Source organism: Myotis daubentonii, chromosome 1, assembly GCF_963259705.1.
Source record: "Myotis daubentonii chromosome 1, mMyoDau2.1, whole genome shotgun sequence".
Taxonomy (NCBI): domain Eukaryota; kingdom Metazoa; phylum Chordata; class Mammalia; order Chiroptera; family Vespertilionidae; genus Myotis; species Myotis daubentonii.
The window spans coordinates 96,877,686-97,021,864 of NC_081840.1; the positions used below are offsets into that span (position 1 = coordinate 96,877,686).

Sequence of the window (144,179 nt, forward strand, 5' to 3'; positions counted from 1 at the left end):
ACAAAACAAAACAAAAAAAACTCTCAGCAAAGTGGGAATAGAGGGAGCATGCCTCAACATAATAAAGGCCATATATGACAAACCTACAGTGAATATCATAGTCAATGGGCAAAAACTAAAACCATTTCCCCTAAGAACAGGACAAGACAGGGATGCCCACTTTCACCACTCTTATTCAACATAGTACTGGAAGTCTTAGCCACAGTGATCAGACAAGAAGAAGAAATAAAAGGCATCCAAATTGAAAGGAGGAAGTAAACTATTATTATTCACAAGTGACGTGATATTATACATAGAAATCCCTAAAGACTCCATCAAGAGACTACTATATTTAATAAATTAGTTCGGCAATGTAGCAGGATACAAAATCAATATCCAGAAATTGATGGCATTTTTATACACCAATAATGAATTCTCAGAAAGAGAAACTAAATAAAAATCCTATTTACCCTTGCAACAAAAAAAATAAGATACTTAAGAATAAGCTTAACCAAGGAAGTAAAAGATTTGTATTCAGAAAACTACAGGAAACTTTAAAAAGAGATAGAGGAAGATATAAACAAGTGGAAGAATATACTGTGTTCATGAATTGGTATAATTCAACATCATTGAAATGTCCATAATACCCAAGGCAATCTATAGATTCAATGCAATCCCTATTAAAATACCCACATCATATTTCATAGATCTAGAACAAATACTCCAAAAATTTATATTGAACCAAAAAATACTCTAAATAGCCGCAGCAATCTTGAGAAAGAAGAACAGAGTTGGAGGGGTCACAATACCAGATATCAAGCCACTGTAATCAAAACAGCCTGGTACTGGCTCAAGAACAGGCATATACATCAATGGAACAGAACAGAGAATCCATAAATTGACCCAAGCCATTATGCTCAATTAATATTTGACAAAGGAGGCAAGAACACACAATGGAGTCAAGACAGTCCCTTCAATAAATGGTGTAGGTAAAATTGGACAGATTCATGCAAAATAATGAAACTAAACCACCAACTTACACCATACACAAAAATAAATGCAAAATTAATAAAAGACTTAAATGTAAGTCATAAAACCATAAAAATCCTAGAAGAAACCATTGACAGCAAAATCTCAGACATCTTTCATAGCAATATATTTACGGATACATCTCCTAGGGCAGTGATGGCGAACCTATGACACGTGTGTCAGAGGTGACAGGCGAACTCATTTTTTTGGTTGATTTTTCTTTGTTAAATGGCATTTAAATATATAAAATAAATATCAAAAATACAAATCTTTGTTTTACTATGGTTGCATAGATCAAAAAATTTCTATATGTGACACGGCACCAGAGTTAAGTTAGAGTTTTCAAAATGTTGACATGCCGAGCTCAAAAGGTTCGCCATCACTGTCCTAGGGCAAAGGAAACTAAGGAGAAAATAAACAAATGGGACTACATCAGAACAAAAAGCTTCTGCACAGCAAAAGAAACCATTAACAAAATGAAAAGGAAGCCCATTTTATGGGGAAACATATTTGCCAATGATACATCTGAAAAAGGTTTAATATTCAAAATATATAAGGAACTCATACAACTTAACAAAAGGAAGACAACCATTTCAATTAAAAATAGGCAAAGGACCTCAATAGATGCTTCTCCAAAATGGTCATACACATGGTCAAAAGACATGAAAAAATGCTCGAAGTTACTGATTATCAGAGAGATGCAAATTAAAAAGACAATGAGGTATCACTTCGCACTTGTCGTTATGGCTACCATCAACAAATAAACAAATGACAAGTGCTGGCGAGGATGTGGAGGAAAGAGAACCCCAGTACACCGCTGGTGGGAATGCAGACTCATGCAGCCATTATGGAAAACAATATTAAGTTTCCTCAAAAAATTAAATATGGAACTGCCATTTGACCCAGTGATCCCACTTCTAGGAATATATCCTAAGAACCATGAAACACCAATCAGAAAGAATATATGTACCTATATGTTCATAGCAGCCCAAGTACCCATCAGTAGGTGAATGGATAAAAAAGCTGTGGTACATTTACACCATGGAGTATTATGCAGCAGCAAAAAAGAAGGATCTCTTTGAGACAGCATTGAGGGACCTGGAGAGTATAATGATAAGCGAAATAAGCCAGTCAGAGAAAGATAAGTATCACATGATCTCACTCATATGTAGGATCTAATGAACAAAATAAACTGATGAACAAAATAGATCCAGAGACATAGAAGTATAGAACAGAAAGCAAAATCTCAGGGGGAAGGCAGAGGAGGGTGGGTGGGTGGGAAGAGATCAACCAAAGAACTTGTATGCATATATGCTCAACCCCTGGACACAGACAATAGGCTGGTGAAGGCCTAGGGTGTGGGGCAGGCTAAAAGAGGTCATTGGTGGCAAAAGGGGACATAATAATTTTGCCTATAAAGATTTAATTTTTTAAAAAATAGTATAATATTTTCTGATGAAACTATAGAACGTTTCATTGAAGATATAATCAAGACCAGGATGCTTGATTACTACTTCCATTCAACATTCAATTGGAAGTCCTAGTAAATGAAATGAGAGAAAAAGATGTTTAAGAACTGGAAAGGAAACATGTTTGAAATGTCCTTCTTTTGGTTAATGATCTATATATATAAAGAGCCAGGGGCTGTCACGTCCAAAACAACCAAACGGACGACTGAACAGGCTGAGTGGGGCAACCAGGCCAGCAGGCAGAGGCAGTTAGGGGTGATCAGGCAGGCAGGCAGGTGAGCAGTTAGAAGCCAGCGGTCCTGGATTCTGAGAGGGCTGTCTGACTGCTGGTTTAGGCCTGATCCTGGGGATTGGGCCTAAACCGGCAGTTGGACATTCCCCAAAGGGTCCCAGATTGGAGAGGTTCAGGCCGGGCTGAGGGACACCCTCCCATGCACAAATTTTATGTACTGGGCCTCTAATCAACACTAATAAAAGAGAAAAATGGTAATTGGTGTACGAGCTACCCTTTTCATTGGCTAATCAGGGCTATATGCAAATTAACTGCCAACTAAGATTGGCAGTTAACTGCCAACAAGATGGCGGTTAATTTGCATACGTAGGCACAATGCAGGGAGGTGAAAGGGAAAGCAGGAAGAAGCCCCCTGCCACTGACAGTGATCAGAAACCCAGGGGTGAGCTAAGAGCTGGGGGGCAGGGCAAAGGCGGCCCTGGGGCCGCCTTTGCCCTGCCCCCAAGCCATGATCAGAGAATCAGGTGCCTTTTCCGCCCTGGCCAGTGATAGCAGGAAGTAGGGGTGGAGCCAGCGATGGGAGCTGGGCACGGTCGAAGCTGGCAGTCCCAGGAGCTAGGGGTCCCTTGCCTGGGCCTAAAGCGAAGCCCACGATCGCGGGGTCGCTGCAGCTGCGGGTCCCTGCTGCCCGGGCCGGACGCCTAGGCCAGAGGCGTCCGGCCTGGGCAAGGGGCCGATCCTGCGATTGGAGGGTGATGGGGGTCAACGCCTGAGGGCTCCCAGTATGTGAGAGGGGGCAGGCTGGGCTGAGGGACACTCCTCCCACACACACACCCAGTGCACGAATTTCGTGCACTGGGCCCCTAGTATGATTATAAAATTCAAAGGAATTTTGTAAATATTTTTATCTATTTTTCATATAAACTGGTAAAGTTTTGTGGAATATAATTAGATAGCATCTATTAAAATTTTAAATGTGCAAAATCTAATCAACTATACCACATCCAGGAGTTTTTCCTACAGAAAATTTCAAAATGAGTAAAAAAAAATATATATATATATATCCTATCTAATAATAGACAAACATGGTAATTAACCATACCTCCGACATGCTTCCCATTGGCTAGTCAGGGCGATATGCAAATTAACTGCCAACCAAGATGGCAGTTAACTGCCAACAAAGATGGTGGTTAATTTGCATACAGAGGCACAATCATGGGAAGCGATTGGGATCGGAAACCCACATGGCAGGCAAGAGCTGGGGGGCAGGCTAAGGCGGCCCTGCCGGCTGCCTTTGCCTGCCCCCCAGCAGATGATTGCCATTGGAAATCCTGGCAGCAGGCGAGGCACAACCCCAGGCCGGGGGTGCAGGCTGCCTGCAGCCGGTGATCGCATTGTGGATCAGAGGGAGAGAGAGCCCGGGCGCAGGCCAGCTGGCACCCCCAGACCCCTGGGCCGGGGGTGCCAACTGGCCTGCTTCCCCATGATTGCCATGGCAATCGGAGGGAGACAGAGCCCTGGCGCAGGCCAGCCGGCAATCTCGGACACCCATGGGGCCGGGGGTGCAGGCTGGCCTGCTTCCCCATGATCGCCATGGCATCCCCGGCACCTCCGCACCTGAGATGCAAACGTTGGGGATGAAATGACTTTTCCCAACCACATCTGCAAATATCCTGGGGAAGGCATCACTGAAGAGTTCACAACAACTCTCTCTCCATGTTTCTAACTCTCTATCCCTCTCCCTTCCTCTCTGTAAAAAAAATAAAATATATTTTTTTAAAAAAAGAGAAAGAAACATCAATGATGAGAGAGAATCATTGATCGGCTGCCTCCTACACACCCCGTACTGGGGATCAAGCCCACAACCGGGGCATGTGGCCTGACCTGGAATCAAACTGTGACTTCCTGGTTCATAGGTCGATGCTAAACCACCGAGTCACACTGGCTGGGCTCAATTCTAATTTATAAATTCATTCCAAAGACATATACAGCTTGAAAAGCTTTGGAAGTAGTTTCAAAAAAACTAGCTTTTAAGTAACAAGAAAACAGTTATAGAAGAAAGTTTAAATTAAAAGAAAAAATTGTTTTAATTTATTCAAGAGTGGGAACATCCTCCATGAAAATGTGTACCTTGACTGTGGATGGCTGGGAGGCCTTATCTCACCTTAGGAATTCAAATGCTTTTTACAATGACAAGAAAGGGAGTTTCATCTCATTTCTCTCCCAGGGTAGATATCTGTCAATAGAAGGTGGACATCAATAAAAGGAGGGGCTTGCACAATCAATCCAGAAAGTCAGCAATCTATGAATAATCCAGAACCAAGTATTTATCTCCTCTGCCACACACCCTCCCTCCCAGCCAGTGAGCAAGATAATTACTCTCAAGTCAAGCTAAGTGCCCCCCAGTCACAGTGGCCCAATGCTGACATACAAAGCATACAAATAATTCTCACTCTGGCATAAAAGTGGCAACTTTCTTGGAAGAAAAGCAGATACTGTAAATTTCTCAAAGTCTCCCTGAAACATTTTTTAAAGTAATTTTTACTTCTTTAGAAAAAGTACCATGGGAAACCATCTGTAATAAAATGCCCATTCTATAAAATAATTCATCTATATTAATAAAAGGGTAATATGCTAATTAGACTGGGAGACCTTCTAGATGTTCTTCTGGACAAAGTCATGGTGGCGGGGCCGAGGTAGAGGCAGTTAGAGGCCAAGAGGGGAGGGCAGTTGTGGGTGATCAGGCTGGTGGGGGGCAGGGCTGTTGGGGGTAAGCAGACCAGCAGGGGGGCCAGTTGGGGACAAGCAGGCCATCAGTGGGGGTCAGTTGGAGGTGATCAGAACAGCGGGGGTGGGCAGTTTGGAGTGAACAGGCCAGCAGGGGGACAGTTGGGGATGAGCAGGCCAGTGGGGAGGGAAGATAGGGGTGAGCAGGCCAGCAGGGGGGGCAGTTTGAGGTGATCAGGCTGGCAGGGGGGCATTTGGGGGCAAGCAGGCTGGCAGCGGGGGGGGGGTAGCAGTTGGGAGCAAGCAGACTGGCAGGCAGAGTGGTTAGAGGCAATCAGGCAGGCAGGCAGGCAGGCAGGTGAGTGGTTAAGAGCCAGCAGTCCTGGATTGCGAGAGGGATGTCCGACTGCTGGTTTAGGCCCGATCCCTGTAAACTGGCAGTAGGACATCCTTCGAGGGTTCCCAAATTGAAGAGGGTGCAGGCCAGGCTGAGGAACATACCCTTCCCCATGCATGAATTTCATGCACCGGTCCACTAGTGTATATATATATATAAAAGCCTAAGCAACCGAATAACGGAATGACTGGTCACTATGATGTGCATTGATCATCAGGGGGCAGATGCTCAATGCAAGAGCTGCCCCCTGGTGGTCAGTGCACCCCCACAGCCAACCTCCCGGGGCCCCTCCCCCCAGCCAGCCATCCCCAATCACCATAATGGGGCCAGCTGGCCAACCTCCATGGCCCCTATTGGACCTGATCACCTGCCAGGCCAAGGGACCTCACTCGTACACGAATTTGTGCACCAGGCCTCTAGTGTAATATAAAATTACTTGCAACATACATTTAATTGGAAATAATCTAAATGTCTAATGATATAGAAATGGTTAAATAAATTCTAGCACATATAATATTATATAATTATTTAGAAAATGAAGTATATTTCATATACTGACAGAAAAAATATCAATGAAAAGTAGGGGGGGAAAACTTGTTAAAAATTCATTTATATGTGTGTATGTATAATGTCTTAAAGAATATACATAGTGGGGAAAAGTGGGTTTACATTTGTATCAAGACAGAGTTTATTCTTGTATTATTATTTATTCACTAGAGGCCCTGTGCACAAAATTCATGCATGGGTGTGCTCCATAGGCCTGGCCAGCAATCGAAGCGCGAGTGTATGGCACTGAAGGGCAGGTCCCTGCTGACCTCTGGGCCCTGGGCAGCACCTGGACCACCCAGTGGCACTGCACAGAAGCCAGGTGGGCAGCCCACTCCGTCCTGGCCAGCCTCACAGACTGGCTCCTGCATAAACCCCCAGGGAGCCCAACCGACCCCTGCGGTCCTGGTAGCTGTGGCCCAGCTCACCTGAAAGAGGCCATGCAAATGCGAGGTGGGCTCCTCATGAGCACCCGGCACCTGAGTGTGGGGGCTCCCCTGGCATGAGCCCTGGCGTCCCAGGGGAGGGTAGCAGGGGGAGTGAGAGTGAGCTCAGCGGACACCCTGCATTCTCACCACACCTCCGACCCTGTCACCCCCACCCTCAGGAAGTCGGTGAAGGGTCGCAGCCCTCCACCACGGTGCTGCAGGAGCTTGGTCATTGCCACCCACCCCTAGTTCCCTGTCCCAACCTGGGGCCTGGCCCCAATCAGGCAATCAGGGACTGCCAGTCTCTGGTCACTGTCTGCAAGGCAATCGGTTGGGACAGGGCCCCCTGCCTGGCTCCCTCAGCACCTGGGAGTCGGGTGGTGGCCCAGCCCCCTGCTGCCACCATGGGTCACTGTCTGCAGGGTGATCGGCAGGGCAATTGGGCCCCCGCTCACACCTGCCTTGGCCTGGTGCCACCCGCTCACCTGTCCACCATCCTCCCACGGTCCCACTCTCGTCCGGGCCCATTGGGGCTAGCAGCACCTCCACTGCCAGTACCAAGTCACTGACACCCACCATGTTCCGTGCAGCCCCCTGGTGGTCAGCACATGTCATAGCGAGCAGTCAAACTCCTGGTCAAGGGGATAATTTGCATATTAGGCTTTTATTATATAGGATAATTGTATTACTTTCCATATAAACAACTGTAAACCTATTTTCTCTCCACCCTGTATACCAAAGTGTTAAACTGTTATAAGGAAGATTTGAATATTTTGTATGTACCTCTGAATAATTTGAAATTTTCAATAAGAAAGTTTTAGTTTCCTATAAAAATAAATTTGTTAAAATACTTGATAAAGAATAATTTTCCCAATTTTAAAAGAAATTTTAAATAAATAGAATCGAATATACCTGCCCAAAATGAATTAATAAAGATATGGATATGTGTAGTGCCCTACATAAGTCATAACTATATCAAATTTCAATGTTAATTTCAGACTTATGTATCAGTAATATGTCTCATTTTGTCAGGTATCTGTTGTTGTAATCACTTCACATCTAATTTTACGAAGGAAAAAGCCTAATTCAATTTAAAAAGCACACATGCTATTTGAAGCTTATGAGTGTATTTTGATATTTCATTTAATTAATAAATATTGTTAATTGACAAAATAGTGTTGACATCCATTTTGTTCATATCAGTTGTTTCAACTATCTTAGAAGCTAAACGTGGTTTTTAAAGAAAGTTGACTGCTGCCAATATACTGGGAATAAGACCGATGTCCTCACTCCTTCCAAAACTTGCTGTTTCCTTTTCCATGTCTCTACCCCCCTGGTACAAAGAATTGGATGGATTGGCACTCCAAAGAAAGGAGCTGGGGAATGTCGGAGAGGAAAATTAAGTGGTCTCCCAATGCTCACAGAAAGAGCAATCACGTGCATCAATAACACAAATAACTGTGGGAGTCTCAATTTTGTCCCCCAAATCTATGACTTTTCTCAATGCCAACTTGATTTGTCCGAAGTGTTATTTCCTCACAGTGTTCCAGAGAAGAGTTTGCCCTTTGGAGCCAGCTGCTCTCTCTGCACCGGAGGCTGTCGATATGACCAAGAAGCCTGGGTTTGCTGAGAGCACCTCAAACTACAGGGTGGCCTTCCTGGGCACTGAGTCTACAAGGGCCACTTTTATAAGCACTTCGCCTGCCAAGCCTAGATCACTTTGCTTTTTTTCCTGAAAGAAACTCCCTAGGCCTTGGAGTAACTGCTTTTCCCACTCACAACTGCTGCCGGAATAATTGTGTCCCAGTGTGTCCTATGCAAGAGGTGAGTACTTTTACCCAAGAGATGGTCAGTGAATTAAGAAGTGGTCATCTTTTGAGATATTTTGGAAATAAGGAGTTTTCTAAAGTGAAGAGATTCCTCCTTAGTTTTCCCTTTCTTCTTTTTACCACTTTAGTACCCCCATGACATTCTCTGAGGAAATAACGCTCATAAATAACATTTTCATGTTATCAACTTGTCTCTGTGAAAGCAACCATAGCTCCTCCTGCCTAGACAGACAGGGAGGAGCTGGAGCTGCTGGGTGTCTGTGGGTTTAGGGTGCCCCCTACCCCCCAGGAGGCAATGATTGAAGAAAGCGAAGGCCCTCGCCGCACCTGGCTGAAGACAGGCTTCAGAATGGTGTGTCTTGTGGACAGTTTGTGAAAACTATCCTAAGCAGCTTACGAGTTTCTTCCACTTTTAAAAGGGCCTGTTAACCCTGAGCCACATGAAAAAATTATACGCTAAAGGGATTTTTTTTCCCTTCCATTATGTGATTAACATCTGAAACAACACAAATTATGCTCCAATGAGGAGAACTTTAAAAAGGCTCTCTTGAACATTAAAAAAAAAATTCTTGTTTTATAATCTTCCCTTTTATTTCCAAAAAGTCCTTCACCCCAGGTCTAATTCTGCAGGATCCTCCAGCGCAGCTTTTCTAGGCTGCATACTTTGATGTTAGCATCCACCTCGTTGGTGGATGGTCGAGAGTTTTGAAGTATTTTGAAAGCAGTTCTTGCCCGCTAATCACAGAGGTACATGAGCTTCGTGTGTCGATCCTTTGATGGTGAGGATCTCTGACAGGATTTGGACACTCAGAGGTTTGCTTATAGTTATTCTGCCAGATTACATCATCTGAATTGTTTTTCTTTCCTATCTTTCTTTTTAGAAAACATTTTTCCTTTTCTTTGATCTCTGTATGCTCTTACATCAATTTTAATTTAATAGTCACCTAAACAAAAAGGAAGCTGCTTAAAACTAATAAAAAGAGGCAGCAAAACACAGAGTAGAAAAATCTTCATGTTGAAATCAGGCAGCTCCTATAATCAGACCTTATCAATCCCTCTGAGTTTCCATAAAATGGGATTAATCACAACTTTCTGAGGCAGAATTTCCTAGACTTAATTACAAAAACAAAACAAACAAAAACACAGAATCCTAGTGTTAACACAAAGTCTCAAATGTTTTCTAATTTAATGCTACTGAGCCATGTACAAACATAAAACTACGTGTGAATTCTTTATGCTTATGCTTTTTATACCAATTGAATAGTCAGCTACTACTAAAATCATGCTGCATAGCCCCAAATCTCAGTAACTTACAAATGAAATATTTGTTTTTCTTATTCATGGTCGGGTTTGGCTGATCTCGGATGGGTTAAGTGAGGATTAGCACTGGTTACAAGTAGATTCAGTCTGTTCCCCAGGTCTTTTTATTCCTGGACTAGAGGCCCGATGTAGGAAATTCATGCACTGGGGGAAGGGGGGTTCTCAGCCCAGCCTGTACCCTTTCTCAGTCTGGGATCCCTCGCTCCTTACTGCCTGCCTACTTGCTGCTCCTTAGCGCTGCCATGGAGGCAGAAGAGGCCAGCTTCTGGCTGAGCAGCACTCCCCCTGTGGGAGCACATTGACCACCAGGGGCAGCTCCTGTGTTGTGTGTCTGCCCCCTTGTGGTCAGTGCACATCATAGCTACCGGTCATTCTGTCGTTTGGGCGATTTGCACATTAGGGTTTTATTATATACGATTGGAAGCTCCATGAGAAATGAGGTTTTAGTTTGGTTGTGTGTTTTTTTTGTTGTTGTTGTTTGGGGTGGTTATTTTTAATGATGTATCTCAGGACTTCAAAGGCCAAACCAAATCACATACACACACACACTTATTTAAAGCCTCTCCTTGTGTAGTATTCTTAAAATTCCAGCTAAGTGCACCTCCATGGGCAGTGAAATATACTCTGCTTCCTCTAGTGGAGGCTCTGCAAAGTCCCACAGCAATGAGCATGGAGCTATGAATCTATAACAAGGAAGAAGTGAAGACCTGAGAACAATAGTTCAACACAGTCTCTGTCACAGAAATTATAAAGATTCTGTCACCTACAGGCCAACAGAAACAGAGAGAAGAAATAGCAGTAAATTATATGGTGGTCATTGGTCTACAGGAACTCTGAAATCCTGTTATGCACATATTGACCAATTTCCCCCAGGGTTTGCAGAATTCTTTTACTAGGCCCTGGCTCTGCGCCCTGGGAGTAATGCCCCTCCATTGTTCTCGTGGTCCCACGCTGCCTCAGGTATGACCTTCCTTTCCCCTCATCCTTCCTGGCCACATTTTAAGAGAGTACTGGAGAATATGAGCAGCTCTCTCACCCACGTGGGCTCCGAATTGGGAGCCCAGACCTCTTGATCTGTCTCGGTCTCTTTTAATCTAGCATGTTGGAACTTTTGCAAATACCCCTCTCGAAAACCTGTTGGTTTTTGATGCAGTTAATTGCTGGCAATTCCATATGCCAAATGCCACACTTGTAAGGTTAGTGAGGTGTGTCTTTGTAAACTTAACTACAAGTACTTTGGGTACATCAGGCATCAGTGGGACCACTTGTGCAGCCACTTTTCTAAAAGTCATTTTGTCCACGTAAAAGTACCTACTGTTGGACATTGCCTTGAGGTTTGTCTTACTTGGATGTAGCACTCGGATTTTGTCATTCCCCTGAGGCTTTTTCAGTAGGTCTTTCAAATGCAAGGTATGTTTCAACTTTATCTTTTACTGATTAGAAATGAGAAACAATTTTATTTATCAACCACAGCTTCTGGAATTTCTTGGCTCTACATTCTCTCTCCATTGTGATTACAAACTGGCCGATTTTTTTCTGGGCGCATCACTTTCTTGTTGTACCTTTTCAAATGCATTAATTGAAACCTGTGAACATTATTGACATTCTGATTCAGAACCTCCTTGTCCAATGCCACAAGTTATTTAGGTTTAATGGCAGTTTTGCAAATGTCTCACTGCCACATAACACATTGCCTTTCTTCCAGCCTTCTGTAGCATTCAGCCTTCTCTAGGGAGAGGCACTGCAAAGTTACAGGATGCAAGTCAGTAATAAAGAGGAAGTGAAAGATTGGGAAGGATAATTCAATTTGTCCACCGATCTGAATCCACACAAATTTGTCAATTTGTTAAAATTCTGGTCAAAACTCAACAGAGCAGCATTAACAATGTGATATTGCCTTGCGTATACCAAATCATAGTTTAAAATATTAATACGACACTGCAATGAAGCATCCTTTAGAATATGACTTGACTACCATGGGTCAGGTGATGACTCAAATCTCTGAACTGGCACTTCCGCAAAGCCATCATTCATTTCATTTGATATGGCCTCTACTTGGCATGTATGTGTCATTTACATATGTGTCTGCCTTTGTGCCTTTCTCATTAGTCATCTCAATTAAAGTAGCACAATGAGATATGTGTGACTCTTGGGTTATAAGTAGTATATGATTATAAGGTAATCCTCCTGATAATACAGAGTATGCTCAAGTGTTTCCTGTCTTCTCAGCCCAGGATAGTGATGGTACGGGCTAAGAGAGCCTGAGGGCACTCACCTGGGCTGTATTACTTATATGAGCCCCCATGAACATTTCCCCAAACCAGAGCCAATGTGGCTGGACCAGCTCTTGTGGTTGTTACTACGTTTGCAAGACACAATGCACCTCAGCAAAACCATCAGGGAACTTTAAAAAAAGGTTCATTATTCACAAGTCCTAGGGGGTACACAGCACACCAGAGGGCCACACACTGAGGTAGTGGGGAGAGAGAGAGAGAGGGAGCCTGGACTTGGGACTCTAACTTTATTGGGTCCAAGGTGGGATACCTAGGGTTTTGTGGGTTCACTTTCTATTGGTAAATTTAAAACATAAGAGCAGGAATTAGGGCTTGGGAAGGGAAAAGCAGGGTCACTCAAGTGGTCAGTTATGCCGATTACCAAGAGTTTTTAAAATGGGAACTTAGAGCCCATGTAGCACACAGGTTCATTTGAGATGGGTGTCTTCGAAATGGATGCTTCTGCCCTCAGAAGCTTATTGTCAGGCACGACATAGTGGTGAAATTTTAATATTATTTTTGATGTGAAAGCACAGCATTTTTAAATCTCATCACCTGTGTACTAGTGAGAATATAGTCTCTAGATCCCCACGCTGAGAACACTGATCTGAAGGATTATTGGGGGTTTTAAATGACATGACATTGTTTAAAGAGCTTAACACAATACTTGAGTAAGTGCTCAATAATTTTCAGTTTTCTTCCCTTCCCTTTTCACTTTATAGATTAGAGTTTCTTAGTCCACTGTGAGCATTAATTTGTGCAGCTCTGCCTTCAGGTGGAACATCTGTATAAATCCAGTTTTGTGAATATTTTTAAACTGAGAGCTTTTCCATCTGTTCTGGCATTATAGCCATCCACATTATCCTCACTTGAGCTCTTAATGATATATGTGTGATGGAATCAAGACGTTTTAATGTGTGAGTATTCATAGCCTCCCCATTCCTGTCTGTTCAGATTCTACCATTTCCCACCATCTGAGGCATTCTTTCTTTGCCAGTCTAGTTCTTGGTATTTTTGTGATACAAAATTAGGAGACAGGGAGAGTTACCAGGCCAGAGATGCATGAAGAAAGGGGAAAGGATTTTGGATTTCTGGGTCAGCCCTGGGCTCGTTCTTGTATAGAATCCAGGTAATGAGCAAAGCAGAAATAAAACTGTAAAAAACACACAAAGCTCTCAATTCTAAACTGGTCTAAAGAAAAAAGCATGAAGTAGAGGCAGGAGGAAGAAGACAGGCGAATCTTAAAAGGTGGATGTCAGGAGAATAGGGGAGTTCAGGAAGACTCTGGAACAAACGTAGAATATGAAAGATGTGTGGAAGAGAGGTGTTATTTTTAAGGTATTGTTGTGGGTTATAACATAAGTCTCCACAAAATTTCTTGAGAAATGCACATAGAATATTTAAATTCCTTGTAAATTACTTTGGACTGCTGGAGTATATATTTCTTCAAATGGAATGCTATGTTAAAACTAATTCATCTGAACCCCATGCGCACACGTACATTTGGGTCACATGCAGTCCTTCCTAATGAAACAGGATTCCATAATCTCTTTAAAGCTCAGCAAAATTCTGTGTATTTCATGCAAGATTTTCATTTGAACATTCTCTCAAGAGAAAGTTACTAATATTGATATTTCTTGTAAACACAGGTGCTTCTGTGAGACTTCAAAATCCATTTTAAAACTTACAAGTAGGGTGATTTTATGCACACACATAGAGTCACAGAGTGTGAAGATAGCTAAGTGATCCTCAGTCCATCCTCCCTCATCAAACACACAGTCGAGACCGGATTCCCCAGCTTCCCTGGCAGCTAATTAGCCATTGGACTATGAGCAGTGGAAAGTGCAGAGGTGATTAGGCAAGTTCCATATCAGACACTTACAAGGAAATAGCTTGCTGTCTAGATTCCCTTCTGCAGGCTAAATTGTGGACAAGGAGCTGAATCAGTTTAACCACTTGGGTAGAACAAGACCATAGTAACAACAACACAGAAAGAACCCAGCCTCTCCATGATCTTTTGCCCACCCAGCCAGGGCAACCAGTCCTTCCTAGACTGTTAGCATGAGAAAGAGGTACACTTCTATATGTTTAAACCAGTGACTGATGATAGTATCTGTTAGTATAGCTTAGCCTATACTATAACCAATACATTTAGAATATGTTGCTTTCAGTTAGGGAATTATTGACTAACACGTAATATAACATATATACTAATGTCTGTATTATGCAAATAATCTGTTGTAGTAAAAACTACAATCATTGGGGTCATCATCAGGTTTGAAGATGATGCACTGGTATGAAGATTCATCTCTTCTTGTACAATTATGTTGTGATTGATTAAGACAGAGTTCAGATGTGCAAAACTAGAGCAAACAATTGTAGTGAACCAGCTGATAGCTGCACAGTCTTATAGCATCCATTCACTCAATAATAAAAATATCAAAGGATTTCTAGTTTCCAGTCCAGCATGTCATCTCTCCCATCCACACAAAAGAAAAAAGCTGGACTAACTGAAAGTCAACAACTCCTCTTAGTTCCATCAGAGAGAACAGAGGACACAGGGCAAACCTCTGCCCCCAAATTGTAGAGCTAGACAGGGGATCCCACCAGGAGAAAGCTCCTCAGGAACCAGTGTCAGAGGAGAAAAACCCAAACTGTGATTGACAAGTTGTTGGAGGCTCCATGTGAATAAGTTTGAAAATTAAAAACTCCAGGGAAATTTGGCCTTAGAGGTATGGGGGGCACTTTTATAAGTTTTAGTTCCTGGAGCCCTACCAGGGTCTCATAGTAAGATAAGAGAAAAGTACTCCCCCCCCATTTCTGGCAGGGGGAGGGGAAAATAGGCATTCTAAATACTCGCAGAGCACTCTGTTGTCCTTACAAGGCCTGCCTTCAGGAGACACTGCTTCTCGAGAGCCTAATCTACTGAAGTTATACCAGAGCCTAACTGGCCTGGAGGAAGGGACATACCCAACTCGATCTCATTCTAGCCATCCTGTCCCACCTAAGGTTGGGGAGGGGGTAATAAACAGAGAGAGGACACTGAGAAGGACATGTGAAGGTCACAGCCCTGGGGCACTGGTTTACTAAAAGACTGAGCCCTAATCATAGGACTATAGAATGTTTTCCTCTCCTACACCTCACCACATCAATAGAGCTCCTGTGTAATAACAGAGGAATACAGCTGAAAGAGCTGTGTCTCAGATGACATCTATGTATATAAAAGCCTAATATGCAAAGTGTCCCCTTGGGAGTTCGACTGGGAGACCAGTTCAATTGTTCACTATGACATGCACTGACCACCACGGGGTGACTCGGAATGAAGGAAGGCCCCAGCTGGCAGCTGGAAAGCCCTGATTGCCAGCCAGGCCTAGGGACCCTATCTATGCACCAGGCCTCTAGTTTAAGAATAAGTCTTTACTGGGGGGTGGGGGAGGTGAGAGTATGTGCTGCGGGGGGGGGGTGGCCGGGGAGAGGCCAATGGGTAGAAAAGGAGACATATGTAGTAATTTAAATTTTTTAAATTTAAATTAAAAAAAAAAAAGAATAAGTCTCTAGCCCTAGCCAGTTTTGCTCAGTGGATAGAGCATCAGGGGTCCTGGATTTGATTTTGGTCAAGGACACATATACTGCAGGCTCCTCCCTGGCCTGGACCCTGGTCAGGGCGCATGCAGGAGGCAACCAATTAATGTGTTTCTCTCACATTGATGTTTCTCTCTGGCTTTCCCTCTCTCTTCCACTCTTTCTAAAATCAATGGAAAAATATCCTCAGTTAAGGATTAAAAAGAAAGAAGAAAAAGAAAAGAATAAGTCTTTAGGCACACCTAAAAAATATTGTCTACCATGTACTAGGCAATATATTTGTTGAAGATATAGTGATGTTAAATAAAAGCTCGCCCTTCATGGAGCTTATATGCTAGTATAGAAATAGGACAATAAACCACATAATTTCAATTAGTGATAAGTGACATGAAGAAAATAAGGAAAGTCGTGGCTGGGTGGCTTGGTTGTTTGGAGCGTCATCCCATACTCCAAAAGTTTTGGGGTTCTATTCCCAGTCAAGGCACATACCTAAGTTGTGGATTCCAACCCCAGTTGGAGTGTGTATGGCAGGTAAACAAACAAAACAAAACAAAACAAAAAAAAGAAGAAGAAGAAGAAGAAGAAGAAGAAGAAGAAGAAGAAGAAGAAGAAGAAGAAGAAGAAGAAGAAGAAGAAGAAATAAAAAAGAAAAAGCAAGGGCTGGAAGTGATGGGGAGGGAGGACACAACTATTTTAGACACTGTAATCAGGGAAGATCTCCCTGAGTTGAGGCCTAAATGAATGAGAAGTTCATTTTATAAAAGCAGAGAGATCCACATTCCGTCCATTCAGATTTTGGTTCCTGACCCTCTAGGCCAGTGATGGCGAACCTTTTGAGTTCGGCATGTCAGCATTTTGAAAAACCCTAACTTAACTCTGGTGCCGTGTCACATATAGAAATTTTTTGATATTTACAACCATAGTAAAACAAAGACTTCCATTTTTGATATTTATTTTATATATTTAAATGCCATTTAACAAAGAAAAATCAACCAAAAAAATGAGTTCACATGTCACCTCTGACATGCATGCCATAGGTTTGCCATCACTGCTCTAGACATACATGAACACTGTAGATCCCAGAGAAGTTGATGGAAACAAAGACCAACCTCCAATGTATCAGGAAGATCAACTGCTTGATCCCTGAGGCCTGAGCTTCCTATGGGGCAGTGTTTGATGAGAAAAAGAAAGTCATAAAATCTCTGAGTGAGTCATGTGATAAGTTTGTGACCAAAATTCCCCCCAAAACCTGTCAAACTTTCAGAGAAGCACTTCTGAATTTCATGACCTATTTATTGAAATTGCTTTTGATAGGTTGATTGGTTAGTCACAGTGTACTATGATAATGTTCCTTATTAAATAAATGTTCTGTGATTGGTTAATACACCTTCCCATTTATTAGAATAACTTTATTTCTATATGCTAATCAAATATACTATTTCTGGCTGGTTAAATATAGTATTTGTAGTTACTTTTATTTCAGAAATTAGGTGTTTAGTTTCACCTTTGGTCCCTATTTTAACATTATTTCTATAAAAAGTCTGTAGATCTAGACCAGTGGTCGGCAAACTGCGGCTCGCGAGCCACATGCGGCTTTGGCCCCTTGAGTATGGCTCTTCCACAAAATACCACGTGCGGGCGCGCACATACAGTGCGATTGAAACTTCGTGGCCCATGGGCAGAAGTCGGTTTTCGGCCTGGGCGAGTCTATTTTGAAGAAGTGGCGTTAGAAGAAGTGGGGGTACATTTGCTGAGGTCAACCCCTCAGATTTAGGACATTTTTAGCAAAGGCCAGCTTAGGAGTCCCTAATTAAGTTAATAACAATGTACCTACCTATCTAGTTTAAGTTTAAAAAATTTGGCTCTCTAAAGAACTTTCAGTCATTGTACTGTTGATATTTGGCTCTGTTAACTAATGAGTTTGCCAACCACTGGTCTAGACAAACCATTATTGAAGTCTGATACCAATACTTTATATAGATAACCAGCTGTGCATTGAACACTAGCATTGCAAATAATTGTCTTTGTATAAAACATTTTTAATTAATTTTCAAAAAATTAAAAAGATTTAAGGTTTTTTAAAAATCTTATATTCATTCATTATAATTTTTCTTTTCTATTATAACTATGTATAATTTTAGTATTTTTGAAGAAAATAGTATTTTATAAACAATATATATTAAAATAAGCTTAACTTTAAAATTTTGTTTTAATGATGAAAATATATTCAAATTGTGGACACTTTTAGTAGAATTACATTTTTTATTTTATTTTATTTTTTTTCATAGATTTTATTGATTTTTTACAGAGAGGAAGGGAGAGGGATAGAGAGTTAGAAACATCGATGAGAGAGAAACATCGATCAGCTGCCTCCTACACACCCCCTACTGGGGATGTGCCCACAACCAAGGTACATGCCCTTGACCAGAATCGAACCTGAGACCCTTGAGTCCGCAGGCTGATGCTCTATCCACTGAGCCAAACCGGCTAGGGCAGAATTATATTTTATTTGTATATTTCAGAACACAGACTATGACAGAATATTGATTATAATAACACAATTAGTGATTTTGCTGAAATGAAGACAAACTTAATAGAATAAAATGCATGACAATTTATGAATTATTTCTCTTTCATTTTATTACTCATCTAAACATTGCCAGTCCAACAACAAAACATCAAGACATGTGCAATAACAATTAAACTTACTTATCTTTGATATTTTCCCAACAAAAAAATCATAACTTTACACAGTTTTTAATTTCTCATTGTGATGGTATATTTGTCAAGATAGAAGAATGGGACATATTTTATTTGTTTTGATTTATAAACAATGATAGACAATTACAAACGATTAACAAATTGATTTGTAACTTTTAAATATTTAGACATATTGTATGTGGGCATTCATTTGTACTCGTGCCTAGAGGCAGGCCTAACAATTATAATAAATGGAAACAGACAAAACCAAACAAAACAGAGACAAAACAGCAAGAAGGAGATTGTGAACTTGTAGAGGCCACTACCATCTGCTTAGGCTTCTTAATCAAAGCTACTGACTTTCTCCCCACCAGCAAGATATGCCACATATAATCATGCTGTGCCTACTCTTACAATAAAGCAACATTTCAGGATTACCGAGGCTACTCCAAAGCATGTAGTGTTTCATTGCCCGGTGGGGAGGAAGGCCTCTAGATTTAGAGCACTCACAGAAGACTCAGCAGTTACTGGCTTTTTAGTGTGAGTTCACATGAACATTAACATAACATACAGCTAAAGCTGCGTGAAGACATCACATTCCAGGTGACACTGAGATTGCATTTGCTCCCTACCTACGAAAAAGATCATATACAGAAGTGAAAATGAACATGTTGGCACTGACTTTCCTGCTGTTGAGTGAGGAGCCAAAAGGTATGCAACTGCATAGTTACCTGTGCCTACAGTTATACAGTCAAGTGTTCAAAGCTCTTCCTCTCTGTCCTTCCTGTGCACCTTCAAAGAGGCAGTGTAATCTGATTCATCACAAAAGCTCTGGTGCCCGCCTGACTCCATTCAAATACAGGCTCCATCAGTTTATCAACTTGTGTTGACAGCAATTCTATGCCTAGGTATCCTCTTCTACCATATGGGTACTAATGAGTATTTACCCCGAAGGGTGGCTGTAAGAATTATATGGGTTAAGTGCCAAGAATAGTGCATGGGCACTCAGTAAGTGCTATGTGTATATTATTCAAATTTTTTATATGTCCTTAATTATGTTCCCACCTATAAGAGTCTGGAAGAGCAGTATCAGGACATGTGTTTTGCACTGACTGCTACTGCAGGTCCAAGTGGCACTTGGATATTGCGAGGCTCCCTTTGACCTAGTCCTTGGGCCATTTACATTGCACAGTTAATTGACATGCATCTTTTCCCTTCTCCCTTCCTCTTAGCCCAAACTCTCTTCTACATTAGAATTTGTGGTAGCTACAACAAGACAGCCCCTTTAAGAAAAATCAATGAAAGGGATGACTGATTACTGATGGTCACTACATAGTCTCAGGTGCAGACCGGACCTCTCCCTCCCCACCAGCTGCCTGCTGGCTGGTCAGTGGCCCAGACACTTGAGCAAGAATTAGTCTCCTTGTGCTGGGGAGCAGGGGAGGTGTCTCCCTAGAGGCCTCAAGAATCAATACAGCACCCCACGTGACAAGTTTATTCTTGACTCCTCTCCTCCAACCCCCCTTTCCCTTTTGCACTTTTCAACAGCAGGAGCATGAAAGTAGGCGACCCAAGGAAGGCCTGGACAAGGAAAGGAAGAAGGGGAGATCTCAAGCAAACCTCGGCGTGTTGACTCTTACTGTATGTTTTTTTCAGCGGAAGTTCTAAAAATCTCTCTTGAAACCCACAGGCTTTTGGCATAGAACATGAAAAAGCCTGATGTAAGAGGTGAAAATGCTGTTTTCCAATCAGGCTCAGGTTTCTGAAATAAGGATCTCTTTTTGCATGTTTTCAGGAAAGATGTCGGTAATGTGGTTACAAAATTTTTAGCAGACACATAAAATGGCCCTTCTATCATCTTTAAGCTCCCTCATGCGTTTCTACAGATGATTTACACATTTACTGGGTTCAACAATCTTTATATCAGACCTCCTAAAGCATGAGATGAGGTATATTTGTTTCCATGGGCTTTCTTAACAGGCTTATAAGTTACGCAAAAATTGTGTTTTTTAAATAAAATTTGATGCCATTCTTGGCACAGGGTTTTGCATGCAGGTGCTCCATAAATATTTATTCTTGATTATTAAAAAAAAAAAAACACTGAAGAGTAGTTCCAATTGCGTGAGGGTTTTTTGGAAGGGAGGGAGTAAGCCAGAAAATAGTAATTCTTAAAAATTATTCACCATTTTCTGTGATTACAAAAAGCATAAGCCTCAAAACCCAAACACCAATCACATATCTAAAGGTATATTAGTACCTTTTAAAAAGTGGCTAAAATAAAAGAACATAGTATCAAAAATATTGTAAAAATAATTAGGCTGAATCTCTAAACACATGCAACACGTTTTTAGGAGGAGAAGAAAGAAAAAATACTTTTTATTCCATCTTTTTTCCAATTCTCCCTGGTTATGGCAGTCCCTAGTCATCGAAAAAGCACTTTTCTTTAGCCAACCTGTGGTAACCAAGATCATCTTTGTGCAAATGTGCATTATGTAGGGTGTAGGCTGAGTTCCTTTAGCCAGGATACACCAAAAATACAGTGACACAAACAAGGGGAAGCTTATTTGCTCCCCATAACAGTCCAGAACTGAGAAATCTAGGTCTAGGGCCAGCAAACATAGCCTCTGGTCAAATCTAGCCTGTTCTTGTTTCTGTTTCTGAGGTAAGAATAGTTTTCACATTTTTAAATGGCTAAAAAGAATCAAAGAAAAGATAATGTTCTGTGGCACATGAAAATTATTATCAAATACAATCTTCAGTCCACTGAATAAAGTTTTATTGGAACATAGCAACACTCATTCATGGATTCGTTCAAAGTCAAGTCATTAGGGCTACTTTTACACTACAATGGTAGAGTTGAAGAATTGCAACAGAGACAGTATGCCCCACAAAGTCTAAAACACTGACTGCTATTTAGCCCTCTACAGAAAAAGTTTGCTCAGCCCAAGCTAGGGAGCTCTCACTCCTGTGGTCCATTCAAGACCCCAGGTTCCTTCCATCTTGCAGTTCTTCTGTTCTTAACACATCCATGTTTCAGCTATTGGTTACAGGGAAGAATTAAGAAGGAGGGCAAGCAATTTTTTTGAGCATGTGAAGAAGAAATTGCACCATCACTTTTGCTCACATGGATTCCTTTGGTGAATTTATTAAAATATCATACACATAATGAAAGCAAGGAGGGTGGATTTGGGGCAGGGGTTGTCAGCCAAAAGTTTGATACTGCATGAAGTACAGAGAATAATGAAATCTTTAAAAATCTTTTGAGTACCTGAAGTCCATTAAATTCAAAATATAGTCATACTAGCGGCTAGCCTATGGTCAGAAGTCTTCACTCTATTTATTAAAAGGGCCACTTTTGTTGTAAGGTAAGCTGATGTTCAAGCTAGAATAATCTACTAGAAGGAAATCTAGTATTTCAATGCATGTTTTGAAGATGAAATATTCCTCAGGGTTCCCTCAGGACCCCAGTATATAGAGCATTTTCATGTGTGTAACGCAATGGAGACTCAGCAATTGTTGCAGGTTACTGAAGATACTTTGCTATCAAGGGAAAAGTTGGGGTGTTGGAGCTCCAGGTTTACTTCAGGTCCTGTCTCAAGATCTGTGAAGTAGCACCAGACATTAGCCCACCTGTATCTCAGCTCTACTAACTGGTTATTGTTTGTATCTTCTGCACTTATATCTAGCTCATGTTTTTTTAGAAATGGAGGTGATAAAGTATTTGTGTCTTTGTCCCGAGTGAATTTGACGAATGTACAACCATACTGAAGGTTCTCATCTTGACTGGCTACTTTGTGAGAAAAATTAATTCCCATTCCATAACAAAATGGAATAAAAAGATAGATGCAGTTTACTTCTTCAAATCAGGGGTGCAGGGGCTCATCACTTTGTGAATTAATCTTATATTACTTGGGGTCGGTTATCGCCTCATCATGTGATATATTTGAAAATCCCTGTGCAGCCATACTCTACTCTGAAGACCATGGCTGCCTGAAACTGCTCTCCTGCTCCTGAACAGGTTAATGACGGAATAAACGGCAGTTTCATCCTGGAACAGTATTGAATTAGCCTTCTAAATTAGAGCCATTACCAGGCAGTGCACATAACTATTTCAATACTTAACATGTTCTGAAATTAGGACAGAATAATATTGAAAGTCTTTAGAGTGCAAGATGTTTTTTAAATTGTGAGATTTATTGTAAATTTGCTACAGCCTATTGGTGTTTTGCAACATCTCTCAAAGCCTTTTTATTTTTATTGATTTCAGAGAGGAAGGGAGAATCATTGATCAGATGCCTCCTGCATGCCCCCTACTGGGAATCAAGCCCGCAACCAGGGCATGTGCCCTGACCGGGAATAGAACCATGAGCTCCTGGTTCATGGGTTAATGCTCAACAACTAGCCACACCAGCCGGGCTCAAGCCTTTTTGGACCAACCTACACATGGAAAGGAATTCACCACGTTTATGAGAAAAGTTGTTTCTAATCAATGGGGAAAAAAGTCTTTAATAAGTGCCATAGGAATCATTGCCCACACAATTGGAGAGAAAAAAATCAAATTAGATTTCTACCTCACAACACATACAAATTAATTTTAGGAGGATTAAGCAGCCAAGTGAAAACAATTATTTTAAACTATTAGAAGAAAATATAGGAAAAAATCTTTGTAGGAAAGTCACAAAACCCAGAATTCATAAACGAAAAGATAGAATTATTGACCTATATTCACATTTAAACATTTAGTAAAGCAAAAGAGAAAGTAGGTAAAAGGCAGATGTTAGACCAGGTAACATATTTGCAATATATAAAGCATATACATATGGAAAAATTATTTACAAAAAACCTTTATAAATTATAATAAGAATGCAACTAATAAGAATGTAAGCAATAGTCCTAGCCTATGTTGCTCAGTAGTTGGAGCATCTGCCCACACAGTGAAGGGTCTCAGGTTCGATTCCTGGACAAGGGCACATACCTGGGTTGCAGGTTGACCGGTGGCCCCAGCTGAGGCACAAGCCGGAGGCAACCAATCATATAGGTATCTCTCTGTCATCTATTAATATGTTTCTCTTTACTCTCCTTCCCATCCTCCTTCCACTCTCTTTTAAAAGTCAATGGAAAAATATCCTCTGGTGAAGATTAACAACAACAAAAAGAATGTAAGCAATGGCCATAAGCAAATGTCTTCAATTAAAAAAATAAAATGATATAAATAAGTGAAAAGGCTCTCAAACAATGACATTATTTTACTCATCATGTAGGCAAACATTATAAAGACTGAACATATACAATGGTGTATAAGGTTGTGAGGCAATGGGGACACTCATGTGTTAGTGGGGGTGTAGGTTGAAGAGAAATTTGGAAATATCTATCAAAATTTTTAAAATCATGTTTCCTTCAACCCAGTAATTCTAGTCTGTGTAGCTATCCCTATAGAAATATTTACACATGTGCAGAAAGGATCATATACAAAAATGTTTGATGTTCACAATTGTGAAAAGTGGAAAGACAAAGACTTTCATAGGGGAATGGCTAAATGGATTATATAACAGTTAAAAGGCGTTATATTTATATATACTATTATGAACATTCTCTATGAAATTATTGAGTGAAAAAGCAAGTTTTAGTTTAATACATCTCTTTGTGTGTATACACTTATGTAAAGTATGGTATCATTTATTTTTAAAATGAATAAAACAAAACTGTAATGTTTTGTCTGTATTCCTGTATGTGACTGCATAGAGAAAGGTAGAATTGATGCACATCAGACCAGCAATGGCCACCTCTTGGTGGCTGCCTCTGAGAATGTGATTGGGTGGAGCTAGCTGAAGAGGAACTTCCACTTGTACTCTAATCTTTGGTTGCTAGAGGGTGAATTTATGGAAAAGACCCTCTGTGAGAAAACTTATTCTGTATTATTTATTTGATTAAAGTATAAATAAAGCAAAAATACCTGTGAGGTACTTGCGGACCACCCATTCTACTAGTTTGCTCACAATGTTTCTGCAGCTGTGTCTTGCTATGTTGTTCCAATATGTATCTCTACAGGTCTGACTATCCAAGTGTGAGGTGGACCTATTTGTCCATAAATTTATTATTTTATGCCATTGGGACAGGAATAGACAGTCATTCCATGCTTTGTAATTTATTTAATTGCCTATAAGTAATAATTGGAAAAGAGAGTTTAAAAGCAATCATTATTTTCAAAAATTATGACCAATATTTGTTCTGAAATGTCAAGTTCCTTGGTAAAATATCAACATGCCAAAAATGAAGGCTTCTTTTCCCCCTTCATTAGAAAGCAAAATTATATTTATAACCACTCAAAGTCCAATAGAATGAATTTAGATTTCTACTAAATGTTTTTACTTAACATTTTTCTAGCTTTTGCAATAAGTACCTTTCACATTTAAAAAATATCTTGATGAGAGCATAAGACAAGTTTATGGAAAACTCAATCATCTTCATTTTACACTTCGGTAAATTCAGGTTAAACCAGCATCAAATTAACTAGAATTAAGATTAGGGATCAAGTTTTCTAACTCTGGCCTAAGTTTCTCCCCCTGCTACATATAGCAATCTCCCACAAACTACATACACTTTCTTAAGTCTTTCTAAAACTGAAAGCTTAACTTCTGAAAGTTATAATACAGCATTTCATAAACTGAGATTGGAATATAGGATAAGAAGTGGAGTAATTTTAGGAAAATGTGACATTTAAAATAATGATAAATGTATCTAAACAGTGGATTAAAATACATAAAGGATAAAATGCAAAAATAAAATTTTGGTCTGTCACAAAATACATGCTCATTGTATATTAGAGAGGGATTCTCCACGCAATTTCACTTTAAAATAGATCCTCCAATATTCTTTCATTTTTAAATGAATTCTAATGACTAAACTATACTCTAAAGTAATTATCATATATTAATTTTCAGTGACTTAACCTGAGACTGAGGTGTATATTACTCCTCTACTACATTAAAAAATAATTGCTGAAAGATATTTTGCTATATAGTTTATATCAGAGTTTAAGAAAACAAATTTTACATGTAAGTCTATACATGTAAATATGTCTTCAACCAAAATTCCCTAAATGCATTTAAAATTGTGTAAATAAGGTAAGACTAAAACAACAAAATTAATTTTCTCTGTACTAGCCTATATTGCAGCATACAGCTCTATAAGTCAGTAGAGTAGGTACTGAGAAATGCAAGCAACTGCACACAGGCCTGTTGCTTTACCTAGCACAGCTGACCAATATATGTCAGAGGGCAGTGTTACAGCTGATTTCATTGTCATGTCTGGTGGCCACAGCACGGTCACGGAGACCACAGAAGGAGGAACAGGTTTCTTTCCCTCCTATAAATTACCAATTAGGACTACTTTTGTTGTGCCAGTTATTCACAGCAAGTCTGGGGCTGAAACTTTATGATGTGTCCTTGTCTTCAACTCCCTCCAGCGAGGTCAAAGCCCTTCTCTGCCCTGAACCCACACCACAGCTAGTCAAGTGCAGCTCCAATGACAAGACGCCTGCGCTACAACAGCAAGTTATATCATAAAAGAGAACTAGGACACAGTGATCAAATGGTGATATTTATACACCTGATGTTCAAAAATGTGAACCTACATCCTCTTCTGCTTTAGACTGCTCCACTGCCCGGTTTGCTGCCAGGTAGTTTGGGGAGGGGGTAACATATGGAAAATTCGGGGGTCTGATTAGTCTTGGGGGAAATAGCTCTAGTATATAAAAGGAAGATGCTTAGGTGAGACGCTGTCCAACCACCTCTAGAGAAGAAAAGGACAAATGATGCCATGACTTCCAGGTGCGGGTAAATCTACTTTCGATCTTAAAAACGGACAAAAGGTGTCCCTACAGCGACGGGGCGGCTGCAAGAACGCGGGCGTCCAGGTGCTGAGAGCCCTGGGGACCTTCCAGGCTGACAGAAGCTCTGAGCCTCCAGTTGCACCCAACCCAGGGTTTCGCTGCTCTTTCACTTGCGGCGTCGGCGGGAAGTCAAATATGACCAGTACGAGACTCTGATAACCGTTCTCTCGTTCCTAGCACTGGTCCCCGCTCAGATTCGTCTCAATTCCATTCGCTTGGCTTCGCACAGACCCCTGGCCTTGGGCTCGCCCTCTCTTCCACCCCTAGGAAACGGGCTCTCCTAGCCCCAGCCCGGCCCCTTTCCCCAGGCCCCGAGGCGAGCTCAGTCACTCCAGCGCGAGCCCCGGAAGGTGAATGTGTGCCGGGTTTTGAGACAGCCAGGACCCCCAAAACCGAGTGACATCGGAACAGAGGCTCCCAGGGTCCAAGCGGCTCTGGAAGTACGCTCGCGCCCCACAGGCGCAAACCGAGGTCTAAGTTCACTTAGGCTAATCGCGAGGAACATGAAGGGCGCGCGGTATGCAGTGGTCTCTCCCGCCCAGCCGTTCGTAGTGAAGTTTCCGACACTCGAGCCAGCTAAGACACGGGATTTGCACCGCAGCCGCTCAGCTTCCAGAGCTACTGGCGGCCCCTCCGAGAATTTCTCCCCGAAGGGCGAAGGAAGCGGCCCCTTGCCCCGCGCCTGTGAGGCGGGCGGGGCTGGGAGGGCTCGGCCGCTGGGGGCTCCCGGTGGCGCCCGCCGTGCATCTCCTCTGCGAGGGTTAACTGCCGTCCCCGCAGACGGGCGGGCGCTGGGGCTTTCTCCCGCCGGCCCTGGAACGTGGATGCCGCGCCGGCAGGATGTTCGCCGCCTGGGCCAGGCAGCCGGGAAACATGAGAAGGCCTCGGTATCCCTGTTCCCGGGCCGCGCGCGCCTGTCTGCGTAAATAAAGCCGAGACCACGGCGGTGGCGGCGGTGAGCGCCTGGGATCCCGCGCGGAAAACATGCGGCGGGCATGGGAGTGCGCCTAGCCTCGACGCGAGAGAGCCAGCAGCCCTGCCGCCGGCCCCACGATCCCAGGTACAGCTTTGGGGTCGCCGAGTCCTTACCCGAGGCCTTGGGATGGGGGGTGCTCTCCGGCCCCGGCCCCCTGGCGCTCCACGCCCTTCCCCTACCTCTCTCCTCCGTCCGGAGGGGACGCGCCCGGGTGGCCCCCAAGGCTGGCCGGAGGGTCTGCTGGAGACGGGAGCCTACCTGGACGCCCCTCCTCTTCTTTAACTTTGCTGGCGGGCGTTGGGCGGGGCGGTTCCCCGGAGAGGGAGCTCCACGCGTGGCAGTTTGGAGTGAATCAGGGTAAGTGTGCGCACGGGAGCCGAGAGGGGGTGTGGGGGGACCGCGCGTGGCTCCCCGGGAGGATGGGAGCTGCGGTTCCCACGCCCCTAGGACCCCTTGCCTGAGCACCCAGCTCTCGGGCTTCTCCCGCCCGCTCCCACCACGCCTGCTGCCCGTGGCCCCAGCCCCTGGGCGGCTGGAGGCAGCTGGAGAAGGTCCCGCGGTGCCAAACCTCGGGCGGATGCACCGGGCAAAACACGCCTACAAATAGGAGGACAGGGCTGGGGAGGGGGAAGACCTGCGGCTGGGAAAGGCTGTATTTTACAAATGGAGCAGCGTAAACGCAAAGCATGGAGCGCACGGATTTAAGTCCTGACCTCGGAACCCGGGCTGCGAGCACGGAAATTTGCTTGCACACTTCTCGCCTGGTGTCCAAACCCCAGACACCTACCTGTCTGTGCGGGAGGACTCAGTCTTAAGGGACGCGGGAGTGCCAGCAGAGGTCCAACTTCACCTCCCCATGACGCGAGCCTTCGTTTAATCGCCGTGGTCACGATCCCACAGGTCGCGTGTTGCCGCTTCTGTGGAGAGTGTGGACATTCGGCGAGGCACAGGATCGGTGCATGGCTGTGGGTGGGGGGGAGGGTGCCGGCAGCCCACGCCGTGGCAGGGCGGGGAGAGGGGCGCCGGCAGCAAAAGGAAGGAGAGCTGTTCGGTGGCGGGAGGCAGGGAGGTGGGGCGGGCTGGGGCGGCTGGGCTCCTGGGGACGGGCGCTCGGCTGAGCCACGGCAGCGCGGACTTGCCCCTGAGACTGCTGGCGGCTGGCAGAGGCTTCCGGCCGCCGGGACCCGGGAGGTGAGCTGGAGGTTTTGTCCGACGGTGCAAGGGCCGCGATTCCTCCTTCCTCTCCAAACACCTTGCAGCCTCTGAAGCGGTTCCTTGAAACCCCGGAAAGGGGCGGCCGTGGAAGGCTCGGAGCTCCAGGGCCGCACCGCACTGTGGGAGAGGACCACACTGACAGTGGGCCTGGGGGGCTGGGACTCCCCGGGCCACGGGCTCCGGCGCTCTGAACTGTCCCCACCCTGCACATCCTGGAGCAGGAGGAAGGTCTGGGGGGAGGGGGAGTATGTGGTGCATTTGTCCCTGACACCACTTAACTTTCTAGCTCTGAGTCTGCTAACTTCCCCAGCCCTCACCCCCACCCCAGGGACGGACGCAGGAGGTTCAGCCAAACCATCCCAGATCTAGAGAACATGAAAATTCCCGAAATCCCGGTACGGCCTGAGACTCATTAACTGGGGCTTGCGCACGCAGTCGTTCATGTTCCACCCAATTTCCCTCCCTCCCAACCCCTCTTTACGACCCGAGTGGAACCTCCGAGCGGCGTTAGTCTTCCGCTGTGACGGAAGGCTACGCGAGGCCCCGAGCAGATCCCCTCCGCTCTCAGGAGTGTGCTTCTTCCAGATTAAAACCGAGGCAGAAAGGCTCGTTCAGGAGTTAACTTTCCTTTGCCGCCGCGGGTACACACTCCTGGTTGAAGCGGGTTGAGAGCTCCATCGCCCGGTCAAGGACGAGGGCAGGGACTTGTCCCCGGAGTGTGCGGGGGCGAAGGGGACGGGTTAGCCAGGTACCGAGAGGTGCGGATTCCCTAGTTCGGATGCGGCGGTATAGCCCCTGCCACGAACTCCGCAGCCTCTCGCCTTCGCTCCATTTGGGGCTCGGGTCGCTCTGGGTGTGAGCGCTCTCAGCTAGTAACCTGCTGCACCTTCATCTCCTAGAACCCGAGCCCTGAGGAGCTCCCGGTGGCCCGGCTCCTAGGCGCTGTGGCCGCGCGGGGCGCCCCTGCCCGCCCGCACCATGAACACCATCGTCTTCGATAAGCTCAACGGCGCCGTGCTTTTTGAGGACCGCAGCGCTCCGGAGCGGGAGCGGGGCGGGCGCCCCTATGGCGGCGTCCTGGACAGTCCCCACGCCCGCCCCGAGGTGGGCATTCCGGACTGCCCGCCCCTCAAAGACAACCTCGGCCTGAGACACCGGAGGACCGGGTAGGCGCATCCTCCCTGGGCCCCGGGCCACCCGCAGCCCAGAGGGGTGGGGGCCGTGAGCGGAGGAGGCGTGTGAGTGGCAACCAGAGCGAGAGGGTTAGCGGCTTGGAGTATCCTAGGAGGGCAGGTCTCTGCCTCCTGGTTTTGCGCATTCTCATTTCAAGGTAGTAGTTTCTGAAAATATCGGGGAATCGATTGGTGAGGACAGCTCAAAAGAGGCTTATTGGAAACTGAGGACACCTGGAACTGGCCCCGCAATCCTCCCATACTTGGACCTCAGGATAGTGGGTGACCCCAGTCCCTCTCCGAACCTCGGGTGCAGACGCGCGACTGAGAGCCAAATATAAAGGATTGAGCAGGAAGAGTAGGAACAGGGAGGGCCAAGCTGTTGGGGCTTTTCAGGTCAGGCCGGCCCCGTGGGCTTCCTCCGTTCTGTCAAACAAGGCTTCGCCACAGCCTCGCGGCTCGCCTAGCCTCTGCCGGGGAGTTGGGAAGGTCGGCTTTGCCCTGGGCGCCCTAATCGCACGCGGCCGGGCCCGCTGCCAGCCGGGAGGGGAAGGCCGGGAGCTTGCGTTGCCGGGTTTCGGTTTAGCAGGGTGAGGAGGTGACCCCAGCAGCTCAGGCTGCAGACCTGTGGACAGCCGTCCCTAGCCCGGCCTCCTCCGAGAGGCTACGGGAGCGCGGGGTGAGGCAGAGGGAGAGGGGGCGGCCGCCCCGGCCGTCTCCACCTGGAAGATTGCATCAGCTGCTTGTTCTGCGGCGCTGCTGGTTAGTTAAATAGAGATTAGGTTTCCTCAAAACGTTACTACCAGTCCTTTCGGGTGGAATTGCATTTCAAAGTGTTTGAAGAGGCAAAAGCCCCAGAGGCTGCGGCACTAGCTCGGGAGCCTCCTGGAGTCGCCGGGCGCGCGGGCGTTGGCGCGGCGACACCTCCCGGAGCCTCCTGGGAACGCAACGCCCAAGGCCGGCTCCAGGCTGCTAGTCTTTCTCCTAGGAATATGCTTTTCAAGAGTTTTTTTTTTCTTTTCCTTCGTGGAACAGAGCTTTCAAAACTTGGTAATTCTCCTCATACAGGGAAAGACCCCTATAGTGTTTTCCTCGTACCCTTCCTTGGGAAAGTTTCTCCTTTTCCCCAAAGGATCAAAAGAAACTGGAGAGAGCTCGAAGGGAACGAGGACAGCAGGACGGCGGTCATCCCTTGCTTTCTTCCCGCCGTCCAGTGGGCGACCTTTCCTTTGACTACAGGCGACTGGAAGCCCTGAGCGGCAGGCATGCGTTAACTTTGAAGAGCCTGCAGCACCCTCCACGCAGCCCACCAGGCCAGAACCGCTAGAGGAGGGCGCAGTGCAGGCGGGCAAGGGAAGGGTGACACAGCCCTGCCGCACAGATCTGTAACTTGAATAACATTTTTCTTCAGGTCACTTAGCCATCGTCACCTAAACCTCTAACTTGGGTTACTGGCTTCAAGATGTCCCCCTTTTTAAGACAAACCTAGGGTCCTTCACTGCCACATGACCCCTGTGCGACAAACAGGCCACTTCAAAGAGACATGCCAAGGAAAGGATATTAGCACCCAGAAATTGTGTGGCTCCCTCGCCTCAACCTCGGGACGCGCGGGGCGGGTTACCAAGGCTGGGCTGGGTGCCTGGGGGTGCCCTGCGGGGCGGGGGGGGGGAATTAGGGGGGAGAGGACGGGGGAGGGAAGAGGGGGGATCGGGCAGGGGGCCTCGGCAACCGTTGAAATCCTTCCCCGCCTGAGGGATCCCGGCGGGCAACACCCAGAGAGCGCCGCTCACTAGGGCCTTCTCCTCTCCCGGTGTCCCAGGGCCCGGCAGAACAGCGGGAAGGTGAGGCACAAGCGGCAGGCTCTGCAAGACATGGCACGGCCCCTCAAGCAGTGGCTTTACAAGCACCGTGACAATCCGTACCCCACCAAGACCGAGAAGATTCTCTTGGCGCTGGGCTCGCAGATGACCCTAGTGCAGGTAACCCGGGCCCACCTGACCCTTCTCCTGGCGAGGGGGAGGAGCGGGCTCGCGTCCTGTTTGTGCGGCTCTCCACCTGGCGCTTCGCCCCGCGGAAGGACAGAGCAGAGAAAGGCCAGCGAGTTACTTTGCTGCTGAGGATGATGATGGGGTTGGCCCGGGGCAGAGCTGTGTTCTGGGAAAAGTTTCTGGGTCTCCTCTCAATCCTATCAGTTCAGTGTTAATGCTCGTTCGAGGAGGGATCGCATGGTGTTCTGTTAGGGAGGACAGTGACAAGTCAACTGAAAAGTTATAAGAAGTTGTCTGGGAATCTGGACTCACGGACCTTATATAGCTGGATTCAGATGGACTGCTTGCAGTCGTTTTCAGACTGGAGCCTGCATCAGAATCGCCTGGAGGACTTGAGAAATCTCAAACCAGAGCTTCTGATTCAGTAGTAGGTCTGCGGTGGGCCCGTGATTTGCATTTCTAACTAGCTCTTGGGGTGATGCTAAAGGTGCTGGCGCTGGGCCACACTTTGAGAACCAAGTGCAGGATAACTTTCAAAATTAGCATTACTGACAGATCTAGGAGGTGGGCTGAAAGGGCAAGAAATGGGTTTAGATTGCTTTTTTGTTTAAGTAGAAGCATCCTGGGTATTGGCTAGAATCCACAAATTTCCCTGATGGCACCTTTCCACTGGGGTTAAGAGGAGGCAAGTTTCAAATAGTTGGGATACTCGTCAAGTGTAGAAATGGTACAAGTTTATTTCCTCTAGTGAACAACACTACTATACATTTGATTTGCTTATTTTCCTACAAATCTTACTTGATATTCACAAAAACATGGTGAAATATGGAAGTCATTGTCAGTATTTTACAGATGATGTAACCAAGGCATATAGAGGTTATGTGTTAGTAAGGATAGATTTAGGCCTGGAAATGATGCAATTCCACATTAAATGCTCTTTCCATCATACCACAGTTTTCTCTAATAAATAGGGTGATAGGAACTTTTAGAAATGCAAACAGGCCGGGGCCGGTTTGGCTCAGTGGATAGAGCGTCGGCCTGCGAACTGGAAGGTCCCAGGTTCGATTCCGGTCAAGGGCATGTACCTGGGCTGCGGGCACGTCCCCAGTGGGAGATGTGCAGGAGGCAGCTGATCGATGTTTCTCTCTCATCGATGTTTCTGACTCTCTATCTCTCTCCCTTCCTCTCTGTAAAAAATCAATAAAATATAAAAAAAAAAGAAATGCAAACAGAACACAAGTATCTAAAAGAGTAGGAGATGCTAAATGAGCTGAGAAGTTTCATACATTGTAATAGCACTACATCACTGCTGTGAAATTTGGTCATCCCATTAGCTATATGTTAAGGGAAAATCCCCAAATAAAAAAACAAAGAAACAATATTTAACTATTAGATAAAAATGGAAATTGCTTTCCAGAGTAATTAAGATCATCATTTAGGAATTACTGGAAAATTTGACAAAGCACGAAAGTTGATTTGTATTCAAGCATATTAAAACTATAATATGCATTTGTCTGGTTATTTTCAGAATACTATTATAGAGGGAAACATCTGTTTTGCTTCATATTGACAAGCAATAGTAGTAATAGTGATTTGCTGCAGCACTGGAGGGAAAAATTAATTTAGTGTTCTTGGCTTAATATCTGTTTAACATAAAGCTATGTAACTTTCAGTGTTTTACAAAAGTAGTTTCTAAATAAATTATTCCACTCAGAAAAACTTGACTTTTGAAAATAAATGCATATAGTCAAATTTCAGTTTAAGCAGGTATGTTATTTATTTTGAAAATACATTAATTTATAGTTATTTGAATATTTCACAATGGTGTTAGCAATAAAATACTAGATTATTTTGATTGATTATATAGTTCCACATTTAATGCTTACCATTCTTTCATATAAAAGCAAAAACCCCTTATGACATATTTAGAACATTTTTTAATTATAAAAAGTGACCTTTGCCATTAGCAGACATTTACATTTTCATGTGCAGTAGTTTAATAAGATGCAATATAAGTAGTTTTCACTTTAATACAGAATCAAATCATTTCCTATCTGTAATGATAGTGCAAATACAAATAATAATTCTTTTTGCCATAAGGTCTTGGTAAGGCTATTGCATTTTTCTAATTTACATGGAGTTTTCATTCATGTAATGAAAACTTTTCTTACTACAGTTTCTTTCTCTTACACTAGTCCTCAGAAAATAAAAATGCACAAAATTATGTGATTTTAAATAGGGCAAATATATTTATAGCAATAAGTGATATTTGTTTAATAAATTTTAATTTTATAGTATGTGAAGTTGGTTTCTGGAACTTTAAAATAAATAAACAAACAAACAAACAAACAAACTATAATCAAGGGACCTTGTATATAATCCAATTTTATTTCAGTTACTTTCAATTAGGCATAAGGGATATCTATGTAAGAAAAAAATATGTGAATATACACATATCTACTACTTACCTATATGTTTATATATATGAGAGGTTTGTAAAAGTCAAGCATATATTAAGAGCCAAATCAAATTCTAACACTACAGGAAACCAAATAAATTATGTAAATACGTTACACTTCTGGGTGAAAAAATACAAAGCCATGATCTGAATAAAGCTTTTGATCCCTGCAAATTAGACCCTGATTTAATGAGTCAGGTTCTCCCACTGAGTAAGTTTCTCCTGTGGAGTCAGGCTTCTTGAGAAGAGTGATCATGTCTTATTCATTTTCATACCCCCGTACCACCCCAGCACAGTACTTTCCACATAGTAAACCAGCTCTACATTTTTAAAGAGTGAATAGATTCTAATGGGGGAATACCACTATAATCACCATCTAGGTTTCCAAAACATGTTTTTGAAAGCTAAAGAATGTCTTGAAATCTAATTAAAATAGTTTTAAAATTCATTCAATTGTAGAGAATACACAGAGGGCAGCTCTCTGTTTTTAATGCTATATGATGGTTCAACAGAACAAGTAAGCGTATAGCCAATTTTGTTATTTTCGATATATCTGGAAATGTGTCCTATTTTTATGTCTACAGATACATATGGAACATTCTTCTTATTTCTGGTTTCAAACTCCTATTTCTTGTTTATTGCAACACCTATCTCTGTTTTTCATGATTTATATTAATAAGCTGTTGGCATAACTTTTATTCCTTAACAACAAGACTACCTTATATTTTGATAATTTCTTCTACACTTAACATTTTCCTTTTTGTTGTGTGTCAAACTTTTCATAAGAAGCATTTTTGACTTATTTTGTTACTCTTAAATTAATAAAAAGGGGTGTAAAACCTGGTCAGCAATCTCCATTAAGCCCAGAAACAAAAAGTTGAAACTGTAGTGGAGAGAATATCTTTAGGGCCACAAAAAAGGTGCTTTTTCTGATAAATAGAATCTCTTAGGATATGAATAGACACCTATTTTATTTACCCCTGAAAATGAAGCAGAAATAATTATTTACAAAACTTTCACTACTAGACTTGGCAACTTGTGTTAATGTGCTATAACTATGTTTGACTCTCATTTACACTATTAATCTGGCATCTTACTTCCTAATGAGATATAAGCATTTTTATAAAATTAACAGAGAGGTTGTGTGTGTTTTGACTCTAATCAACTAAATTTTCCATTGTACATGGTTCCTATGGCTGACCATTATTGAAATATGAAAATATACTCTGCACTCTCGAAATATAAACAGCTATATTGTGGAATAATGTAAACTGGTATACAATTAAGGTTTTGTATTATTGTAAGAAATGGATCTTACCAAAGAATAATTGCTTTTAGAGAGTTTCTAAAAAGGCAGATGGAGGCTGTATCTGGTTTTAACATTTTCCATAGTTTATGTGTGTATATTTTAAAATACATTTTTTTCTGGATTATAGGAGTGGAATGTCTCCTTGGGATGGCTTCTTTCATGATCATAATACAGGGGGCAGGGCAAGAGGAGTTTGAGATTACAGTTTAACAACTGGATGTTAATGCTTCCTCCTCTTATAGTAGAACTTTCAAATTTCTAGGATATGCCCATACAATATGTGGTTAAAACTATGTTGCAAAATTTTGCCAACTATATTGACATAGCTCTACTTTTGCTTGGTATGATGCCTCTGCTGAGACATGTAGTTATGAACTGCAAGGATTATAGCAACTGCTAATTATTCAACAAAGTCTCAGAAAGGTCCTTCTACATTATTCCAAGTATCATACAATGTGGTGTGGAAGTGAGGTGCTCAATATTTCAGTTGAATAACCCAGAATAAGTTTATTAATTCTTTATGTTCACAAGTGGGCAGATGCCAGCATATCCCTTTGGGCTTACTGTAATGCTTGCTCAGTCAATATGATGAACATAAACACCTCAGTTAGAGTAGGATGAAAATTACTTCGTTTTCTCTTCCAGCATCTAGATATGTGGTTCTCTGTGCATTTACTGTAAAATAGTGTTTTTAAAGCTCTGAATTTGACATTAAAATACCATTCCTCCAGAACCTACAGGTAAGGAGGCTGTTTCATGTAAAAGAGAATTTGAATAATAATCTGAATGAACCTACTGTAAGTGAAAGGGAGAAAACTTGAACTGCTATTTTTACCTTCAGTGAAACAGATAGGGCTTGCCTTAATTCATCAGAAAAAAATTGCAAAATAATATTTATGCAGATTTGTTAACCATTTATTTGTCTGCTGTTGCACAACTTAATGTAAGTAGATATTAAAGTCTCACTGTATCCAGTCCTTTGGCTCTATTATAAATTTCTGGTAATAAAATACTGTCAGAGTAAATATATTAGCAGATTGAGTGTTCATCAAACTTATAAAATTAATTTAGAAACAGCCTTTATTAGATATCAGCAAATCTTTCTAGAAAATCTAATATATAATTAATATGCTATGGGTATATAAAACATAAAAAAGGACATGACCCCTATGTATGAAAAGCTGGCTAATTCCACCATGGCATTGAAAGGTCCCCATTTTTCTATTTTAAAATTATAATATATTAATTTTTTTGAAATTAGGCCATTGCATTTTAATAAAAATATGAGTAGTTTTATAAGAACTGGATTTTACACTGTACTGGGTGGTGGTTGTGTTACAATTAAGGTTAGTTAAGAATTAAGGTTTGTCTTAATTATATGATATTTAGTAAAGAAAACAACAAAAAGTTTTGGACTTGGATTCTACTAGATATGTGACTTAGGCCTAGGGGAAGCTGCATTCTGTCCTCAGTGTATGAGAGGGGCAGAGAAGGACATAAACACACATATCTGATTGCTAGGGAGAGAAGTGGTTGAGAGCAGAGGGTAGGTTAGTTGCAACTATGAAGGGAATTTACACTGTTGTATGACAGGGTGAGCTGTATTCCAAGATCTTAGTTCTGAGAGTTGACAAAGATGTTAGGAATCATCTAATTCATTTTATAGATGAAGGGTTTGAAGTTCAGAAAAGTGGGTGACTTATTTCAACTCACACAGCATGTTTTTGGCAAATACAGGACAAGATACCAGGTCTTTTTTCATTATACCACAGTGACAGGATAATGGGACATTCATGAGCATTTAACGAAGTTAAGTAATTAAATCATAATGGTGCATCAACACAAATTTGAAGGTGGTTGTTAAGATCTATTCAGTTGGACAGAATGGAAGTTCAAGAAAAGAATGTTCTAAAATTCCTAGTCAGTAGTAAGAAAGACTGGGACAAACACATTGGCTACGATTTGGACAATAGAAAGAGATTTGAGAAATGTAGTGAAGAAATGGACCAGGCATTTTGTGCTTCCGTAGCAATAACCTGTGTATCACAATTAATCATAGGAAGTTTTTCACTGCTGGTCCTTCTGTGTGTGCATGGGACACAATTTATCCATTCCTAGCACTTAATACCATGGCTAAAGCACAAGAGCATCTTGATACATGTTTATTGAATGAGAAGTCCCAGAAGTTGTCTGTCTATAGAGGTTGGGAAAGACTGAGAATTTGAAGTCAGATTGAATTGCAGTAATAATAGCATAGCTTGGGAGGAAGAAGGGCTGATGAAGACTAAGACATCTGAAATGCCATGGTGAGATGTTACCTTATTACATGTAAGTTTAAGAGAACAATTGCTTAAGACAAAAGGCAGTAATATGAATTTATATAAAACATATGATGTATTTTATGCAGACACGTATATAAGTAAATGGGGGAAACTACCATGTTCTACCCATGGAAACAAAGAGAGAAAAAAATTGCAGCTTTGTTGTTTTGTTGATTTTTTTTTTTAAGTAGGAATCACCACAGGTGTACTCTCAACAATTAGGGCTTGAGCAATATGCAAAAATGGTGGTATTTATATTATAAATCTAAAATAAGGAGAAAAAAAGCTTTCAGTGCAATCATTGCCACACAAACCATGTTGGTAATGTGGGGCCGTGGCCTGGAACAAATTGACAGAAAGATGTATTTCTCTTTCCACATTTCATTCTTTAAGGGTAAATATCAGTCCCTCAGGTTTTTCATAAATATATTCTGATGATAACCTGATGTTTTAAAAGAAACCTCAAGTACCATTGTAGCCTCTAGAAGTTCAGTAGCATCCTAAAAAAAAAGCAATGGAAGTAACTGTACTTTGTTTTGTGGTGTGTTTTTTCCTTTGAGAGCACTTGACTTTTAGCTTAAAGCTGGGTGTTATTTGGTCTTTTCTTCCTCCACTTGTCTTTATCTCTGGCTGTTTTGCCAGTTCCTCTTTTATATTCCTACTAGAGGCCCGATGCACAAAATTCATTCAAGAGTAGGCCTTCCTTCCCCCAGCTGCGGGCACCGGCTTCCCTCTGGCACCCGGGACCCCCACTTCCCTCGCAGCCCTGGCTTCGTCCAGAAGGATATCTGGCCTAATTAGCATATTATGCTTTTATTATTATAAACATCCTTAATCACTGGGGGTTTCCATTGGTCCTTGGCCATCTTTTCATTCTCTTTACTCTCACAATTTCAGCTATCACCTCTGCATATTTGATCCAAACCTGCTCTTCCTCTCCCTTAAGTGTCAGGTACCATTATATTTTCTTGCTGCGCATCTCACCTATATACTCTTCTGTTGCCTTCAACTAAACATGCCCCGAAACAAACATATCCTTCTGTCTTTAAACAGTTCTACTTTCTTTCTCAAAATGGTACTATCCTCCTCTTGGTTACACAGATTTGATTATTCAAAGTCATCTTTAACTCTCTCTCTTCTTACCACACTCTTTCTGCAATTTGACTTATCTTTGTTCCAATGTCCTCTTTATTGGGAACACACTTACCTACCCATTATACCTGACATTTTCCTTCAAAGCCTACCTTAAATTTCTCATGAAGTCTTGAGTCACATGTATCCCCTCTTTCCTTTGGAATCCTGTGTTGTTTTATTTTCTTTTTAATTTTAATTTTCTTGTTAATCCTCACCTGAGGATATTTTTTTCTGGTTTTAGAGAGAGTTGAGGGAGGGAAGGAGGAGGGGGGTAGGAGGAGAGAGATTAATGTAAAAGAGACACATCGATTGGTTGCCTCCTGCACTTGCACCTACCAGGGCCAGGGATGGGACCTACAATCCAGTTATGTGCCCTTGATGGGAATCAAACTGGAGACACTTTGGTGTAGCTGGCAACACTATAGTCATCTAGCAACACCAATCAGAGCCTGTATCATTTTATTTTAATGCATCTTAAGCTATTCTTCCCATTCTTTCCTATAATTAGACTTATTTGTATATTCTTCTACCTCTTTGATTAGACTGAAAATTTGATGGCAAGGCATCTGCATTTTTCAAATTCCCAGAATACAATTAGTGCTCAATCTCTGTAGTTAGCACTCAGCATATTTGTTGAATGCATGAATGAGTGAGTGGAAGGAGTATCTAATACTACAACACCCTGAGGATATGTAGTGATCAGAGATACTGAAAGAGGCTTAGGTGCTTTATGGGAAAGTAATTGTATGATGGGTAATTTTTTGTTTTGTTAATTGAGAAATAATACTTTCTTAGGTGTCAAATTGGTTTGCTAATGCAAGACGTCGACTTAAGAATACTGTTCGACAGCCAGATTTAAGCTGGGCTTTAAGAATAAAGTTGTACAACAAGTATGTTCAAGGAAATGCTGAGCGGCTTAGTGTAAGCAGCGATGATTCATGTTCTGAAGGTTTGTTCATATTTTTATTTTGCTTCATTGGCTTTGCCTTTGTAATAAGTTTACCTCAATTGCTATTTTTAAGGTCAATCCTACAAAATATGATGGTGCCATAATGGTTCCTTTTCACTTTTATAATACTAGAAATGACAATGGCTGTTTCCTCTTGTTTATAATTCATTGTGTGTCAGAATAACATTTTCTGTGAAAATTATTAAAATTAAAATACCATAGGGACAGATCACATAGACTCCTCCTTTTTTGCCTAAAAATTAATCTTGAATATAAAGGATAATTTTATACACTTTAAATATTCTTCCTTTATATACATTTTTAATGATTAAGCATAACAGTTGGGTGGCTGGGGAAAAGTGCATACAAGTCCTACGTAGTGATATTTTTCCCTTTTAGATGGAGAAAACCCTCCAAGAAGCCACATGAACGAAGGGGGCTATAATAATCCCATTCACCATCCTGTGATTAAAAGTGAGAGCTCAGTCATAAAGGCAGGAGTGAGGCCAGAGTCACGGACCAATGAGGACTACGTGTCACCCCCAAAATACAAGAGCAGCTTATTGAACCGTTACCTTAACGACTCTTTGAGACATGTCATGGCCACAAACGCTGCCATAATGGGAAAAACAAGGCAAAGAAACCATTCGGGATCTTTTAGTTCCAATGAATTTGAGGAAGAATTAGTGTCTCCTTCGTCATCGGAAACCGAAGGCAACTTTGTCTATCGCACGGGTAAGTCTCTGCTTTTTGTACCTTGTTTAAAACCATTGAAACGGCAGCAGAGGCATTATTTCAGCAGGTATAAAGCCATGGTTTTTATTGCTTTTGCAATAGGTTATTCATAGATTGTCCATAATAAGGATTTAATGTTTTGGTTTTGTTTTTAATTACCAGAGATTCTCGTAATAGATGATGGGAAATTTTCATTCTTAATAACAATGATAAGAATTTTTATTCTTAATAATAATTTTTAATCTTAATGATAAACATTCCTAGATGAAATATATTTTGGCCTTTGTCAATAAATTTTAATGGAGGAATGTTCTGGATTCCATAGTCAGACATGCTAATACTCTGTATTCCATGTTTTCTCTTAAATTCTTTGTTTGCTAATAATAGTGGAAAATAAACACAAATTATCATAGGTACCAAGACTTCAGACTTCTGTGATGGAGTAGTATCTGGCTTAAATTGCTTTGGAAATTTTACTTGTATTTCAGAAACAATGAATCAATTCCTACTTGTTCAAAACATTCAGATGGAGTAGTGAGTTTGGTAAAATTTTCTATCTTGACTTCAGTTCCCTGAGAACTTTGATCACACAGTGTTTCAGAATAAAGGACATGTGCAGCCTATAGCTGGTGGAAATAGAGTTTGGGTCCTGAAGATAACTTCAGAAAGCATCTAGTCCAGCCAAATTATGTCCTAAATAAGAAAATCCAGCCCTAGAACACACTACTAGTTTATTCTTCTCCAGATCTATAGTACAGCTAAGCCAGCACAACAGGTAGGAGGGATGTAATTACTACTTAGACTGCCATTACTGTTACTATTACACATACTAACGTAACCACCACTCAACTTTACTGTTATGATTACACACACAGCCACCGTCATTTTATTGAGTAGTTATGATATGCTAGGCTCTATGCTAAATGCTATACAAATGTTACTACATTTAGTTCTTAGCATATCAAGGAGGCTGATATGTGACCCATATGACTTTATAAAGGAATTTAAATTTGGCTTGTTAAATATACCCTTCAGCTTATCTAGCCAGAAATCTGATCTTTCAAGTGCCTATAAATGTGTACAAGATACATTATCTCTGAGGATTCAGAGGAAAATCTCAATATACTTTTAAAGACTTAATATCATTTTTGTTTGCATCTCCAATTCCAACAATGAAAATAACTCCAAACATTTTGAAATACAAAAATAGTCTTGTAAATAATGATTGGGTGTAGGAAGAAGTAAAAAGTGCAATAAAAGACTATTTAGCTAATAACAAAAAATTTAAAACTACATATTCACATCTAACTAATATGATTAGAGCAGAACTTGGAAGTAATTTAGAGCTTTATGAGTGTTAATTTACAGAGAAAGGAAAATAACTTATTCAAGTACAGATAATTGAAAAGAATTTTTTTTTAAAAAAAGGTAAAATGGAAAGCTGAAAAATAGATAAATGAATCAAGAGGTAACTCTTTGAAAGCAATAGTAAAAGAGATAAGCAAAAATTTGCACTAGTTAAAGTTGGAAATGAAAAAGGAGATATAGCAAAGCAATCATATAGGTATTAAGCAATATTATTAAAATTATGATGAAATACTATGAGTAATTATTGACAAAATGCTGTATATGAATATGTAGGTGAAATGAGTTGCTATTATCCACATAGATTAAATTATAAACTTATAATAAGAAAAGTTTTAAATCACCACTAATTCAGGAAAAATTAAGGTTTTAGTAAATCTGCTTCCCTAAACACATGATTTGATAGACTCATTGGATTTCTTTCAAACTTAGAAGAAATAATTAATTTCCATGCTTATACATTTTCTCTGAAACATGTACAATTATGGGAAGTATCTCAGTTTTTTAAAAAATGTGAATGTCATCCAAATCCCAAACTAGATTAAAATAGCATAAAAGTCAAAATTGTTATTTATGATACTGATATTGACTGTGAAACAACATGAGAAATATTGATAATGTGATGTTAAGTGAAAAACAATTTAAAATTGTGGGAACACTTAATACAATTATAACAATACAAGTGTGTATAGACAAAAAAAAGATTTTTGGAAATAATAAAAATTAATTTTGATTAGGTAATTGAAAGTCTACTATTTTTTTAAAATTCCTTATAAATTTCTTTTTGTTGCCCAGTAAAAACAAGGTCATATTTCTATGAAATTTACCCAGTGTACTGAGCCTTCTGAAAATGCATGCTTTTTCAGAGGAAACAAAATAAAAAATTAAAGCAGGAATAGCATGCCTGTATATTTGATGCTTTTCAAAGTTAAATATCTTCACCATTTATTTCTACTAAAACATTCCATGGCCAAGTTCTATTTTTACATAAAAACGTATTTTTTAGTTGCTCAAGCAATGAGAAAGCAGCCTAGACATGTAAACTTCTGGGTTTTTATGCATGTTTATAAACTTTAAAAGAACAGAACTCAATTTTTTGGTTCTGTGGATGGAGAATGAAGAAAGACTGGTGGTATAACACTGGTCGGCTAAATTTCTGACCAAAACAATAAATGGCTGTCATCTTCTATGGGAACTGAGTGACAGCAGAGCTGCAGCTGGGTTAGCACTCTTGCATAAGGACTAGAACAGGGGATTTTAATAAATACTTTCTGAACAACTGCTATGGTTTTCTCTGGCATACAGACTTACTTTGAATTCCTTTAATTCCTTCTGGTTATATCTTTTTTTTCCTCACCTAAAGAGAAATCTTCTAACTCTGCTATTAACACTACCCCCTTCCCGGTTCTATAGTAGTACAAATATTTCAAATTTTAAATTCTTTTCAAGAATTGATCACTTTAAATACAATTTATTAGTTTATCCGTGCTAAAAAATGTATCTATTTTTTCATCCATTTTTTTTTGTACAAGAGTTGCTATCATATGGTGCATTTTAAAAGAGTTGGTGTATGGAAGGATAATGTATTACTGTATTTAATTTCACTGGTTTTTGTTAAGTTTTATCAGGGAGAAGCCAGGAAGGTTATGAAGTAGTAATCCTAATTGAAGATATTACTAGATACCATCAAAGTAGATACATTTTCATTGATTTTATGTACGCATTAAATATTTCTCTGTAATCTGCAGTCTTCCACAACATGCAGAAAAAAAAATGTTCTTTTTTTTGAGGGGGATAATAAATATTGGTTATTTATATAACTCAATAAATATTGGTTAAACATTTCTGACAGCAGCAATTATAACATGAGAAATTATCAGAATTATTAAGGTCATTGATTTTAAATACAGTTAAGTAATACTCAAGAAAATTTAGTCACTCAGTGCTATGAGCTGAATTAAGTCATCCAAATTAAAATTACAACTCGTTTTCATCATGTTGGGGTAACAGATGACAGTTTTCAGGTATTTGATAGAGTGAATTCCAATTACAAGCTGACTTCCAGGCCTCAGTATCAGGGAAAAATCAGGCAAGTCTTGAAATAAAATGTGTGACTTCCCCCTCTTCTTTTGCTTGGCTTGAGGACAATTCCCTATTCTGTTCTTTCTTTTTGCAGCTCACAAATGATCAACTTTTAAGTGGCTAGTACATTCTGAGCCCTACTGCTCTGCTGGTGTATAATTCATAAATTTAACCTCTCCCACGAGACTTCATCTTGTTAAACTGTCTAAAATCCCTCTTAATAATACACACCTGGTGTCTACTTGACTGAAGTGAATATCCCTGAAAAAAATAGAGATTTTTATTGAGAGGTGGGGGGTGGGAGGGAAGGTCATTTATTTGGTACATGGAACACTTTGGGAGGTAGATAGAATCCATTTGGATGGCTTGCCACAGTTGGAGCAAAATAAGAAAATGAGGGTTTTTGGTGACTGAGGAAAGAGGAACTAGGAAGTAGAAAGAAATTTGGGAGAATGACAAAAGCTAAATACCATTTCCAAACATTTTTTCTTGGCTAATGATGACTCACAAAGGAAGAGATGTTTCTTTTTCCCTCTCTTCCTGTATGTCATATACTTTAGAATTTAAGCTGGTATCAATGGTAGCAAAACTTAGGTATGCTCATGACTTCATGAACCATTGAATTAGTCTGAAATTTAACCTTAATTTATAGCATAGTTTGGAGAATTACATTCTCAGTTCTAAACAACTGAGTTAACAGATAGTTTTCAGAAACACAATGCATTCATATACGAGGTGCTCTTTTGTGTATTCATTCAACTCAAAAAAAGTTTATTGAGACTCAGTCCCTACAGGCCCTGTTGTAGGCTCACTGAAGCCCTAGGTTTTGTGTTAGCCTACTCATCACAGAAATTGTAGTTGAATGAAGCAGAAGAAAGATTTAAAGAGATGCTTTGGCAGATGTTTTTGAACAGTGAATAATCACTCCTAGTTTATGTTTCATCAATTTTAGGTTTTCTGTAGCCTAAAGAAGGTCACATGGCATTTGAGAGAAGACTTTCTCAAAAGCCAGATGTTAACGACGGTATGTTTCCGTGTGCCCATGACCTTGAGCAACATGGGTTTGAACTGCACAGGTCCATCCTTTCAACTCAGCAATTTTAGGATTTTTTTTCAATAAGCACTGTAAATATATTTTCTCTTTTGTATGGTTTTCTTTTTAAAATATATATATATATTTTATTGATTTTTTACAGAGAGGAAGGGAGAGAGATAGAGAGTTAGAAACATTGATGAGAGAGAAACATCGATCAGCTGCCTCCTGCACACCCCCTACTGGGTATGTGCCCGCAACCCAGGTACATGCCCTTGACCGGAATCGAACCTGGGACCCTTGAGTCCGCAGGCCGACGCTCTATCCACTGAGCCAAACCGGTCATGGCAAGTATGGTTTTCTTAATAACATTTTATTTCCTCTACCTCATTTTATTGTAAGAATACAGTATATAATACACATGACATAAAAATTATGTATTAATCAACTGTTTATGTTATCAGTAAGGGTTCTAGTCAACAGTAGACTGCTAATAGTGAAGTTTTGGGGGAGTTACAAGTTATATGTGGATTTTTGACTGCATGGGGCTTTGGCGACCCTAATCTCCATGTTGTTCAAGGGTCAACTGTATATCCTAGGTTTTTCTTTGGGGTTTTGTTGATCAGGAAGTCTACTTTCTACACTTTTAATTTTTTTTAATTTTTATTTCCCTTTTTGTGCTTGTCACTTCCTTATTTTTAGTGAAAGAATTGTGCTTTGGATTATTCCAGATATTCTTTCCCTAGCGTGCAAATACATGACTGTCGAGCTACTCCAGCAGAGAACCCTAAAACCCTCTATCAGCGGCCCAGCTAGGGTACTTGAAAGGTTATCCAATTTCTTGTATCTTTACTACAAAAACACAGTTACCTCCTTTCAAACATCATCTATGAATGAGGCATTCCACATAAATGAAAGTTCTAGATAGAAATGTAAGTACTGATTTTTTAAATGTAGGATTTCTGCTCTCCTAAACTTACAGTATCAAACATGGCATGTGGAGTGTGCATCAATGTCTCTCTTCTCTAATCTCCTTCCTATTGCTTTTTATATGTTGTTCCATCCTTTCAACTCAGTAATTTTAGGATGACCATAACCCTAAACTTGCCTCTAATTCCTTTGTATATAAAAATGGTGACTTTCTGATTGCCTTTTAAAAAGGGATCTTTTCTAATTACTTATTTTAAAGCAACAATCTTTTAAATGAGATTTCAAGAAATTCTGACCGTTGGATAGGCATGGGGTTACTATGGAATTATAAAAACTTAAGCATTGTTCTAAATACCAGAGAGTCTTCAATATTTATCAGTGATGGTGATGGGAAAACACATTCACATAGATTATTTCTGAAATTAAAATTAACTTGATTTTTGAAAAGTAAGTATTTTTATGGATTTACTTGTACAATTTAAATGAAACGTTTATGTTTTCCACCTACTATTAAAAACTGAGAGATTAGTGGCAGACAAAAATAGAAAATATTAGCATGAGCAGTTTGCTGGCTCCTCCTGGGGTTTTTGTTGTTTGGTATCATGTGAGAGCCTGACAAAACGTAATTGTAGACGCTGAAACTCACAGCCCCTTTTAACAACGTGACTTACAAACAAACTGAAAGTATATGGCAGCTCAGTTGAAAAAATGTCCATGTTTTTTAAGTCTGTGTTTGACCCTGACAGTGTCGGTCCTTTTATGTTGTATTTCCTCCCGGGGGCACCTCGCATGATGTAACACTAATTTCACATTTGTGTGAATTAGACAAATTGCTTTCTGAAATGCATCTTCTTTCTCCTGTTGTGCTGATTCCACTGCCATGTACATATTAAAGCTTGTTGAGGTGCTGGAACGGCGTTTTATTCATTTTATAGTCCCACTAGCCCTTAGTGCAGTATCTTTCACGTATTCGCTCCATAACTGTTTCTGAAATGAATGAGTTAGTGTGTTATTGATTTAGCCGGTACATTTTAATGTACATATGTTTATCTCTGTGAACATGATAAGAGAAAGAAAATGGTCCTAAATAACTTTAAGTGGGTCAAGAGGAAAAGGCAAATACAAAAAGTTAAAACCAGAGGGGAAAAATTAAATAAAATGTAGCTTAAAATCATGAGATGTTTAAGAGATTAAAAGTTTTAAAATTTAGAAAACATAAAATGAAATTAAACAGATTTTTCAGTAAAAGAGTGACTTTCAAGGAAATGCAAGGGTGATAAAATCCACCAAAGAATAAAAAGTACAGCAGATAGACAAAAATAAGTGGAGCCTTAGTGTTTTTTACTTCACTAAGTAATGATATCTTTGTGCATATCGAGTGCACAGTCTGGCAGGTGAGACTTAAGAAACAAAGCACAGATTTAGATCTACTGATTTAACACTTCTTCACATTCACTCTCGGTGTTAGCATGACAGCTTTAACTTTTTCAGAATCAATATTTTTATTATTTTTTAAAGCCCTTTAATTGAGTTTTAGAGAGAGAGAAAGGGAGAGAGAAACATTGATGTGAGAGCAACATCAATCAGCTGTGTCCTGCACGCCCCTTCTCCTCCCACTGAGGATCGAGCCCCCAACCCAGCATGTGCCCTGACTAGGAATCAAACCGGAAACATTTCCGTACACAGGACTATGCTTAACCAACTGAGCCACACCAGCCAGGGAAAGTATTTTTAATCATATAATAGAACTGGAGAGAGTCTACACAGAAATTTTACATTTTCTCTTTCCTCCTCTCGTGAGAATAAAGATCCCACATATTTTACACATATTCTTGTAAAAAAAAAACACCAACAAATTTATCAATATGAAATTTTGATTCTGCAGTGTATTCACTATATTTTGGCATTACTGTCTACTGGCATTAAGTCAATTGCAATTGATTTTCTGATACTCCATGAATTTCAAACTTACTGGAGCTGTCAGTCACATCCTGGTACAATTTCATAGAAGTGCTTGTTCATGTTATTATATTTAAGACTGTGTCAGTATTTCCATTCAGAGAGGTTTTTTTTCATTCCCGAGGGCCTCTAAATAAGTTATAAAAAATCAAGCCAAACTCAAAGTTGGCATAAAGGGCCCCTTTTTCTCCTTCTCCTATGTATAATGAATATAGGTGCATAACTCTCACTAATTCTATATTTAGTCAGGTTTGTAAACTCTTTACACACCGACAAGACCAAATAAGATCTGTTGACGCCTCTCCAGTCCAGTACTAAAAAGGATGTAAAAGGTTTTACTGTCTGTGAAAATAACAAGGCAATCTATTTAATGAATACGGAAGTGGTTTCTTTCCTTTCTTTCTTTTTTGGTTCAACGTAGTTAGTTTTTCCTTTCTGCCTCCCTACTTTGTTTCTAAAATTAAACAGATACTTTTCCAGGTCAAAATTTGTCTTGTTGATGTAATAGAATTTTTACTCAGGTAAATATTGGTTTCTTCCAGTTCAGAATTTTTGTACTTTTCAATTTGGGAAATTTGTGTTCTTGTTTTGTATTTGAAATTATATAATTTATAATTGTGCTTTGAGAAATCAATGTAATAATAATAATAATTTTGTTCACTTTGCCCAATTTCTTTCACAAAACTTGAATTTTTTAGTTTTCAGGTTAGATGAAGCATGGCATGTTTAAATAGCTCCTGCATAATAACCTTTTCCTCCCTTTCTTCTTTGTTATCCAATTTCTCTACTTTTCATTGTACTAAAAAGGGAAATAGCCAAAGATTTTATAAATCCAGCCCTGAATTTTAAAGGGTCCTCTACTTCAGCCTTTAATTTGCAGATTAGAAAATTGCTTTGGACTCTTCACTAAGCATCAGAATTGTTGGGTCTTTGAATATGAGCTGTTTGGTCTGGTGGAGCTGTGCCTGATCCCGGTACAGTAAGTCTAATTGCTTTTGGCAATTTCAGGTGTTTAATTGACTTTTACTTAAAAAATACTTAAATCACCAGTGTTGAACTTTTGAGAATTTAGGCAAGGTGTGAGTGCATTTTTAAAAATGTCTCTTTAATGGCTGCAATAGAAAGATCTTCACACATGTTGATAGGTGGTAGGTTGTCATAGACATACACCTGGGGATCATCCTAAGGGAAACTGGCATGGTTTGCGGAAGATTCCAAACAGTTAATACTCCTGTGGGGTGTGTGTGTGTGTGTGTGTGTGTGTGTGTGTGTGTGTGTGTGTGTGTGATTGAGTCGCGGGGTAGGAGGAAGTAATAGAAATTGAACATAGCTGGGGAAAGCAGCTTTTGAAAATGACCAGTGCTATCTTCCCTCTGCCTTGTGCATACACTAGAGACATTGAGTCATTACCTGAAGGTGGTCAGAAAAAATGTGAGTGATAATGACAACCCACTTGGAAAGTGGTGCTGGGAAGATAGATTAGTCTCAGCCTTAAGTAATAACACCAGTCATCCACTTTTAACAATTTTGAGTCTGCCCAGTCAGAAAAGCCAGTTGTGAAGCATTTTTTGTGCCCAGTAGGAGATCATGGTGCAGGATACACTGATGTGTTTCGGTGTTAACGTCACCTTTAACATTTCCTCAGGTGAGGCATGTCACTAAATGTACCAAGGAAAAACTTACTGTGGCACAGATTTGGGTAATACCTTAACGATGGCACTGTGGCCAGGGTGTTCTCAAGTGTATGCTGTGCCTTCCACAATCACCAAACTGCAGGTCGGGTAAAAACAGCCCCTTGCCCGCTGACTTCAGTGCTTTGAAGCATCTTTGGCACAGTGACCAAGATGGACATTTTTGACAGAAAGAATGTGTTTCCTGTTGGGTACCATTATATATATATTCAGTGTATATATACCGTACCCAAAGGCAATTTTGCCTTTAATCAAGTTTCATTTAGATAAAAAATAAAATTTCTCAAAATACTAATTTTAAGGAGAATATTTTGTTAAAATAAAATTAAACAATAACAATGAAAATGAAACATTTTAAAGCGCTGAAAGGTGGTCCGAGACAACCGTTCATAAAGTGTGATTTCCAAGAAACAGTTTGTTCTTTGAGTTTTCACATCGTTGCCTGTATATTTAAAATTTGGGGCTACTGGTCCCTTCGCTTGAGCCAGACTCAGGTTATGGTGGACAAAGCTCTCAGTATGGCAGAGACATTTCAAGTAAGAATGCCCTGTCCTGCCAAGACTGTCATTATGACTCTAAAATGTACCCTTTTGCTAAGGGCCAAAATTCAGTGTTTGTCCTTCCAGTTTCTGCACTGATTTAGACAACAGATGCTGAAAAGGCAAAGTGGTATTTAGGACCATTTGTCACATGGCTTTAGTACAAGAGGATGGCTACCTGGCAAGAGTGAGCATTCCTTAAATGTCACTGGGGCTTCCATTTCTAAGCGTAAAATCTCTGGCCAAAAGTTGCTTGGTGCCATGTGCCTTTGCTGTGATGTCTTTGCCGAGCACCAAGCTGGGTGGTTGCAACACTGTGAACTGCTTGAGAATCCACGTAACCTTTACTGGTTTGCAGCTGAAGTTGAGTGCTATTGCTGTGCATTTTCTTCTACCATTGTCTCAGTTGCATTTATTCTTGCTGTACATTTTTCTCCTTTAATTATCTTCTAAGCTGCTAAATCTATCCAGCTAGATCAAGGGTTTTTTTTCCGAATCTGTCCAGTGCAATTGGTCTTGTTTTCACTTTTATTGTGTCTTCCGGGTTTTTTATTTAAGGTCTTTTCAGAAATATGGCACTACTTCAGATTTACTCATAATCCATGGGGCCTCCAGTTGATCTAACCTGTGTACTTTTGTCTTTCAGAACATAATTTTTAATTATTTTTTCTTAAAATGTATTTTTAAAGGAATAAACATAAATTATCTGGAATAGTAATTCTCAACTATCTTGAAAGGTGTTTGAGGACTATTTCATAGTTACTATGATTGAAGCAGTAAAATTTAGTTTATACTTACAATAATTTTCCTTTCATTAGGAAAATATTAAAAGGCTCAACTTTATGATTTCATGACATATTACCAATCCCCAAATACCATTCCTAATCCCCACCCCCTAACACACATACTCAGTGAAATATTATTAGGAAGCTCAGAGAAAAAGCAAAAAGACAAATGATCTATGTTCTGTTTGACCTCAGCCTCTCTCTAGGGTGCTTTAATTAAAATGATAGTATAAAGGTCTGGGTAGAGGATCAATTGGAGCAATACAAGTTTAATCTATATTTTGATAACATAATTAAATTTGTTGAATTTCTGCTGCTTTATCTGCGGTTTACTGGGCCCAGATTTTCTCTCCAGTCAGTCTCCTTGTCTGACCTGAAATTACCCATATGTAGATGAGGCCACAGGAAGTTATAATGTGCAAAAGCAGGGAGGATTGCCTTAGAAAGCAGGAGGTTGGGATCCAGCCACAACTGCTAACAATTGGGTATGTATTCTAAGGCAAGTCCCTTTATTAACAAGGACTTCAGTTCCTTTAGCTATAGAATGAGGGCAGGTGACAAGATAATCCACAAATACCTTATCACCCCTGATAATCTGAGATTCTGTGAAATGCACAGGAGGAGAAGGAAGCCCACAGTTTACAGAAAGTCATAGTTAAATGCATACCTTATTATCTCTATTGGAAACAGAACCTGGGCTCTGAGTAACAGGACAGGGACATTTCCAAGGAGCATGTGGAGCATAGCACCAGTGTTGGCAGATAAGGATCCTGGGTTAGAAGCTAAGAAGGGAGAGGGCTCGTGGGAACACCTGTCAATGTGTTCCCCCCAAAATTGATAGTCAGTTGTTCTAACACAATTTATTGAGTACATCCACCTTTCCTTACTGATTTGAAGTTCTACCTTTATTATATACTAACTTTCTTTGTGTGTGTCTATTTCTATGCTCTAATGTATTCCATCAAACTTTTAAAATATTTCCATATCAAATAGTACACTGTTCCCATGACTGTAGCTTTATTGTGCATTTTGACATATAGGGTATGTTTACTTTTACTTTAAAAAATATTCTCATGTAGGTTCTTGAATTTACTTTTCTAGTTGAACTTTTGAATAAGTTTGACAAGTTTTTAAAAATTCTTGGAAATTAATTTGGGGTTGCATTGAATGCATATATTATTTTTTATCCTTATTATATCAGGTCTTCTCACTCAGGAACATGGCCTATTTCTCCATTTATTCTGATCATCTTTCCTGATACAATACATTTTTACAGTTTTCTGTACATAGGGTTTACATATTTCTCATTGTTAATTACTAGATATTTTATTTTGTTGTTCTTATTGTTTCTATTGTAGATGACTTCTTGTCTGTTACGTTTATAATAGTCAGCACTGATATATGGGAAATCTGTTGAGTTTTGTATATTTTTCTTATATCCAGTTGGATTGTCAAAGAACACACAAGCATTTAACCTTCAAATAGTAATGGTTTTATGTACTTAGCTCTGTCTCCCTTTTTCCTTTTCTCTCTCCCTCCAGTTATAATGTTGCAAGAGGATTCCCAAAACAGTGTTGAGTATAAGAAGTGATGACAGACATTAAAGGAAATTTTTCTTATATTTTACCATTAAGCATAATGTTTGCAGTATGTTTCTGATATAATCGCTTTATTAAGTGAAGGGATTCTCCTTCCATTCCTAGATTATTTAAAAGGAGATTTTTTCAACTCCCAAACACACACATAACTAAATAAGCTATTGCATTTATCAAATTCTTTTTCCACAATTTTAAGACTATCATCTAATTGTCCTCTTTTAATCTGTTTATATAGAGTACATTTCCTAGTGTTTGTCATTGAGTTTTTGGAAAAAATCTATTCCATGACAATATATTATTCTTTTAATATATTTTTGAATTTAATTTATTAACATTTTATTTTAGTAATTTTTTGTCAAAATTCTCGTGAGATTTGTCTATGATTTTCTTTCTTTTTTCTAATGCTCTTCTTGCACAATTTTGATATTAGAGTTATCCTGTCTTGTGGAATGATCTAGAAAGTATTTAATCTTTTTCTACTCTAGCAAAGTTTAAATAAAGTATGGATTAGCTCTTCCTGATATCTTGAAGGTTTGAAATTATCTTGGCTTAGGATTTCTTGGTTCTCTACTTTTTCTTTCACATTTTTCTTTCCCTCCCACCCCCTTCCTTCTATGTTATGAACACATTTCTCAACTTTATCCTTCCAGATTATTAATTTAGTCTTCAATTTTGCCCCTTCCATTTTAGTTTTGCTATCTTGTTTTCACTTTCCAAGAACATCTTGTTTTCTTGTGGCTCCTTTTTCATAGCATCTATGACCGCTGCAGAGATTAGAATTTACCTGAATCTTGACTCTGCACCTCTTAATGGTCTCACTGCCTTTGCTGGAAGCTGTCTTTAGATGGGTCCCCTAACTTGCTTTAAAAAGCTGCAGAAACTGTGTCCTGGGGCCAGATGACTCAGTGACACTCATTCAGGAGGGAAGGCATGACCTCGGTCTTCTGATGTCTGTCCCTGAACGGGAATCTTCATGATTCTCCTCATGGGCCACTTACTGTCTATGAGCTGCTGACTCGGAATACCTTCTGTGCCCTATTGGGGGAAGCAGCTCACACTCTCCCATGGTCTTGCTGTCCATCTATTTTGAGTTCTCTGCTCCAATTTCTTCACTAACTTGATGCCATATGCATTTCATCTTTCAAGAATTTCTTAAATTTTCTGATTTGGTGATGGTACCCTATATTGTTTTCAAGCATTGCTAGGTATTTATTTGTTTTTAAATTTTCATTCTATAATTTTAATGGGATTTTGACAGAAGTAAATAAAGCTTATTTAGTGTACCAGCTTAAAAGGTATGCTGTAATATACACTTTTAGTAAATTATTTCCTTTGTTTCTAAGAGTTTTTAGTTTTAACTTGCACACATTCAGAGCTATGTACAGATTCTGAATATCAGAATAATTAATTTATAGTAATTATCTATAGAATGGAGCATGGGAACTCCTAAAAATTCCTGATAGGTTTTATGTACATAAACATGGCACATTATGATGGGTCAGATTTTCTTTCTTTCTTTCTTTCTTTCTTTCTTTCTTTATTTATTTATTTATTTTTTTATTGCTTAAAGTATTACAAAGGGTATTACATATGTATCCATTTTATCCCCCCACCCTAGACAGTCCCCTAGCCTCCCCTATCCCCCAGTGTCTTATGTCCATTGGTTATGCTTATATGCATGCATACAAGTCCTTTAGTTGATCTCTTACCCCCCTACCTCCTGCCCCCCAACCCTCCCCGGCCTTCCCGCTGCAGTTTGACAATCTGTTTGAGGCAGCTCTGCCTCTGTATCTATTATTGTTCAAAAGTTTATAATGGTCTCTATTGTCCATGAATGAGTGAGATCATGTGGTATAGATTTTCTGAAGTATACTGCTTGAAATAAATATGTCCGCAATTATCCTATATAATAAAAGGGTAATATGCAAATTGACCCTAACAGCAGAATGATTGGGAATGACTGGTCACTATGACACACACTGACCACCAGAGGGCAGACGTTCAATGCAGGAGCTGCCCCCTGGTGGTAAGTGCGCTCCCACAGGGGGAGCGTCGCTCAGCCAGAAGCCAGGCTCACGGCTGATGAGCACAGTGGTGGTGGTGGGAGCCTCTCCTGACTCCGTGGCAGCACCAAGGAGCAGCGAGCTGAGCAGTAAGAAGCAGTGAACAGGCAGGTGGTAAGGAGCAAGGGGTCCCAGACATGCCCTGAGGGGTCCCAGACTTTGAGAGGGCACAGGCCTGGCTGAGGGACACCCCCCCCCCTCCAGTGCAAGAATTTCATGCACTGGGCCTCTAGTAGTAATATAATACTGTATAGTGGTACTTGGCAGCCGTGCACCTAATAAATGCTATACTTTTGAAATGTGATTAGAATCCAAATGAATACTGTTTTACTCTAGTTAAGCATGTGGCAGGGCATGCTAGAAGTGACATTTCTTTCTTCCTTCTGGTGGAAAATTTAAGTTCTTTGTTTGAGTGAGTAGTGTTGGGAATTTTTAAGTAAAAACAAGGAGCTAGGAATTTTATTTCTTTTTGCCAATCTTTCCTTAAAGCAAAATTATCAGTTAATGGAGAATTAAATAATAATATGCTTTATATATGTATTACCTTTTCATACTTGGATTATTTTAATAATTTTAATTAGTGCTACAAATGTACTTAATTAAACTTAAACATCAAAATAAAATGATACAATAGAAAGGAAAGGGTTATGTTTCAAAACATTACATCAATAAAGTACTTATTAAAATTTGCATATTAAATTTATTTCAAAGATGTCAAAATATCTTGGTTTTCTTTTAATTTCTCTCTCTCCCTCTCTTCCTCTCTCCCTCTTTCTTTCTTTTTTTTTTTAATCAATAAAGTGCATTGTCTTTGTTCAAAGCTTTGTTGTCCAGATTCTTCCTTGGTTTGTTCCACTGCAGATGAGCTGACTGAATATTTTGCAGTATTTCTATGTTTCTGGAACTGGTGGACTGACCACAGAGTACTTTTCTATGAGTTTTTCTTTCTTCCCTCAGGGATATGCTTGATTGTCCAGCTGTCAACATGTGGAAACTGTGCTGTTTACATAGCAATGAATTTAAAATGGGTCACTGTTCCCAATATCTTTCTGAGAGCAGCACCCACTTTTATTGGAGCACCAAACATTTCCAGAGCTCGCACTGTGACCTTATTGTCAATGTATTAGGCAGTGCTATACTGGCTGGGTCTGTCCCTGGATTGTGTAGCTATGCCTTGGTACATCCTTTGAATGACTAGAATCATTTTGATGAGGCCAATAGCTTTTCATGTTATCACTACTTGAACTCCCCATTGGGCAACCAGCTAAACAGCAGATATCCAAACCTAATTCTTAGCCAGTCAAGGCTTTTCCTAGAATATATAGATTTGAAGGGTATCCTTTTTTGATGATCCCATACATCCTCTGTTGGAGATGCTAATGAGCAGCAGCATATCCAAAACTTACTTTAATAAAATATTAAGTGAGGCCCTGAAACTCAGGCGGACAAGAGAAATGCCAGAAGGCCAGCTTGAGATAGCGGCACATACATTGCCAGGAATGGACAGCCTGTATGCCATAGTCAGGAATGGAGTATGTTGTTTCATAGTTAATTAACCATGACAGGTTCAAAAGTGATGGCTGTGTTTATACATCAAAGAATGGTTTTTATGCCTATGTATTGGTTTTCTATTGGTGCAAAACAAATTGCCACACAGGAGTGATAGGAGAGGGAGAGATTGGAGGACATCTGTAATACTGTCAACAATAAAATTAAAATTAAAAAGCATATTACCACACATTTAGCAACTTATAACAATACCATTTATTACCTCAGGTCCGAAGGCTGGCACAGCATGACTGGATTCTCTACTCAGAGTCTCACTAGGCTGACATCGAAGTGTCCCTCACACTGGGCTCTTCGCTGGCAGCACCGGGAAAGAACCCACTCACTGGCTCATTTAGGCTGCTGGCATAATCCACTTCCTGTGGCTGTAGGACTGGCTTCCTTGCCTTTCAGCTTCTGGAGGCTGCCCTATGCCTTCTCTCTGGTCCCTGCATTTTCAAACTGGCAACAGCATGTTGAGTCCTTTCCACACTTGAGTCTGACTTCTCCCTGCGCCTCCAGCCAGGAGAAATTTCTGCATTTAGAGGCTCGTGTGCTTACACTGAGCCACCCAATTATCCAGGATAATCCCCCTATTTTAAGGTCAACTGATTGGTAATCTTAACTACATCTGCAATGTCACTTTTATGGTATAACATATTCACAGGGAGTCGTGGAGGAAAATTCTCCCTATCCCACCAGATATCACTTGGCAGGGGAATTTTTAGATAAGGTTTTGCCCTTTCAACCTCAAATGTTTGGACACTAAGCATCATCATTACTAGTGTGTTCTTTTCATTATAAAGTGTAAAAAATATACAGCTTTACATGCTTTTTGTATGGATAGTCAGATAAACAGGAATCAAAACTTGTCTAAATATGTTAGTTGAAATTTACATAATTATTTACATATGAGTCCCCCAAACCCACACATATGTATTTTCTTTATATATTCAGTTAATCTTGCTTTCCTTAAAAATACAGATATTTTGTCTCATAGTATAAGGCAGGCATCTTATGCAGGCCAGCATCAGACAATGTATTGCTAAGGTTAATTGCTAGAAGGTTCCCAGTGGTATGATGAATGTTTACTACACATGGTAACAGCAGCTGTCATTTACTGAGCATTTACTATGTGCCTGGCACTGTGCTTTACCTATATGTGTTATATCATTTAGTCCCCACAGTAACATTATGATGTAGGTATTACTATCCTTATTTTGAGGATGAGAGAATAGACTTCAGTGGCAGAATTTGCCCACATAAACTGTGATGCTGCAGAGCCAGGATTCAGACTCAGATCTGTTTGGCTCTAAAACCTTGCTCTTGACATCTATCTACCTTTTGTTTTTGCTTTTTTGTTAATCCTCACCTGAGGATACCTTTTCATTGGTTTTTAGAGAGAGTGGAAGGGAGGGGAAGAGACAGAGAGAGAAACATCGATCTGAGAGAGAGACACATCAATTGGTTGCCTCCCGCACGTGCCCCGACCAGAGCCAGGGATCAAGCCTGCAATGGAGGTATGCACCCTTGATCGGAATTGAACCCGGGACCCTTCAGTTTGCAGGCCGATGCTCTATCCACTGAACCAAACTGGCCAGGGTGACATCTACCTTTTACTTTGTCTCAAACCTGGGGAAAGTGACAAAGATGGTAGTTTATCTTTGAAAGATCCTTCCACCTCCTTTTCTAAGTTTCTTCTACCTCCAAAAGCACCTATGGTTATCCATGTCTCAATCAAACCCTGCGGGGCAGCTGATACCTGTGAAGTGATACACAAGGGCATAATAATAACAATAATAATACCTGTCATAGTGGTCACACAATAATAGTAGTCATTGAGCATTCATCAAGCACCAGGCACTGTGCTCAGCAACTGACTTGCATTTTCTTAGACCTCTTAACAACCCTGTAAAGCCACTCTCATTACTCCCATGTCCCACAGGGTATTTTGAAAGCAGAACTAGTAAATATTTAAGAGATTAAATGTGCTAGAGAGTTTAAAGAGAGCTTCTCTACCTCCTCTGGGCCATCCTAATCCTCCCCCCATTCTAGAAGATTAGGATCAGCCACGTGCCACCTTCAGTCCAGAATCTATTTCATCGCCTGCATTTTCTTACTGCAGACCCTGTTTTCAGAGTCCTGGTGTGGGCATTTGAGATGATGCCATTAGGATGGGGCCGTCTTTGCAGGAGAGGCCAGGGCATTCCAGCCTTGGCTTCCCAGGAGGGAGCATGGAGCATCTGTGTAGAGAGGAGGGGAACCCAGTAGTCAGAGGGAGACCAGCTGCCGGAAGCAACCCTCCTGAGAGTTATGGAGTTTAAAAATGTGGTGAAGGAAGAGAAAGCACTCTCACAGAACAAAAGCTATAGGTCCCTTTATCAGGGGGAAGCTGTTCCTTTGGAAGGGACAGCAAATCTGTAGAGAAAACAAGCAGAACTGTAGTCAGAATCCTTCCTGTAGTTTCCCGTGGCCCCGGAGTGCTGAGGGCAGGAGAGGAGGCAGCACCCGCCCGGGTCCTGGCGTCCAAGCCTCCACTTACTGCCTTACCCATGGTGCATTTTATTGAAGGCTTCTACTTCAGGCTACCCTAAATCCACAGAAAATAAAGTTGTGCCTTGAATTTCAGGATAGATACATTCCCAAAACTTGAGATTTAAATAGAATCATGTTTTAAGGACAGTACAGACACTTTTAAAATAATCCTGTCATGTACCCTTTAATTGTATGAACAATATAACTCAACTTCTGGGTTTTGTAAGTTTAGATTCTAAGATAGAGGGGTTTTCTTAAATTTAAGGTTAAACAATATCAACTGCCTTTTTTTCTTTTTACATCTGTCCTTGTGTCAGCAGTAATGCCTATTAAAATATTGTATCCTGGTCATAAAATGGAACTGAAATAACTGGAAAATATAATACTGAGTGTATGAACTGTGACTATCATAGTTTTAAAACCACAAAAATGTTGTCTTTATGTGTGAGTGTATGCACTCAGTTTTTTTTTTTATTTTCCTGTAACAATGAAGATTGATACTTGAGGAGAAGAATTAATATTTTTAAATTTCAAATGCTTACTCCAAAAATGGGACTCAACAGCATTCCTTAAAAAAAAAAAGTAAATAAACTTTGACTTTTAATCTATAATTAAAGCCAAAGTTTCTTTTAATTTTCAAAGCTTGTCCTTGAACTAAAATAACATGGAACATTTTAAAACATGGCTCCGGGCTGCTGTAGATACATTTTATTTAAACCACAGCGACTGTGGTTAGATTTCTTAGTGCCAGACAAACTGCAAATTATAACTAGCTGAAGTGACTGCGTTTCTGGATGTTGTAGTAACAACAAGGCTGGTTGTTTTTTGGGCACTGTTCTCTCTCTGGGCTCTTCTCATGAATGACTTAATCCCTATGTAAGATCAAATTTCATGCCAGTTGCCATGCATAGGAAAAGCAAGTAAAACCTCTTTTGCCTTCCACAAATTTGATGCGCTCGCTTACGAGGAGTGAGGCAGTCGGCAGAATAGACACAAAACAGGCATTGTAAAGTGAGGCCAGAACACAGTGAAACTACAAAGGTTAGATGAATGATAAAAATATCCTTTAAAGTGGAATGCCATTGTTTATTATGGCAAGAAAAGGGGGTAATATCCATGATTGAATTGTAAAAATATTTTTACTAAGGTCATTTTTGTGCTTACTATTCTGGTAGTGGATTAGCAAATCTCATGCCAGATTAGACATAAAAATATATTGTGTTGCTCTATGTACTCTAGAAAGTGCATGAACATCTGTTATTTTTATTTGATCTTCATTACAACACTGTAAGGGAAAAAAATAAAGATAATTTTTCCCACTTTCAATTATTCCCACTTTCTCTCGATTGGGAGGGAATTATCCACTGATGATCGTCCAGAAAGAGGAGTTGAGTCTCTAGCTCCTCATTCAGGCTCTTTCCACTGGGTTTTTACTGAGTTTTCCACCCTGGTTAAGTGTACTCAAAATAAAAAATCATTTATAGGGAACTCTCCAAAACTTCCTTTTGTATACACAGTGCTTTGAAAATTGGATGAAATGCTTTGGATCTCTCTCCAGGGAAATGGTACCCACTCATTTCACCACCACACTTTTATTTTTTTAAATCCTCATCTGAGAATATGTTGTTTCTTTTAATTGATTTTAGAGAAAGAGAGGGAGAGGGAGGGGGAGAGAGAGAGAAAACATTGATCAGTTGCCTTCCATACAAGCCCTGACTGAGCCCGAACCTGCAATCTAGGTATGTGCCCTGACCAGGAATCAAACTCAAAACCTTTTGGTGTACGGGATGAAGCTCCAACCAACTGAGCCACCTGGCCAGGGCACTGCCACACTCTTTTGGAAGCCAGATGACAGCAGGGATATCTCTGATTTTTTTATTTATTTAATTGGTTGCTTGTTTATTTAAAATGTATTGATTTTAGAAAGACAAAGGTGGGGGGGGGGAGAGAGAGAGAGAAATTGATTTGTTGTTCTACTTATTTATGCATTCATTGGTTGATTCTTGAATGTGCCCTGACTGGGGATCGAACCCACAACCTTGGTGTATTGGGATAATACTCTAACCAACTGTGCTACCTGCCAGGGCTTCTGATATTTTAGATTATCAACATAAAGTCATCTCCACCAATCTAATGGCAGCAGGAATCCCTAATCTGGTGCTATAAAAGGAGGAAATTTAGTCAGGAAGAGAATTTGCAAACTGGGGAGACACAGCCTCTGGTGGAAACCAAAAATACATTACACAGAGACAAAGGGGAGGCCCACTTACATAGAGAAAGTGCCCACCCTAGTCACGGATTGGTCCATTTCTGTGCAAATGAAGGATCCAATTTTGCACAGTCTGATTGGTTCAAATAACACTACTTTGATTGGTCAGAATCACAAGTCCTAATTGGTCATTATGAAGCTTCTCTGATTAGTCAGTAAAGGTGCAAATGAGACTATAGCTGCCCAACTCCTATTGGGCAGGGCAAGTCTCAGCTCACTGGTCGAAACAGGATTCCAGGAACTCCTCTGTAAGGTTCAGCTCAGATGGCAGGAATGAAGTGCAGGAGACTTGGCAGCTCAGTCTGTGACTTTTCCCTGAAGTTCATGAGAGGCACCTGTAAATAAAAGCTGCTAGACTGATTGTGAATCTGGGCCCAGTTAACCACAAGGAGACCTTTTGGCAGGTATATTCCTTTTCAGGGTCAACAAAATCTACATAGGTTTCTTGAGCACTTTATTCACAGTGCGAAAAGTCAGTCCCATCTGAAGAGTATTGCTGATACCCGAGGGTTCTGTCTTTAAAGCATATGTCACTGTGAACTTTACAAGGTGCTTTTAGTTTATGGGTTTCATCACAATTCCACATATGTGGTCCCTGTACTGTATCATGTTGATTCAGATATGACATGTACTCCCTTCTCAAATGCCAGAAGATTCCCCCGCTCTCAGAAGGTGTGTATGTGTAGCAGACTTTATGGGAAATTTGAAGGGAATGAAGAAAGATCACACACCATGCAGTTCACCTAACTTCACGTGGAACACCATGCTTCCTTGTTCTGGTGTCCTTTAGCCATTGCATATGAGACTCTTCCCTGCCTGCTCTGCCCCAAGTGGTCCCCAGCCTCAAAGCATCTCACTAGCTCCATGATTCCCCTCTTTCACCTTTCCTAATCACCTCCTAGTTCCTCAGTTGCCTCAAAATCTCAAGGTTCTTTTCACACAGTATAGTCTAGTGATGGCGAACCTATGACACGTGTGTCAGAGGTGTCAGGCGAACTCATTTTTTTTGTTCATTTTTCTTTGTTAAATGACATTTCAATATATAAAATAAATATCAAAAATATAAATCTTTGTTTTACTGTGGTTGCAAATATAAAAAAAATTTCTATATGTGACACCGCACCAGAGTTAAGTTAGGGTTTTTCAAAATGCTGACACGCCGAGCTCAAAAGGTTCGCCATCACTGGTCTAATCCATATCTCTCCAGCTTCAGTTCCCAAACTCTGTCTCAAGCCTACCTTTCATTCTCAAACTCACACATCCAGATATTAAACAGATTGAAGGTTCCTTGTAGTTCATAACCTTCACCTTCCTTATAAAGTATTTGTGATGTTTGATGGCAATTTATTTCATAGTTATACCTGATTATAATTTTAGGGGTTTCAAGGATTCCCTAAAACTCAATCACCATCCTTACCAGATTTGGAACCCCATTTGGAAATAGCTTTGGGGGCTTCTTGTCTTTTAAGGAGTGGGTTTAGAACTTCCTTGGGGTTCATCTTTGCAGCAGAGTTGGAAATGAGTCTCGGGCTCTCTCATGACCTCTTCAGGACAGGGCAGCTGGCTTGGAGGTGATATCCGGGCTGAGGAGCTCACCCCATTTACCTGCCCGTCCAGAAACTGAGGGCGGTATTGAAGCTTCTGGGAGAAAAAGAAAAGAAATAACTTAGTCCAACAAAACCTACTTTGGTTCATGCTTGTGTGTGTGTGTGTGTGTGTGTGTGTGTGTGTGTGTTTAGAGAAAATGATATATGTACTATTAGGAAAAGTGAAGAAAATGATACAGGAACAGAAAATGGCATAAAATGGTATTTGAAAAGTGGATAGTGATTTTAGGAAAGGAATCTTTTAGATAATTTATTTCATTTAATTTAAATTTGAAACTATGTTATTCTAAGAGATGCATACTTCTTCCCAGAGATGCAACGTCCCTCATTGGTGATGGTCTGTGATTTCAGAGCACTGCTGCTTGGATTCTACATCTGTTTCCAGGGTATTCTGGCATGTATAGTTTTCTTACCTGTGATGGGCAGTACACAAGAATTTATCACATTTCTGATGGAAACTTTTTATTCAGTGCCATAATGTGATTTAGAAATATCATTGGTAAACACAAACATTAAGAAATTGGCAGAGGTGTGGAGTTAAGGGTAAACCAGAAATATTATATACCCACTGCAATTCTGAAGTTGTGTTGAAAATTGGACGTTAGGCCCTGTCCAGGTTTCCCTCCAGCTTGGAGACCTTCTGTGGTTCCTGATGCCTTAGCTCACTTTCTGATTGATCAGTCAGAGGAAGGCTGGGAGGGTGCTGTAGCAGAATGTTAAATCAGGTGCATTTTGTTTTCTGACCAGTTTATTATTAGACTGGTCTCTCCAAGTTCTTTCTGCCTTTATAAAAAACCTCAGCCAAGGTCAAAGGGCACTTGATTTACTTTTTTATTTTAATCATTTTGGGTGCTGGAAACAAATTATATATAATTTTTTTTCTGGGGAGGAAGGGGTGTCTTAATATTTGATGATATATCAAATAAGTCTCTTTTAATAAAGAATTAGAAAATCTGCTTTTGACAGAGAATAATCCAGAGCAAAGACAGAAAATACAAATATGATGATATGCCACATACAAAAAATAATGATATCAGAGAAAGAAAAACAGAAGAAACAATAAGTAATGGAAAAGAAAATCTAAAAGAGAAAAATCTAAAAAAAACCAAAAACTTCATTTGAGGTGGGGAAAGGATATTGGAAAAGTTGATTAACTTGAGAAATGAAAGAGCTTGAGGAAAAAGGGAAAATAAGAATTACACAGGACATGACTCTTATTTCTGGATCAGATTGGGCATTCTGAGAACCAAGGAACCTTTATAGGCCAAGAATTATTGACAAGTTAGGCTTGAATGAACTCTTGAAGGAATTTGTGGAGATATATGATATACCCGCTGATAAAATGTTACTTCTGGTTCCATATTGCTTTATTTCTTAGATATAATTAAGGCTATAATAAGCAACATTCATAACAATTTTAGAGCCATAAAAATATTTTAGTCCAACCTATTCACTTTAAAAAACTAAGGAGATAAGGACCTGAGGTAACTTAACCAATAGTGCACACTTAAAAAATACGTAACTTTTAATATACCCTTATAAATTCTTTATATGTTTTAGAGAAAATATTGAATGTAAATTCTTATTTTCCCCTTTTATATAAAAGATAAACTATTGACTTCAACAACAAAAATGACACAATTTGTAAAAATGGGCAAAGGGCTTCAATAGACATTTCACATGTAAAGATGTTCAACGAAGCATTAGAGAAATGCAAATCAAAAACACAATAAGATACCCCTTACAAGTGTTGGTGACAATGTGGAAACAGAATACCCTGGAAACAGGGACTGGAACAGATATTTTATAGTCACATTCATAGCAGAATTATATATAATAGCTAAAAGGTAGGAGCAATCCATGTATCTGTCAACAGATGAATGGATAAACAAAATATGGTACATACATATAAAGGGATAGTATTTAACCTTAAAAAGGAAGGAGATTCTGACATATACAACAAAATGGATGAATCTTGAAGACATTATTCTAAGTAAAATAAGCCAGTCATAAAAGTCCATTTGTTCTCTGTGTATATATTCATATTCTTTTCACTATGGGCACTTTTTTGTTTATAATATTTCATTAATTTGAAGAAGACTTCATGGAATAGAGAGATTGGCTTGTGATAGTCATGAGTAACAAATATTTTGTTTTAATTAGTTATACATGCTTTGATTTATCTTTTGATTTTTTTTTCTCCAAGTAGCCTTTAAAAATGTAATAACATTAAACAGAAATACCAATTAGAAAGGATATATAAACCCCTATGTTCATAGCAGCACAATTTACAATAACTAAGATTTGGAAACAGCCTAAGTGCCCATCAGCAGATGAGTGGATTAGAAAACTGTGGTACATCTACACAATGGAATACTACGCTGCTATAAAAAGAAGGAACTCTTACCATTTGCAACAATTGGGTGGAACTGGAGAGCACTATGCTAAGTGAAATAAGTCAGACAGAGAAAGATAAATATCACATGATCTCACTCATTTGTGGAATATAATGAACAACATAAACTGGTGAACAAAAACAGAACCAGAGTAATAGGAGCATGGAATAAACTGTCCAAGCTATGAGGGAAGGTGGGGTGGTGAGGGGGTAAGACATCAACCAAAGGACTTGTATGCATGTATATGAGCATAACCAATGGACAAAGACAGGAGAAAGGGAGGAGGGAATGTACTGGGGGTTGGGGGCGGCTAGGGAGAAGTCAACGGGGGAAAAGGAGACTCATGTAATGCATTAAACAATAAAGAACTTAAATTAAAAATATATATATTCTTACACCCTTAAAATGTAATAACATTTATTAATCTTTTTATGGCTTCTAGATTTTAAGTGATATAATTTTCTCACTTCAAAACTTTAAAGGGAGTGTCCCAAGTTTTCTTCCAGTATTTCTATGGGCCTCAATTTTTCCTTAAATCTTTTAACTATGTGGAATGTATCTTAGTTTGAGACATGATATAATATGGTGTGAAGAAAATATCCAATTTGTCCTAACTAATATGCTCAGTGGTTAGAGCATTGAGCATTGACCCGTGAAGGGTCATGGGTCTGATTCCCAGTCAAGTGCATGTACCTGGGTTGCAGGTTTGATCCCTGGCTTCCAGCCCGGTCGAGGCATGTGAAGGAAGCAGCCAATCAATGTGTCTCTCTCACATCGATGTTTTTCTCTCTCTCTTTCTCCCCTTTCTTTCTCTCTCTCTACCTCCCTTGCACTCTCTCTAAAAAAAGAAAAAAACATCAATGGGGAAATATCCTTCGGTGAGGATTAACCAAAAAAAGAGAAAATATCCAAATTAATTTTTTTTCAATATAACTGTCCAGTTATCCTAATGCTACTTATTGAACATCTGTTTTTCTCCTCCCTTTCTAGTTGGGAATACCACTTTTAAAATGGAATTTATCTTATCTCTCTATTATCCTTTACTCATTTTTCTTTTTACTCATGGACCCACAGTTTTAATTATTGACTTTAAAATATGTTGAATATCTGGCTTTGCTTATTCTTCTTTTTCATAGTTTTCTAGCTATTACTGCTTGTTTATTTTTCCATATTAACTTTAGGATCAACTTATCTACTAAAAAAGCCCATTTGTTATTTTTATCCTGATTGTTTTACATTTATGTATGCAGATTTATGTATTGAGATTGTTAACTTTATGAATTAGTTATTTAAAAAATTGATATTTTTTAGGGTGTAAAATCATGTTGTTTCTGTCTCTATTTGTGACCATTAGTAGTAGTCTTTTTAAATGTTCTAAATAGATCTTGCACATTTCTTGTTAAATTTGTGTCTAGATATTTTATATTTTTGTTGTTTTGTTGTTGTAAATAGAATCCTCCCTTCCATCACATATTTCTAACTGGTTGTTTTTTATTGCAGAAAGTAAATAATTCCCAGAAATTAATACTGTATTCTGCTATGGCCATAAAATTACTTACATTTTTCAGTAGTTTTTCAGTAGACGTTCTTGTACAGTATACAATTATATTATTCATAAATAGTGATGGTTTTTACCTCCTTTCTGAAATTTTTGCCATGGGTTTCTTTCTCTGGCTTATTACATTGAATTGTGCTTCTAGCATAGTGTTAAATAATAGTGGTAATAAATGCAAATTTTATTTTGTTTTGGCCCTTTGTGGCAATATTTCCAGTATTTTCCCATTAACTATGATGCTGGCTTTTGGGTTTCAATCAATGCCTTCAGATTATGGTTTTAGACTTTGAACATCTAGGTTCAGATTTTATTTTTCTCTACCACTAACTGAGAAACATTAGGTAAATTGTCTAACTTTTAAAAATTTATTCCTATATTTATAAAATGAGGAAAAGAAAAATCCATGCCTCACAGAACTGTTGATAATGATTATGAAATCACCTGATGAGCTGTACTCTATACATGTTTCTTGTTATTCCTGTTTCCTCCAGGACAGAACGCTTTCCTACAGAACTCCCTTAAAGATTGGAAAATGGATTTCCCTTTGTGGCTCTGAGCCGTTTTGTAATTCCATTCACAATACAGTTTCTATATATATTCAAAGGTTGGAAAGAAAAAATGCTTTTTGAATGATGAGCAAATTCCTTTGCTGACATTTAATCAAAACGTGTTCCAAACCTGGAGCTTTCTGGAATGCTAAAAAAAAAAATATTGGTCACCTTCTTGTAAAAAAGTGAAATAAAAAATGTTTATGTGCCTCAGCACTTCCTGACTGAGCTAGAAGTGAGTGCACTGAAGTGGTGTTATTTTGTGGTGTTTCAATTCTGGGGAAAATGAAACCAGAAAACATAGGAAAATTTTCAAGATTTTTGCTTGTGAAAGCTTTTTTTCCTCCCTCCTCCCCCACTTTGGTAGCATTGCGAGGGCCACATAAGTTTGACTCAACTGCAGATCTTCTGCAAATGAATTCCGTTCAGTGAGCTGCAACTAATGTTTTCTTCTGTGTTAAGTTCTGTTTTAGAAAATGAACTGTGTGTCTGCAATACCAGTGGCTGTGCTCACTTTCTTAGACATAACACGCCTCCTGACAGCCTTGCTGGGGCTTCCATACTAGTTCCTGTGCAGAGTTCTGTCTTGGTCCATCCTTCTGTGACTTAAATGGCCTGCCTTTTCCTTTGTGAGAAGTCACCCCCACATAGCTCCACTTCTAAAAGGGTTTATGCTACTTGAAGTTTGAAATATCAACCGCCTCCTCCCGCCATGCTTGAAAAGGAAAATGTATGGTCATTAAACGCCCAGTGTTTTCTGACACCACTGACCCTCCTCTTCCGGACGCTGGCTTGGGTCTCGGGGTTAAGCTGTGGAAGTTGTTTTGGAGCAGCAGCCTTCTGCACTTGCCCTGCTGTTACAGCAGTGGCTCTGGAGATGCCTCTGGCTTCATCATGAGGCTGGGCTTCAGGAAAAATGGCTAAAACTCATTTCCCTGGATTCATTTCTCTACACATTGAATTTGAGGAAGCCTTCCTTTCTAGGAAGATTGTGGATGCAGCTTTGCATTAAAAGCTAGTGAGGCCTTAATGTCTTCTTTCACAGAGACTGATCTGAGGAGGCCACTCTATCTCCGGCACGTGTTATGAATTTATTTTCTGACCTTAAAGGCGCCACACATTGGAAAACATACTCCTTTTATTTATGTATCAACTCATCTTTTGTGAATCTCAAAGCAAAAGCATAATGAGAAAACAATGGGGGAATGTGCCAGAGGTACCTCGAAAGATTCAGTTCTTTCTAAGGAAAAGCTCTTGGAAACCTTTGTTTATTAGACCCAAGTGGCAGTTGTTCCAACAATAGCAGTACCATCGTTTACACTCCTCCACTTTACAGAGCGCTTGTCAAAGCAAATTTAGTAAGTTGAAATAAAAGCCAAAATAGGAGGCATTAAATGAATCAGTCAAAAACTAACCCTCTAGAGACATAGCCTGAATGGCTAGCAGTGGTTCTCAACCTTCCTAATGCCACGACCCTTTAATCCAGTTCCTCATGTTGTGGGGACCCCCAATTTCATTGTTACAAATTGAACATAATTAAAGCATAGTGATTAACCACAAAAACAATATGTAATTATATATGTCTTCCATGGTCTTAGGGGACCCCTGTGAAAGGGTCGTTCGACCCCCAAAGGGGTCACGACCTACAGGTTGAGAACCGCTGGGCTAGAGGAAGCATGCCCAGAGAACATTCACGGCTCCCTGAACACACTCATTCCAAGCGAAGGGCTCCATCCCTGTTAATTCAAAAATAAAACAGGAGCCAGGGAACAAAATGTATTCCTCTCCGTGGTGAAGGGGGACTCTTCATAACTGTAGAAATTAAAATGAGCAAGCTAGAAAACGACAGTAAGTGTTCAATTTATCATTTTTGCCACCAGGTAAACTTCAGAGGACAAAGAGCATCCTCCTCTTGTTCAGGACTGCATTACCAGTTGTTAGCAAAGTGCAGTCAAGATCTGTTGAATGACTGGTTCATTGATTGATCTCTGGGAATATAAAAATACTTCCACCTTTGAAGCAATCTTAGTTTGGAGAGGAAAGTATGTATATCTTTTGTTATGTAAATATAACATCAAGCAAAGTAAATACGATGGGCCAGAATCCATTCTTGGGTAATTGGGAACAGACTCTATGCCATGCAAATGGTTTACATTACTCCAAAAGCAAAATTTTGCATTTAATGTAAGATATAATGGTAAAATATTGAGCTTTTGCTTTCTACTGATAGTGTAAACATTACTCCAAGATATAGTCTCTGGAGGTAATTTAGGGTAACTCCTATTTTTATATGCATGTTCTGTTCTGGAGACCTGTTGCAAAAATTGACGGCAAGTTATTTTCTTTAAGTGACAGTTTGTTTACAAAAATTTCTTGAAATCTTGATGGTTATTGAAAAGACTGAAATAAATGTTCCTTGAAACTGCCTGTTGCTGAGCTACTCCACACCTTCCAAAGTAGTACCATACTTTGTTAGTAAATCACCTAAAATCTATACAGGTCATGGAGGCTGCTCCCTTTGTTAAATGAAATATTTATGTTTCAACTCCAAAAACATATTGTGGATCATTTTGGTGTTTTAAGTTAAGGGTACAGAGTAAATTATTCCAAAATTATGGAGGCCAAATGTCATTTTCCCCAAAGGTTTGTGTAATATCTATTTATCTGTGGGCAGATGACTGTTCAGCATAATCAGAGGCAGACTTTGTCAAGTTAAGTCTAAGTAAACACAGCTGAACATAAGCAAGTTGGACTACAAGGTTTTCTTGAGCTTTGCCAACAGCATATGACCTTGGAGAGTGCTGCTTTTTTTACTATAATCTGCTTTCAACGGAAAAAGGAATTCTTCTTGTTTCACATTAACAAGTGATGATTAGAAGCTTGTTATGTTCTAGTTTTTAGAGGCAAGACAAATGAACATCATGCACGCACCTAGCAATAAGCCACCTTCCTGAGGGAAACTCCCCCTGCCAGGGAGCTGAATATAAACTTCGAGTGTGGAAGCCAGTTAAAGGGAGTTTCTTTCTAAAAGAAAACAGTTTTTGTTTGCTTCCTTATATGTATTTTTTTGTCTCTGTGCCATTTCAACAGATTGAAATGATGGTTTCGAATGCCACTAGAAAATGAACTTTATTGATTTATCCATTCGTTAGGCAGCATCTGTCCTCAATCGGAAACTTTGTGTTGTCATTAACTTTCCGTTTTCAATAGAAATTCTCATTAACTGCTTTATGCTTTCCACAAGTCTTTTCTTCTTCTTTTTAAAAAGTACATGTTTCTTTTCAGTCACCTAATGCTGTTTTCTTTTGACGTGGTATGGAATCCAATATTTAAAAGCGTTAAGGTCACTTCGTGGCTCAAATGAAGGATCTATTAAATATTTAAGGAGGTGGACTTTAAGTGAGAACTTAGGTAAAAGATGCATTCGTAGAGATTTGCCTTGAAACGGCTGGCTTTTCAATACTGTCTGACTGGCTAGCAGCCAGATCCTCCCATCTTTCCCTTTTCTCACTTAAGGAAACAATTTCTTTTCCCTTCCCCTTTTGGGGGTACATTTTCTTCTGAGAGGAAATGCAGAAAGTATTAAGGGTGTGTGACTAATAAGATTTTTAAAATAATTCATCTTTCAAGACTTTGGTATTTTACACTTTTATTTTTTTAAATCACATGTTGAATAACATTACCTAAGAATATGTGACAATTTTAGATCTATGTGCTAAAATAATCTGTAGTTAGATTTGTTAAGACTCTTTCTTATTTATGTATTTATTTGTATACCTCTTTTCCCTATATGCTCATGTTTCCATGTTAAAATAAATGCTTTGAGGAGAAAATACAAAATCATTTCTAAATATATTGCTAAGTAATCTGGCAGTGAAGCTTCCTCTTTTCTGTTAAGGGCGGCATCACACCTCTCTAAGAATGTCAGCATCCACTCAAAATCAAACCCATGATGACCTACTCCTCCAAAGTAGAAGTTGCTCTTCCTCCTTTCTCCCTTAACTCAGAGAATGCTGTTTCCATCCACCCAATCATCCAAGGCAGAAATCCGAGAGATATCACTGACTCCTGCCTCCCTCTTCCAAACCCCATCTAGTCATTCAGCAAGTCTGCCCCCTCCATCTCTCTCAAAGCTTGTCTTTCCCATCCATCCCACTGCTATGTCCTTAACCCCGAGACTCCTCACTCTGTCTTTGGTTCCTGCCATGATTCTACCTAGCTCCTCCAATCCAGTCTTTCACTAAGGTTAGAGGGATCTTTCTGAAATCCAAACCAGATCAGATCACTGTTAAACATCCTTAGGCATTCCCCATACCTTTCAGGATAGAGTTCATATTCTTTCTCTTAGCACCCAAAACCATTAACCCCTCAATGCCTGGCTCTGCTCATCTCTCTTGGTTCATTTCCCAATGACTCCTTTATACACCTCATTCATTTCAGCTTCACCAAAAAGAATTCCCAGAGGAGAGGTGCAGTGGCGTGACATTGGCTTTCATACAGCTATTCCCTTTCCTTTGAATGCTTTTCCCATCCTCACCTCGGTGACTCCTGCTCATCTTTACCTCAGGCCTATGCTTTCCCATCTTTTCCAGGTCTAGACATCCAGATAATGGTAAGGTGATTGGGCACTCTGGCAGGAATGGAGCCGGATGCTTGCTGCTGGAAGCAATTTCCCAGGGTCTCTTCTCTGTGTCCCAAGCATATATGAGATTAATTGCACATTTATAATTTGCAATATACTCCATAAATATTATCATTTCCATGAATTAAGTTGACCTGGTCCTTAACTATGCCCCCAAATTTAGTATGGGGTGGGATAAAATGCTGTGTACAAAGTAGTTTTCCATTTGACACTTACAAAAAGATAATTTGATTTTTCACTTGGATAAGCTCAGATTCACTGCAATGTATTTGCCCATTCTCTATCAAAATACCAGGCATCCAAAGATAGCAAAAACTACTCCAAAGGAAATTGAGTATTCCTCCCATTCTGCTATGCAGTGGGGGAAATCTTTAATAATTGTCAGTCTTTTTGTAAGGTATCAGGGTTTGAAATAATCTATATATTCTTCCTTCAGTCAATCTAAGACGTTAAGTACAGTTGTTTACAAAGCAGTGATACAATTAAGGTCTTTTAAGTGATGTATGTTCTAAGTAGTTATTTACTCCTTGTGAAAAGTAGGTATACCAGTTAGACTTTTATAGAAAATTCTTAATAACAAGGATTATTTGACCCAGTGATCCCACTTCTAGGAATATATACTAAGAAACTCAAAACACCAATCAGAAAGAATATATGCACCCCCTATATTCATAGCAGTGCAATTTACAATAGCTAAGATTTGGAAACAGCACAAGTGCCCATCAGCAGATGAGTGGATAAAAAAGCTGTGGTACATCTACACAATGGAATACTATGTGGCAGTAAAAAAGAAAAAACTCTTACCACTTTCAACAGCATGGATGAACTTAGAGAGTATCATGCTAAGTGAAATAAAGCCATCAGAGAAAGATAAGTATCACATGGTCTCACTCATATGTGGAATCTAATGCACAAAATAAACTGATGAACAAAATAGATCCAGAGACATCGAAGCATGGAACAGACTGATGAATCTCAGTGGGAAGGCGGGGGTGGGAGGTTGGTGGTGGGAAAAGATTAACCAAAGGACTTATATGCACAGCCCATGGCCACAGACAATAGTGTGATGAAGGCCCAGGAGGAGCTGGGGCAGGGTTGAGGGAGTCACTGGAGAAAAAAACAAATGATGTGTGTAATACTTTCAACAATAAAGATAAATTTTTATAAAAATAACAAGGATTAGAGAAGTAGCTTTTAAGCATTGGGAATTTCCAAAGCTGCTTCCCTAGATTTAAATGATATATTCTATATTCTTGAGAAAGGGTCTTCACATTTAAAATTTTCTCCAAGCAATTAAAAGAAAACACTCTAACATCTATATGACTGCATGGGTAACATGTGTAAACCTCTAGTCCAATAACTGTTATATGGGCCAACTCCAAAAATGAACAGCAGATCAATTTCTGGAATTTGCCTTGGTAAGCTCATAGCAGATTCCACCCTAATGTTTTGCATGTTATGGCTGCTAAGCAATTTAAGTGACCTTCTCCAAGCCATTGTAAACTAATGCCTCCATAATATGCAGTCTTGCTCTTTTGAGAATTTCTCACACCAGAGCACCATAGACATAACATAGCTGACCTTGACCTAGCTTAGACAATTCAAATACAAAAACCATTTTGAATTATTGTGTTACCTGTTATCTGTTCCATTCCAAGGTTCAGCATTCATCAAAGTTTGCTGCCACTACAAAAATAGTATATGCAATTCTGGAATACTATTACTGGATGCCTGGTGTTTTACAGTGACTATTACTAACTTTTACAGCAGTACTTATTGTACAGTATTTTTGTACTTTACAGATGAGAGAAAGAGAGAGAGAGAAAGAGAGAGAGGGAGAGAGAGAGAGAGACTCAGAGAGATTAAGTAATTTGTCCCAAATCCCATGCTAATAAGCAATAGAACTGAAATTCAGACCTCAAACTCTGGTTCCAAATCTGGCCTCTTTCCAGTGCACCTGACTGTTGGAGGACTCTAGTGCAGTGGTTCTCAACCTTGGCTGCACATTAGAATCACCTGGAAATCTTTTTAAAATCCTGATTTCTGGGCCTTATCCTCCAGAAATCAGGATTTTAAAAAGATTCCCAGGTGATTCTAATGTGCAGCCAAGGTTGAGAACCACTGCTCTTGTGTGATGAAGTTAGCCTGCCCTTCACAGTTAGAGCTGATTCGTAGTAAACAGGTGCAATCAATTTCTCAATTCAAGAGAAACCAAAATAGCAGCTGTAGGAAGTTGAGCCATTAATTGATTCTTCTCTCTCTGTCTTAAAAACTACTGAAGTTATCATGAAATTCTATTTGAATAATTCTTCAATTAATCATAAATTCTGACTCCTGTTTCTAAAGCAACCTTTGAATAGATGCTTCCAACTCTGGGTTACTTTCTGATTTTCTTAGCCCTGCCAATTATTTTTATAATGAATAGTCATGTAAATAATTAACAAATGTATTTTCACACATTCACCTTCATTATCACTCATCTTTTATTTCTTTATTCTCTCACTAGGGGCCCAGTGCACAAATTTGTGCACCTTGAAAGGAACTGTGGGCCCCAAAGCTGCGGTAGGCATAGGGGCAGGTCTCAGCCCATCCTTCAAGCCCCCTCCCAGTCCCTCCTGCTGCGATCCCTGGTCCCCTGTCTGTCTGCAGCCCTGCTCCTGCTGCCACAGATCTCACACACTGACAGCGCTGGCCCTGCTCACATCTGCTGAAGGCGCGGATCAATTGGGACTGGCACCAGCAGGGGGTGCAAGTGGGGTCATCACCAGCAGCAGGTGCAAATGCTGGGCAGCACCATGGCACATGGGAGCAAAGAATTTTCAGTAACCACCAGAGGCTAGCCCCAATGACAGCAATCGGTGCCCTGCCTTGGTCTGGTGCCCACACTCACCTGCTCACCCATCCTGTCGCAGCCAACACCCACCATGTTCCACGCACACCCCCTGGTGGTCAGTGCGCATCATAGCGACCAGTTGTTTGGTTCAGTTGTTCCGGTTGTTCCGCCGTTTGGTCTATTTGCCTATTAGCCTTTTATTATATAGGATGAGCTCATATAAGTAGCACACATACAGATTCCTTGCTTCTTGCTCTTTGAAGATATTTTTCTACATCATCTTGTCCAAGTAAGAGTCTATATATTACATTTTCTAATAAACTCTATTATAGGATGACTTTTATAAACCTGTTTAAGTAAGCTGAAAATCAGCTAGATAATGTATACAATTGCTTAGAGTTTGGAACAGTAAAGAAATACTTTTTCTGAAAAATCTTCATGACCAACTCCACCTTCCCACCCCCTATTCTTGTCTTGTGCTGAGGCTGTGTAATTGAATGCTGCCCTGAGACCTGAGACATGTGTTTGGTAATGTCTTGTACGAGGCAACCATTGTGGGTGGCCTTGGAAAGATGGTTTCTCCTCCCATGATAGGAGGATGGTTTCTCCTCCTTGGGTTCCCTTGGCCTTGGACCCATGAGCAAATGGTATGCATAATAGAGTGGGCACTCATGCTAGACATGAACTGGGTATGTGTCTAACTGGATAGACATCTGAAATAATAGAGGTCATCGTGACCAATGGTGCTGTGGTGTATTTCTAGCTTGAGGGACCCTCACATCTCTTGGTTTCTTGTGAGAAACTATTCTGCCCATCAATCTATGACTGAGCTATACCAACCTCTCTTGCTTCCATCCACCTTCTGAGTGTGAAAAAGTGACCAGAACTACCTCGTCCTATTAGGGGTAAGAGAAGGCTTTGTGCCTGTAAGAGTAGGGAATCTTGCAAGGGATGTATGATTTTTCTGGCTGTTATCCACGCCCTGACAAAAAAAAAAAAAAGAGAGAAAAAAAGGCAACTTTTTTGTGCTTCCATGATGAAAATACATATGTAGTTTGTTTACTCTTATCCATAATAACCAGGCTCTTGTGTACAAAACTTTGATTCAAGGCAATAACTACTACCCTCTTCTTGTTACTCACTCACCATCTATTTCTGGGTGTCTGGAGAGAATTCGGAATTGGAGGATTTGATTTTTAAATCACTTTCCAGTATGTACAGTATATCCCATCACCAAATATGTTGATAAGTGGATCTGGTTTGTTCTGGAACTGTAATTTTCTCTTTTTTTCTTTTCTTTTTTTTGCACAGCTTACTACCTCTCTACTTCTTTTGTTTAGTTTTAATTGGTTTGTATTATTGATTGTTAAAATATTACATTTCTCTCTGAAGTCATCAATAAGTTAGGAATAGGGTAGAAAATATAAGAAATAGCAGAGGATTGCATTTAGTAAAAAGAAATAATTATTAGGTTCATTGTCCCTTTCTCTAAATCAACAATTTTTAATAACAAAACCAAATGTTTTTATTTTAAGGTATCTTATTTACTTATAAAAACATGGCATTTATATGACAATATGTATGGCAGATGTTTGGCAGTTAAATATAGTTAAATCATGTGAACATGCCACTCTTTTGTGTTTAAATGTCCATGAAATAACTTTGCAAGAACTTTTCTATATATTATTCTTGTTCTTTTTGGTAGTCATTGAGCTCTGGCTTTTTTGTTTTGTCTAAGATTATAAGGGTGCCTGCTCTCTCTTTATAATTTCTCTGATGCATGTTGAAGTACTACATTTTTAATATCCTGTGATGCCTACAAAAATACCCCTCCTGGATATTACATTCTAAGGCTGTGGCTGTGGAGCCTTATTGTTTTAGACTCACAATGTCTAGTTTGGTGGCCACTACAGCAGTGGTCCCAGCACAGGATGACTCCGCGTGCTTCAGGGAGAGAACCGGCTCAGCTCGCTCCCAGAGACACTCGCTCCCAGAGACACCCAACCAAGAGTCATTTTCAGTTCTCAGTCTGTCCCTGGACCGTCGGGTGGCTTCGAGATGACTACCATTAGCATTTTGCTTCTCTTCAGCCATTTCGTCCCAGATGGTTTGACATTCCACTGCTGTTCAAAAGCAAAGCCTCCAGCAGGCCTAGACAGGACCCTCTCGATCCTCCTTGGCAACTAGATTCATTATCATGACCAGTGCGCTCTGTTTTAGCAATTCTGGTATTGGTGGTGGCCAAATTGTTTACATTGTGGTTCTCTTTCTTACAACCCCTTATCCCTGTTCCTCTTTAGAGATCATATAGCTCCATCTACCTCTCAGGGCTGCTGTAAAAATAACAGGGTAAAAATAACCAAAAACTGTTTGTAAAACCTAATCACTCTGTTGATGCACAATAAAAAAATGCTCTGTTCTTTCTGAGGCATGCCTGAGTAAAATATTCTACTGAGGGCAGCAGAAACAAAGTTTATTTTAGTTTATAAAAGCTTATTATGCTACCCTGGAAAAAAACTTCTGTGAGGTTGAATAATTCGTTTTTGATAACTCTGTGTGGATTAATATTTGTCACCCTATTTTCCCAAAGGAAAGATTAAAACAAAATACAAGACTTACAAAAATAAAAGGCCCCACAATTACAGCAATATAGAGCTGAGCCAACGTGTTTATTTTCAAAACAGAAAACAGATCTTATAACAGTATATTATTATCGTAGCTGTTCCAATTAGAAGAAGAAGGGTGATTTGATTATTCTGAAGAAGCCTGTAATATATCACAATGAAAATTTTGGGTTCCTTTATTCTCAACTTTGTCTTTGTAATGACTGTCTCCAAATTATATGTCATAGCATAGGAAAAATGATAATAATTAGGGAAAATAATGGAAGTAAAGTGAAGTTATTTTATTTTTAAAATGTGTTTTTAGTGATATTATATTATATTCATGTTTAAGCAAAAATAGATAATAAAAAGTATTTTTGAAGCTACAATCTGAACAATATTTCCTTATAAAAATGATATATCTGCTATTCACATGAAGGGAAAATCAAAATTTTTTTCCATTAAATACAGACCTAAGACTGTTACTTGACCCTTGTTGGAATACGAGGAATCCACGTGTTTTTTAAGGAGCAAAGAAATGCTGTCGGTACTGCTACCCTGAGTGAACCCCCAGGACTTCCAGCTTTCTGGAACTCTTTACTGAAAGCAGTCCCCTTCTATGCTCCACAATAGTTCTGCTCATGGGTGGCCCCTCTTCCATCTACACAGAACACTGGGGAGCTTGCTCCTCATGTGTCTGTGACCTTCATAATCACGATCTCAGAGATGGTACAGCAACCTGCCCTTTTGAAACATTCCCCTGTATATTTTTTTCTCTTTTCTATAGCATCCTAAGATGGGTTAGAGACTAGGTGTGTTAGTAGAAACCTGTGTGGGGGGCTTAGCACCTCCATGGGACTTGGAGTGGCCCCATGACTACTAGTAATCACTTTGAAGAAGAATGAATGAATGTCACTTCTTCACTTTAGGAATTGTAGCACCATAGCCCTTACTATGGACCGCGCACAATACCAAGAACTTGACACTTAATATAAAGTTGATCCTTGAATAACATTGTTTCATTCAATGTTGTTTTCTTATAACACTGATGAGAAAAAAAAATCAATTCTGTCTGGGCCACTGTCTGTGTGGAGTTGGCATGTTCTCCACGTGTCTGTGTGGGTTTTCTCCGGGTACTCTAGTTTCCTCCCTCGTCCCAAAGATGTGCATGTGAGGTCCGTTGGCACATCTCCATTGTCCCAGTCTCTATGAATGTGGGTGTGGAGGTGTTGGGGGGTGTGAGTGCACCCTTTGATGGCCAGGTCCCACCTTGTACCTTGAGCTACCAGGACAGCTCTGACCACCCAAAATTCTGAACCTGAATAAGCAGGTTGGACAAGAATTCTCTTACTTGTTTTAATTCATCTTATTTATTTATTTAATTTATTTTGGTCTGGACAAAATATTTAATATTAAAACCAGTTTAAGTTTGATTAATGTCTTTTAGAGGTATTGCCATAAAGTATATATTGTTACCTAGATTTACAAAGAGTTTATGATATAATCTTTTGGTTAAGTATATTTGACAACCTTCCCAAAGTTTAAATTTTTAACTGAGAAATGACTTTTTAAAAAAATATTTATTGTTGAGAATATTACAGATGCCCCTTTTTTCCCCCCTTTGTCCCCCTTCCACCCAGTTCCTACCTTGCCCCACCCCAGGCCTTTACCACACTACAGTCTGTGTCCATAAGTAAGATCTTTGGTTAACCTCTTTCTGCCCCCTTTCCCTGTTTCCCTCTGAGATTTGTCAGTCTGTTCCATGTTCCATGCTCTGTTAGGTTGAATATTTTATTCACAAGTTTATTTGTTCATTAGATTTCTTGTTCATTTACTTTGACTTTTAGATTCATTGTTGGTAGATATGTATTTATTGCCATTTTATTGGTCAGATTCTTCTTCTTTTCTCCTCCTCCTCCTCCTCCTCTCTCCTCCTCCTTCCTCCTTCTCCTTCTTATTCTTCTTCTCCCTCTTCTTAAAGAATACCCTTCACCATTTCATGTAATACTGGTTTGGTGGTGATGAACTCCTTTAGCTTTTTCTTATCTGTGAAGCTCTTTATCTGACCTTCAGTTCTGAATGATAGCTTTGCTGGGTAGAGTAATCTTGGTTGTAGGTCCTTGCTATTCATCACTTTGACTATTTCTTGCCACTCCCTTCTGGCCTGCATGGTTTCTGTTGAAAAGTCAACTGACAGTCATATGGACAATCCCTTGTAGATAACTAACTGCTTTCCTCTTGCTGTTTTTAAAGATTCTTTCTTTGTCTTTTTTAAAATTTTATTTATTAAATTGATTGGGGTGACATTGGTCAACATGAACACGTGGATTTCTATGTTTCAAAGACTTGTATATTGAACCATGTGCCCACCACCCAAAGTTAAATCTTTTCCTGTCTCCCTCATCCCTCTGGCAACCATCACTCTGCTGTTTGTGTTCATAAGTTTCAGTATTATATCCCACATATACCAGTAAGTGAAATCATATGGTTCTTAGCTTTTCCTGACTGACTTATTTCACTTATTTCTATTTCATCCTTTCTTATGGATGAGTAGCATTTCATTGTGTATATTTACCACAACTTCTTTATCCAGTCCTCTACTGTAGGACACTTTGGTGGTTTGCATGTCTTGGCAACTGTGAATAATCCTGCAATGAAATAGGGTGCATATATCTTTGCAAATACATGATTTCAAGATTTTTTAGTATATACCCAGGAGTGGAGTAGCTAGGTCATATGGTAGCTCTATTTTTAATTTTTTGAGGAATCACCAGACTGCTATTCATAGTGGTTTTACCAGTCTACATTCCCACCAGCAGTGAATGAGGGTTCCCTTTTTTCCACAAGCTCTTTCACACTTGTTATTGCTTGTCTTGTTGATAACGGCCACTCTAACAGGTGTGAGGTGGCATCCCATTGTAGCTTTGATTCGCATTTCCCTATCAGTGGTCGGCAAACTCATTAGTCAACAGAGCCAAATATCAACAGTACAACCATTGAAATTTCTTTTGAGAGCCAAATTTTTTAAACTTAAACTATATAGGTAGGTACATTGTTATTAACTTAATAAGGTACTCCTAAGGCTTAGGAAGAGCCACACTCAAGGGGCCAAAGAGACACATGTGGCTCGCGAGTCGCAGTTTGCCGACCACTGCGAGAACATCTTTTCATATATCTATTGGCTATTTGTATGTCTTCTTGGGAAAGGTGTATTTTCAGGTCCTCTGCCCATTTTTTTTTTATTGGATACTTTTTTTGGTGTTGAGTTTTATGAGTTCTTTATATATTTTGGAAATTAAACCTTTGTTGGAGCTACTGTGTGCAAATATCATCTCCCATCTGGTTAGCTGCCTGTTTGTTTTGTTGTCCATTTCTTTTGCTCTACAGAAGCTTTTAGTTTGATATAGTCCCATTCATTTATTTTTGCCTTTACCTCCCTTGCTTTTACAGTCAAGTCCATAAAATGTTCTCTACGACCCAGGTCTATAAGTTTGCTACCTATATTATCCTCAATGTAAATTATTGTTTCCGGTCTTGTGTTTAGGTCTTTGATGATTTTGAATTAATTTTTATACATGGGGACAAACTGCAATCCAGTGTCATTCCTTTGCATGTGGCTTTTCCAGTTTCCCCAGCACCATTTATTGAAGAGACTATCTTTACTCCAATGTGCATTTCTGGCTCCTTTGTCAAAAATTATCTGTCCATATACATGTGGTTTTATAGCTGCACTCTCTATTCTGTCCCACTGATCTATGTGTCTGTTTCTCTGCCAATACCATGGTGTTTTGATTATCATAGCTATGTAGTATAATTTGAAGTCAGATAACATGATGCCTCCAACTTTGTTCTTTTCTTTTCTTTTTTTTTTTTTCAGGATTGCTTTGGCTGGTCTTTTGTGGCTCTGTACAAATCTGATGACTTTTTGTTCTATTTGTTTAAAAAATGACATTGGGATTTTGATGGGGAATGCATTACATCTGTATATTGCTTTGAGTAATATGGCCATTTTAACTATGCTGATTCTTCCAATCCATGAACACGGGGATATTTTTTCATTTTGTTGTGTCTTTTTCTATCTGTTTTAATAATGCTTTGTAATTTTCAGTATATAGGTCTTTCTTTTTAAATTTTATTCCTAGATATTTTATTCTTTTGGTTGCTATTACAAAAGAAATTGTTTTTTCCATTTCTTTTTCTGAAGTGTTGCTGTTAGTATACAGGAAGGCAATGGATTTTTGCACATTGGTTTAGTATCCTGCAACTTGACTGTATTTGTTTATTGTTTCTAAGAGGTTTTTGGTGGAGTATTTAGGGTTTTTCTATATGCAGCATCATATCATCCACAAAAAGTGAGTTTGAGTTTTTCTTTCCATATCTGGATGCCTTTTATTTCTTTCTCTTGCCATATTGCTCTGGCCAGGACTTTCAGCACTATGGTGAATAAGAGTGGTGATGGGGTGGGACACCCAACACTTGTTTCCATTTCTGAGGAAAACTCAAATGTCCAAAAAAAGAAAAAGAGAATTAAAACACATTAAAAGATTTATTTTGGATAAGTTTCCCATAGTGAGTTTTCCCCCAGGAAGAGGGCAGGAACAAGTAGGTAGACATTTCTGTTTGATAGAAGCGGGAAGGCAGGAAATTTTGTGCAATGTCACCATGAGTGCCTCAAAGCTGTATTAGTGCCATTGGAATAATAAATTTAGTTATGGTGGTGGGGAAAAATAAAAGAGTGGTGAGAGTAAACATCCTTTTCTTGTTCCTGATCTTAGGAGAAAAGCTTTCAGTTTTTTGCCATTTAGTATGATATTAGCTGAGTGTTTATCATATACTAGGGTCCCAGTGCATGAATTTGTGCACCTTGAAAGGAATTGCAGGCCATGAGACTGTGGTGGGCACAGGGGTGGGTCTCAGCCCATCCTCCTCGTCCCCACCCAGCCCTTCCAGCCACAGCCCCCGGTCCCCTGTCTGGCAGCAGCCCCCGCCACCACTGTTCCCATGTGCTGACAGCACTGGCCCTGCTCACACCCACTGACGGCATGGAGCGATTGGGTCTGGCGCCAGCAGTGGGTGCGAGCAGGGCCATTGCCATCAGCAAGTGTGAGGGGCAGTTGCTGTCCCGATTGCCCTTCAGGAGCAGGGGAGGTGGAGAAGCCCTCAAGGACAATCGGGGCCAGCAGCCACCATTCACACACGCTGAGGGCGCCAAGCAATTAGGAGGGGCAATCAGAGCTAGCAGCCGCTGCTTGCACCTGCTGACAGCACCGAGTGATCAGGGCCAGCACTGGGCACCGGCAGTGGGTGCAAGCGGCAGCTCTGGTGCCAGCAACAGGTGCGAGTGGGGCCAGCACCGGCACCAGGTGCAGGTGCTGGCAGCAGGTGTGAGCACCAGGCGGGACTGTGGCAGATGGGAGCAAAGAATTTTCAATAACCACCAGCGGCTCGCCCCGATGACAGCAACCATGACCCCGCCTTGGTGTGGCACCCCCACTCACCTACTCCACCATCGTGCCGTGGCTGATGCCTGCCTTGTACCATGTGTGCCCCTGGTGGTCAGCACATGTCATAGCGACCGGTTGTTTGGTTGTTCAGTTGTTCCGCTGTTCGGTCTATTTGCATATTAAGGTTTTATATATATAGACTAGAGGCCCGGTGCACAAAAATTTGTGCACTCGGGGGGGCGGGAGGGTCCCTCAGCCCGGCCTGTGCCCTCTCGCAGTCTGGGACCCCTCAGGAGATAACGACCTGCTGGCTTAGGCCTGCTCCCGGGTGGCAGAGGGCAGGCCTAATCCCTAGGTGCAGCCCCTGGTCGGGCTCAGAGCAGGGCAGATTGGGGAGTTGGGGCACCGCCCCGTCATGCACAGAGCAGGGCGGATTGGGAGGTTGCGATGCCACCCTCAGTCACGCTCAGGGTAGGGCCAATTGGGGGGTTGGGGCACCGCCCCCTGTCACACTCAAGGCAGGGTCGATGGGGAGGTTGCGGCGCCACCCCCTGTCACGCACAGAGCAGGGCCAATTAGGGGGTTGGGGCACTGCCCCCTGTCACGCACAGAGCAGGGCCCATCAGGGGGTTGGGGAGCTCCCCCCTGTCACTCACAGAGCAGGGCCCATCAGGAGGTTTAGGAGTTCCCCCCTGTCACTCACAGAGTAGGGCAAATAGGGGAGTTGGGGCGCCGCCCTCTATCACCCACAGAGCAGGGCCAATCAGGGGGTTGGGGCGCTGCCACTCTCACACTCAGGGCAGGGCCGATGGGGAGGTTATGGCTCTACCCTGTCACACACAGAGCAGGGCCCATGGGGTGGGGGCGTTGGGGTGCCGCACCCTGTCACACACAGAGCTGCAGGGCGATCAGGGGGTTGGGGTGCCTTCCCCTGTCAAGAACAGAGCAGGGCCGATAGGGAGGTTGTGGCCCCGTCCCCTGTCACCCACAGAGCCGCAGGGCGATCAGGCGGTTTGGGCGCTGCCCCCTGTCACACTGATCCCGGTGCCGGGAGGCCTCTCAGCTCCGCTGATCCTGGTGCTGGGAGGCATATTACCCTTTTACTATATAGGATAGAGGCCTGGTGCATGGGTGGGGCCGGCTGGTTTGCCCTGAAGGGTGTCCTGGATCAGGGTGGGGGTCCCCACTGGAGTGCCTGGCCAGCCTGGATGAGGGGATGATGGCTGTTTGCAGCTGGTCACACACCCTTCAGGGTGGGGGTCCCCACTGGGGTGCCTGGCCAGTCTGGGTGAGGGGCTGAGGGCTGTTTTCAGGCTGGGACTGAAGCTCCCAACTGCTCCTTTTTTTCTTTTTTTTTTCTTTTATTCTGGGCCAGCTGTAGCCTGGCTCCAGCTCTGAGGCCTCAGCTGCTGAAAGCAGGTATGTGGTTTGTTTAGGTTCTATAATCGAAACTCTGTATCAACTCCAGCTCTGCGATCCCAGCTCGCTGAAAGCTGGTTTCTGGGGTTTTGTTTAGCTTCTATATTTGTAACTATGTTTCAAACTGCAGGCTCAGAGGCCGACAAGGCAGGTGGGGAACGTTGCAGTCCTCCGTCACTGAAGCAAGCAAGCCTCATGTTCAGTTTAAACTGCCTAGCTGCCGGCTGTCATCTTGGCTGGCAGTTAATTTGCATATCTCCCTGATTAGCCAATGGGAAGGGTAGCGGTCGTATGCCAATTACCATGTTTCTCTTTTATTAGATAGGATGGCCTTTATTTCGTTGAGGTACTTTCCTTCTATTCCTATAATGTTTTAATCATAAATGGATGCTGTGTCTTATCAAAGGCTTTTTCTGCATCTATTGATAAGATCATATGATTTTTATCCTTTCTTTTTTTTAAGCTGGTGATTATGTTGATTGATTTGCAAATGCTGAACCATCCTAGTGCCCCTGGAATGAGCCCCACTTGACCATGATGTATTATTTTTGAATGTACTGTTGTATTCGATTAGCTAGTAATTTGTTTAGGACTTTTGCATCTGTATTCATCAGGGATATTGGTCTGTAGTTTTCTTTTTTAGTGTTATCTTTGCCAGGTTTTGGTATCAGGGTTTTATTGGTTTTGTAGAATGTGTTAAAAAGTATTGCCTCTTCTATTTTTTGGAAGATTTTGAAAAGAATAGGTTTTAGTTCTTCTTCGAATATTTGTTAGGTTAGAATTCACTAGTGAAACCATCTGGTTTTGAACTTTGCTTTTGGGGGGAGGTTTTTGATGTTTGTTTCAATTTTCTCACTGCTTATTGGTCTACCTAGATTTTCCAAATCTTTATGATTTAGTCTAAGAAGATTATATATTTCTAGGAACTTATCCATTTCTTCTAGGTTATTAATTTTGGTGGCATAAAGTCTTTCATAATATTCTAGTATGATTCTTTGTATATCTGTTATGTCTGTGGTGACTTGCTGGTGGCAAAGACCAACAGTAATTAACATATAAATGCGTGAAATCCATCAGAAAGCTGATGGACTTTGATATTCAGCAAGGGCTGAAAATCTGAATATTATTACCTACTGCTGGCTGAATGGCTGAGGGCAATCCTCTAACCTGATAAACCTTTATTGTTTACCAGATCTTACCATTGATGTCTGTTTGCTTTGCTAAAGGGAAAATGTATATTCTAGTAAATAAAAAGCTATGGGTCCAGAGATTCGGAGAGCCATTCCACTAGAGAAGGGCCTCCGCCTGGTTCCCCCAGTGCCTTCCACATTTATATTTCTTACCTAGTGTATCCATTTGTGCATGGCCCCTTCTCCAGATTATGAATCCTTGCTGCAAAAAGTTGTGGCAGTGACTTCTCCTCTCTCATTTCTGATTTCATTTATATGGGTATTTTCCCCTTTTTCCTTAGTGAGTTTAGGAAGGGGTTAGTCAATTTTATTAATCTTTAAAAAAAACAGCTCTTCGGTTTTTTTATACAGTCTTTTTGTTCTCTATTTCATTTAATTCTGCTCTAATTTTTATTATTTCCTTTCTTCTACTGTTGCTTCTGTTCTTCTTTTTCTAGTATTTTAAGATGTGATGTTAGGTTGTTTAGTTGGGATTTCTCTTGTTTCCAGAGATAGGCCTGTAATATACAAATGTCCCTCTTATTACTGCTTTTGCTGTATCCCAGATGTTTTTGATATGTTGTGTTATCATTCTCATTTGTCTCTATATATCTTTTGATCTCATCTTTTATTCATTCTTTGACCCAGTCATTATTTAGTAGTATGTTTTTTAATATCCATGTATTTATGGGGTTTTTTACTTCCTTTTTGCAGTTGATTTCTAAAAATATATGCTTGATATAATTTCAATCATCTTCAATTTGTGGATGCTAGTTTTGTGACCAACATAAGGTCTAACCTTGAGAAAGTTCCATGCGCGCTGGAAAAGAATGCATAATCTGATATTCTGACATGAAATGCTCTGTAAATGTCAATTATGTCCATTTGGTCTAGTGTTTCATTTAAGTCTGATATTTCTTTATTGATTTTTTTATTTGGTTGATCTGTCTAGAGCTGTCAATGGAGTGTTAAGGTCTCCAACTATGATTGTGTTTTAATCTGTTTCTCCCTTTAGTTCTGTGAGTAGCTGTATAATATATTTCAGTGCTCCCTGATTGGGTGCATATATATTAAGAAGTGTTATGTTTTCTTGTTGTAGTATTCCCTTTATCATTATAAAGTATCCATTTTGTCTCTTGTTATCTTTATTATCTTGAGATCTATTTTGTTAGATGTAAGTATGGCAACACCTACTTTTTTGTGGACATTATTTGCTTGGAGAAACATTTTTCACCCTTTTACTTTGAATCTACCTTTGTTTGTGCTATTTAGATGTGTCTCTTGTAGGCAGCATATGGTTGGGTTTTGTTTTTTGATCCACTCCGTTACTCTGTGCCTCTAGACTAGTGCATTCAGATCATTTTATATTTAGGGTAATTACTGATGCATGAGGATTTCCTGTAGCCATTTTATCTTTTGTTTTCTGGTAGCTCTGTGCCTCCTTTGGTTATTTTCCTTTATGCTCCTGAGTGTTGTTTTTGTTTGATGGTATTCCATACTTCTTTCCTCCATTTCCTCTTTTTTTAAGCTATATGTCTTGTTTTGGGGACTTTTGTGTAGGCTTATAAAAAGTGAAGTTGCAAATATATTGTAGTTTTTTCCCTTTTGAGTGCATCTGATATTTATCTTCCTTTGCCAGTTCATACCTTCCCCCCTCCCCCTTGTATGTTTTTGTTGTCACAAATTATCCCTGCTTATGCTACATATTTTTTGGCAATCTCACTCATAGTGTTGTGACCTTATATTCTTCGTTTCAGGTAGAATAACTCCCTTGAGTATTTCCTGCAATTTAGGTTTTCTAGTGATAAAATCCTCAGCTACTATATGTCTTCGAATGTCCTTATTTCTCCTTCATATTTAAAGGATAATTTTGCTGGATATATTATACATGGCTGGTAATTTCTCTCTGTCAGATGGTTGAATATTTGGTTCCACTCTCTTCTGGCTTGTAGAGTTTCTCTGAGAAGTCGAATAAAATTCTGATGGGTTTTCTTTTGTAGGTCACTTCCTTCTTTTCCCTGGGTGCTTTCAGAATTTTTTCTTTGTCATTAATTTTTTACAGCTCTGTTACCAAGTGCCTTGGAGAGAGTCTCTTTGGATTGATGTAACTAAATGTTCTGTTTGCTTCTTGGATCTGAGTATCTAGTTCTTTCCATAAATTTGGGAAGTTCTCATCCACTATTTCTTTTAATAGACTCTCCATTCCATGCTTCCTCTCTTCCTCCTCCACAATGCCTTTGATTCTCATGTTACTTTTTCTGATGGAATCAGAGAGGTCTCATAGAACTCTCATTTTTCTTTATTTTCCCTCTGCGTCATTTCGTTATTACTATTTTCAGTATCACTAGTTCTGTCCTTTAACTGGCTGGTACTGTTTTCTATTCTCAACAGCTCACTCTTTTTTTTTTCTTTCTGTCTTTATTGATTAAGGTATTACATATGTGTCCTTATCCTCTCATTGCCCCTCCCCGCCCCCACGCTCATGCCCTCACCTCCCTGGTGTCTGTGTCCATTGGTTATGCTTATATGCATGCATACAAGTCCTTTGGTTGATCTCTTCCCCTTACCCCCACTTTCCCCTACCTTCCCTCTGAGGTATGGGCATCTGGTTGATGCTTCTCTGTCTCTGGATCTGTTTTTGTTCATCAGTTTATGTTGTTCATTATATTCCACAAATGAGTGAGATCATGTAATATTTATGTTTCCCTGGCTGACTTATTTTGCTTAGCATAATGCTCTCCAGGACCATCCATGTCAACAGCTCACTCTTGACCTTCTTAATTGCATGCTTTATTTCCAGGATTTCTGATTGATTCTTTTTTAAAGTTTCTATTTCCTTGAATAAAATACTCATTTTGTTCATTGATTTGTTTTTTGAGTGCACTAAATTGCCTGTCAGAATTTTCTCATATTTCGTTGAGTATTTTCAAAATTGTAATCTTGAAATCTCTGTCATTTATATCACACTAGAGGCCCGGTGCATGAATTCGTGCATCAGTGGGGTTCCCTTGGCCTGGCCTGCAGGATTGGGCCAAAACTGACTCTCTGACGTCCCCCAAGGGGTCTCAGATTGCAAGAGGGTGCAGGCCAGGCCGAGCGACCCCACCAGTGCATGATCGGGGCCAGGGAGTGATGCAGGAGGTTGGCCAGCCGTGGAAGGACTGTGGGAAGGCTCCAGGGCATGTCCGGCCCATCTCACTCAGTCCCGATCGGCCAGACCCCAGCAGCAAGCTAACCTACCGGTTGGAGTGTCTGCCCTCTAGTGGTTAGTGCACGTCATAGCGAGTGGTTGAGTGGCCTTAGCATATCATTAGCATATTATGCTTTGATTGTTTGAATGGGCAACTGGATGACCAGACACTTAGCATATTAGGCTTTTATTATATAGGATAATTCCATGTGTTCCAGCCTACTATCTGGGGATTTTTCATTATCTTTCTGGTCATCGTCATTATTGTGGTTGTTCATGGTATTTGTTGTCCTCCTTTGTTTTCCCATGTATCTCTGAGGAGGTCTTTCTACTCTATTCCAGTAGATGGCACTGAATCGCAAGATTTTCACCTCTGTGGCCTCACAGTTTTGAGCCTCTGCAGTTTCTGTAAGGCAGTGCTGCCTCTGCTGCTTGGGAGTGGGGTTTGTTTTTCCTCACTGTAATGCCAACCCCTGACCTCCCTGGGTCCAGCCCAAGCACCCCTCCTGGGGCTTAGAGGGAAACAGTGATTCTACTGCAACAGCTCTTGGTTCACAAATAATATCCTCCTGGAGTCAACTCCAAGGGCAACAAGAGGCAAGTTCTGGGAGTCTAATCAAGGGCAGGGCTCTGATTTACTTTTCTTTTTTCTTAATAGATTTTTATTGATTTCAGAAAGGAAGGGAGAGGGGGAGGGAGAGATAGAAACATCAATAATGAAAGAGAATCATTGATCAGCTGCCTCCTGCACATCCCCTATGGGGGATTGAGCCCACAACCCCACAACCCAGGCATGTGCCCTTGACGGGAATCAAACCTGGGATCCTTCAGTCCGCAGGCTGACACTCTATCCACTGAGCCAAACCAGTGAGGGCTCTGATTTACTTTCTTTGTCTGAAAGACCACCACCAGGCCCAGTATTGGGGATCCACTTGGCAGCACCCAGTGCCCTGTAGGGAAGGCATCTGCTGACTCAGTGTTTGCTCCTGCTGCTCACATGCACAACTCGGACCCTCTTCCCAACACACCGTGATTCAAACACTGCACTCTCACTGCTTGTGCACCTAACCACACAACTCAGACAGACAATGTCTTCTCCTGTTGCTGGCAGCTCACCCCTTGCCACTCACAGATTACCTTGCTGGGCTGCCCCCCCACCCACCACCACCAACTTTCTGTTCCTCCTGGCCAGCCTGGCTTTCTCCCCTTTCCTGGCCAGTTCCCAACTGCGCTACAGATGTACTGCCTTGTAGGGCTGCTGCATCCATGGCTAGCCATGTTCATGCTTCCCTCTCTTCTCATCTCCCCACTTATTCCAGGAAGCCCACCTTAGCTGTTTCAGAGGTGGGTCTCTCAGGCATGCGTCTGTGTTGAGCAGGAACTTCTTTGATTAATTATAGATTGTTAACTTGTTGAAATGTCAGGGTGAGAGGAAAAGACGTGCCCTTTAGCCACCATTCCTCTGATGTCACTTCTCTTTCTCTTTAACCCATGGCATTTTAATTATGATGTATCTTGATTTGGGCCTTTTTGGGTTCCTCTTGTTTGAGACTCTGTGCTTCCTGGACTTGTAAGTCTATTTCTTTCACCAGGTAAGGCAAATTTTCTGTCATTATTTCTTCAAATAGGTTTTCAATATCTTGCTCTCTCTCTTTTCTCCTTCTGGCAAAATGCGAATGTTGGTACACTTCAAGTTGTCCCACAAGCTCCTTATAGTATCTTCATATTTTAGGATTCTTTTTACTTTTTGCTCTTTTGCTTGGGTGTTTTTTGCTTCCTCATATTCCAACTTGTTGATTTGATTCTCGAAATCCTCTGCTGTACTGTTGAAACCCTGTAAATTATTCTTTATTTTAATTCGTGTATACTTAATTTTTGACTGATCCTTTTTCATGTCTTTGATATTCTCACTAAGATCCTTGAAAGTTTCACTAAGTCTCTCAAAGCTCTCATCAAGATCCTTGAGTAACCTTATAACTGTGGTTTTGGAACTCTGTATCTAGTAGTTTGCTTGCTTCTATTTCTTTCATTTGTGACATGTTTCTTAGTCTCCACATGTTGGTTGCTTCCTTGTGTTTGTTTCTGTGTATTATGTAGAGCTTCTATGTCTCCTGAATTGGTAGAGTGGACTTGTGTAGTAAGTGTACTGTAAAGCCCAGTGGCTCAGCCTCCCCTGTCACCTGAGCTGGGCACTCTAGGTGCACCCCTGTGTGGGCTAAGTGCACAGTCTTGTAGTTGAGCCTTGATTGCTATTGGCGTCACTGGGAGGACTTGACTTCCAGGCCAATTGGCTGTGAGGATCAGCTGCAACTACAGTGGGAGAGCTGCTGTGCAGGAAACACTCCTATGGAGCAGGACTTGCTTCAGTGGGACTTTAGTAATTGTAAATTGCTATGGTCTGAAGCTGTCCACCGGGTGCACTGGCTCTAGTGTCTCCAGAAAGATGCAAAGTCAGCCACTTCCTGGGGCCACCCAGCAGGAGCTACAGAGGGATATGCAGACAGCTGCTATTTGCTATTTGTATTGGGCTTGGAGGTGCCCAGGCGAGGCCCAGCTGTGAAGCAAGGCAGGCTGTTGCTAGTGCCGGGTCTTGGGCCTTTTACTGAGAGGTTTGGGGCTTGCTGACACCAGCTGCAACTTGTTTGAGAGATTTTAGCAGTCTGAAAGCTGAGCCAGGACAGGCCATTCATATGGAAAAGTTGCTGCAAACAGCTTGGGTGGGGCTGCAAATTGGATGGGCCAGGATCTCAAGGAATCACCAGGGCATAGCAGTGTGAGCCAGGCTGATGGAGACTCAGAATGGCCACTGCCAGTCAGTCCTGCAACAGGGGAGGTCCCAGCAGAGAAACAATGATCCCTGCAAGCACCCCCATCTGGGAGGAAGCCTCCCCTGAGTTCCCACCCTGATACCAGACAATCCAGTTTCTCCCTGTATGTGTCTGGGTCCCCCAAAGCTACCTGCACTGGAGCCCAGAGGGATCGAGTTTGAGTAAATTCATGCACTAGTCCTTTAAAAGGAGCACCTGGGCCTCCAGCAGCCCCCCTGTCACTCAGCCACAGTCTCTGCTGGTTTTTACAGCACATAGTTAGGGGGACTTCTCTTCCCAGCTTTGGAGCCCTGGGCTGAGGCTGGTGTGGGACTGGGACCCTTGCTCCTCAGAGGAGGCCTCCAAAGAGAAGGTCTCCCTCCCAATTAAAAGAAACAGCACACGTGGTTGTCAAATGAGCCCATTCCCTACCTCTGCTCTTCCTACCAGTCTCAGTGTGCTTTCTTCTTTACTTCTCTAGTTGTAGGACTTCTATTCAGCCAGCTTTCAGGTGGTTCTGAATGATGGTTGTTCTGTATTTCAGTTGTAATTTTGTTGTGGTTGTGGGAGGTGGCATGTAGGGACGATTACCTATGCCGCCATTTTCTTGAGAGATCTTATTCATCTTTTTAAAATGTATGTTTAGCTCATATTTATTTTAATGTTTAATATTAGAAGTAATTTGGGTCTTAGAAGTTTGGTGATATTTTTGTTTTCAGAACATGCCATAGAAACTTAACTCTTGTTTCTATTGATTAGCCCCGTGATTTTTAACCTGTGTGCTGCAAGAGTTTTTAAAACATGCAAGACCTGACTATTTACTAGTATTCAGGGCCACTGACCCCTTTTCCCTTAGAAGGTCAAGTAAAAAACTGACAACAGCCAACACAACAATAGCCACTTGGTATGACTGAATCAAAATTATACCTTTTTTTTCTTTATCAGATGGGCAAAAAAGTATAATATATTTTTTGGTGTGCCGCAGAATTTCAGTAATTAGGTTATGTGTGCCATTAAATGAAAACAGTTGAAAATCACTGAATTAGCCTATGGTAAAACTTGTTTCCTCACATGCTGTTTCACTTAAAGTCGCAGTTTCCAAGAACCTATCCAGGAGAACTTCCTGTATATCATTTAATCCTCACAGCAACCTGGGGAAGTATATGTAATCATTATCCCCACTTTATAGCTAAAGACTTAGATACAGTGTGCATAAATAATTTCCCAAGGTCATATAATTAGCAAGTCAGCTAACTATTGTTCTATGGTCCTAAGACACATCTGTGCCTTATACAAATTATTGTACAAAAAGGTGGTTTTGAGCTATGAAATGTGTTTTGTTTTCTCCCTAAACATATCATCTTGTTAGGTTTAAGGAAATTATCTCCCACTTTTTTTCTAGATCTTTTGTATTTTAAATTTAGGTGATGATAGTGCAATAGTTTAACAAATGGTGTGGGATGTAGATCCCTTGGCAAAATTTAGAGTGGATCCCTCTGGCAAGATTTGAAGTAGAGAGGGGTTATTTGGTAATCTCTTGGTCAAAACAGGTCATCAGAAATTTCTTGACTAAGTATTCTTGGACCTCCACCCACAGCCAAGACAAGTCAAGGCACTTACATCTTTATGCCTAGTTCCTTTTTAACTTATCCTGCCCTTCAGAGCCATAAACTTCCCGAATTTTATTTCAAAGGCTCTCTCCTCCCCAGTTTAGACTTTAAATGACTGTTTCTGAAATTAAAAACAGAAAATCACAGAACCTTTAAATGTAGAAATGTGTGAACATAGAACAGCAACATTCCAAGTACAATTTTAACATTTTAAGTGTATTAAGAAATTGAAATGCATTTAAACTGTAGAAGAAGGCCTGGTAATACCATGCATCTTATGTATAAAATGTGGTTTTTTTCTATTAATAAATGCAGCAAATGAACTGTGAGTAGGAAAACTGCCATTTGCTACTCTTTGGAAAGATCCAAGAAAGTTGTGAACATCATCTCTTTTTTTTTTTTTTAAATATGTTTTTATTGATTTCAGAGAGGAAGGGAGTGGGGAGAGAGACGGAAACATCAATGATCAGAGAAAATCATGGATCGGCTGCCTCCCGCACGCTCCCTACTGGGGATCGGGCCTGCAACCCAGGCACGTGCCCCAACTGGAACCAAACCCGGGACTCCTCAGTCCACTGAGCCAAATTGGCTTGGGCCATCATCTCTTATTGTGTCATTTTTGGTGTTTATGCAATCAGGCAGGTTTAACATTAAGATCTCCTAGTCTGAAGAGTCATTTATAGAGATGCTAATTTGAGGAATTTGAAAAGAATGGCAATAATGTGAGCCAGTTTAAAGATGCCCAGCAGTTCATATACGGAAGGATGGTTTTTCAGAGATACCGAAGACCTTGTCAAATACATGGATGGAGCCAGACTTTCCAGCTAATTTCTAGATTGTTAAAAATGCCTTTTTTTCTTTATTCCAATGGTCTTTTTGCTGAATAAAGTCATATTAGTATTTTGTAATTTAACACTATTCAACTATATATTGATTAAATAAGTCAACCTTCTAGAACTGCAGTGTAGCAGTTAGAAGTTGATCTCAAGAAAAATAGCCCTCATTAAGCTTCAGCTAAGAATCAGAGTAAGTCCATTCAATTTTCAGAATAATGGGCCAACTTGCATGTAAAAAGGAATGCTTTTATAAACAATTAATGCCCCTTGCAACACAGGCACACAGAAGTTATTCATGCATAGTTAAGAAGTCATTTTTCTGAAACTTTGGCTAAAAACTGAGCTTTCATGGATGAAACATTTTGAGGAACATCTCCAATATTCTCCTTGAGAAAATGAAGTAACAAAATCTATTAGATACTTAAAATTAGTAGATATTCTTTAAAGTGGCTCCAGTGCATTTTGTCTTGGCATGTTGTGGTGCTTTGGCACAAAATAGTGCCAGAAAGCTTTTTTATCTTTGAAGATGATAGATTCTGCACATTTAATTCATTGTTCTGAGCTGATGGGTTGAAATATTTCATCTTTACATAATGGTTTTCATATTAAATCTCTGGACAATACAAAATTTTCTGGTGACTGCAATCGACCCCATATTCTAAATATAAAAAAAAGTAAGAGAGAAGGCTAACTTTCTTTCATTTTACAGGATTTATATAGTACTAAATATATGTGCTCAAACTGTGTTTTACAAAAGATTAAATCAGATGGTCTTCATAACAAGCCTATGGGCTTACTATTATTAGCCCCATTTTACTAGCATAGGGGAGAAAGTCAAGCAGCTGGCCAGCTATTACACAGACAGTGTGTGGTAAAGCAAGAGTTCAACTCCTGCTGTCTGGTACCAGGGTCTGGGCTCCAACCACTGTACTATACTGCCTCGTGCCTCACACCAGACCACACTCATAGTTCGTAATGATGAGCTAATAATGGAAACAAGAATATTTAATATTCCAGACCTCCGTTTGATCACTCACCAATAATTGCCTCCCCATAGACCTCATTCTAATCTTCAAAGTGAAGTTTCAGACTTTGGAAAGGTAGAGCCTTTGAGATCACAGAGGGACAATCTTTGTAGATGGAGTATGGAGAGTAACTTAACATCAAGAATATTTACAAACTGTCGAATCTCAGAGGGAAGGCAGGGGTGGGTGGGTGGGTAGGAAGAGATCAACCAAAGAACGTGTATGCATATATGCATAATCCATGGACACAGACAATAGGGTGGTGAAGGCGGGAAAGGGTGAGGGGACGGGATCAGGGGCTAAAAGAAGTTAATGGGGGGGGATAGGAATATATGTAATAATTTTAACAATAAAGGTTTTTAAAAAAGAACCTATAAAAACCTAAGTGACTGTTCGACTGTTCGACCATTCAACTATTTGACCAGTAGCTATGATGCGCACTGACCACCAGGGGGCAGACACTCAACACACAGGCATGGAAACATGGAACAGACTGATAAATCTCAGAGGGAAAGGGCGAAAGGGGAGGGCAGGAAGAGATTAACCAAAAATCTTATATGCATACTAGAGGCCCGGTGCACGAATTTGTGCACTAGTGGGATCCTTTGGCCTGGCCTGTGGGGACCAGGCTGAAACTGGCAGTCCGACATCCCTCGAGGGGTCCCAGATTGCGAGAGGGCACAGGCCAGGCTGAAGAACACCCCCCACCCCAGGTGCACGAATCTGTGCACCAGGCCTCTAGTATTTAATATATTTTGTGAAAAAGCTTGAAAGTAAAGTTGAGACATTACAATTGGTTGGTACTCTACTTATTTGAAAAGTTTCTTTAACTTATAAATGCCATTGCCTATACCTTAAGTCCTCCAGCCCAGGCAGATGAGGTCAGAATCAGTGTGCATTTTATCAGAACAAAGGTGCAGCTGGGTCTTAATAAGAAGCCACCAGCCTCCAGCTCTTATGTTCTGCATAATGAGGAAAGCCATCAAAGCCATAACTCCCTAACTGACAAGGAACCAAGCAGCACTCTCACAGGTTTACCCACAGACATGGGTGCTCCTGGAACAATAAAGATGTTCTGCTGTTGGTGGTATTGATGGAAATATGATCTATTCTGGAGGCTTTCAGATGTCAATTTACCCCCATCCTGACGAGGAACTCTTCACTATTGGTCCAAAATAGAAAAGTGTAGTTCTTATTTTTATTTTGTAACAGGAGATAGAGGGGATGGTGCATTGACAGAAAGGCGGCTAAAGGTGGGCATCCTGTAGATCCTGGACATCTGGGCATCATTAGCTGTGGAGGGGCCAGCCCACAGGAGAGGTAGTAGAAAGGAAAAGAATCTTTGGCCAGAGTGGGGAAGTCATGGCTGGAGGAAAAACTGGCTTAATTTTTGGAAAAGATTTTTCTTTGAAATGATTTTGGAAGCCATTCATTCTTTAAGTGCCCAGGATAAATAGTTTAGCTAGTATGTTACAGAAGGAAAAAAATACTAGATCCATCCATGAAGATGAGAAGGATTTCATTATATAATTCTCACTATTCAGAAAGCTTGCAACTATCCCCCATCTCAAGGCTCACAGAACTCAGGCTCCAATAACTCTTCTGAAAGCAGTAACCCTGACATTCCCTAAGCTTTAGTCGCAACCTCTTCCTGTCATGTGAAGATTTCAAGTGGAACTCATTTTTTAGTCAGTGGAATTGGAAGAAGCAGCTTAGTCATCAATAGGTAAGTGTTATGGATTATTGGGGTTTTTTCCCTTCCTTTTTGGGAAAAATCACTTAGAATGATTTATCTTTACTCATTCAAAAGCTCTAACTACTTAAAGAGAGGGTAACCACAAAAATGTCCTTTAAAAGTGTTGCAGCAACAGCTGTCTAGAAGTTATTTAGAAGTAATTCACTGCTAAGAAAAGAATGATTATACAGATATCACATCTGTTAAAATGTCACTCTAACTAAAGTGTGAAAAGGACCTCAAGAGAGCTTATTTAGAGTCCCTATTCTGTGATTTTCACAGATATTTTGATATTAAAGGTTAAATTATAAGGAGAAAAAAAGTCTTTTTGTATCTCTAGAGTCTAAAATACTAGTAAAAAGAACAAAAACGGTGTTTAATAAGTTTTTGATAGGTTATCATTCCATAGACTTTCTATGTAAACAATGTATTGGTCTTTGTCAGGGTTCTTGAAAGTGACTTTAGCAACTGAGATCACTTGGATAAAGGAATGCAGCAGTGAAAACATGGCCTTCAGAGTCTGATGACTGGGAATGAGTCTCACAACTCCTATTGCCTACAACTGAGTCCTTTGCAAGTTTCTGGACTCCTCTAAACTACAGCGTCATCCTATATAATAAAAGGGTGATATGCAAAATGACCCTAATGGCGGAACGACCGGGAATGACCAGTCGCTATAATATGCACTGACCACTAGGGGGAAGACACTCAACACAGGAGCTGCCCCCTGGTCGTCAGTGTGCTCCCACAGTGGGAGCTCCACTCAGCCACAAGCCGGGTGAATCTGGAGCCATCAGTATTTCAAAATCTCCCGCATCCTCAGCAGCGCTAAGGATGTTTGACTGTGGCTTAGGCCCACTCCCCATCAGTTGGACATCCCCCAAGGGTTCCTGGGCTGCCAGAGGGATGTCTGACTGCCAGCTTAGGCCCAATCCCCCAGGGAACAGACCTAAACTGGCAGGTGGACATCCCCTGAGGGGTCCCAGACTGCAAGAGGGTGCAGGCTGAGGGGCCCCCCTGAGTGCCCAAATTTTCATGCACCGGGCCTCTAGTTTATAAATAAGGACCATGCTGCTCTCTTTCCAGGGTTATTGTAAGCATTTAACCAGAGATAACATTTGTAGAATGCCTGGCATGAGAATAAGCATTCAATCAATATTAGTAATTGTTGTTTTAAAGATAACCCCTTTTTGTAACATTGGAGTCTCTCAGTATTCACGTTTACATTAGATGATGCTGGACTTTGAATTTTTTCAAGCTGTTTCTATTTTACAGGCAAAAACCACTGTCACATCAAGGAAGGCCAAATGGTAGATTATTATCTTATCCTAATATATAAAAAGCCAGGGGCCTTCACAACCGGAACACCCAGATGGATGACAGAACAGCAGGCTGTGTGGGGCGACCAGGCTGGCAGTGGGGTTAGTGAGGGACAACCAAACGACTGAACAATAGACTGCATGGGGCAACAAGGCCAGCAGGGGGGGGCAGTTGGGGGTGACCAGGCCGGCAAGGGCGACAATTAAGGGCAACCAGGCTGGTGGCAGGGCAGTTGAGGGAGACCAGGCTAGTGGGGGGCAGTTGAGGGAGACCAGGCTAGTGGGGGGCAGTTGGGGGCAACCAGGCCTGCAGGGATGGGCAGCAGTAAGGGGTGACCAGGCCGGGGGGGAGTTAGGGTGACCAGGCCAGCAGAGGGGGGCAGTTGGAAGTGACTAGGCCCTCTGGGGGTGGGGGGACAGCAAGGGGCAACCAGGCAGGCAGGCAGGTGAGCAGTTAGGAGCCAGCAGCCTGGATTGTGAGAGGGGTGTCCCAGGGATTGGGCCTAAACCAGCAGTTGGACATCCTCCGAGGGGTCCCGGATTGGAGAGAGTGCAGGCTGGGCTGAGGGGACCCCCCATGCATGAATTTCATGCACTGGAACTCTAGTTTATTAATAAAGAGTAAGGCTAAAATAGCTCAGTGAAAAAAGCTAATTATAAAACATATACAGAATCACTCCATTTAAAAAATGTATATAAACTTGCTTGAAAGGCCATATATCTAAATATTAATATGTTATCCCTAAAATGTCCCTTATTTTCTCTTTTACATTTTCCCCCAGATTTTCTGAAGTGAACCTGTCTTTTCTTATTAGAGAAAAACAACATATGGTATTTTTAAAAGGAATGGAAGGTAGAGTCACAATGGATCCAATCTGTAGTTGTGTGCAAGCCCAGGCTGGATCTACTGTGTGTGGAAGCAGAGAGAGACCCTAGTGATGGGCAGCAGGGAGCCCGCAATTGCTCAGTCCATTTGGTGTAAGGTTCTATGAATTTGGAACCATCGGTATTTCAAAATCTTCAGCGAGGTTTTCTATCTGCTCTATTCATCAGAGCCTGGTGTTTTATCTCACTTGTTCCAAGTATGTAACTATTCCAGAAACTGATCTGGTGTCTTGGGGGCTCTTGGGACATCTGAGATCAGAAACACACTAAACTCTGGCTGTCCACACCGGCTGTCACCAGTCATGGCCCCTGAACTGACCCAAATGCAAGGTAACACAGTTTGCAAACATCTGGAGCTCTGACTTGTTCTATTTTAATTTAGGAAAACATATTGTATGATTTTTAGATTATTTAATTAAAAATACTCATATTCTCACCCTGACCAGTTTGGATAGGTGATTAGAGCAACGACCCTGGGACTGAAGGGTTGCAGGTTTGATTCTGGGCAAGGGCATGTACCTCAGTTGCAATCCCCAACCCCAGTAAGGATGGGGGGGAGGCAACCAATCAATGTGTCTCTCTCATATCAATGTTTCTCTCTGTCTCTCTTTCTCCCTTCCACTCTCTCTAAAAATCCATGGGGAAAAAATATCCTCAGGTGAATATTAACAAAAAAATAAAAATAAATAAAAAATACACATATTCTTAATCGTATTTAATTTTATTTACATTTTAGTGGGTGTAATATTTTGTGGAACATTTAAAAACTTCCCAACTTTAGAGCTTATTGATTAAATTGGGGAAAAAATGGCCATATTTTTGTCTCTTTTTATGCCTATAACTCCTATTTCAGGAATATATATCAGAATTAATGTGTTTCTAAATTGGCATTTATCAAAATGAATGAACACTTTGCCCACAGAGTTGCAGTAGACCTGGATTTTCTGTATAATTCTTTCTCTACTTAACTTTATAAGGAAACACATGTCCAAACCAAGGATGGCCCCACTTTACTAGTAAGTTTCAACATGGTTTGGGTTTTACAATGTTCAAGATTTTCCTAACAACGCACCTCTTTTTTTTCCTTTCCTTTTCATTTTTTGGTCTTAAAACACGCTCTTTTGGCTGGTTGAATAAGTTGTTACTGCCAACCAGTTGCTTTTATGGTAATTGACAGCATAGCTGATTTTTGGAACCTTAGAATCTAAAAAGGCATTTTAGCCCAGACTTTGGAGAGGCTGAGCCAAGCTACTTGCAGAGTGAAAGCTGCAGCTGAGCGGAGTGTAGGGGGCAGTCAGACAGAAGTCTGTGCATGTTAATTAGCAGCAGCGAAATGTCTGCTCTAGCTCAGACTGATGGGTGCCCTCTTTTCAGCAGCATTCAGAATCCTTCCTTCTCCTGTCAGATTGAGCTACTGGGTGCCACTTCTGGAGAGGAGGCGGTGAGACCACATGTCTGCAGTGGGCAGAAGTGACATGAGCCCCTGAGCACTGGTGATGGGTCAACACCCACCACTCCTTAAATACTGACAATTGACTAAAAAGGCAAAAAATACTTGAACCTGATGAGAGTCAGCAAAAGTTTAAACTTCAAAGGAAAAGAGCATAAGAAAAAAAACTTTCTATTTAATATAATTATTTAATGTGATAGTGAATTGGGTATTTCCTGAGTTCCCCATAAGTGATACCAGTTCTCTAAAATTCCTGGGGCATTTCCCCAGATTGTACCTCAGCATAACAAAGAGAAAAAAAAATTTCCCCAAACTCCCAGGTCTTTATAGTTCTTTGCTTACCTACGAAAGAACAAATGTTTCTGAGTGAAAGGGACCCTGTTTTCTATCTTTCTTCTGATAGCACTGGAAACTAGAAACACTGCACTGCAGGAGGTGGCTCTCAGATGCATAATATCCTAGTGACAATGGGCAGTCCCCCAGTAACAGTAGCAGGAAAGCATGCCCTTTTAACACCAATTTAGGTTTTGAAACAAAACCACTCTGGACACAGAGATGACCCCGTTTTGCCCCCACGCACCAACCCACCCCCACCCTCACCCCCACCCCCACCCCCACCCCGCCCTCCAAAGCTGTGGTAGTCAGCTTTTTCTTATTGGTTTGAAATGTTTGACATAGAGCTTTGTTACATGCTGTTTAGTATTAACTATTGATGAAGAATCAAAATGTTTCTTCTATACATTACTTTTTATGAAGATTTTCTTCTGTTTCTGGAAACCTGATTCCATACCTAAGGATACTGCCGATATCGTCTGCCTTAGAAATGAAATACAGGATTCAGTCATTGAAATTCTGCCGAGTACATTGTTGAAATTTATGAAACTAATTAGGAATATCCGAGTGGGGATTGGAGTCTGTGTTTTTACACTTCAAAGGTATTTTCATAGGCACCAAACTGTAAAACACATATACCCAAAGAGTAAGCAGAATTTTATAATCTCACAGTTGGCTGTAGTAAACTTGTTTCTCAGTGGCACAAGTTCAAGGAGGCAGCCACAGGGAGTACAGACATTCAGGGGACTGCGGGACCTACGGCTTCACTCTTTTTCTCAACTAGAAGCTCTCCTTGAAACTTAACAGTGAATCACATGCTCCCTTTCCATAGACAGCCTCCATTCTGACATTTTTGGGCTCTGTAACCCATTACCTATTTGATAGCTACAGGCATCCTTCTTGTCTGTGCAAAAAGTGCTCTCAAGGTTGGCCATTCAGGTGGGGAGTCTGATTCTGGCCCTTCGTGTATGCGAGACTGCTTGGTTTGTGAGCCAGAACATCAATTACATGGTCTTTTCTAAATTATGTTTTGTTATTTCCCTAATGTTATTTAAGCTTCATGGAACTTACTCTGCATTTGCCAAGTCTTTCCAGTGAATAAATATCTCCACAACCTATTGCTTCACTCTGGCAATAGAATTGTTGCAATTTGTGGGCAAAATTGAGCAAAGGCCTGACTTTCCCCACCCCCTCTGTAAAATGTCCAATGTGCTGGCCTTCTTCCTCTTACACAAAGGCCTTGACTTGTTCTGTGTTATGGTAGCGCCTTGTCGCTGTCAGTACTGAGGAAAGATTTAAAGAGAACAGTACTAAGCAAAGAATGGTTTAGCGGACATAACAGGGACACGCTGTCCACACACAGAGTCATTAATACTAAATAAATTAAGATACAAAGTACTTAGAATAGTGCCTGGCACATAGGAAGTCATTTGAACTAGTATTATCAGTTGTGGGAATTAAAACTTGTCATTCTTTTCCTCCATTTACATGAGTAATTTTGTAATTCCAAAAGCAGCACAAGTATAGCTAATCATTCAGGTCTGCCTAAGCCAGAAGATTCAGAGGCTGAGAATCCAATGGCTCACGGATCCAATTATTTCCCCAAAGGATCTCTAATGCGAAAGGAGACCAAAGGAACAAATAACAGTTCTTATTCCATTTTGGGCCAGACATGCATTATCTCATTTATTCTTCCTAACAACCTTATCGTTTATTCACTAAATGCTTTTGTTTTGTTTGATTGTTTATTTGATTGTTTGTTTGTTTTAAGCTCCCAGAGTGAAAGATTGCACAAAGAGCTCACAGTGACCCAGAATTGTCTCCAGGTCTACACCATGAGGCCTGACTTACGATATGTTAATAGGCTTTCCCCATTTTTTCCTTCATAGAGGGCATCAAAGTTTAGCTGCCTTAGCTACATGGCTTTGTGATTATATTCTCTTGACCACATCTCCTCTGGGAATTTTTGCCCTGGTTGGACTATATTATGATCATGTTGATGTTTTTCCACATGGCCAATCTACCCTGAAGCATTGCCAGGGGAATAAATTACCTTCAGAAGTATTGGGTTGGAGCTGGTAAAACAAAAGGAAAGGCTTAGGAAGAGACAGCTTTCCAAAGGCTCTCGAGCTAGAAGAGGGCCCTGAGCAAACACGGTGTTTTTCGGTCTCCTGTGTGCTGCACAGCGCCTCATTCTGTAGCTGCTTGGTCATGTGGTTGTTGATAGTGGTGACTTAACCACTGTCTAGTTTTGGAGTCTCATAGGCTGAGGGGGAGTCCCAACCCCACTCCTTTGTCCCTTCTTCCCTGTCGTGCTGGTAGCCTCTCTTTCCCTCTACCTGTCCACTTTTGTGTTGCCAATTCCTTTAGCCAGAGGAGTGACCCAGAGATCAAGATCAGGGTCAAGAACCTGCTTTGTCTCTGGCAGCGGTTCTCAATCTGTGGTCGCGACCCCTTTGGCGGTTGAACAACCCCTTCACAGGGGTCGCCTAAAACCATCCTGCATATAGGATATTCACATTACGATTCATAACAGTAGCAACATTACAGTTATGAAGTAGCAACGAAAATAATTTTATGGTTGAGTCACAACATGAGGAACTGTATTTAAAGGGCCAGAAGGTTGAGAACCACTGGTTTATAGTGATGTGGCACCGGTTGACATCAGTGTTCTGAGTGAGGGAGCAGCAGAAGAGGAGTTCTTTTGGAGACTGGTGCCTGCTGATTTGAATATGCCAGGGACTCCTGTGTTGCTGTCAGCGTTGGGTCTGTTACTCTTTTGCATACAGCCTGAGGGAACCAGCTGCCAGTGCTTTTTCAAAGATGGAGGTTGGATTCCTTTGAAATCATAGAATATTGAGCCAGTGGCACCCATTTTATAGTTGAGGAACTTTCACCCTAGATGTTGTGGGGCACCATAATCTGGCCAAAAGTATGTGGCGGCTTAGTGTGGGGTGGAACCAGCACCAGGACCAGAACCTCGCTATATCGTTCTCCTCCTTGTGAAAAGGCCCAATTTCTCCGAATAAATTAACCTTAGACTACTTTATGTCTGTGAGAGCTACTTTTTGTTCTTTATTACTTGTCCTTATCATGTGCCTGCTTCTTTGTGAAGATTATTTTTTTCATTTTAATTTAAACTACTTTATCTTTGTTAAAAAAAAAACACTACAACCTTTTTTTGTTGTTGTTAATCCTCATCAAAGGGTATGTCTTCCATTTACTTTTTACAGAGTGGAAGTGAGGGATAGAAGGAGGAGAGGAGAGAGAGAGAGAGAGAGAGAGAGAGAGAGAGAGAGAGAGAGAGAGAGAGAGAGAGAAAGGGAGAGAGAGAGAGAGAGAGAGAGAGAGAGAGAGAGAGAGAGAGATGTGAGCAACCATATTTTCTGATGAACTTTTATTCCTGGTAATTCATGATGAAACTCCTGAGATTAAAAGAGAAAGAAAAGTAATTGAATTTCTGTTTTTCTTTACAGACACTCTGGAAAATGGATCCAATAAGAGGTGAGCAATAGGTTTTGATGTGCTGTTTGTGCTTTCCAGTGTTGCCATTTTCTGTGTAGCTGCAGTGAGTTTGATCATTTTCTTTTTGTTTTGTTTCAATCCAGTGCAGCTAACAGGAAGGGGTTGAGCAAGGATGACACATATTGGAAGGAGATCAATGCTGCTATGGCCTTAACGAATCTCGCACAAGGAAAAGACAGACTGCAGGGAACCGCCAGCTGCATCATCCAGAAGTCGTCACATATAGCAGAAGTGAAGACAGTCAAAGTGCCCCTGGCCCAGCAGTTCTGACAGTCTGCGCATTGCAGACCAGTGGCTGTCCTTCACACAGTTTTCTCACAAATCCTCATCTTGAGAGCTGAAGCAGGAGTGATAATGGCTCCCTTTGAAATGTCTTCTTATTTTTAAATATCCTAAATATTTCATGTAGTTGCTTCTATAAAAGACATATAAATTATAAAAACCCTCACTTTAATCAAAAGTATTAACTTATTTTATGTTATTCAAACTATGCATACAATGTCTGCATTGCCATCACAGTAAGTGCCTTGCTTCCTGAAAATCAGCTACAACGTGGGCACAGCAGAGCAGCTATGCCTCAAAATGACAACGCCATAATGCTTATTAGTCTCTATGTGTTGTTCCAGATGGACCTGACCATTCCAGGACTGAAACCATAATTGCTAAAAGCCCTTGAAATATATTCAATAATTCACATGTGAAAACTTGGAAATCCATTCTGCCCAAAGGAAATGTTCCTTTAAGAAAAATTTCTGCCGTACTTAAAATTGTTCGGTGTTCTTTGCAGAGTGACAGTAAGACTTTTATGCATGTATCTTGCTTGCATATCTAATACATTACAAACTTTCAAAATGAAAGGTGCAGTGATCACATAGTGTGTAAAATTAAGAAGAATCGCAATGAATACGTTGTGATCAAAAAAGCTTTTTCCAAGCACTGCTAGAAAATACATGCCCTTTAGAGTTAATTTGGATTTTCTTTTTCTCAAGTTTTGCTGAAGTTTTTTTAAAAAAATTATTATATAGATAACTCCAAATTTTTCTGTGTAGAAGTAAACTTATTGCTTAGTTTTAAAATATAAACTTGTTTGCTATTTTTGTAATGGAAATTGCTTTTCTTAAGGAATGGCTAAAAACCTTTTATTTGGTTCATTTCAAATTACAATTGCTGATGGGCAATTTATTTTGCAATGAGAACAAGATAATTAAAGAAATGAATCTCTCTGTATATATATATATATATATATATATATATATATATATATATATATACATAAAATTGATTTTTAAATTTAAAACATATGGACAATAAAACAAACAGTCTCTAAAGTTTGCCAAGTAAGACTTTAAGTAAAAATTAAATGAAATTGTGCATTAAAAGAAAGAACATTTTGTTTCTAAATTAGGCTATCATTGAGTGAGAATAATCAATATGAAGAAAGAAGAATATCTTTTATAATCAAACAATAATACTCAAATCAGCTTGAAACTTGAATAAAAGTGGAGACACCAAATATAACAGTGTGTATGTGCCACAGAGATGTAAAAAGGATTTCACTCTTTCATGGGGGAATTTTTTATGTGTATGTAATATATTTTGTAATTTTTTTAAACTGGAAAGCATTTTTGTGAGTGTGAATGAGAGCCAGTAGTGCAGCCATATGGTGACATTTTTTATTTTATTTTGCAAAATGCTTTTAAAACCAAAGGCTGCTCTAGTCCATCTGTGGACAATATCAATCTTGACGTAAATTGTAGACACTTTTTCATGTAACATAGCATTTGGGGATTGGGTTTATTTAGTGTATGAAAATAATTTGATATAAAAATATTTTGTACATATTTTTACTTTGTTTTCTAAATTGCTGTTTTCAGTAAAAATAAGTGCAACGCAAGATATGTAAGTTATGACTGTATGAGCAGATGAAGTATGCGTTCTTTTGGTTTCCATCCTTAAGTAGTTACAAATCCATTATAAAAAGCTTTTCAATCTTTGTAAAACAATTTTGTCAAAATGGGATCATATCAATGAAAACTAAAGACAAGTACTTCACTCTTTTTCATACTATTGTAAGTTATTCTGGTATTAAATATTTTAATAAATTGTTTTGTTTTGACATATTCCAGTTAGAAGAATGGATGCTGGTTGTGTTTATTTGAATTGGTTATAACTCATTGTTGGCATTTTTTAAAAAAGAAATCAGCAAATGTGTTCGATGTTATAAAGTATGGATGACAAGCCAATATAGGATGGCTACTCATATGTGTGTGTTTTACATACCAAAGCTTGGAGTCTGGCCTATAAACATATCAAGAAGATTCTATAATTAGCACATCCTTGGCAATATCTCCAATTGCAAGTACTTTTAATTTCTTTCTCTTGCTGCTTAACATTTTCTGGAAACCAAAGTCCCCCTAATCCTATAAAAGAATCTTGAACAATGCTGAGCCAGCAGCTAAAAATCTAACTCATAATTTATGTTGCAGAGAAATAGAATTACCTCTATGCTTTGTTTTGCCATGTGTAATCATTTTAATAAAATTAATAACTGCCAAGAGTTCTTGACAGATTTAAAATAAAAGTTAATTTCTAGACCTCAGTGATCATATGAATTTTGTTTTCCTTTGAGAGTTGACCAGGTGGAGAAAGAAGTAGAACAGAAGGGCCCATTATATGCTGTAACTTTCCTTCAGTTACTAAGGGATATGATATGGGAGCACCGCATTGGTGTTAGGTTTGATTTCATCACCTCAGACCACCAACCCACCTTTTCAGAGCTGAGGAAAAGAGTGTGCTTCTGTTAAAATACATGTAAAATGAACGTTTTCATTAAATGCCTTCTTTCGGTAGCTAATAGAACAAGCATTATTTCTGTGTGCTTTGTCCTGGAAAGAACCTGGGCCTTGAGGCTAGACAGGTCTACGTTGAATCCCAGCACTGCCACTCATTACTGTGAGATCCAGACTCAGTCCCTCTTGGCTTCAGTTTCTTTATCTGCAAAGTGTAGAATTTGCTACAAACTTTAGAGATAATATATAATATATAAAGTGCCTGCCACAGTACCTGGAATTTTTAAATAGGTGCTCAATAAATGGTATTATTACATAATTATAATTCCTCAATACAGGGTTTAGATCCAAGAAAATAGAAATATAAATGGCACATGAGATATGGGCAGTTTAATAAAGAGCCTTGGAAAAGGAAAGATATCTGACATGAGAGACTGCAATGAAACAGTGAAAGTTAGTATCAGAGTTAGAAAAACCTGCAAGGAAGATCATTTTATCATTAGTCTGAACTTTCTGGAAAAAGCATAAGCTAGGACAAAGAGAAGAACAGACATGCAATAGAAAACACAGCATGTGCAAGAGCTTCCTTCATTCAGATCAACAAGAATTGCTTTTCCCTCTAATCATCTTGCTCAATCCTCCTGTTTAAGATGACTGAGAACTCAAGCCACTATCTGTATTCTCTGCCCACTGCAAATAGCGATGTTTAATAAACAGTGGCAACAGCCATGGTCTCCTTTTAAACTCAGCCAGCTCAATGCCATAATATCATGCAAACAAACACAGAAAACAAGAGCAAGTCAATCAGACTCTTCCGTCTGGGGCGCTTAGGGTGGCCATGCCTTGGAAGGCAGTGTAGAGTGGTGGTCAGGACTTGGCTGGCATAGCCTGGCATTGCCGCTGTACTCCTTAGTGACTTTGGGGCATAAACATAACTCTCCTGTACCTACAGTTTACATCTATAAAATTTGATCTATGAAACCACCTCTCCAAAGATGTGCAGATTAAGTAAGACAGATATAAAAGTGTTCTGCACACTGCATGGTACTGTACAAATGTTAACAATTATTAATGTATTCCAGATGCTCTGAAAGGTCTAATATCCCATAATTTTTGGCAATATAAATTGTGGTTTCCATGAAGCATATAGGACCCCTCGATTTTGTCAAAAACATGTTATGATCTACCATTTTGGGCCTTTTTGAGCATAAGGCGTCTTTGGTCCTGCACTTCTTTTTTTTTTTTTAATATATTTTATTGATTTTTTACAGAGAGGAAGGGAGAGAGATAGAGAGTCAGAAACATCGATGAGAGAGAAACATCGATCAGCTGCCTCCTGCACACCTCCTACTGGGGATATGCCCACAACCCAGGTACATGCCCTTGACCGGAATCGAACCTGGGTCCCCTCAGTCCACAGGCCGACGCTCTATCCACTGAGCCAAACCGGTTTCGGCGGTCCTGTACTTCTTTGAAACAGTTATGATCAGAATTAGATAACTGATCGTCACACTGCAGGTAAAATATCTTAACTTAACCACTTTCTAGCTTCGAGACGTATCTTAGAGATGGACTAAACATTTGGTTTGGGAGGTGTATATATTGCCCATAATAAATTTTTTTTTTAAGATGAGAAAACCAGATTTCTGAATTTGGAAAAACATGCTCATGTGTTTTTACATCTTTACACAAATGACTCCATGGAAATTCATGTAAAGATTGTCTCAATAAGTCTTCTGAAATAAATTTCACCCCAAAGCCAGTTTCTGGAAATTTGATCTGCAGTGAGTCCAATTTGACTTGTATTCATTACTTTTAAACAAAATTTTAAATTTTAATTTATGGTTTTAAAAAGTGTTAATGTAACTTATGCTAGATTGTATAAAAGTGTAAGCAGTATAACAGAGCACAAGATAAAAATCTCTATGCCCTGTCTTTCCCTGATCCAAGTTCCATAGCCCAAAGATAACCATGGCAAACAATGTCTTGTGTATACTTCCAAAAACCCTATGCATATGCAAACTCATACTTTTTCATCTTGCACTTTTAACTATATTTATAATTCTCTGCAATATTTTTCCATTCTGTCATGTATATATAAAAGTGGTACATATATGTAGATATGCATATCTCATTATTAAATGAATGCATATGATTTTATTTGTTTTTATGTATTTACTAGAGGCCCGGTGCATGAAATTCGTGTGCAGGTAGGGTCCCTAGACCTGGCCAGAGATCAGGGCCAATAGGGGTCTTCCGGCTGCCAGACGGGGCCTTCCTTCATTCTGCACTGCCCCCTGATTATCAGCACACGTCATAGCAAGTGATTGAACTCCCGGTCAAACTCCCGAGGGGACACTTTGCATATTAGCCTTTTATATATATCGATTTTTAAAACTTTATTGTTGAAAGTATTACATATGTCTCCTTCTTTCCCCCACTGATCCCTTCTAGTCCACACTGCCCTGCCCCCTCCATCCCCAGGCCTTCACCACCCTATTATCTGTGTCCATGGATTAGGCATATATGCATAAAAATTCTTTGGTTGATCTCTTTCCATCCACCCACCCACCCACCCACTACTTTCCTTCTGAGATTTGACAGCCTGCTCCATGCTTCTATGTCTCTGGATATATTTTGTTCGATTTATTTTGTTCATTAGATTCCACATATGAGTGAGATCATAGGATTTTATTTTTAATATATTTTAATTTTTTTAGTAAATACCCACTTGATAGACTTTTGGGTTATTTCCAATTATTAGTTACTGTAAACTATGCTATTCAAAGTGTTGTTTCACACTGAGATAAGGAGCTTGCACCGGAATGTAAATCAACATACTACTTTCTTAAAAAAAAAAATTCTATTAATATTTAGAGAGAGAAAGAAAGGAGAGAAGGGGAGATAAACATTGATGTGAGAGCAGAATTTAGATCAGCTGCCTCCTGCATGCCCTGTACCAGGGATCAAACCCAAAACCTGGACATGTGACTGGGAATCAAATCAGCAACCTTTCAGTGCACAGGATGACACACAGCCAACTGAGCCACCAGCCAGGACAACATACTGCTTCTTAATCAGGAAAGTCTTCTATGAAAAAAAATTGCTACTTGAACTCACTGTGCTCTTAGAAGTGTAGTTGATTTACATTCTGGCCCTTTAACTCCTCACAGACTAATAACAAGCAATTAGTGAATTGTTATCCTTGTGCATTCCATATTTGAATAGCACTGCTATAGTGAACAATCATTGCTGTAGTGAACAATCTTGTGCATATGTGTTTCAGGCTATTTATAGCCTGTGAAATAAATACCTAGCAGTGGAATTAATGGCTCAAATGATAGGTACATTAATGCTTTTGATGGACACTGCCAAATTACTGTTTAAAAGTTCTTCCAATTTAGCTTTTGCCATTTAGCTCAGGGGTAGAGCACTGTCTCTCATACCTAAAACTCAAGGGTTCAATTCCTGGTCAAGGGCATGTACCTGGGTTGCAGTTTGATCATCCTAGGCCCCAGATAGGCAAGTACGGGAGTGATAGGTCTCTCTCACATTGCTGTTTCTCTCTCTCTTCTCTCTCTCTCTCTCCTTCCTCACTTCCACTCTCTCTAAAAATCAATAGAAAAAATATCCTTGGGTGAGGATTAATAAACAACAACAAAAAGTTCTACCAATTTACACTTCCAACAGTAGGGCATGAATGTCTGTTTTTTTCATAACTTGGTCAAAACACTGAGTATTACTAAACTTTTTAATACTTAACAATATACTAGGTAAAAATAATGTATCATTGTTTTAAGTAGTATTGGTGTAATTTTAAAGTGAGTGACATTGTGCATAAGCTTATTGGCCACTTGGTATTTCTCTTCAGTGAACTATTTGTTTGTGTCCTTCTTTCTCTCCTTCCTTCCTTCCTTCCTTCCTTCCTTCCTTCCTTCCTTCCTTCCCTCCTTCCTTTATTCTTTCTTTCCCTCCTTTCATCCATTTCTTAGTGATTTTTATGATCTATTTGTATATTTAAAAATTCAGTACCTTGTCTATAAAATATGTTTCAAATATCTTCCTGGTTTGTATTTTATATATTTGTTACTTCTTCTATAATATTTTTAAACTTGGAAGCTTAAATAGTATCTGTGCATCTACACAGGGTATATTGAAGGGGGTTGCATATATTTGGTCAGCATAGAAGTAGTAAAGCTCAGAGCACGAAGTCTGGAGCCAAACTGCTGAGATGCCAATCTTATCTCTTCTGCTTAGAAGATCTGCAATCTTGAAGAAGACACTTAACCTATCTAATTCAGTTTCCTCTCTGTAAATCATAATAGATACTGATAATTATAATAACCTGTTTCTTAGTGTTGTTGTGAAGATTAAAATAGTTATCCTATATAATGAAGAGGTAATATGCAAATTGACCATCATACCCTCACACAAAATGGCCGCCCCCATGTGATCAAAGATGGTCACCACAAGATGGTCGGCAGGGGAGGGCAGTTTGGGGTGAGCAGGCCAGCAGGGGAGGGCAGTTGGGGGTGACTGGACCTGCAGGGGAGGGAGGGCAGTTGATGGGGGGGGGGGGGACCAGGCCTGCAGGGGAGGACAGTTAGGGAAGACCAGGCCAGTAGGGGAGGGCAGTTGGGGACGATCGGGCCAGCAGGGGAGCAGTTAGGTGGTGATCAGGCTGGCAGAGAGTGGTTAGGGCAGGGGTGGGCAAACTTTTTGACTTGAGGGCCACAATGGGTTCTTAAACTGGACCGGAGGGCCGGAACAAAAGCATGGATGGAGTTTTTGTGTGAACTAATATAAATTCAAAGTAAACATCATTACATAAAAGGGTACGGTCTTTTTTTTCAATAGTTTTATTCATTTCAAAAGGGCCGGATCCGGCCCGTGGGCCATAGTTTGCCCACGGCTGGGTTAGGGCATCATCAGACTGGCATGCAGAAGCGGTTAGGGGCAATCAGGCAGGCAGGCAGATGAGTGGTTGGGAGCCAGCAGTCCTGGATTGTGAGAGGAATGTCCAACTGCCGGTTTACGCCCGATCCCTGTGGGATCATCCCAGTCGGACATCCCTCGAGGAATCCAAGATTGGAGAGGGTGCAGGTTGGGCTGAGGGACACTCATGTCTGCCCTCCCTTTTCTCTGGTACTGGACTCTAACTGTCATGAAGGTGGAGGCCTTGAGGGCTTCTGTTCTTTTGTTCACCCTTGTCTCCCCAGTGCACACATTTCATGCACTGGGCCTCTAGTTATATATAAAGCACTTGCAATAATAATACCTGGTACATAGATAGTGAAAAAATTGTAAAGAGATTCATCCATCTCTTTGGCTATTAGTATTACAGTATTATTCTGCTATTAGCATTTTTTGTATGTTTAACTCTTGTATCCATTGGCACTTTATTTTGGCATAAAAAATAGCTAGGAACTCCCCCCAAAAAGAAATATTTATGTATAAATCTAACAAAATATGTACAAGATCAATATATGAAAATTACAAAACTCTGATGAAAGAACTAAATAAATGGAGAGATTTTCTATACTCCTGGATTGAAAGACTCAATATTTTTAAGATCTCAGTTATTCCCAACTTTATCTACAGATTCAACACAATCCTAATCAAAATCCCAGCAAGTTAATTTGTGGATCTCAACAAACTGATTCCAAATATTGGGAGAGAAAAAAAGTCCTGAATAGCCAGTACAATCTGGAAGAACAAAATTAGAGTTCTGGTACTCCCAACTTCAAGACTTACTTTAAAGCCACAGTAATTAAGACAGAGTGGTGTTGACAAAAGAATATGCAAATTCAACAATGGTATAGAATAGACTCACACAGATAAAGCCAACTGATATTTGACAACGTAGCAATACAATGTAGAAAAGAAACTCTTTAAAAAAAATGGTACTGGAACAAGTGGACATTGATATGCAAAAATACCCAAAAAAAGTGAAGTTAGACATAGACCTTACATCCCTCATAAAAATTAATTAAAAATGGGTCATATGCCTAAATGTAAAACTTTTATCTATAAAACTCTTAGAAGATTACATAGGAAAAAACCTAGATGACCTTGAGGTATGGCAATAACTTTTTAGATATGTCACCAAGGCATGATGAATGCAACAACTGACAAACTATACTTCATTAAAGTTTAAAAAAACTTCTAAGCGACTGGGAGAAACTATTTGCAAAATACACATCTGATAAAGAACTGTTATTCAAAGCATACAAAGAACTCATAAAAATCAACAATAAGAGAACAACCTGATATAAAACATGGGTCAAAGACCTTAAGAATCCCCTCACCAAAGAAGATATACAGATGGAAAATAAGTATATGAAAAGATGCTCGACATCATCTGTCATCAGGGGAATTAAAATTAAAACAACAATGAGATACCACTACACACTAATTAGAATGGCCAAAATCCAGAACACTGACAACACCAAATGCTGACAAGGATGTGGAACAATAGAAATTGTCTTTACAATAGCTAAGATTTGGAAACAGCCTAAGTGCCCATCAGCAGATGAGTGGATTAAAAAGCTGTGGTACATCTACACAATGGAATACTACACTACTATAAAAAAGAATGAACCTTTACCATTTGCAACAGCATGGATAGACCTAGAGAACATTTTGCTAAGTGAAATAAGCCAGTCGGAGAAATATCACATGCTGTCACTCATTTGTGGAATTTAATGAACAACATAAACTGATGAAAAAAATTAGATCCAGAGACAGAGAAGCATCAAACAGACTGTCCAACCTCAGAGGGAAGGTGGAGGATAGGAGGGAGACAAGAGAGCAACCACAGAACTTGTATGCATGCATATAAGCATAACCCATGGACACAGACAGTAGGGGGGTGAGGGCATGTGCTGGGTGGTGGGAACAGCTGGGAAGAAGTCAATGGGGGGAAAGGAGACATATGTAATACTTTAAACAATAAAGAATTTTTTAAAAAGCTCTGTAACAAATTATATTTCCTAGCATTTAATTCTATTTTTATTAAGTGTTTCTATGTGTATTTCAAAGAAAAATCAGTATAGTTGAAATCATCTCTCCAGTAACTAACACACATGAAAGAAGAGAAATATGTTTACAAATATTAACATGACAAAACTGAGTTCACAGTGTCAATATACATTGTAAATTGCAATAAAACTCACTCATCACTTTGAAAAAAAGAAATTGTCATCATTGCTGGTGAGGATGCAAAATAGAAACTTCAAGGGGTCGGCTGATGCCTTATTTGGAATGGCATTGCAGATCAACTTCTCTCTCTGCTCAATTTTTATTTATTTATTTATTTATCCTCACCCAAAGATATTTTCTCCATTGCTTTTAGTGAGAGTGGAAGGGAATGAGGGAGCAAAAGGGAGGAGGAGGATGAGGATGAGGAGGAGGAGGAGGAGGAGGAGGAGGAGGAGGAGGAGGAGGAGGAGGAGAAGGAGGAGGAGAAGGAGGAGGAGAGAGACCAGAGACCGATGTGACAGAAACACATTGATTGGTTGTCTCCTGCAGGTGCCTTGATCAGAGCTGGCATCACACCTGCAACCCAGGTATGTGCCTTTGACCCGGAATTGAGACCCACTCTAATCATTGAACCACATGAGCCAGGGCTAAGATTCAAGTTTTAAAATTAATTATCCAGATGTATCACTTGTATTTCCAGGTATACAATCATTATTTCCAAATAATGGGAATTCACTGACCCTTTCTGATATTATATTTTATTTATTTCTCTTACCTTATAACACTGACTGACATTTCCAGAACAGTTTTTAATGACAAAACTGAGTTCACAGGGTCAATATACATTGTAAATTGCAATAAAACTTTGAAAAAAATAAATTGTCATCATTGCTGGTGAAGATGCAAAATAGAAACTTCAAGGGGTCAGCTGATCTCTCTTGTATTTTCCATGGTAATGAGCTCACTTTTAGTATTTAAATATTATATGTAATAACTAGAGGCCTGGTGCACAAATTCGTGCATGGGTGAGTCTGGCCGGCCCGCCCCATGAGGGCTGATCGGGCCAGGCCAGTTGGGGGGAGGGGTCACAGGAGGTTGGCCAGATGGCCCCACCCAAAATCAGGGTGTGGAGGGCCAATCAGGGGCAGGGCCAGCCAGCGAGCGGGGCTGCAGGCAGTTGGCCAGCCAGCCCCACCCCCAATTGGGAGGGGGTGATTGGGAGCAGGGCAGGGCCAGAGGGAGGGGCTGCAGGAGGTTGGCCAACTGGCCCTCAATTGGGCTGTTGGCCGGCTGCAGTGCACGTCATAGCAACCAGTCACTCTGGTTGTTCCAGTCATTCCAGTGTTCTGGTCACTTAGCTTTTATATATGTAGATGGGTGGAGTTTGAGATAGTTATTCTTTTTCATATTTTAACAATATTCTTTTATTCTTGTATAAAAGATTTTATTATAAATGGATGCTGTTTTTTCTAAATATTTTTATCTATAATAATAAAAGCATAATATGCTAATTAGACCTGATGTCCTTCCGGACGACTTTCTGGATGAATCTGGGGATGCAAGTGAAGCCTGGGTCCTGGGTGCCAGAGGAAAGTCGGTGCCGGCAGCCGGGGGAAGGAAGGCCTATTCTTGCACGAATTTCGTGCATCAGGTCTCTAGTTAAAATATAACAGAAAATTTCATAAATCATAGATATGCAATTCAACAAACATTTACAAAGGAAATGTAATTGTGTAACCAACACTCTGATCAAGACAAAAAATATATACGTATTAAAAGAGACCTAAAGATAAACATTCTTCTGATTTCTGCCTATTTTTGAAATTTAAATAAATGGAATCATAGTTACACAGTTGTTTTTGTTGTTGTTCAATATTGTGTTTGTGAGATTCATCCATCCTGCTGCATATAGCAGCACCTGATTCTTTTTTATTGCTATGTATCACTACTGCATCATTATAGTCAATCCTACTGTTGGTGAACATTTGGATTGTTTTCCATTTGGGGGCTATGACAAATAATGCTACTATAAACATTCGTGTAGATTTATTTTGGTAAATTTAGGTACATATTTCTATTAGGTAGGAGTGAACTTGTTATGTTCGGCTTTAGGGATATTATCAAATAATTTTCCTTAGAGTAACACCAGTTTACAACACCACAAGGAGGGTCTGAGAGATCCAGTTGCTCCCCAAACTTGCCAGTTTTTAACATTTTAGTCATTATGGTAGATTTGTAGAAGCATCCAATTATGGTTTGAATTTGTTTTTAATATTAAAATAAAATTAAACACATTGATATTTAATATTAATATTTAATTTTTGTTTTAATATGCATTGACTATTTAAATATTGTGGAGTGCTCATTTAAGTTTTTTGCCCATTTTTGAATTGGATTGTCTGTTCTTTTCTTATTGATTTTAAGGTATTTCTTAATACATTCAGGATATGAGTCCTTTGATCAGATGTACATGCAAGTGCACACGTGCGTGTGTGTGTAACAAGTATCTTCCTGAAAAACATCTTGTAAATACCTTGACTCTCCTGTGATGCATTTTTTATTATCTAGTTATAATAGCTCTTCTCAGACAATCATTTCAGTAGAAACTGCTGTTCTGGATATTGTGTTTGTCATTCCTCTGTCTGGATGCTTAATGCCATTTCCATTGTGTGCTCAAAACTTGCCTCATGTGAAGCCCAGTCCGTCTTAAGCAGTGGAAATTCTATGAGTAGGGGGAGGGGCAGAGACTCTTGGCCCTTGTGATCAGGAGACATGCCAGCTGCTTGCTATACTCCCCATCTCCCCGGTCCCCCTTAAGGTACCAGGAGGCATCCCATCTGCGCACCAACTTCTCAGCAATTGGAGGGGCAGAACCTCTGCTACCTTCTTCTCAGAGGTCTCTGTGTTTTCACAAACCAGACTTTCTCTAAGAACTTAGAGCTTGGTGCACACCTTGGGGTTCTCCTTTACAACTCCACAAGTTCTAGTCTCCACAGAGGGAAACAAATTATCTCCTCACTCCTACCCTTTTCCCTTCTCCTCCTGTTCCTATGCCCCTTCTCCCTGTTGCCCTCTCCCTCCCTCTCATTTTCTTTTTAATTTTACATTATCAATATTTATGCTACAGTACTTACATTTTCTCTAAAAGCATAACACCTACAGCTACTGAAATGGGTATAATGCTTACTCGGAGCCTTTTCATATACTACTTCCCCTTCCTGCTATATTTAGATTTATTTTTTGATTCAATGGTTTTTGTCATTTTTTTAAGATGAGCTCATAAACGCTGTAATCCCTCAGGTTGAAACTATCTTTGTCCCTTTATACATTCATGATAACCTAAATAGTTCTGGGGTCTTACTTTCATCCTCAGAATTCTTGTTATTGCTGTCCTACTAATTGACTAGTTGAACAGTGTTGTGGGAAACTTTGATGCCAGCCTTGTATTCCCACCAATACATTACTTTTTTTTTTTTTTGCCTGAATTCCATTCAATTTTTTATTTAAAATTCAGCAACTTAACCTAATGCGTCTAAGGGTTATTCTGGAGCATTCTGTGTCTTCTGCATCTACAGATTAAAATCTAATTTATTACAGGAAAAAAATTCTTATATCTAAGTTATTTAAGTTCCCCTTTTATGTTCTCTTCCTCAATATTGTTTATATGCCATGTACATTTATTCGATTATTACTTGTTATGTACCTATACTATGCCAGGCACTTTGTGAGGCATTGGGTATTGTAATACATACTGACAGAGCATAGCAGAATTCTAGTTAAATTTTCTGTGTTAGTCAGTCTTTCATAGCCACTTTTAGCAGTATCAAGTTTTCCTTTTGTTTTTGTTTTTTACATTTATATGTTTCGTTCTATTTTTTAAATTATCTTCCATTGTTTTCTTGCCCGTAAGAGGTTCACTTTCACTTCCTTATCATTCTCTACTCTGCGATAGTGATGTCATTTATATCCACTTTGAGCTCACTTTTCAAGCTGTAATTCCTCTTTAACTTCTTTGAATAGATAGAATATTTGTCAGAGATGTTATTTTTTCATGGAGGTTATTTTTATGCAGGTTCTTCATTTGCTTTTTGCTTACTGTATGTTTGCTTTTCTCCTTTTTGAGAATTACATTCAGGCCCCATTTTTTTGTCCTTTATCCTTACTATTACTCTTTGCTCAAGAAGAGGTGGAGAGGGGAATGGAAAGGGCACAGTGTCCCTCAGCTCTAGTCCACGTATGTGCTTCAGAACAACACCATGCTCACATTCCTTCCCCAAGCGGCTCTGTGTCTGTGTGGGAGCAGAACTCCCGTCTCCAGCATGGGCAGTTCTCCCAGGCTGGAACTGAAGAGGCTCATAGTAAAATATGGCAATTCTCAGAGATTACTTCTTTGTTCAACTGACTCAGGTCAGCAATTATAAACTAGATCATTGTTTTCTCTTCTTTTCCAGGTCTGGCTCACTTCTAGACCATTTCTTGATAAGAGAAGATCAGTCTTGCAGCCCCATTTCCCTTCTAGTTCTATGTTATAAAATGAACTCCCATTAGGATTGACCCCCCCCCCCTCCTTTCCTGTGGTCTGCTCATGACCCAAGTGCTTGTCTTTCCAGGTAAGGGACGATGGTTTTGCTGTTTTAGAATACTGCTTCACTCACTTGGAGAGCAATCTCTATCCTCTTTGAGATGTAGAGAGGTATGCATCAACTTTTATATTAACCCTGGATTTGGTGAAAATGTCACTGCATACAACAGATATTCTTCATATTCTGTGGCTGGGTCCAAGCCAAGATTCATCAAAGATGGAACTTTGCCCTCTGTTTTTCTTCTTCTTGGTACTGGTGGCGGGAGCTAACAAAGAGAGTAGAGTAAGTATAACTTTGGGCTATCATCTTCCACCAGGAGTCTTAGGAAATTACATTCTTAATATTTTCTTTATTGTGATTTTAAAATTTTTCTTTTCTGATATTTCATTTTTTAAACTTTCTCTTTGGTACCTTTGCTGGGTTTTCACAACTCTCTAACCCCGCCTCTACCTGACAGTATCATGTTACCTAGAAATGATTTCCTCCTTTAAACAGGCGCAGTCTTGCCTTTCCTAGTTTGTCATAAGACCCCCTAGAGTCAGTAATGAATGGAGTGGCTATGAAGAAGTGATAACCTCTATTTCCTGTTCACTTTCTCACAAGCGGTTAAGCTTAAATGTGTGCTATAAAATCGTTCCAACCAACAAGCCCAACCATTTATCACTATAGTCTTAACTACTTCTGCTTTTTGGATATCTTAATTCCCCAAAGGACTGTCAATTTAACCATAACTACCTAACAACTGCCAAGCCTCACTTTATGAGCTGCTATTGAAAGTTTAGCTATTTAAGGCTGATTTTTAAAAAACTTTATTGGTACTTCATGGCATTTGCTTGATTTACAATGCTTGCTGTAAATAACCACAAATTGGGAAAATTTCTATCCCTTTAAGGTGTAGGAAAATATTAAAATGGGTACTGAATTGTCTTTCTCCATATTTTTATAAATATCTTTTAATTGAGTTTTAGAGAGAGAAGGGAAGGGAGAGGGAGAGAGAAACATCGATGTGAGAGCAGAACTTTGAACGGCTGCCTCCTACATGCCCGCTACCTGGGATTAAGTCCACAATCCAGGCATATGCTCTGACCAGGAATCAAACCAGCAGCCTTTCTGTGCACAGGACGGCACCCAATCAACTGAGCCAAGTGGGCCAGGGCCTTCATACATTTAACTCCTTGTCAGTTCATTCTTCCAAGTTCACCCAACTCGTAAGGTTGAATGTGGTCAGAATTTGATGTGGATGAGACCTCTGTGCAACATGCCTTCATGCACCTCATCAAGAACTCTGTTTTTGCAAAGGTCTCCAAAGTGGGGAAAATCGGTAGTTAAAAAGATATTGAATATTTTTCAGCCATAAGAAGGAATGAAATTCTGACACATGCTACAACACGGATAAACTTGAAGACATTGTGCTAAGAAACATAAGCCAAACACTAAATGGCAAATATTACATGATTCTACTTAAGTGAAGAACCTAGAATAGGTGAATTCATAGAGACAGAAAGCAGATTAAAGGTCACCAGGGTTAGGAGAGGAGCAATGGGGAGCAGTTGCTTAGTGGGTAGAGAGTTTCTTTTGGAAGTAGACAGTGGTGATGCTTGAACATTGTGAATGTAATTAATGCCACTTATTTGTAACTTAAAAATGGTTTACATGATTTTTAAAAGATTTATATATTACTTTACATTTAAAAAAACACACACATGTTTGGAAGTAACTTCAGGGCTTTTATTTCTTCCACTCTTCCCTCCTCAGAGGGTACCGTGAGTAAATGCTGTCCTTAGTCCTGCCCAGGGTTCTTTCTCCTCACTTAGGTGCCGGGACCCTTTGCCTGTGTCTTGGTGGATCTCTCTCCATCACCTCCCCAGTCTCTCCATTTCTGATCCTCTCCCCTGGAAGGGCCACACTTGATACCTCTCCCCACCCGCCCCCTCTCTGACAGTCTGACCCCTAGTCCCTCTGCCTCATTTTTGAGACTGTGTGACACTCCCTTCAGCAGTATTCCAAGCTATGAAATTAGAGCATACCCTTTGCTAAATTCTGTGCTGAGCAAAGACTTTCTGGGCAGAGACGCCACAGCTCCTCTCCCTCTGCAGCCCCTCATGAGCAACAGACAAGCTCTCAGAGAGAGCAGTTGGCTCACTGAGTGACCATGACCATGAAGACCCACAGCCTTGTCCCTGCTGTCTGCTCAGGACGAGGGTGAGATGCCTGGAACCAGGGTTCCAAATCACCATGTAGGGGCTAGTGAGCAGTTTGACCTCTGTCCATGCCCTAAATCCTCAAGCCAGGTGGCCAGTTTGCTGGGGTTTCACTGCCAGAAACCAGGGGCAAGACACAGGCACGTGGCAGAGGAGGGCCACCAGAGCAGCTGCATGGCACAAATCAGCTCAAATGGAGAAGGCCCTAAACAGGCTTTAAAGAAGGATTGCTTCTCTTTCCAAAAATACTATAGAGGCAAGGGCAGAGGCCGTTGAAAAAGCAAATACCAGGCCAGAGGCTAAATCTGACAGAGTAGAAAAGATAGTGAGCTGTCGTGTGCGGTGACAGGAAAGCCTCCCATTTGTACAGTCACTCCTCTGTATCTATGGGTTCATGTCTTCAATTCAACCAACAGTGATTTGATCCAGGGTTGGTTGAATCCATGGATGCAGAATCCAAGCATATGAAGGGTTGACTAAGGGACTTGAACACCCTGGGATTTTGGTATCTGAGGGAGTCCGAGAGTCAATTCCCCAGGGACTCACAGGGAATACTGTATAAAAAAACAGCAGTGACAGCACAGAAGGAGGCAGGGTTGGAGACCTGTGCAGAAGCTAAGGGGAAACCAAAATGTGGGAGAAATCCTCATTATTACAGGAAATTGGTGATTAAGTGAATTGATATTTACTGAATTTCCTTTCAGGTAGAATGTGTAGTCCTGCGACTCAGTTACAACTGACTCTGGTTTATCTAAAGCTTATTTTCAGATTTCTCAGGAAATAGTATTTGTTACAGAGTGGGAGAGAGATAACATGCCCTAACGTAAGTATATAAATAGTCTTTATTTTACCTAGTCATAACAAATAATTCCAGGTTCCAGAAAACATAGGAAGTAGAGATAAATTGTATTTATCTGCTTAAATTTGTTAAGAATCATCAGAGGAACATTTGCATAAGCAGGTGAAGGTGGCAAGAAGCGGTGTGTCAGAGCTTCTGAGGCAGTGTGGGCCGCGGGGCCACAAGTGTGCAGGCGCATGAAGGGGACTGCCTTATTAGCCTAAGAAAAACATCATTAGGAAGGAAATCTGCTACTGAAAATTCTACCATCGTATATCATTCACCCCAAAGCCAAATACAGTGGAAGGTTTTTGTTTATCCACTGTCTGGAATTTTCCATACTTGTGTCCTTGACCAATAGAGAAACAGCCTCAGCGTTGGGCTGGCTCATTAAGGCCTGTCAGAAAGGAGCCAGTGGACTTAGCATGTCATCCCAGAGGGAAGGCTCCCGATCATGTTAAACCAGAATGGTGCTGACTGCTTCCTGCACTGCACTCTTAGTTCAAAGCGTAGCAGCACTAAAATATCTAGAATTACATTCGCTCTCTTTTTTGCCACTGTTGTCCCCAGAAATAGCCTGCACAAGCATGTGATTTCTCTGACAAGGCCCCACGTTTTTGTTTTACTTTCTTCTCTTCAATTCTTTACCCAAATCTTCCTTCTTTTCCCCCTTTTCTCTCTCTTTTTTCCTCTTTACATAGCTGTTTGGCTGTTTGCTTCTGAGTTGAAGTCAGCACTCTGTTGATAAAAACAAACATAAAACACATACAAACACAGATCCAACAGCTCAGGTGTGGAAACTTTTTGGAAACTTCTCTTTACTATATTGCATACCTTATAGAATAAAAATGACAGGATGATGTTTTTTCAATACTGTTTTGCTATTGAATCTGTAAGCACTGGATTAAGCCTCCATCGGTAGGTAGAGTCTCACTGGATACATGACGTGATTCAGGGACCAGCTTCTTTGAGAAAGAAGTTTGTGCCTCAGAAAGGAAATTAGAACCAAGAGCATGGACCAGGCTGGGCATGAAAAAGTGTTCAGCTTTTCTTGGCCTGGGCAGTACAAGGTCCAACGTCTAGGGCCTGATCCTGAACGTGGTTGTGAAATGCGGTGTTTTCAAACTGACACCTAGAAAAGAAAGTCTCAGAAGAAGGGGGTTTGATAGCAGGTATCCCACATGGGCTGTCACCTTTGGGCGGCAAGCTCTACCTTATAAGGGAAACTGCCTCTATTTTTCTACATGTAGAAAACATGTACTTTCCTGTGGTTATTCCCATTTATGATTAAAGAATTTTACTTAGGGAGCTAAGGAAAGCATTTTTGCCAGTTTTTAGGCTCTGGGTGTCTTAAGGATGCAATGAGTTCCTAAGGCCATCATGACCCTACAGAGGAGAATCTAATGCAGAGAAAAATATGGCAGAGAGAGAGAGAGAGAGAGAGAGAGAGAGAGAGAGAGAGAGAGAGAGAGATGCCCTTTATAACACTACTTTGACAGTGTCTTGCCCTTAATTCATATGGATGTTGGCATTTCTTTTGCCTTTTTCCAGCTAATTCACTTAATGATCTCCTTCTTTATTCCAAAAACATTTGTAGCCAGTTACTAATTTTTGCTGAATAGAATTAACTCAGTTCATAGAAATTATGTTCTATTCTAGCCAACAACCACCCTCCCCGGCTCGCTCCTGCCCAGAATCTGCAATTAGGATATGCTGCCATCAGGTGGTGCAGTACTGGAAAATATAAAAGGGAAAACCTCATTTAAATAGAGTTGGAAACCCTGAAGGAGGAGATGTCTTCCATATATCTGCTGCAGACCCTGGCAAGAAGAAGCTTAGTTTATGTACCCCAGAAGGAGGAAGGAAGATTTACTTCTTGCCCAGCAACAAGCCAGCCAATGATTATCTATCACATCTCAGCCAATGAGAAGTCACCACAACCCTGAACAGAAACAAATTCATAGATACAGAGAACAATTTGATGGTTGCCAGATGGAAGGGAGTTGGGGGCAAAGGGGTGGGGGGAATGAGAAGAAATTAAGAAGTACAAATTGGTTGTGATAGAATAGTCATGGGGATGTAAAGTACAGCATAGGGAATACACTAAAAAATATTGTAATAATTATGTATGGTGTCAGAGGGGTCCTAGATTTATTGAAGTGATCACTTAGTAAACTATATGAAGTCTAATCACTGGGTTGTACACCTAAAACTAATATAATATTGTATTAACTATAATTTAAAAATAACAATTTATTCAAAATGAAAAATAAAACAAAGCAGCCTTGTCCAACTTCCACTTTTCCTCTATAAAAGAAATCTCTTGTCTTTTGTTCTCTGGACTTGCCTGTGGCTTCCAACAGTTTGCATGATATAAACTATGACACACATTTATATTTTGTTTAAAATCTAACTTAAAAACATTAAACAAAGGTCCATCAGCTTTATAATAAATGTTTCCATCTTGTATTTACCAAAACATAGGACTCAGTCTTACTAAGTTTACAAAGTTGGTCTCCCAAACTATCTTCTTTTCTCAGAATATGTTTCCTCCTTTTCTCTTCATTTTGGGAAATTTCTTTTAATATATATATATATATATATATATATATATATATATATATATATATATATATTATTGATTTTTTACAGAGAGGAAGGGAGAGGAATAGAGAGTTAGAAACATCGATGAGAGAGAAACATCGATCAGCTGCCTCCTGCACGCTCCCTACTGGGGATGTGCCTGCAACCAAGGTACATGCCCTTGACCGGAATCGAACCTGGGACCCCTCAGTCCGCAGGCCAATGCTCCATCCACTGAGCCAAACCGGTCAGGGCCATTTTGGGAAATTTCTTAAGTTTGTCTTTCAATTACTAATCTGGCATTAATCAAGGTGGAAATTCAAATATTTTATTTTATCTTATTTTCCATAGCATTCCTTTCTTTACCCACTTAGCTTTTTAAAGAAAGACTTAGCTTGATGACTAATTTCAATCTATTTCATAGAGTCTGTTTTCTTAAACTTCATTGAGTTCATAGCAAATGCTATTCAAATGTATTTCCTTTTCAGCAATAAATCTTTCCTAAAATTATGTTCCATCTGCCTTTTGAATACTATGTTTTCCTTCTTATATTAGAGAATTTCTTCCGAGGCCTGTACGTGCCATAGTTCAATCTGGAAAACACTCTGGATATTTTAAAGAAGCAGGTCATACACAGAGAATTGGCTAGAGGTGACTAGAGCAATGAGAGCAGTGGTAGTGGTGGAGCCCAGGAGCCAGGTTACCTGGTGGGAGCTGAACCTCAGCGGCCTGCTTGGGGGTAGGGGAACAGGGACTGGGACCTCAAGAGGGAGCGGTTATCCTGTCTGGTGTGAGCTGGAGCCACAGGGGAGATGAGGACATGCCGAGAGGCCTTCTGAAGCAGAGAGAACATCCTGACTTTCCCCCTCCTCTCACCCTCCAACCTCTCTGAGCCTCCAGAGAGTAAAACAGCCTTTGATTCAGAGCAGTATTATAATGCGAGGATCTGAGAGCAAGCAGAAAAAACCCCAACCTCATGCTGTTGGCCGTTTTTGTTTCCTTTCTATACTTTTTTGAACAATGAGGATTCTATACAGGCTTTGTATTTGTGCCAAAAGGATTCCTCGTGGAAGGCCTCTTACATCCTAAACAGGCGCAATCCGGCACGGGGAAGAATTGGGGGCTCTCCTGGCAGGGGAGCTCCTGCCTGCTCTTGGTGATGCTGCCCCGACAGGCTCCAGCTGCCCGGTGTCTCAGCCTCCTCCTGAGTCTGCAGCCACTGCATCAGGGCACAGCTCTGCCTCTTCCGGAGCAGCCTCCCCTCACAGCGGCTCTGGCTCCTGCATGGTGTGGCCACCTCGCAGCCACTCAGCCCAGCCAGACTCTTTTTGTTTGGCCTTCTGCCTGATGCCGGTGCCTGAGAAGCTTTAAAATGCTCACCACTGACCATAGCTTGGCAGGGTTCCCGGAGCCGCATACTCTCCCTTGACCCAGATCCTAAAGATAGAATGTTGACAGAAGACCCTTAGCACTAATGCAGAGACCTCATCCCCCAAGCTGCTGCCCAGGTTCCCACGCCCTGGCTACGGCTGCCTGTGTCTGGGGCTGTGGGCTGAGTCTCCTTTATACTGGCCAAAAGGACTGCAAGTCTGGCCATCTTTCCTTGCCTTTGGACTCAGAGGATATTTATGGAGTTTGAGATCTTCTCTAGGTACTTCCTGCAAGGCCACCACAACCAGAGACTCCATGAGGCACCAAGGGCACAAACTGAACAAGACACAGTCTCTGCTCCACTAGGAAGACAGGCAAATAATAGGAGGAGGAGGGCCAGACAGGGAAGGGCAGAGCTTGCAGAGGATGCAGGTAGGAGAGGCATCTTGGCTAGCATGGAGGTGAGGGTGGTTGAGGAAGGCCCCCTGTGTGGGCACCTCTGAGGGGAGACCAGAGAGAAACAGCAAACGTGGGTAAGGCTGCTGTTGGACATGTGAGGCACAGGGGGGAGAGGGGGGCTTCTTAGGTAGAGAGAAGAGCATGGCCAGAGGTCTGAAAGTGGAAGAAAGCCAGGTGCAACCATGGGCCAGCAATGGGGAGAGTTGAAGAGCAAGGATGGGGGCCATGTTGACAGATCTGAGAAGACTGGCACCGATGGTAGAAGATGCTGACGTGTTCAGATGTTATGCTGAGGGAAATGGGCATCCAAGAATATGTGTGCAGCATCACATGTGTGTTTGAGCAAGAAAACTCTCTTGCTACAGTATGTAGAATGGTTTAGTGCAGTGGTTCTTAACCTTCTGGCCCTTTAAGTACAGTTCCTCATGTTGTGACCCAACCAAAAAATTATTTTTGTTGCTACTTCATAACTGTAATGTTGCTACTGTTATGAATCATAGTGTAAATACCTGATATGCAGGATGGTCTTAGGCGACCCTTGTGAAAGGGTCATTCGACCACCAAAGGGGTCGTGACCCACCGGTTGAGAACCACTGGTTTAGTGGGAGATTGGGAGACCAGTTAGGAGGCCAAGGTTAGAGATAAAAGCACCCCAAAACGGGAGTGGCAAAGGGATGGAGAGAAATGGATGGTTCAGGAGAAACTGTAGCAGCTGATGGCTGATTGGGTGTGGGGTGTCAGGGAGAGAAGTAACTAGGGCAATACTGAGGCCTTCCTGGCTTGGGTGGCTTAAACAATGAAAGAAGGCCTAAGGTAGTGAACACTGAATGAAAGCCAGGTTGCTGGGGTTCAGAGGAAAGATTTGATTTTTTTTTCATTTGATGAGTTTGAGACACTTGTGGGATATCTGCTTAAACTGTATGTTAGGCGTGCAGATGCTGCCCACAGATTGTAAGAAGGCTTGTAGATCTAGATAATAGAGATGTTCCAACAAGCAATATTACATTGCTCTACTGATACGAGTGGCAAAGAATACTGAAAATGCTCTATTTGGAAGTGATTCCAGATGTTTCCAAGATTGTGACAGGGACACAGATCAGTTTGGAAGATGACAATTTTTATTAGAGTGTGTCTTGTAGTGATATCTATGCAGTTTTACAGGTCAGCAGACCCAGGTAGAGTCAGAAGATAGATTTAAAACACCTTGCAGGGGCAACAGGAGCCTCAGCCGGCATGCACGGGAGTCCTTCATGGAACTGGCTGGTCCCTTAGGAAGCTCTGCCTCACAATTACTGAGCAGGACAAACAGGAGTGTCTCCCTGAGCAAACAGGGCCAAGTCAGGAACTTGGTGAAATTTGGTCTCTATCAAAACGTCCCCAGAGAGCCTGAAACTCATTCAGAGCTGTTTCATAGAGAACCCATTTGAGGAACATGACTGGCCTTGTATAGCACCTTTAAAATAACAACTTTCCATTAAGCTGTGAACACTAAGGAAAACATTTCTCACAAATATTTTTTAACCAACTTCCAACAGAAGGTTGCCTTATACAGCCACCCTGGCTGAAACACTGCTCTCGTTCTATGAGGAGCCATAGGACCTCCTGCAGCCATGAGCATGCCTGGGCAGGGCTCTTTGCAGCTTTCCTAGGAGCAAAACGGAGTGAGAATTCTCCACATCATTTGTAATGTGAAAGAGTCTTTGGCTCTGTTTCATAAAACACGTACTAGAATGAAAGTAATTGTAAGGTGAATATGGATTTACTATTGAAATGCCATTATTACTTTAAGAAATAATTATGAACACTTAGCAGGTACTGTAATAGGTGCTGAAGATAAGAAGTTAAATTATAAGAGCTCACTGGCTCACATCCTTGTGCTGAGTGGTATGAAGTTCTACCAATTGGGGGAGAGGTATGGAAGATTGTGAGGAGTTGGCAGGGTGTGCAATTAGAAGAGAAGTGAGAAATGGTTTAGTTCAAACATTTCCTGAGGAGGATAATATTTCGTGACATGCGAAAATTACATAAAATTCAGATTTTAGCATCTATTAATAAAGTTTTCTTATGACATAGCCATGCCGTGTGTGTATTGTCTATCGCTACTTTGTGCTATGACGGCAAAGTTGAGTCATTGCAACAGAGACAGTACGGCCTGCAAAGCCAAAACTTTACAGAAATCATTTTCTGATCTGGTCTAGATTCAAGAAAATGAAAGGAAATATTAAAAATGCATATTCTTAAATGTTAAAATTAAGAGTGTTGTGTCTTTTAGTGTTACCATATAAATAGCAAAAACAATTGAGAAAACATTCTCCAGAATTCAAAAACTAGTATCCAATTCAACAAAGAAATGTCTCACATTATTACCAAACAAATGAAGTTCTGATCTGCCTCTATGTTGCTTTATTTTCTTTTTAAATCAAAATAAACAAAATTATCAACTGATATTCATGATGCCAGTGATGGGAAAAAATATTCCATGCCAATAGTAACTAAAAGAGATCTGGGGTGGCCATTCCAATATCAGACAAAATATCATTTATATTAAGAAAGGTTACAAAAAATATAGAAGGATATTATATATTAATAAAAGTTTAAATAAAACAAGATTTATCAACATGTATGCACCTAATCATAGATCCTCAAGAAATATGAAGCAAAATATAGTGAAGGGTGAAACAGTTCTACAATAACAGTTGGAGATTTCAATATTCTATGCTCAAAATGGAAAGATCAACCAGACAGAAGATAAGTAAGGAAATAGAGGACCTAGCACGGTAACCTAACAGACATATGCAGAATAATTCACTCAAAAACAACAGAATGCACATTCTTTCAAGTGCACATGGAACATTGTTCAGTATAGCCCTTATGTTAGTCCACAAAAAGTCTCAATAGATTTAAAAAGATAATATTATACAAATTATCTTCTCTGATCACAATGACATGAAGTTAGAAATCAATGACAGAAGAAAAGCTAGAATATTTACAAATAGGTGAAATTAAAGAATACATTCTTAAACAACCAATGGACCAAAAAAGAAATCACCAGGGAAATTAGAAAATATCTATATATATAAAAGGCTAAATGAATATCCGACCGACTGTCCAACCAGCTGGTAGGTATGATGCGGACTGACCACCAGGGGGCAGATGCTCAACACAGGAGCTGCCAAGCTACAGCAACTTTGCAGTGTCCTCTCACACTCTGGGACACCTCGGCAGATGTCAGAGAGCCGGTTTTGGCCCAATCCCTGCAGGTCAGGCTGAGGAACCCCACCTGCTGGAGGGACCCTGCTCACTCTGCAGATGCCCTTCAAGCCACAGGTGCGGCTGGCTACGGAGGGACTGCAGGAGGTTGACTCCAGGGAGTGTCCAGCCCATCTCGCCCAGTCCCGCCCTGCTGGCCACCTTCTAATTAATTTCCTTTCAATGTGCATGAATCCATGCACCAGGCCACTAATTTAGAGATAAAGAAAAACAAAAGTACAATACTAGTATAGCAAAACTTATTAGACATAGCAAAAGCAGTGCTAAGAGAGAAATATATCGCTGTAACCACTTACATTAAAAAAGAAGATTTCAAATCAACAACCTAACTATACCTTAAGCAACTAGAAAAGAAGAACAAAGTAAATCCAAAGAAAGTGGAAGGAAAAAAATAATAGAGTGTAGAGCAAAGATAAATAAAATAGAGACTAGAAAATAAATAATGGAGAAAATCAACATAACCAAAAATTGTTTCTTTGAAAAGATTAACAAAATTGAGAAAGCTTTAACTTAGACAACTAAGAAAAAAGGCTCAAATTGCTAAAACAAAAAATGAAAGCATGGACATTACTACTGATTCAACAAAAATAAAAAGGAATATAAGAGAGTATTATAAGTAATCATCTGCCAAAAATTGGATAACCTAGATGAAATGGACAGATTCTTAGAAACCTACCAAGATTAACTCATGAGAAATAGAAACTCTGAATAGAGCTATAACTAATACGGAAATAGAATTAGTAATCAAAGACTCTCAACAAAGAAAAGCCATACACTAGATGACTTCACTAATGAATTATTCCAAACATTTAAAGAATAACTAACAGTAGTCCTTCTCAAATGTTTCCAAAAATTGAAGAGGAAGACACACCCTCACTCATTCTATAAGGCCAGTATTCTCTGATAGCAAAGCCAGACAAAGACACTATAAGAAAAACAACAACAACAAAACCCACAGACCTATTTCTCTGATGAATATTGATTCAAAAATATATTGAATCAAAAACACACTAGCAAAACAAATCTAGAAACATATTAAGTGGATTATACACCATGACCAAGTGGGATCTATTCCTGGGATATAAAACTGGTTAAATGTACAAAAATCAGTGCAGTTGCCCCATTAACAAAATAAAGGACAAAATTCACATGATCATCTCCATTGATGCAGGAAAATTTTTTGAAAAAATCAAATCTTTAATAATGAAAACACTCAACAAACTAAGGCTGAAAGGAAAATACCTCACGGATTCATCCTGCACCTAAACAATCAGCAAATCACATCAGCTTTCCTTAAAAATAAATCAGAATTCAATTTCTTGCCACATCCACTGCTACTACCCTGATACAAACCTCCATCCTCTCTCAAATAGATTCCTACAAAGCTTCAACACTGATCTCCTTGTTTTTTCCCTTGTCTTCAGTCCATTATCAAAACAGAAGCCAAATGATCCTGTTAAAATTTAAGTCACATCATGTCCGTTCTCTTCTCAAAATTCCTCCACTGGCTTCCCATCTCACATAAAGTAAAAGCTTGAGCCCTAGCCAGTTTGGCTCAGTGGATAGAGCATTGGCTTGCAGACCCAAGGGGTCCCAGGTTCTATTTCAGTCAAGGGCACATACCTTGGTTGCAGGCTCTTCCCCGGCCCAGACCCTGGTTAAGGCTCGTGGAGGAGGCAACCAGTCAATGTGTTTCTCTCACATTGATCTTTCTCTCTGTCTTTCCCTTTCTCTTCCACTCTCCCTAAAAATCAGTAGAAAAATATCCTCGAGTGAAAATTAACAAAAAATAAAAATAAATAAAATCTTGAGTCCTCACAAGGCCCTCCATGATTTTCTCCTCCCCATAACTTCTCTGAAATCATCTCCTATAGTTCTCCCCTCACTCAGTCTACTCCAACCACTCTGGCCAGGCACATTCCTGCCTCCCAGCTTCCCCTAGTGGTTCCCTCTATTGAAACATTCCCCTTCTCAAATATCACCTTCTCAGTGAAACCTCCCTTAGCCACCCCATCTAAAATTTCAACTACCTCCATTCATCCTGATATTTCCTATTCTTAATCCTGCTCCAGTTGTAAGTCTCAATATTCCACTAGTATCTATCCTACTAGTGTGTGTGTGTGTGTGTGTGTGTGTGTGTATGTATAATGTACTAATACTATAATACTAATGTACTAATACTATACTATAATATAGTATCCTATCTAATAAAAGACAAAGATGCTAATTGACCATACCTTCACTACGACCATCAGCCAATCAGAGTGATATGCAAATTAACTGCCAAGAAAGATGGTGGCTAATTTGCATACTGCAGGCTGGGCTGGCCAGCGCGAGCTGCCATCGGGCCCCCGTGTGCCACCTAAACCCTGCCCCCAGCCGGGATCCCATGGCCATCCGAGAGCAGGAAAGTGCGGCCGCAGGTAGCACCCAGCAGGGCCTGCACCCGGGTTGCCATGGCGATCCGTGAGCAGGAAAGTGCGGCCTGCAGGTAGCCCCCAGGTGGGCCTGCTCCTGGGTCGCCATGGCGATCCCAGAGCAGGAAAGTTCTGCGCAGGCAGCACCCAGCAGGGCCTGCCCCCAGGTCTCTGCGGCAATCCGGCGATCCATGAACAGGAAAGCGCAGCCTGCAGGCAGCACCCCACCCTGGCCACAGCTCAAGGGAGAGAACAACAGGCAGTGGAGGCCAGGAGCCTGAGAGATCAACACAGAGGGGTGCCTGCTCCAAACCTCCATGGTGTGGCTGGGGGCAGGCTCTCAGCAGACACACACATACACACACACACACGACGCCTGCTCCGAGCCTCTGCTGCCAGACTGTAGCCGTCAGTAGGACATCTACTGAGGGCTTCCAGACTGTGAGAGGGGCAGGCTGGGCTAAGGGAACCCCACCCCCCAGTGCACGAATTTCATGCACCGGGCCTCTAGTACAGCATATAATACTATATCTATCTCTATATATACTATATATCTCTACTAATACTATACTGTAATATACTATATAATATATATTACTATTCCTATAAATATTAGTGTATATTATAGTATACTATAATTAGTATACATAGTATAGACAATATAGGAATACAGATGATCTGCACTGTACTACAAACTCCAAGAAGGCAGACATTTTTTTTGTCTGTTTTGTTATATCTTTTGTATTGCTATATCCTCAGCATTTGAGTAGTGCCTGGCACACAGGCACTCAATGACTATTTGTTGAGTGAATGCATGAGTATAATATACATGCTTGTGTATTTGAAGGCAAGGGAAGGATACATGAGGAAGCAAGGATCCAACATTGAACATTTCCTTGGGTTTTGTTCTTCAAAATAATATCATCATGTCTATGGATAGTCAGTTGGTAGGAAATATCCTGCAATTATTTTTTAAAGGAATGATCATTTCCAAGCTCAAACTTTCTTCAGAGGCTGCAGATGAGAACAAAGATGACATGGCATTGCTGGTATTTGATACTGATATTTTATAAACGTATTTTTACCTGTATTGGGATTAGAGGAATCAGTTAAAGGGCAGCCAGCAGACAAGAGAAGGCTAGTGAACAGGGAGAAGAATGCTTATGTGGGGCAAAAAGATGGGGCAAGGCAAGGAAAAAGAGAGAGAGAAGGGCCAAGATACACCCTTTGGCTTTTGTGGCATAACTCAAATATAACTGGAACACACTTGGCCTCCTTTGGTGCATACGTTTTGATTCAAAGAGCAACACTCTGCTGAAAAACAAATGAAATCAGTTCCAACTCTTACTTAGGGAAAAATTGCCAAGATACGTGGAGAGAACTACACTTTTAGTGCAAAGCCAATCATCCTGAGTCCTCTTTCTGAGACTCCTCCACTCTCAATATTCACCACAGAAATGGCAACTGATCCCAGAAACCTCTTTCTCCCTCCCTCTTCACCTCCCAATACAAATCTCTTCCAAGGCCCAAGTCCTGCTACTCTCCATTCTCCCTCTGTCTGTCCTCCCTTTCATCTCCAGTTTTCTCTCTCATGAATAAGCTTGTCCTTTCCAATGTAAACGCCATGTCCTCACTCATCCAGTGTGTCTGTCTCTGCCATCGCCTCAATTCTGTATCATAAACCCAGACTCTGAGCTGACAAAGCTAGAATTCTCTTGATGAGAGGGGCCGAGGGGGTCCTGGAAAGGCTGTGACCACAAACATTAATAATGTTCTTCCCCATCACAGTAGACTAAAGTCTCTCTTCCCTCCCTTGGATTTCAAGTGTCTTAAAATATCTGATTTCAAAAGGAGGAGGAGGAAGAAGCCCTTGGAAAGACAGAAGTACTAGGAAAAGAGAAATCCCTCTCTTTGAATAAGGATTTCAGCCAAGCGAGCTAAAAGGCCAGGATTCTTTTTAACCATCCATGCCACAAGATGTAAACGAATCTATTTACTCAGCAAAATATTTCCTTATTACATTTTGAGTAATTTCCCATTGAAAACAAACAGTGCATGTCAAAAAGCTCCGCAAGTCCCTGAGGCCTTGGAGGCTGGATGGGCCCATCTCAGTCATCTTTCTTCTTCTTTCAAGAGAGAAAGCCAGACAAGTTTATTTTTACTTTTGTCTTTCTATTTTGATTTGCCAAATGCCACTGCTCAATTGAGCTTTGAAAAAGACAGTCAAAAGCAGCAACCATCTTAGTTTAGATTGACTACAGAACATTGGAGCTGAGAGGGATCTTAGCGGGCAGCTAATTTGACAATGTTTTATTTACTGGTTAGGGAAACTGAGAGCAGTCAAGGTTATCAACTTTGACATGGGTCGCCCAGCTCTCGTGCACTCTTCCGTAATAAAGCATTGAAACAGAAATAAAATCATTTCCCTTTTCTTTACCAGTATCTAGTGATTATCAATACAACTCACTGGACAACCTACTCCTTCCACACTAATGTAAAATGCCATGTTTGTCATAGGTTGATGTCTCATATTTAATTCTATTCTGTGATATTGAGCTGTACATCTGGAAGCAGAGTTCAACACTTTATTCCTGTAAATTTCTGAGTACTTTTAATATCTTATGTAAGTCCACTTTTTTTCCCTTTAAATATTATTATCATTTATTTATTACTAGAGGCCCAGTGCACAAAATTCAGTCCCTGAGTCTGGCCTGTGCCCTCTCGCAGTCGAAGACCACTCAGGTGATGTTTGCCTGCCGGCTTAGGCCTGATCTTGGGGCGATTGGGCCTAAGCCAACAGTCGGACATCCCTCTTGCAATCCGGGATCCCTCTCCTTACCGCCCACCTGCTCACTCCTTACTGCTCAGATCACTGCTCCTTAGCGCAGCCACGGAGGCGGGAGAGGCTCTTGCCACCACCGCCGCTGCGTTCACCAGCCATGAGCCTGACTTTGGCTGAGAAGCACTCCCCCTGTGGAAGTGAAATGACCACCAGGGGGCAGCTCCTGCATTGAGCGTATGCCCCTGGTGGTCAGTGCGCATCATAGCGACCGGTTGTTCTGGCGGTTCCACCATAACGGTCACTTAAGCTTTTATTATATAGATTCTGGGTGAATTTATAATCATTTGACAGATTTTGTAAAAAAAAACAAAAAGCCCTCTACTAAGATTTTATTTTTTAAGTTGGACTACACTTATCATTGTAATTTTATTTATTTAAAAATATTCCTCTTTAAATTCTTTTCTGTTTTCTTCATATAGGTTTAATCCAGATACTGACTTTGTACATTTTTTTAACATTCAAATCAAATTGTTTTGAATCTCCCTCAAATGCAGTGGGAAACCCACAGTAGGTAAACTCTCAAGGTCTGGTTGGCATATTGGTGATGTGCAGAATGTTTAGAACCAATATCCTAGACTCTTCAGCTGACTGAAGCCAATCCTGCTGAAAATCAGTTGTTTGGGCTTCAAGAATACAGGGCTCAAAAAAAAGAAAAAAAGAATACAAGGCTCTTGCAAGGAAGGATGAGAGCAATCTTTTCATTTGGGCTGGGTGGTTTCCTCAAAAAGGAATCAACTAATCTGCTAAAGCATTCACACTGGCTGTTAGCTTTCTGGGACCCAAGTGAAGGAAGAGGGCCAGAGGTGAGGATATCAACTTGCATTGGCCCTCTGTTTTCAATATGGCACCTTCCTCTCATTTTTCCGCTATGCTGGGTACGCCCCAATCCAGCACCTGTCAGAATTGCCCCCTCAAAAGATAAAAACTCCAATCTTCTGCTGAAAATAGGGAGACACAGTGATGGATCAGAGAAGGGATCCAGGAGTCTAACTGCTCAATATAAGGACTTTTAGCCAGCCTTCCTGATCTTGGCCACACCTTACACTCTGTCTCCCAGAGCTTTATGGGCCATCTGTAGAACCTACCTTACTTTGTGGTGGGTTTCTTCATCCATGGGCTTAGATCTCAACTTTCTTCTGCTTCCAAAATGTTGATATATCTTACTTGCTATTGTTTTCTATTCTATTATTCTTGTCTTTGTGGATTTATGTCTTTTGAATATTTTTTACAGTCATTTTAGTGGGGTTTCTGGAGAGAGTGGGAATAAGCTCATGTGTTCAAAACACTATGTTTTCACTATTTATTTTTTAAACTTCTCTTATTATTTTGAGGTATGTCTTTTGAAAACAACAAATAGTTGCATTTTAAAACTCAATTTGAGTCTTTTTTTTTTGAGGTGTGATTTATACACAGTAAGGTGCACAAATCTTAAATGTACAATTAGATGAGTATTTACATATGCATACACTTGTGTATTCAACCCCCAAATCAACTTATAGACCATTTTCATCAACCCTGCAGGCTCCCTGCTGCCCCCATGTTACAGTTTGGGTTCTCTGAGACAGAGTGTTCAGGCTATTTATTAAGGACTCTCAGGATCCATACCTATGGAAGAGAGGGAAGGAAGCAGGATTGGGTAGAAGATGTCATGGTGTGATGCAGGACCCTCAGCCTCAGCCACACCCACAGAAACTCTAGAGCTGAAAGAACCCATCAGAATTGCCCTGAATTGGGCCAAAATGGACAGCCCTTGGCCCTTATCAATGATTGAATGTGAGTTGCCTCTGGAAGAGTATGACCTTGTATGAGGAAGCTCTCTGCAGCTGAGGCAATCCCCGAAGCAACTGACAGCCAGAGCTGTTCACGGACAGCTTTCCCAGCAGCTGAGCAGCTTCAAAGTCCTTCCTTGAAGGGGGAACCCAGGCAGTGCCTCCTCAGGTCCACCTACCCTCCTTGTCAATACCCTTCAAGTCATTCTAACTTCTATTCAGTTAGGATATACAGATAAGTTTTGCTAAATTTTGAATTTCATTTAACTGGAATCACGCGGCATTTACTCTACATTCTATGTCGTTTATTTCGTTCAGCACTATGTCTGTGAGGTTCATCATCCTGAATATATCATAATTTACTTACCCATTCTTTCATTGAAGGACATTTGGGTTGTTTCTATTTTGGGGCTATTATGAATAACCAGAGTCCCAGTGCACGAATTTGTGTGGGGAAGGGGGAGAACAGCAGGGGGTTGGCCAGCCGGTGGGGTCGGGTGAGGAGGTGACAGTCGCTGGGCTGGGTGTGGAAGAAATAGAGGCTGAACGCGGATGCCACTGTCAGCACCCCGCCACCACGTGGCTTCCCGCCTCCCCGCTCCTTCCCTAGCTGCTGCAGCACCACCACACAGGCAGGTGGCCCCCAGGAAAGAGAGGATGGGAGTGAGACAAACCCTTGTGTGAGGGCTGACTTTCAATAGATCGCAGTGAGGGAGCTGCCCTGCTACATACAAAACCCTGACCCAGAAGCAGGTCTCTATGAATGGTTTAGCACCAGGAGCCAATGGGGGCTGGCCGAGGGGAGAGAGGGGCTGCAGGAGGTTGGCTGTGGGAGCACACTGACCACCAGGGGGCAGCTCCTGTGTTAAGCATCTGCCCCCTGGTGGTCAGTGCACATGATAGAGACTGGTTGGCCAGTTGTTCCAGTCATTCAGTTGTAACAGTCGCCTAGGCTTATATTTATATAGATGTTACTATTAACATTCTTATACATGTCTAGTCCATGCCTTATATATATTTTATTTTAGAGAACATAAAAACTCATTTTTTCTTGGTATGTATCCTAGGAGGGGAATTTCTAGATCATAGGATATATACGTGTTTAGCTTTAATAGATATTGCTAAGTAGTTTTCTTAAGTAGTTTGTACTTTCAATTTGTTGATTTCATTTCCATTATATCTTTGCTATCTATGTCATCAACTTCTGTTTGAGCTATATTTTTGCTTCATATACTTAGGATTTATTTTGCTTTTTATTTTTTAACTAGGGGCCCAGTGCACGAATTTGTGCACCTTGAAAGGAACTGTGGGCTGTGAGGCTGTGGTAAGCACAGGGGCGGGTCTCAACCCATCCTCGGTGCCTCTGCCTGGCCCCTGCCGCTGTGGCCTTTGGTCCCCTGTCTGCCGGAAGCCCCGCTCCCGCAGCCACTCCCACATGCTGATGACACCAGCCCCGCTAGCACCTGCTGACAGTGCGAAGAGATTGGGGCCGGTGCCAGCAGTGGATGTGAGTGGGGCTGCTGCCTCAGTTGACCCTCAGGGGCAGGGGAAAATGGAGAAGCCCTCAGGGGCGATTGGGGCCAGGGGCTGCCACTTGCACCTGCTGACAGCGCCGAGCAATCGGGACCAGCGCCGGGCACCGGCAGTGGGTGCCAGTGGTGGATACAGCGCCAACAGCAGGTGTAAACACTGTCTCCAGCACCAGCAGTGGGTGTGAGCAGCGGCTGCTGGCCCCGATTGCCCCTTAGGAGCAGACGGAGGTGGAGAAGCCCTGAGGGGCAATCGGGGCCGGCAGCCGCCACTCGCACCCACTAATGGCACTGAGCAATCAGGGCTGGTGCCAGGCACCGGCAATGGATGCATGCAGCGGCTCTGGCACCAGCAGTGGGTGCGAGTGGGGCCAGCACTGGTATCGTATGCGAGCGCCCAGCAGGACCATGGCGTGCGAGAGCAAAGAATTTTCAGTAACCACCAGAGGCTCACCCTGATGACAGCAACTGGTGCCCTACGTTGGTCTGGCGCCTCTGCTCACCTGTTCCACCATCCTGCTGTAGCCAATGCCCGCCATGTTCCGCGCACACCCCCTGGTGGTCAGCACACATCATAGCAACTGGTTGTTCGGTTGTTCTGCCATTTGGTCTATTTGCATATTAGTGTTTTATATAGAGAGATTTCCTGAGGGGACTTAAATAATTGAGTTTCACCTTTTCTTTTTCTAATATATTCATTTAAAACTATAAATTTCTCTTTAGTCAGAAATGGCATTCTCAAGTTTTGATATGCCAAATTTTTACTACAATTGAGTTCAAAATATCTCATGACTACTATTTCTTTTTTTATACATGTGTTATTAAAGTTCCAACTTTATCTACTTTTGTACTTATCTTTCTGTTACTGATTTCAAGTTTAATTCTATTGGGGTCAAAGAACATTTTCTACATGCTCTTAGTCCTTTGAAATTTTGTGAGACTTCCTCTATGACCCATCATATAGTCTATTTGGGTAAATGTTTCTTATAAACTTAAAAAGAATGTGTGTTCTACAGTTGTTGGGTGTGATGTTCTATACGTATCAAGTAGGTTCCGATCTTCCATGTTTTTATTGATTATTTTCTCTACATGTTATTATCAATTATGATCAGTTACTGAGAATGGTGTATTAAAATCCCCAACTATAACTGTGGATTTCAATTTCTACTTTTAGTTCTATGAACTCTTGTTTTATATCTTTTATAACTATTAAATATATAAAAATTTTAAATAATTATGTCTCTAAGATGTCTAATCTCTTTTATCATTATGGAAATTCCTCTCTCTATTAACATTTTTGCCTTAAATTTTATTGTTTGCTATTAATATAGCTATATCAGCTATAGTTTGGTTATTGTTTATAATGCATATTTTTTCTTCCTATTTTTCTATTTTCTTGTGTCTCCTACAAACAGTATTTTATTCAAGTGTATCTTTTGCAAATAGCATATAGTCAGTTAAAAAAAAATCCACATTGGCAAATGGGCTCAGCAAAGAAAATTGCCAGATCCCTTCAGAAATGGAATTCCAACTCATCAAGTTCTGTTTCCACAACTCTCGTATGTCTTTAAATATATAATTTTGGAAAATGTTTCTAGTTATTGCAGTGAGAACACTGGATTACTATGACTACTATATCCTGCCATGAAATGCAAATCTCTGAGTCTTTGTTATTTAATAGCAAATTTAACTATTCACCATTAATGTGATAGCTGCTTTAAGTGATCTAACTTCTTATATCTTATTTAAGGTTTATTGCTTTGTGGTTATTTTTCACTTTACTTTTTGATAGATTTACCTTTTTAACTCCAATAATGTAGAAACTGTATACCTCAGGTGTCACATGGCTCCTTAATATCTGAAACCAAACCAAACCACTGGTCCCCTCACTACCACATTCAACAAGAAATCTAACATCCTCTCCAAGATTTTGGCAAACTTATAGACACTTACATTTTCCTGGTGAATTTTGCTTCTGATTGCCTGTGTCTTCCACCCTCAATACCTCCATGGCAGTTCCCATAGCTCTGCAATCCCCACATCTTTATTCTAATCTAAGTGTGCTCTCTGTTCTCTTTATTCCCTCTCAACATCCTCATCACTTCCAACTTTATACTAAGCCTTTAATTACTTCCAAACCTTCTGCAAAGCTTTCACTGAAGACTTGAGATGATGACGGGACAGTAAATTATAGCAGCACAAGAAAGAGAATATTGGACGAAACAAATCTCCTTTAAAATTCCTTTGTTCATCCTGACATCAAAGATTTCTTATAACCACCACAGAAATAGTCAGGACTATTTCTCTCACTGGGTAACATTGACTTCTTTTTCTCATTACACTTTTACTTTTGAATAGATAATATTTTAGTTCTTTACTCCTATTCAAGTCTATCTACCTTTATAGGTCCCCAAATCTCATTAATATACTGCACCAGAAAAGGGGCATATTTTCCAGATCTTATGCTTATCAGCACCAACATATGTGCATGTGACTTTAAATTTCAGTCTTTCACCAAAACTTTCTCTATATGTTGAAAGAACCAATATAAAGACTTCCTTTTTCCTTTTGACATGGCATGCTATAATTATTTTATTTCTCTATATTTCTATGTTTGTTCTATAGGAGGTTGCTTTTCAATAATATTTGAACCTAAATTCTTGATCACAATCAAGCAAAAAATCAAATCTATTCATTGTCCCTCTCTAAAATTTAACAGCCTTTTACTTTATATCCCCAAGTCCAAATTACTGTTAGATAATCTAAGCTTTTTAGATCCAAATGACTCATATTACTTTTAAAATATTATGTTTATTACATTTCAAGTCACTTTTATCAATCTTCTCAGGAGTAATAGCCTAAAAACATCAGGATGAGCCCTCCCTCCCCTCACTCCCTACTGCTGTTCTGAGGAGGAATATAGGGGGCAACCTGGGGTGGAGGGTGCCTAGCAATCTGAATCTGTGCCAGTGACCAGTGTCCTAGTGCACACTCCTGTTGGCCTATATTTAAGTCACTGTCCCTTCCTTCGTCTGTTTTCCTGGGTGCTCCCAGTTTGCAGGGGCCATGGGCTGGGAATTTGGCAGCTTGGCCAGAGTGGGGGTTGCTGGTGCCATGCAGGCCAGGCATTTAGGTACAATCTAACTTCCCCATTCTAACTGACTCAGGAGGGGCTGTGAAAGCCCGCTACAAAAGCCCGGAAGTAAGGAAACAAAGAATTTAGAAATATATATATATTGGGTGATCTCATTGTATTGGTTGTTCAGGCTTTGGATCTTCGAATCCCTGAGCCAGCAGTGCTGCTTTAAAAAGGGATTTTCCTGAATCTCTGAGTACTCCTTGTGTATTTTCCAGTTGCCTAGTAAATTCTGTAACAGTTCTAATCCTCAAACTTGCTTTTGAAGAAACCAGGTAAATTCTGATGCAGATTTCTCTGTTATATATTTATTTGGTTCTTTCTTTCTTTTTAAGGAAATGTGAGTGAACATGTTAGAATAGTTGAAGTGGAGAAAGACATTTTTTAAAAATTTTTTTTATTGATTTCTGAGAGGAAGGGAGAGAGAGAGATGGAAACATCAATGATGAGAGAGAATCATTGATCGCTGCCTCCTGCACGCCCCCTACTAAGGATCAAACCCACAACCTGGACATGTGCCCTTGACCAGAATTGAGCCTGGGACCCTTCAATCTACAGGTCAACATTCTACCCACTGAGTAAAACCTGCTAGAGCTTATTTGGTTATTTCAACAGGAATTTGGGAGGGGAAATTACCTACTGCTCAAATGCAGAGGAGGTTGTCTGCATCTTGAACTGGAAATCCATTCATTTACTTTTACAGAAGCGAGGTCTTATATTAAAACTCATTACTTAAATTATTTCATGTCCAATTTTTAAATATAAGTCTATGTTCTTTCCCCTAATCCTACCTAATTTACTTCGTCAACTTTCTCCCTCCACACTGACGCTCCCATTACACTCCCAAATACCACACAATACTTGCCTACTTTATTCAAGAAATCCAAATTTATTTTAATGCTCACCCCAGTCTGTTTTAATTTTAAAAGGCCTATTCCATTTCCATTGCATAACACGAAATTTATTCTGAAAATTCTTTTTAAAATAGGTTTCTTTTGGGGTTTTTTGGTTGGGGTTTTGTTTTGTTTTTGGGGTGTTTTTTGTTGTTGTTGTTTTGTAAATTAAATGCACCAGCAGAGCTGGGGTTTTTTTAAAACATTTTCTTTCATATATTTTATTGATTTTTTACAGAGAGGAAGGGAGAGGGATAGAGGGTTAGAAACATCGATCAGCTGCCTCCTGCACACTCACCACTGGGATGTACCCGCAACCAAGGCACATGCCCTTGACGGGAATCAAACCCGGGACCCTTGTGACCACAGGCCTACACTCTATCCACTGAGCCAAACTGGTTAGGGCCAGCGGAGCTGTTTTTTAAAGGAAGCCTTCAGTGAATCATTTTGCAAAATAAAGAATTTTTATGCAATGTGAATAAACTCCTATCCCAATCAATTTCCACCTCCTCATCCCACTAACAACAATAACAAAAATTCTGTTTATTAAATTAGGATTTCTGAATAGTAAAGAGGCTTACCATATTTCATTTAAAAACCAGTTGTAAACATTTACATAGCTCTCTCATCTGCATAAATAAGTATTCATTCTCTCTAGTTGAGAACTTACTATTCTTTTCACTACTTTTGCTTTCTCTTTTCTTTATTTTTTTACCCCCAGACTGTGCAGATGCTTAAAGTGAGCTGAAATGAGAGATTAAAAAGATTAAAGAGAAATTATGTTTTTCTTTGTAAATATTACAAACCTCTTAATTGTTCTTTTCCTTGGCTCAAATCTCCTTTAACTTTTTTCTATCATCATTATAATTGGTCTCTCAGAGATCAAACAAATGTGCTAAATAGCTTGTACACACTGGCAGACTTTTATGTTTGCTGATCTCTCAGGTAATGAAGTAGCAGCCTAGAAAAATCAATTAATTTGTTGGCAAAAACCTCCACTCCAACACGAATGTGCGTCCCCATGTCAAGAATTTCTTTGCATGGTGCTTTTCCTAGCACTGCACTCTTGCTGTAGTTAGTAATAGTGACTAGTATGGGGATGAAGGTTCCAAAACTGAGAAAGCCTTGTAGTGAAAGATAAGCTTTTGCAGTTGTCCAAGAAACACAATAAAGTGGTGTTATGGAGCCACAGTGCTCACTAATAGGACCTGTTTCTGATGATTAAGGGAGAGGGCTCAGTAAGCTTCATGGTGAAGTAATTAGCAGAATTTTTTATTATATTCTGACAAGTTCAATAAAGAGTTGTTTGGTTACTTTCTACAGTTGCAACACACATGGAAAACACATGTGGTATGGGCTGGATTACGTTCTACTTTAGAGGTGTTGATAAAATATTTTTTAAAATGTAATTCACAGGCCTGTAACATTCCTCAACCCTACACAATGTCAACCTGCCTCCCAGTTGAAGTTAGAGTCTGTGCAGAGAACCCCATTGCTATCAAGCTGTCTGCACCACCCCAAACCAGCACCATCCTGCCCAGCCCTGACCCTGGCCTCAACCCAGACCACCACTGGGACCCAGCTCTGTATTCCAGAGAAAGAAGACTCCAGGCGGGGAACAGCTCTCCCTTTCTTCATTTTTCAGCTCTTCCAATGGTTTTGTGATCCTGGAACCCAAGCACCAGGTTACCAGCAGAATCCAGTTTTAAATCTTAGAAGGCAGCACATGTATAACTAATGAACATAGAGAGAATAAAATCATCATGTCCTTGTGATTCCTTCCTCTCCACATTTCTCATATGTCTTGAATTCATCCATTATCATTATCAATCTCTCAACCCTGGCCACCATCATCTCTACCTTTTGGATTAATGCAAAAATCCCTAAAACATCTGCCTCCAGTACCCTTTTCTTCAAAACGTTCTACTACTACAGCCAAAGTAATATTTCTAAAATGCAAAGATGATGTTTCTTTCTTCCTTCCCTCCTTGGGCCTTCAGGGTTGAGATAGAGTTCCTTGGCATGGCTTGAATGGGGTGATCATACCATTCTTATTTGTCCAAATCAATCACTGCTGAGAGTGAAGGAAGGGTGGGGGTAATGGTTATGCTGGAACAGCAGGTACAAATAGAGACTATTCCAGGGTAAACCGGGACATTAGTGCAACCAGAGCACAGAGGACCTTCATGAGCGGATCCCTGATCATCTCTCTTAACTCACCTCCCACCTCTTTGATATTTTTGCACATGCTGTTCTCACTGCCTTGAATTTCATTCCCCTTACCACGTACTCTTTCACCTGGATGGCTCTGATTGATCCTCTAGGTCCTTGCTTAGACCCCTCTTCTTCTAGGAAACCTTTCCTGACTTCTTAAGACCACGGTAAGTGCTTCCTTTTGGGTACCCTCCCTTCCCTTGCGCTGACTAGCCTTAGCAGTGAGCACACCCTATTGTCAATTTGTCACTCTGCCCCCATAGATTGCTAAACTCATTGAAAACAGAGATCCTGGTATTGTTTGTGTCCTCCAAAAATTC

At 40.5% G+C, this 144,179-nt stretch overlaps 1 protein-coding gene across 2 annotated transcripts; it reads left to right on the plus strand.

The window, feature by feature from the left end:
* Positions 1-27,255: 27,255 nt before the first annotated feature.
* MKX (mohawk homeobox) lies at positions 27,256-106,534 on the plus strand. 2 transcript variants are annotated; one of them, XM_059711613.1, is made up of 7 exons: positions 27,256-27,462; positions 29,493-29,759; positions 31,585-31,744; positions 39,771-39,924; positions 40,324-40,659; positions 103,936-103,963; positions 104,068-106,534. In XM_059711613.1, exons 2-7 carry the CDS (start codon positions 29,572-29,574, stop codon positions 104,252-104,254), a joined length of 1,053 nt encoding a protein of 350 aa, XP_059567596.1. In that variant the 5' UTR covers positions 27,256-27,462; positions 29,493-29,571; the 3' UTR covers positions 104,255-106,534. The 2 variants fall into 2 exon arrangements, with proteins under 2 accessions (XP_059567596.1, XP_059567606.1); XM_059711623.1 differs by lacking the exon at positions 27,256-27,462 and adding an exon at positions 28,478-28,569.
* Positions 106,535-144,179: the final 37,645 nt, after the last annotated feature.

Excerpts from the sequence above, each read along its gene's own strand:
- MKX (XM_059711613.1), top strand. The coding sequence starts at position 29,572 with ATGAACACCATCGTCTTCGATAAGCTCAACGGCGCCGTGCTTTTTGAG. Across the intron at positions 39,925-40,323 it reads CGATGATTCATGTTCTGAAG|ATGGAGAAAACCCTCCAAGA; the intron begins GTTTGTTCATAT and ends TTTCCCTTTTAG. Across the intron at positions 103,964-104,067 it reads GAAAATGGATCCAATAAGAG|TGCAGCTAACAGGAAGGGGT; the intron begins GTGAGCAATAGG and ends GTTTCAATCCAG.